The sequence below is a fragment of the Chenopodium album genome, chromosome 4, assembly GCF_948465745.1.
Source record: "Chenopodium album chromosome 4, dcCheAlbu1.1, whole genome shotgun sequence".
NCBI classification, from domain to species: Eukaryota; Viridiplantae; Streptophyta; class Magnoliopsida; order Caryophyllales; family Amaranthaceae; genus Chenopodium; species Chenopodium album.
In genome coordinates this window covers 9,866,405-10,008,775 of record NC_137837.1, presented here as the reverse complement: position 1 = coordinate 10,008,775, position 142,371 = coordinate 9,866,405, and the positions used below count along the sequence as shown (strand labels likewise).

General features: G+C 34.6%; 14 protein-coding genes and 1 pseudogene across 16 annotated transcripts; 8 read left to right on the top strand and 7 right to left on the bottom strand.

Moving 5' to 3' along the window:
* Window positions 1-7,818: 7,818 nt before the first annotated feature.
* On the bottom strand, window positions 7,819-11,710 carry LOC145627620 (uncharacterized). The gene is made up of 3 exons (XM_081679985.1): window positions 10,244-11,710; window positions 9,856-9,934; window positions 7,819-9,734 (listed from the first exon to the last, which is right to left on the bottom strand). The coding sequence occupies exons 1-3, from the start codon at window positions 11,708-11,710 to the stop codon at window positions 7,819-7,821; spliced, it is 3,462 nt and encodes a 1,153-aa protein (XP_081536111.1).
* A 14,024-nt stretch (window positions 11,711-25,734) lies between these two features.
* On the bottom strand, window positions 25,735-29,799 carry LOC145626642 (uncharacterized). The gene is made up of 3 exons (XM_081679112.1): window positions 29,643-29,799; window positions 28,061-28,281; window positions 25,735-26,193 (listed from the first exon to the last, which is right to left on the bottom strand). Exons 2-3 carry the CDS (start codon window positions 28,244-28,246, stop codon window positions 26,008-26,010), a joined length of 372 nt encoding a protein of 123 aa, XP_081535238.1. The 5' UTR covers window positions 28,247-28,281; window positions 29,643-29,799; the 3' UTR covers window positions 25,735-26,007.
* Window positions 29,800-32,621: 2,822 nt separating this feature from the next.
* Window positions 32,622-34,440, bottom strand: LOC145628867 (large ribosomal subunit protein eL36y-like). Its single transcript, XM_081681293.1, has 4 exons — window positions 34,298-34,440; window positions 33,198-33,302; window positions 32,919-33,118; window positions 32,622-32,802 (listed from the first exon to the last, which is right to left on the bottom strand). Exons 2-4 carry the CDS (start codon window positions 33,297-33,299, stop codon window positions 32,772-32,774), a joined length of 333 nt encoding a protein of 110 aa, XP_081537419.1. The 5' UTR covers window positions 33,300-33,302; window positions 34,298-34,440; the 3' UTR covers window positions 32,622-32,771.
* A 3,092-nt stretch (window positions 34,441-37,532) lies between these two features.
* Window positions 37,533-38,084, bottom strand: LOC145627619 (F-box protein GID2-like). The gene has a single exon (XM_081679984.1). It carries the CDS (start codon window positions 38,082-38,084, stop codon window positions 37,533-37,535), a length of 552 nt encoding a protein of 183 aa, XP_081536110.1.
* Window positions 38,085-45,846: 7,762 nt separating this feature from the next.
* LOC145628865 (sodium/hydrogen exchanger 2-like) lies at window positions 45,847-54,848 on the top strand. The gene is made up of 15 exons (XM_081681289.1): window positions 45,847-46,288; window positions 47,070-47,436; window positions 47,556-47,674; window positions 47,806-47,903; window positions 49,643-49,702; window positions 49,787-49,833; window positions 49,925-50,119; window positions 50,225-50,271; window positions 51,877-51,943; window positions 52,124-52,224; window positions 52,311-52,412; window positions 52,551-52,689; window positions 52,784-52,846; window positions 53,006-53,089; window positions 54,059-54,848. Exons 2-15 carry the CDS (start codon window positions 47,260-47,262, stop codon window positions 54,413-54,415), a joined length of 1,656 nt encoding a protein of 551 aa, XP_081537415.1. The 5' UTR covers window positions 45,847-46,288; window positions 47,070-47,259; the 3' UTR covers window positions 54,416-54,848.
* Window positions 54,849-57,616: 2,768 nt separating this feature from the next.
* Window positions 57,617-63,681, bottom strand: LOC145628866 (vesicle-associated protein 2-2-like). Of its 2 annotated transcripts, none has more exons than XM_081681290.1 (9): window positions 63,234-63,681; window positions 62,700-62,793; window positions 62,436-62,509; window positions 62,204-62,285; window positions 60,538-60,653; window positions 60,341-60,451; window positions 59,453-59,791; window positions 58,565-58,642; window positions 57,617-58,243 (listed from the first exon to the last, which is right to left on the bottom strand). In XM_081681290.1, the coding sequence occupies exons 2-9, from the start codon at window positions 62,743-62,745 to the stop codon at window positions 58,130-58,132; spliced, it is 960 nt and encodes a 319-aa protein (XP_081537416.1). In that variant the 5' UTR covers window positions 62,746-62,793; window positions 63,234-63,681; the 3' UTR covers window positions 57,617-58,129. The 2 variants fall into 2 exon arrangements, with proteins under 2 accessions (XP_081537416.1, XP_081537417.1); XM_081681291.1 differs by having other exon boundaries at window positions 62,436-62,506; window positions 63,234-63,679.
* A 15,219-nt stretch (window positions 63,682-78,900) lies between these two features.
* On the top strand, window positions 78,901-81,180 carry LOC145627618 (uncharacterized). Its single transcript, XM_081679983.1, has one exon. The coding sequence runs from the start codon at window positions 78,901-78,903 to the stop codon at window positions 81,178-81,180; it is 2,280 nt and encodes a 759-aa protein (XP_081536109.1).
* Window positions 81,181-83,758: 2,578 nt separating this feature from the next.
* On the top strand, window positions 83,759-86,127 carry LOC145628864 (acyl carrier protein 2, chloroplastic-like). Its single transcript, XM_081681288.1, has 4 exons — window positions 83,759-83,918; window positions 84,840-84,929; window positions 85,249-85,371; window positions 85,767-86,127. The coding sequence occupies exons 1-4, from the start codon at window positions 83,862-83,864 to the stop codon at window positions 85,884-85,886; spliced, it is 390 nt and encodes a 129-aa protein (XP_081537414.1). The 5' UTR covers window positions 83,759-83,861; the 3' UTR covers window positions 85,887-86,127.
* Window positions 86,128-86,702: 575 nt separating this feature from the next.
* LOC145626641 (protein CANDIDATE G-PROTEIN COUPLED RECEPTOR 2-like) lies at window positions 86,703-92,057 on the bottom strand. Its single transcript, XM_081679111.1, has 6 exons — window positions 91,565-92,057; window positions 88,257-88,448; window positions 87,477-87,636; window positions 87,275-87,371; window positions 87,102-87,183; window positions 86,703-87,009 (listed from the first exon to the last, which is right to left on the bottom strand). Exons 1-6 carry the CDS (start codon window positions 91,865-91,867, stop codon window positions 86,932-86,934), a joined length of 912 nt encoding a protein of 303 aa, XP_081535237.1. The 5' UTR covers window positions 91,868-92,057; the 3' UTR covers window positions 86,703-86,931.
* A 1,185-nt stretch (window positions 92,058-93,242) lies between these two features.
* Window positions 93,243-104,700, top strand: LOC145626640 (uncharacterized). Its single transcript, XM_081679110.1, has 18 exons — window positions 93,243-93,475; window positions 93,589-93,907; window positions 94,384-94,889; window positions 95,044-95,128; window positions 95,379-95,420; window positions 95,796-95,858; window positions 97,192-97,241; window positions 97,326-97,353; window positions 97,471-97,545; window positions 97,642-97,752; window positions 97,831-97,891; window positions 98,006-98,119; window positions 98,781-98,899; window positions 99,183-99,252; window positions 100,538-100,579; window positions 101,780-101,820; window positions 103,080-103,206; window positions 104,431-104,700. Exons 2-18 carry the CDS (start codon window positions 93,611-93,613, stop codon window positions 104,541-104,543), a joined length of 1,944 nt encoding a protein of 647 aa, XP_081535236.1. The 5' UTR covers window positions 93,243-93,475; window positions 93,589-93,610; the 3' UTR covers window positions 104,544-104,700.
* A 1,801-nt stretch (window positions 104,701-106,501) lies between these two features.
* Window positions 106,502-107,137, bottom strand: LOC145627617 (secreted RxLR effector protein 161 pseudogene; annotated as a pseudogene).
* Window positions 107,138-113,265: 6,128 nt separating this feature from the next.
* Window positions 113,266-118,722, top strand: LOC145628862 (superoxide dismutase [Cu-Zn]-like). The gene is made up of 8 exons (XM_081681287.1): window positions 113,266-113,422; window positions 113,990-114,080; window positions 114,169-114,270; window positions 114,373-114,468; window positions 116,800-116,831; window positions 116,947-117,022; window positions 118,294-118,347; window positions 118,469-118,722. Exons 2-8 carry the CDS (start codon window positions 114,005-114,007, stop codon window positions 118,489-118,491), a joined length of 459 nt encoding a protein of 152 aa, XP_081537413.1. The 5' UTR covers window positions 113,266-113,422; window positions 113,990-114,004; the 3' UTR covers window positions 118,492-118,722.
* Window positions 118,723-123,841: 5,119 nt separating this feature from the next.
* On the top strand, window positions 123,842-127,202 carry LOC145626639 (uncharacterized). Of its 2 annotated transcripts, XM_081679109.1 has the most exons (5): window positions 123,842-123,915; window positions 123,967-124,212; window positions 125,856-125,973; window positions 126,061-126,292; window positions 126,783-127,202. In XM_081679109.1, the coding sequence occupies exons 2-5, from the start codon at window positions 124,061-124,063 to the stop codon at window positions 126,809-126,811; spliced, it is 531 nt and encodes a 176-aa protein (XP_081535235.1). In that variant the 5' UTR covers window positions 123,842-123,915; window positions 123,967-124,060; the 3' UTR covers window positions 126,812-127,202. The 2 variants fall into 2 exon arrangements, with proteins under 2 accessions (XP_081535235.1, XP_081535234.1); XM_081679108.1 differs by lacking the exon at window positions 123,842-123,915 and having other exon boundaries at window positions 123,939-124,212.
* A 2,902-nt stretch (window positions 127,203-130,104) lies between these two features.
* Window positions 130,105-134,201, top strand: LOC145627616 (uncharacterized). The gene is made up of 2 exons (XM_081679981.1): window positions 130,105-132,763; window positions 133,603-134,201. Exons 1-2 carry the CDS (start codon window positions 130,105-130,107, stop codon window positions 134,199-134,201), a joined length of 3,258 nt encoding a protein of 1,085 aa, XP_081536107.1.
* A 956-nt stretch (window positions 134,202-135,157) lies between these two features.
* LOC145626638 (uncharacterized) lies at window positions 135,158-137,050 on the top strand. The gene is made up of 3 exons (XM_081679107.1): window positions 135,158-135,286; window positions 135,995-136,526; window positions 136,619-137,050. The coding sequence occupies exons 1-3, from the start codon at window positions 135,185-135,187 to the stop codon at window positions 136,690-136,692; spliced, it is 708 nt and encodes a 235-aa protein (XP_081535233.1). The 5' UTR covers window positions 135,158-135,184; the 3' UTR covers window positions 136,693-137,050.
* The last annotated feature ends 5,321 nt before the right edge of the window (window positions 137,051-142,371 follow it).

The window sequence follows — 142,371 nt, the reverse complement described above, 5'->3', positions numbered from 1 at the left end:
AATTATTATAGTCTAAATTATCTAAGTAACCAATGTTTTTGGGAATAAATTCTATACTACGAAGAATAAGTTTAGGGAGGAAAGAAACAATAATAAGGAAGCCTAGGGTCACAGGTTCACCAACAATTAATATTCCGAGATAGAACGAAGTAATTAATAATTAACAATGCACAAATAACATGATTAACAGGCTCTCGCAATTTACTAATCAACATAGATCCAACAGGCTCTCGCAAATTACTAGATCTAAGTTCCTATTGAAAATAGCCTTTAATATTAAATTAACATCTACTCGATTCATCAATTCAATATTTCTAAACATTCACAATCAAATTACATCTGCTCGATTCATAATCTAATTGCAAATAATTAAAACAATTCAGTAAGAAATTATCATGCAAAATCAATAATCAATAAATAACAAACTATCCCTTCATATTAATTATGGATCCCCATAAACCCTAGAATGAAACTACTCACGCATCATCATCACTAAACTAATCAAATAATCAAATAAAAGCATAATTAAAGAAGCAAGTAAAATAGCTGAAATTAAAAGGGAAGAAATTGTTACCAAAAAGAAATCTGGAATTAATGGAAACAATTAAGAACAAAAGTTGAGAGAAGAATTAAGAGAGAGAAAAATTCTAAGTAGAGAGAGAAAGTCAAAGAAAGAAGGTAATCTAAAAATCCGTACAAAAATCGTACTTAACGTTTTCCTAAAACAAAAATTAAGGTTAAACTAATCAGGTCTTTTAAAAACGCGCGCCCGATCGGGCGCGCCTTTTTCTTCGCGTTCCTTCCCAGCAGCATCGCCCGATCGTGCTAGATGCTCGCACGATCAGGCGCGCTATAGCACGCACAACACCATTGCCTTGCCGCGCCCGATCGTGCTAGAGGTTGCCCGATCGGGCCCTTGCTCCATTTTGAGGCTCGGACTTCGATTGGGCTTGATTTCTCGGCCCAATCCGGATTTCCTCTTCGGGTCTTGAACACTCGGTCTGAATACCTCGGGATCCCAATTACCGAGCCCTTAATCACCGGCTCTCACCGATCCTGGGCTCCAAAAGTGGTCGTGTCCTTCTAGCTTCCGTAGTTGATCCATAAAGCCCGGGAAAATGCTCCAAGAGTGCAATTGCCTGTAAAATACAACTGAAACTACGAAAAAACTAGAAAACACAAATTAGTAATAAAAGTGGCCTGAAAGAGCAGAAAACACTACTAATAACGACCAAGGGACGGGGGTAAAACACTATATAAAATGGACATATCACCTTCCGAGCAAGCAGCACATGAAAAATTATTATGAAGAATCTGCTAGCTCTTCAAAGAATGTCCACATGAATTTGTAGTTATTTTTCGCATCATTATTGGACCGGGATGGCCTAACCGGTCATGCCAAACAACAAAATCATCAGTAAACTTCTGGTTTACTATAGCATGATTTTTGTGTAGTACAAACCACTAGAGAATGTAGGTAGTTTCTCCAAAACATGTTTTGAGCCTTGAGTTATATTTGTGATTTGAAGGAATTCGTTATTTTCTTCATTGATTGTCTCAATATGATAACCATTGTTGCGAATATCCTTAAAACTTAATAAATTTCTTTGAGACAATGGGGAGTATAAAGCATCAATTATTTTAATTTCAGTTCCCCAAGGCAACTTTATAGTGGCTCTTCCGGAGCCCTCAATGATATTTGTACTACCCGATATGGTACTCACATTAGTTCTTTTCATCATCAAAAGAGAGAAATATTTTTTATTTTTAAGTATTGTATGTGTAGTTGCACTGTCAGCAAGACATAATTCTTCACCATTCATAGCAAATTGAACTTGAGTAATATCCATGTTCTTCATGAAATAAAATACATGTCAAAATATTAAGCATAAAAATAAAGATGATAAAACAAATAAATCAATAAAAACACTCAAATAGTTCATAAATTTATAAAGCAAAAATCCTTATTACAACGAAAGAAATAAACTTAAATAAATTACTAGAATAAGAAAACATAAGTCTAATACTTAAAACTGACATAAAACAATATAATTTTAATTATTCCCTTCTGGGGCAGTGAAGAAATCGGCAACTTCTAAATGAGTTGTACTGCCAAAATCAAAATTATTCCCTTCCGGGGAAGTAAGGAAATCACCAACATCAAATTGATTGGCATTGCCAAAATCAAAATCACCTTCACCATCTTCAAGAACAAGGTTTGCCTCAACTTTCTTTCCTTTGTTCAATGATTCTTGGTAAAGTTCAATAAGATGTTTTGGAGTTCTACAAACCCGTGACCAATGACCTTTTCCTCCACAACGGTAACATATATTGTTATCACTTTTCTCTTTTTCATCCCTACGTTCCCACTTCTGGTGGGAATGTGAGTTTGTGAAATGACCTCCACGACCTCTACCATATCCACGTCCACGACCCCGGCCGCGCCATTGGCCACGACCACGACCTCTACCTCGACCACTACTGCTGGAATGGTCTCTGTTTTTAGTTTCTTTCCCGTTATGGGTTGTCACATTCGCTTCAGGGAATGGAGTAGAGCCAGTAGGACGTGATTCATGATTTTTCATTAACAACTCGTTATTTTGCTCAGCCACAAGAAGACAAGATATTAATTCAGAATATTTTTTAAAACCTTTTTCTCTATATTGTGTCTGCAGGACAATATTATTAGCATGGAAAGTGGAGTATGTCTTTTCAAGCATTTCTGCATCAGTAATATTTTCTCCACATAATTTCAATTGAGAAGTTATTTTAAACATAGCTGAGTTATATTCACTAACAGATTTAAAATCTTGCAATCTCAAATTTAACCATTCATAACGAGCTCTAGGGAGTATCACTGTTTTTTGGTGGTCATACCTTTCCTTTAGATTAATCCAAAGGATTTGTGGGTCTTTCACAGTTAAATATTCATTTTTGAGCCCTTCATGGAGGTGATGGCGAAGAAAAATCATGGCTTTAGCCTTATCTTGAGGTGTTGCCTTATTAGCCTCTTTTATTGTTTCGCCAAGCCCTTTAGCATCTAGGTGTATTTCAGCATCTAACACCCATGATAAATAATTCTTTCCGGTAATATCAAGGGCCACAAATTCGAGCTTGGCAAGGTTCGACATTTTTCACTATACAAAAAAATATTAAAAGATAAGTATATATAAATAGTATTCAAAAATATGTATTAAACGTTATAATCATGCATAAATAAACCTGATACAAATCATGCATAAATAAGAACGAAATAGAAGATGAGAACGTTAGCATGGAGAAAAATAAGAATGGAACCTTAAATTATATATCATGCTCTGTATTCGTTATATATGTTGATATTCCAATAAATAAGCATGCAAAAGTAGATAAATGTTAAATTATAATTGTTATGGGCTGCGATCATACTTACATGATAATAATAATAATATGGGATTCTAGATAAATGTTTGGTAATCCTACTCAGTTGACTAGCAATGGTGCTGATAACGTGTTAAATATGGAAGAGAAAATAAAGAGATATGAGGGAAGATTGTTACGTTGTATTTCATATTCCATCTAGTACGGGATATATATAATGTACATTTCCTAGGGTTCCATCAATGGATAAGACCAAATACCCAACTCTAGAATATTCTAGATTGTACATGGGATAATAGTCATCCATATTTAGATATTATCATAACAACCTCTTATATATTGAACTACGTATTAGACAATGTTGAATAGGTACAATAGTTTTGATGAAAATCTAAAAATTAAAAATTAACAGGTACAATACTATATCATAATTTTGATGAAAATCTAAAATTTAAAAATTATAAATATTTTATGCACGTAATACTTATTTATATTCATGTATAATAACCATTTTTTAAATGTACAAATGTACAAATAGATATTATATAAACCGTAATATTTAATTTAACAGTTGATGTTAAAAATAAAAAAAAAAAATAAAAAACCCTAGCCTCCTTTTCTCTCTTCTCTCTCCTAAATCTAGTCTCCATTGTCAATTTCAAAGGGGCTTCCATCAGATTTCACCGGTGGAAAGCCCCAATTTTATTTTCTTTTAAGCTTTTTGTTTTAGGTTACAATAATGTCTCCCTCGAAAGAAAGGGTTTATCTCCTTCGAAAGACAAGGTTTTTTCGATCTCTTTCGAAAGACAAGGTTTTTCGTACTCCTTCGAAAGACAAGGTTTTATTTGTGCTTAATTTAGTCTTCGGTTGTGCGGGGCTCCTATTGATTATGGCTCAAATTCGGGTTACGGAATCAGCACAAGAATTTACTTTCTCACAAAATTGTAAAGCGGTGACGGATGCACTCAAAAAGTTGTATGAGACAACAAATCGAGAATATGCCGAATTGTTCTATTTATGTATTTGAATTCTTAGCCCTTCCCCGATTAATTCTTGTTTGATTTTGTTAAATTTGTTTTCATTATCATTCATTGTCAATTGTAGATGTTGTATGGCTTATATTAATGAAATTTAGTGTCCTTTAGGACTTCTTTAAAAAAAAAAAGATATTATATAAATTATAAACAGTGCATCGCACGTGTTCAAACCTAGTATCTATATATATAAAAGCTCCACATGTCACTCCACACTATTCAAAATTTTCCCGCCCATTTTTACCCAATTCTATTCAAAGCAATTATCAAATATATACTTTGTATATAAGCTGAAATTTTTATTTACTACAAAAAAAAAAAAAAAAAAAGAAAAAAAAAATTACGGCTACTTTTGTAATACCCGAATATTTTATGACTTTATATTATATATTTTTTTATATTTTTATTTTAGAGTTCGGAAAGATTTAAAACCCTATTTTAATTTAAATAGGACTCTACATTAAACGTATATAAACTATTCTTAAACCCTAATAAAGTTATTGAATAAAAAAAATAATAATAATGCAGCCGTTTTCGTTCTTATGCGTGGGATTTGTTAACCAAACCCAAAATTGATTTTTGTAAAAAGATTCTATTTGATTCTTCTTCATTAATTTTTTGTTTTATTCTCTAATATCCATCATCATATGTATTAATTGTATTTGTATTATAAGATTAAAAGAGAAGGTGCATAATATATTTGGGAAATCAAAGCCGTGAACCGCAAGATTGCCAATTTATTTCGTCCCTTATATCATACTTCGTATATGATAGTTCTATTGCAGTTCATTGAAAGGTAATCACGCTCAGCCCTTTAGAGTTGTTTGATCACATTAATTATTATATGTGTAGGGAATAATTTCAAGCCTTAAAATCCCACTAGCTTGAACCCCACTGTGATCATACACTAAAGTACGGTGGCGTCCAAAAGGGAAGAAGATAGAGCAAAAGAGTCGCCAACAAGTTTTTAAGGAACTTGTAAACCGTTCACGAGGTGAAGGTTACACCCCTTAACGATCCAAGAGATCGTCAACTCCATAAGGTCATGAACCAAATAAGGGTTCGGGGATGATGGTACAAATCCAACCTAAAAGAGATTGAACCTGCCCTAATAATAGGCCTCTACTTTATTCTGCTCGTATTCATGTGCGCTTTCTGATTAACATGCAATCAATAAAATTAACCCTAAACCTGTTTAATCTATGTTGGTTGAATTTAATGCACAAATAAACTATTATTGGCGATCACTTGAATTATAATCACAATAACCCTAACAAGATTATTAATTATCTTATTAAGCATGATTACAAGTACAAATTCCCTTTAAACATGCATGAAAGGTGTGATCAAGCAATAAAGAATAAAATAATACGCATATCAAGCAACATAATAATGAATATCATCATCATAAAAATAAATTATAATTGAAATAATCATGATAATAATCATAAAAGAAAATAATCATCATATTAATAACAATTGAAATAATTATCATAAATAAAATAATCATCAAAATAATAGTATTCATAATCATTATAACAATTATAATTATAATCGTATTCATGTTAATATTAAAGCATAATAATAATAGCAAGATCCTAGGCATGATACTAACAAGATTAATAACAAACCCTAGCATGTTACTAAGCAATAAAAATCAAAGCTTTAGCCCTAACATGATACTAACAATCATAAATATTAGGAAGAACATAGGAAGCATCGTACTTTAATCATACTTGATATTAAAGTTACCCTAGACATGATACTGGAATTAAAATAACACTCTAAGCATGATTTCTACATCATAAATCAATTAATCAATTAAAGTACTTACTTGGATGCCTCGTACCTCTTTCTAATAACAAAATACACACGTTAGTAACTTCAAGGAAAATAATAATCAAAACAATTAAATTAAACAATTGAAAGAGAGATTTGGGACCAAACCCTCAGAAATTAAACCTTTCACGTCTAGGGAGAAGGCAACTTCGAATATGGCTAAGTGTTTCTAGATCTTGTGAATGCGGAATTTTGTATTTGAGAAAAGGCTAGTTTAGAAAAAGGGAGAGAGAGAGAATAATCAAGAAAATCTTGATGAGAGTTGGTTAATTGAAATAAGAATTGATGAATGATTTGTGAATGAGGAGAATGAATGAAGAAGAGAATTGATGATTCTTCGTCCTTTAAAACGGAATTTTTAATACGATATTTATAGAGAAAATCATCCAAAAAAGATAATTTAACAAAACAGAGTCTGAAGATCGCAAAAACACCTTGGCGCCAGCCCTGGCTAGTTGGCGCCAGGACTAGTGGCTAGCGCCAGGCGCCAATGGCTAGCGCCTGGCGCCAATCCTGGTTCCAGGCGCCAAGGCCTGGGGTTGGACGCCAAAGCGATTTTCAACGCGTTTTCGAAAATCTGATAAACTTACCGTACTGGAAGATAAAATAACATAATTTCCATTGAAAATGCTATTTGATCTTGATTAAAACTCTGAAGAGTCCTAATTGAATTAGGAATGATAAGACCTTCTAGAATGTTCTAGAAGACTAAAACCATTCCTAATTATATTAGGAATGATAAATTATATTAGGCCCTCCCCTAGATCATTAGGCCGTACTTAAAGCTCAAACCGGGCCCAGTTTAGTAAATTGGTCATAACTTCCTCAATATTCATCGGAATTGGGCTTATAATATATCGTTGGAAAGGTCTTTGCAAACCCCATCCAAATACACCACTATTGGACCCATATCATGGACCAACAAAAATGGATTGGCTGTTTTCTTTAAAATAAAGTTTTCAAAAACAGGAAGAAGAGAAAAAGAAATAAAACTTTCCGCAACACTAGACCTTTCCACACTTTCGTTTCATTCGATTATGATTCGACGTGAAAGGTACTCATCACTGGGTTTGGTTTTGGGGAGACACAAATGGGTGTCTACAATATGTAATCACACTTTATCAATTTGGAGATGTTTGATTGTATTATTTATTATGTGTAATTACACAGATTTCATTTTGGAATTGTTTGTATAATTATTGCTTTATATTATTGTATGATTTGATATTTATATTCTTGAATTTATAGCTATGATTGATGTATATAATTTTATGATATGATCTGATTTAATTGTCTTGTTATTATTGTTGTATTGATTGATTGTTCTATTTTTTTCTGGGATTTTTAATGTTTTTTTTTTTTGACGATCAAGCACGCACAACAATTTATTAAACATCAAGATGGCTCAAATCAGCCATAACAAAGTTCGAAATACACAAGGGAGTTTCCTCCATCCACACTCTTAAACTATCAAAAGAAGAGCTAATCTTTGCAAGTTTGTGGGCTACTTTATTACCACTCCTTTTAACAAAGGAGAAGGAGCAGCGATGGCAGCTCTTAGCAAGCTGCAGAATGTCGTGAACTACTAATCCGAATTCGGTAGCAGGATCATCTCCCTTGGTGACACGGCTGTGCAATTTCTGAACCCCGACTCCAAAGCAATGAGGAGTGTGTGCCTCATGGCCATCGCTTCCGCAACATCCACATCCAACTTACCTCCAAGGCGAAAGCAAGTCGAAGCAACCACATCACCAACATCATCCCTCATAACGCCTCCAAGACCCACACCTTCAGGCTTGAATATAGCAGCGTCAGAATTGATTTTAACCATGCCTTGCGGGGGGAGTCTCCAAGTAGAGCTTAAATTTGGCTGAGCAGAATGAGAGAAAGGCGGATTCTGAGCTTGAGAGAAGTCACCGACCAGACCCACAGCCTTATATATAACCTCCATTGTATTCTTCTTCCATCCCTCAAAAATCCAGGCATTTCTACGAAGCCAAACACCCCACAACAAGCTCCAAAAGACACTCCACCAAGACTGATCTTTATGGAATTTTTGAACCTTAGTACACCAATCCCCAAAAGAGTCCCCTTTAAATCTGTCAACTTCCAGCCTAAGTGGTGATAAATACCACAATAATTTAGCCTCTTTGCAGTACACTAACATGTGCAACACACTTTCAATGTCATCACCGCACATAGGACAAGTAGGATCGGTATCCAAACCTCTCTGAACTAGGGACTGTCGAGCTGCAATAGCACCTTTAATAGCCCGCCACGCGAAAAATTTAATCTTCGGGGGCAATTCTGCATCCCACACCACCTTCCAGTCAAGATTGCAAACTGGTTTCGAGGGGGTAGGCTTATTGTTCTTCTGATCCAAAGTAATCAGGTTGTAGGCACTACGAACCGAGTATTTCCCATCCTTAGTAAAACTCCAAACCCAAGCATCACTCCTAAAATAGAGGGGAATAGGAATTTTGCTTATCTCGTTAATTTCTACATATGAGAAATTGTCAGTGAGGGCCTGATGGTTCCAGGAGTTTGCTAACCACATATCACGCACAAAAATTGGCGTCCCTTCCTCAGAGTTTTGTCTTGAAGACACCTTAAAAGCAGGGAGGTTGGGGACCCACGGGTCATCCCAAATATTAATAGTTGAACCATTCCCCATAGATTTCCTAGCCCCTTTTTCAAGCAAATCACGAGCCCCTAATATTGAACGCCAAGTATAACTCGCATTAGGACTCACCTTCGCATCAAATAGATTCAAATGAGGGAAGTACTTTCCCTTAAGAACCCTTGCCACAAGAGAGTTCTCATTCGTCAAAATTCGCCACGCTTGTTTCGCAAGAAGAGCCTTGTTAAAATTCCTCATATTTCTAAAGCCAAGCCCACCCTCCGCCTTTGAAATGTACATCTTCTCCGAAGCAACCCAACACATTCTTCTTTCATCTCCCTTTTGTCCCCAAAAGAACTGACGATATAACTTCTCAATGTCACCTATGATACTTGCCGGAATCAAGAAGCATTGCATTGCATAAGTTGGGATAGCTTGTGCAATGGATTTGATTAATACTTCTCTTCCCGCTTGCGATAAAAAATGTTCCTTCCACCCCTTGAGTTTTCTCCAGACACGGTCCTGAATATTTTGGAAGACTTGTTTCTTCGATCCACCAATGTAGGTAGGCAACCCAAGATACTTGTCATGTCCTTCGACAGCCTTAAAAGTTAACTTCACCTGAAGCAATTGTTTCCATTCTTGATCAATGTTTCGGCTAAATGACACTTCCGACTTATCCATATTCAGTTTCTGCCCCAAGGCTAACTCATAGGTAGAGAGAATATTAAGCACATTCTCCACTTCTTCCTCCGTCGCCCTCACAAACAAGAGACTATCATCCGCAAAAAATAAATGGGAAATAGGATTAACATGTCTCCCAATCTTGACACCATGGATGAGTTTCTTACTTTCCGCATCACGAATCAGAGTTGACAAACCTTCAGCACACATAATAAACATGAAAGGTGATAGGGGATCACCTTGTCTCAATCCTCAGCTCGGCTTAAAATGTCTCGAAGGTTGACCATTCACAAGAACATCGAATTCTGCAGAACTCACACATTTCATAATCAACCCCACAAAAGTTTCCGGCAATCCAAGCTTGATCATGATTTTTTCCAAGAACCCCCATTCTACCCTGTCATATGCCTTACTCATATCCAGTTTAAGGCCCAGGAAGCCTTTTTTTCCCTTTTTTTCTTCTTCCAGAGATAGTGAAAGCATTCATATACAACGAGCACATTGTCAGTGATTAATCTTCCCGGAACAAACCCACTCTGCGACTCATGAATAATAAAAGGGAGTACTAGTTTCAATCTGTTAGCTAGTACTTTGGTGACAATTTTATACATTACATTACACAAACTAATAGGTCTATAATCAACAGGAGACTCACACTCTTTTTTTTCGGAATTAAAACAATATGAGTCTGATTAATAGAACCTACATCACCATTATTATTCAATATATCAAGCACTTTTTCAACTACATCCACCCCTACAATGTCCCGAAATTTCTGGAAAAAAATGGCAGACATACCGTCGAGCCCGGGGGCCTTCGTCGGGTGCATTTGGAAAAGTGCATAACGTACTTCCTCCGCAGTAAAAGGGGTACTCAGACTGCTCCGTTGCCCATCACTGACAATAGGAACCACCTTCTCAATTACAGGCTCTGGCTCAATTTGGCTATTCCCATCAAAGAGCTCTTTGAAATAGTTCACAAAAACTTCAGTAATCTGCTCCTCGTCCTCAAAGACATTGCCGGCTTCATCCTTGATTTTCTTTATATTATTTCGCTCCACCCTTTGTTTTGCCTTCGTGTGAAAAAATGTAGTATTTTTATCACCATGTTTGAGCCATTCTTGCCTGCTTCTCTGCTTCCAGTACATCTCTTCCCTTCTCTCAAGTTCATCCATCCGATCGTCGATTGCCCTCATCTGAGCAATCACTTCCTCCGATTGTGGTTCCCCCATAAGTCTCTCCATTTGCGATTTACAGGCTTGCAACTCCTTCACAAAATCTCCAAATTTATCTCTGCTCCACGTACTCAATCTGGTAGAAGTAAAAGCTATTTTCGAACATAGGTCTCCACCTCTTTCCCAAGCATCCGATACAATCTCGGCACATTTCTCATCCTGGAGCCACATCTCTTCGAACCTGTACTGCTTTTTTTTCTTTTTTTTCTTCGGGGAAATAATAGCTTCTTTGATGCACAAAAGTATAGGGAGATGGTCAGATTTTCTTTTTGAGAGGTGGGAAACAAACGAACCCGGGTATTGATCACGCCATTGTCGATTAGCTAGAAACCTGTCCAAGCGCTCTTGCACATTTTCCACTCCGCCTCTATTATTCGACCACGTAAAATCGTGGCCAATGTAGCCAAGATCTTCAAGTTGACAGTATGCCACCGCATCCCTAAAGATATCAGCCTCGTCACAATTGAAGGCACGTCCACCAGATTTCTCACTTGATTGGAGCATGAGATTAAAGTCGCCCCCGCATAACCAAGGCATTATATTATCATCTCCCAGCTTCTTTAATAGCAAACCTGTTCTAAGCTTCAGATCGTCTTCAGGGTGCCCATACAAACCAGAAAATCTCCAATTTCCATGTTGAGTGGATGTTACTTCCACATCAATATGGTTTTGAGAGTAAGAATTTACAATTATATTCACCGAGTTCCTCCACATAAGAGCTAGACCCCCTTTCCTCCTCCTCCCTTCCCCTTCACAATCAACAACAAAGGCACAATCGAATTTGGTTTTTAATTTTATTTTATCAAACTCAAACGCTTTTAACTTCGTCTCCGAGAGAAACACAATTTGAGGGCATTCTAGAAACAAGATGCGTTTCAAGGCATTAATTGCAGGAGTGCCCCCCAATCCCTTACAATTCCACGAAATGATGTAACTCATTGTTCACCGAGAGCCCGAGAGGTGGGGCTCGCCACACTGTCATTTGAGTTCAACATCGATTTTTTCTTTTTATTCTTCATCTCCTTACTGTCCTTTCCAGCATCTCCTTCATCCTCCACGCCTTTTCTTTTATCCCCAATGATTCTCGTACCGCTTCCCATACTATGGTCAACATCTCGCACAATTCTCTTCCAATGCTTGAGCTTCGGGTCCTCAATTTTATTCATACTTTCAGTAACTGCTGCCACGCTACTCACATTCTCAATCTCCTCACCACTCGTGAAAGTGAAGAGCTCTTTAGGGCCAGAGAAAACAACTTTATCACCTCCTCCACTAGAGTTCAAGTCAACATTGTCAAGTTTATCCAACACATCATTCACCTGTTTGGAGTTGTCAGCCTTCAACACTTTGTCTTTTTTCGGCTTTGTGACAAAGAGGGGTCTTGCACAGCTTCCTGCTTTCCCATTCCCATCTTCCTTCACACTCACATTAAGATTCCAAGGCGATGCTTTCAACCAAGCCCCATACGGCAGTGACTGTTCTTCTACCTCATTCTGATCATCACAGTCTTTAAAACCATGTCCCATCAATCCACAAGTGAAGCAGAACAACGGGGGTTTCTCATATTTCACCTCAAAAGCTTCTTCTAACCCCCCTCGTAACTTTAAGCGAACATACTTAAACAGAGGCCTGCGCACATCAACGAGAACACGTAGCCTAATAGATTTGTCAATTCCCACTCTCGCTGCTGCATCCATCTTAACAAACACCCCGAGCTTATTACCAATCTTCTCTACATTTTCAATGTTTAATCTCCCTCTGAGGGGAAGATTATAGACCCTAATCCACATAGGCAGAAAATACAATTCAATTTCAGAGGGTTTCATCGAGTCAGATATTTCTCCAAGGAGTAAAGCATGTCTATCGAAGTGCCAGGGTTGTTCGTCAATTACTCTTTGTTTGTCTTTCCAGTGAAAAAATTGGAACAAGAATTGATTTTTTCCAATATTAGATATGTCCACTCCATGTTTAGGTTGCCAAACTCCTTTCATAGTCTCAATAAAAGCATTAACATTAATTTTACGATTAGTCCAGAGTTTACCTACCAAAGCAAGTTCAATACACGCATCGTCATCATCTTCTCCACTATCGTTCCAATCAATTGCTTCATCAGGGTCATCAAGAATCGGAGGGTCCTTCCTGCTATCATCGCCCCCCTCCTTCTCCTTCAATGCAAGAGACGTTTGTTCTGGCATCACCATTGTGAGAAATTAATGCGAATTTCAATAAAAGCAAACAAATAAATTAAAGAAAACTCGATCTAAAATCGAGAAGAGCCTTGAAAACCAGGAAACCCTAGCCAGAAAAGCTAGAACAAACCCTCCCAAGGCAAAACCTAGAGGGAACGCTTATTAATTTTTTTGGGATTTTTAATGTTATTGTTATAGGGAGTATTGTTTTATCGAGGTTTTAGGGTTGTTAATGCAGAGTATTATTTTTGGGTTGAGATTTGATTATATTCGGGTTATTAGTGTTTTTTTTAAGAGTTGAGATATTATGAATCGAATTGTCATGTTATTTGGGAACTCGTGCCATTATTGAAATATTATTTATTATCAAGTTTATGATTGTTTGATCGATGTATGAGATCAAAAAGGTTGAGATTATTATTTTGTTACTGGTTTGAGGCTCGGCGTTATAGACCTTAGTCCTTTGGCTTGTTGGTAATGAGATAATGATCATGAGTTAAGAATAAGGTACAATCTTTATTATTTGTTTTTCTATGGTCCCCTACAGTGGGAATTGGCCCGTATGTGGTCTGGTTCAAGGTGTTTTCTGGTTATTGGGAGTATTCAAGTTTTTATACTTGTTGGTTTTATTCGAATTACCCATGTCCAAGGCTAGGTATAGAACAAAGAGCATGGCACACTATTGGTTATGAGTTGAGTAAAGGTTCGTACTATTATTCGAGATTGAGTTGTTAAAGGTTATTTTCTGAGTACAATGTGTAATGTAGTTTCAAACTACATTGTTTAATTGATCGAGTAATGTTAATTATTATATTATACTCCATATTCTGATATGTGGTGATTACTCAGATTTTTCTGACGTGTGTGTATTGTTTTGTTGTGCTATTTGTGTTTGCTGCCATGTCTTTTTCTTATGGTGGCCCTGCAACGATCTATTTTGGAATTTGTCCTTAATGGTGAGCAGTCAAGATTATTTAAGCAGGTTGATCAAGTGATTGTAGCTAAAGGAGCTCAGTGTTTCGAGTAGTATGCTGTAACCAGTTTGTAAAGTTGTATAAATAGCTCACCTAGATTTATTGGGTTGTATTTATTGGGATTTGTAAGCCTTAACACTCGACAGGTTGTTGAGTGTGGCGGTGATACCTCCGTTTTAGATGTATGCTTCCGCAATTTTATTTAATGGTTGTTTATTTCTCCTTTAATTCTTGTTTATTTTCAGTTAGTAAATCGGGGGTGTTACAACTTTTTATCCTGTGTGACAAAAGTGTATAACATATTTTATCTTAAATTATTGCCTGTAAAAAATCTTACGAATATTTTTTATCGAATGTGAAAAAATTGCATACTTCTTTTTTAAAATTTTGTTAGATGCATCATTTTTTAAATTGCGGACTTTTGACAGTTTTTGGTGTAGAAAGAGATAAAGAGAAACAATAAAGAGGGCTCATGTTATATGAGAGAGCTAGAGTTAATTTATTAACTAAATGGGAAAATGATGCATCCAAATTACTTCCATACATGAAACATGATGCATTTAATAAAAAACAAAGTTAGTAATATCATTTTTTTAATCTTAAATTATACAATAAGGGCCCTGTTCTTCAGCTTATTTTTGTTGAACTGAAATTATTTTTACTGAACTAAAATATTTTTTGTTGAACATAACTTAATTTTGTTGAACATAATTTTTTTTTCCTAAATTGAAATTATATTTACTTATTCTCTATTATATTTATTCTTTATATATAGTTACTGAACTTTACTGAACTGAAATTATTTTGAATGAATTAAAATTACTTTTGCTGAAATGAAGTTATTTTTACTAAATTGAAATTATTTATATTGAACAGAAATTAATTTTACAAATTCTCTATTATATTTATTCTACAATTAAAAAATATATAAATCTAAAAAGTATTATTATTTTTCATTATTATTATTATTATTATTATTATTATTATTATTATTGTTGTTGTTGTTGTTATCCTTCTCTAATCATCATTATCACCATCACCGTCATCATCATCATCATTATTATTAAGAAAAGAAGAATAGCCACCTCAACCATCGGACCATATATCCCCTGACCCACCCCTAAGGCTAAGGCCCTACTTTTATTTATACTGGTGTAACTTTTGATCGTCTTAGGATAAAGATGTATAATATGGCCGAACTAGTAGACGTATGGTTGTAAATTCGATATATTTAAAATTGTGACAACATTATGGGACGGAGAGAGTTTGTTTAATTAGCATGATTAAAACAAATTAAAAATACACAAGAAGGGTAATGCATGAGATTTGTGAATGGGCATAAATCATTTTGTTCAAAAAAGTAACATACATAAACCTTATTCATATCTCTATTTCTTTCTTTTTTTTCTTTTTTTTTTTTTTTTTTTTTTTTTTTTTGAAATTATGATAATGAGTATTGTGATAAATGGGTACACATTATTGTGATTAATATTGTTATGAAATAATTAATGAATATTCAATTATTGTATATGCTATCATTATTATGGTTTTAATTTATTGGTGCAGGATTACAGTTCTCCCTGCATTTGGAGTTTGCAGGAGGAAGGGGTTGTTGAGTGTAATGGTTAGTGGGTCTATCTTGTTGTTTCTTGATTTTGGGATGATAAAGAGTATTCAATTGGTTACTATCATCCCATTGTTAGTGTTTGTGATGGCAAGGTCATCCATCATTGTTAATCCAAATCTTGAAGGAGGCTCCCCATTTTTAAAATTTGGGGTAAACAAAGTCCTCCAATGTTCAGCACTCATTGCTAGTAGAGTTGCAAGACGAGAACCTGCACTGTCAAGCAAGGTTTCTCAAGGTAGAGTCATTACAAAGTATGGCTCTTTTGGTTGTATTCCCAGACTCCTAGGAAGTACTTATCGTTTGCCATCCCTGGGAGTGGAATGGTGTCAACGGTCAGTTTTTCTACAACAGGATACGACCTTTCGGTTGGTGTTGGTCTCAACAACTTTTCTTTTGATTTTTTTTTCGGGTTTTTTGCAAACTTCAGCACTAGGTTCATCTCGTGTTTTCCGTTTAAGTTGGCAATTCTTGGCCCACAATGAAGCATCAGTAAGTTTCTCTTGGTTACCCAAGCTCCAAAGTCAACGGTGTTATGCATTTGGTGGTCTTCATCGCGACTCCATATCTTGGTCCTCAGCCACTTTATACAAGGTTGCTCGTTTGATGTTAGTGTGTTTAGTTTGTTGTATTAGTTTTTTCATTACTTTTAGCTCTCTTAGGTTGTAATTTGTCCTTTATTTATGAAGTTTCTCATTATAAAAAAAATTACTAAAAATGGTTATTTAAATTTAGCAAATTGACAACTCCCTTTGAAAATTTTAGGCATCCTAAATTTCCAAAGGATTGCATTGCTTTCTAGATTTTATTTCAACTATTAGTGGTCAGTGGATGGTAATCATCTAACAGTGGTAGCAGTAAAAAACTTAAGGGCTTGTTTGGCATCATTTTGTGTTTTCAGTTTCCTGTTTTTGGTTTTTACAGGAAACAAGAAAAAGGTGTTTCCACTTTTTTGTTGTCAGTTTTCAAAATTGTTATGATTTTAATAAGTTTAAATAATTTTTGATTCATTATGTGACATATATCATATACTTTTATACAACAAAAAACTAAAAAACAAAAAGCCATAGTAATGCCAAACAAACCCTAAGGGCTTGTTTGGCATCATTTTTTGTTTTCAGTTTTCTGTTTTTTTGAAAACTAAAAACCAAAAACAGGAAACAATAAATAGGTGTTTTTATTTTTCTGTTGTCAGTTTTTAAAATTATCATGATTTTAATAAGTCTAAATAATTTTTGATTCATTATATGACATATATAATATACTTTTAAAAAACAAAAAACCAAAAAACAGAAAACCACAGCGATGTCAAACGAACCCTAAGTTATTCAATTTTGGATTCTTGTTCCATGGTTTGAGTCCCCATGACTACTTTTTTAAAAATATGCTTCCTTTTTTTTTCTTCGTTTTATAATTTTGGTCTATTTTTTTTTTTGTTTGGTCATCAAAGAGGCCAGTTTCCATTAAAAAAAATTACTAGTAAAAAAATAATTAAAAAGACGAATTTTATTAATTTTTTTATGTAGTAAACAGAATAATCAAACTGTAAATGACCAAAAGCACCCCGCCCCATACGACTAGTTGGGGGGGCTAAGCTAATTAATTGATATATATATATATATATATATATATATATATATATATATATATATATATATATATATAGATATAGAGAGAGAGAGAGAGAGAGAGAGAGATTCTCTCGAAAAAAGGAAATATATACTACCTCCGGATTATATTATATGCAACTTTGGGGTATTATTTGTGAGATATAAAAAATTCCAAAGTTGCATGTAATATGATCCGGATCGGAGGTAGTAGTTAGAAATGAAATGCTATCATCAAATTCATTAACTTAACTAAACGAAAATAAATTTTATGTGTTTTATCATGTAAAACAAGAAAGGGAATGACAATTATATGAGTTTAAGACTATAAAACATAATTTCATATTTAAAATTACAACCAATTAGTTGTTGGTGCAATGGTAATTGGGATTACACTTGGTAGGAAGAACAGCGTGTTCGATCTCCCCGTAATAACAATTGGGAGGGAATTGGAACATAATCATTCAGTTATAGACCTCAAATTCGGACATTTCAAAATCATTAAAAGGTCTAATATAAAAATAATACAAGGCTCCTAAATTATTTGAGATGGCCCTATGTAGTAGAGAACAATAATGTTGCAATTGCACAACTCAATCAACAAACTCTCAAATTAGTTTTTTTTTTTTTTTTTTAAACTTAAAAGTACGTTTTTCTCTCTATATCCCTCGACAAACTCTTAGATAAAGTGCACGGATAATTGACCACAAACATATTTGAAAATAATTCCGAATGGGAAGAACTATTTGGAATCCATGATACTTTTATCAATGTAAATAGAAAGAACAATTTTGAAAAAATAAATCTTGCATTTGTGGTACCACACTAGCTAGCACCAAGTTAATGATTGGAAACATATTCACATATTTCATAACGGTTGGATGTGCATTGTAGCTCAAAGGCTTGTTGCAAATCACTTTTGCTAATCTTTGTTCTCCCACGCACAAGAGATTTTAGAATGTAGGATCATATTTAGTTTAGATGTAAAATTGTTGGGTACCCTATTATGCTCACCCCTAGGGGATATGGAAACCCTTACCTTATCCCTACCTCCTGGCTCCTCCCACCCTCAAGGAGCCTTGCTTGCTAATCTAAGCTAGGTAATCTGGCCCGAACATCTTTTTTTTTTTTTTTTAAAAAAAAAAGGGGGGGGATTAAGGTTAAGGAAACAAAAGAACAACAAAAAAACTTAAATTTAATAAATAAATAAATAAAAAGGGATATATGTCATATAAAGAAATTTAAATACTAGCATTAGTCATACCTATCAAAATTTAGAATCATAATAATTTAGAAAACGGACAAAAAAAAATAAAAAACAACTAAATCTAGTTTGGAAACCAAGAACAATAACAAACCGACCGGAGTAATTGAGTTATCAAGGTATGTTACGATGAGTAATTTGACTAGCATCATCTTTCTTTGTAAAAACACAATCGTTGTGTCTTCTTGATGGTCCAGAATGTGGCAACCAATGACGATCATAATAATCTTTGGTTTCTAGAATTGCATTTGAAATTTTTATAGGGCATTTGAATCTTGCTCCGCTCTCAAAACTAGTTAAAGAAAAAATAATTAACATGAATAGAAGTAGCACAACCTTCACCTTGTTATTTGGATAGTAAATCATGGTTGTACACTATTTTCAAATAAAAATTAAGATTAAGGTGAAAATTGTATATTTGTTTGAACATCTAGGTTAATTCCATTCCTAGCTGCCATCTTCTTATATATATATAGAACCATCTAATTTGTTTTAGTTTAGTTTCCGTCCCTTTGCTATTGTCAAAATATATATATATATATATATATATATATATATATATATATATATATATATATATATATATATATATAGAACCATCAACCATATCCCCCTTTCATCCCAAAAACTTGCCGGGTGTAAGGGTGGTCAAGACTGTCAAATGAATAAATAAGTGATGAGCTAGTATACTATGTAATATTTGGTGAATAGTTTAAAAGATTACAAAAAATAATATTATATTTTGTTTTCTAGTCAAACTATGGAGACATTAATGAAAAAATTATTTAATGCACTTTTTTAGTCTGTACAATTTAATGTATTTTGATAGAGTATAAATCATATTTTTAAGCCTAAACCATTAGCTTAAGATGATCCGCAAGTGTGATATAAAGGTCACGAGTTCGAATCTCATTCATCCCTTCTTTTAAGTGGAATAATTCGTGTTGGGTATGAAGGGGCTCATTGCCGTATCTACACTTCAAGCTCAAAGAGATCTCATGTGATGGGGCGTGATAGAATATATAAAGCAATTTTGGGCTTCAACCATCAGTTTAAACTTTTGGTTGAGATGATCCAAAGTGGGAGTATGAAGGTACTTTAAACATGAAATCAATATAGAAAAATAGGCACAACATTTTTAGGTCACCAAATAAGGAATACAAGAATGTAATGAAGGGGCGGGGGAATAACATAATACATTTAAAAGGTAATTAATTAACCAAATTAGCAGAATCAATGTGTCACAACAAATTATTGACGAAAAACTCTTTTAATAAACAATGGAGGGAGTACCAGAGAACAATGATGCATTTACACAGCTCAACCAACAAACTCTTAAAATAATAATAATAATAATAATAATAATAATAATAATAATAATAATAATAATAATAATAATAATAATAATAATAATAATAATAATAATAATAATAATAATAATAATAATAATAATAATAATAATAACTTATTTTCTCTCTATATCCTTAAAAAAAAACTCTTAGATTATTTAATTTTATTAAAACTAAAATAGTTCTTTCTCTCTTTGCACATAAAATTCAACAAATATTTAGGTCAAAATTCTGATTGGATTCCCAATCTAAATACTAATTTATTCTGATTGGATTCCCAGTCTAAATAATTCAACAAATCTTTCTCTTTGCTATATAATTATTCTAGTTAAAAAAATTCCTTACTAAGAGTACGAGGAAAAAAAAAAAAAAAAAAAAAAAAAAACACCGGTTTTACCTCTAAAAATAAATTTATTAAAATCTCCTTTGATCGTTCACTCAAGACATGCACCAGTGGTAAATGGTAATGCATTGCATATATGGAGTATCGTATTATCATGCGAATAATTATACAATTACACACACACGGTCTATGAATAAATAAAGTTATATATCCTCGAGTGTATATAAGAACTTAAATGTACTATATTTAGCTAACTACTTAAGCCCTATGTTACATCACGCAGCCTAACAGCTGGTTAAAGGCGTGTTAAGCTAAGCTAACCGTCGCAAATTCAGTATTACGTACAATGTGTCAATGCCGAAGAGCATTTAATTTTGTACTACTTATAATGCATGTAACGAATGGTAGTAGTGGAGAAGCACATAAAAAACGCAGAACTTCACGTTGAAAGTATAGTATATTGGTAAAAAATTGATGAAATTAATGGTAACAAACATCACATTTCACAACTAAATGGTGTTTTAATCATTTAATGAGGCATCAAATTAAACTAACGTTTTGCTTGTACAGTTGTACGTACACTTGCACTACATACTCTCAAAGTCTCAAGGTCTAACACATTTGAAAGAATATTCCACTACATATGTCAACTATTCTTCCCTAAAAAAAGATTTTGAAAAAAAATATAAAATTATGTTTAATAAATTGAATTTGAAAATAGTTAATTGAAGTTGAAACAAGATTTTTCATGAGCTGTAACTAGCCAATTTTATGGTGCGTTACTGATACTTTTCTCATGATTTAGGAGTTTAGGAATTAGGACTATGGAAGATGTGCGTGTGGGTGGATGTCACGATGACATCATGCATGAAGTGTGTGGGTTGTTCTTTCAATAAAACCCCTCAATTTGCAGGTGGAGTTAGGGCTTGTTTACATTTACTAAACTGAGCTGAACTAAACGGAACTCAAGTGAACTGATTGGAGTTGAACTAAACTAAACTGATTGGAGGTGAACTGAACTAAACTGAATTGAACTGAGCTGAAATGAATATTTTATGAGAGAGGGAAATTAGGAGCTGAACTGAATTGAATTGATTGGAGCTGAAATAAATTGAACTGAACTGATTGGAGCTGAACTGAAATTAAGTAAATGTGAACAGGCCCATAATCTATTAAGATGGTTAGGAGTTTGGATCAATTCAAATTGATATTTTTCTCTTTTGGGAAGGGTTTTGTAATAGTCACGTGGGGGGCACGCGACGTGGTTGGTTCAACGTTAGAGAAAATAGTTAACGGCGGAAATCTGATAGAGGTAGTCTTTTATAATATCTTTTAATTTTTTTTACAGGATAATATCTTTTATTTAATAGGTTGTTGTTGTTAAAAAAAAAAAAAAAAAAAAAAAAAAAAAAAAAAGAAAAGAAAAGTAGTTCATTACAACATTTTTTTTTTATTAGGTGGGATCTCACAAATTCTCAATTATATTAGGTAGTTTTTGATAAAAATTCCTAACAAACTTAAAATTCACAATTAAAATTTGCAACATTTAATAAGGTGGTTTAAGTTGTAACTCAAATTGATCATCAAAACTAACACCACCTTACAAAATTAAAGTTACAATGTCACATTTTGCAATTAGAAAGTTAAAGGTACTCGTACATACAAAGTTAGATATGAAAGTACCTTTAGAATTTCGCAAAAGTATAATTTTATACTTGTTTAAGTTAAGGTTACTCTTATAAAAAAAATTGTACTTATTTGTCTAAAATAAATCAAATAGAGTGAATTGTCTAAAAAAAATTTTAATCTTTAGTGATTGCGAGAAGAACTACATCTAAGTAACGTAAAAGACTAATATTATACAATGCAAATGTACGAACATTTTTGTTGGGGGAAAGGGGGGCAAAATAAACAAACACATTTAACAAAATTAATTTCCCAATTGTAAAGTGGACCTAATATTTTTGTAAAATAATCCACGAAATCTTCACTCAATAATATTTTTGGAATATAGAATATTTTATTAAGTACATTTACTAATTAATAACACCTCCGTTCAAAAAAAAAAATTAATAACACCTTTTTCATTGGAATTTTTACGTGTTGAAGGTCCAGAATACGGAATTAGTCGTTTTCCCTTATATGAAAAATAAGGACCATAACTATATATATGCCTATCTTCCATCATGTTTCTCTTGTTGTTGTTGTTGTTGTTAATGTTGATAATGTTGTCATCTCCGTTGCTATCATCGTTGTTGTCCTTGTTGATTGCGGAATCACGAAGGTGGCGGGTTGAATCACTTGTAATGATATAGAAAGCTAGAATTAGTACCAAGAAATAAACTTTGTTTCTCAAGTTTGAAGCCATTGCATGCATATAGTAAAAAATATAGAGAGAAGAAAAGAGAGGTTTTGTTTAATTTTATTGTTGTAAAATTTTTGGGTGGACTATTGTGTTTCGTAGATTACTCTTGTATATATTTTAGAAGTTAGACAAAGAGAGTGGGTTACCTGGATCGATTAGGCTGACATGTGTGAGGTTCTGATTCGGTTATTAGGCAATTTTTGTAAAAATAAAATAAAAAATTAAAATAAAGAGTGATGGTTTGTTAGTTTATGTGTTAGACTTTTAATAGGTTAGTTACACTTCAAATTAAAGTTTTCAATGTGAATTGTCAAACAATGTTGCATATAAAAAGTAAACATATACACTTCTCTCATTCTTTCTTCCTCGTTTTTGCCTTTTAAATTTTCAGTTTTGTTTGATTCAATTCTTGTCATTGTTTGTTTCTGTTTAAATACGGAGTAAATATATTATGAGTGTAATTAGATTTTTTTTTTTTTTTTTTTTTTTTTTTTTGAAGGGGAGTGTAATTAGATTTTAATTGGACACATAAATAAACAATAATGGTAACATTGGTAATATTTACAAGAACTAGCTAATAGAAACCTTTTGTTTTATCATATCAAATCAAATTAAAACTATACAACAATAGTTTAACAATAAGTAATTAAGGTAACAAATAGTTGGTTATAAAATCATTAAAAAAATATAAGCAAAACTAACAACATTAATAACTTCGATACAAAAATAAAAATAAAAAACAACAACATTAATATTTTTTGATTGATAATTAACGTATGCATATGCTAATAATGTAGTTTAAATTTTCTATATCAGGTCAGATTTCATCTAACTGGTAAATTTAAACTAACGGTTTTAAATATGCAACAACGAGCTAACCTAATTTAACGGTAAACTAACCGTCAATTACTTTTTAAAGTATACACAGCATATGCAAAATGTAACGCCAAATCAAATATTTTTTAACAACATTAATAATTGTACATATCGATAAAATTTGCAACTACTAATTAGGTAATTTAACGGTTTAATTTGTCATATCATAATTAACCTAATCACGCAAGCTAACTCTTATTAACTACGTGTTAAAAAAAAATATTAGTATATATGATATGTATTTTTATCTCCTATCTTTATTGGTATATTTAGTTTATGATAGGAGAGTGGTGCCACCTAGAATAGGTTGATCTGTGCAAGATTTTGGTCTAGTAGCACAAATTAGACAACATACCCGGTTAGATGTAGTAGTTCTACATGCACATTGATGGAGTGATTTTAGTATATTCTTGTAACAAAATGCATATGTATATACTATATAAATATATAATAGAACAGTAATAACATTATAATAAAAGCACAAACTAACATATATATTAATAAATAAAAAGCATATCACATTGGTAATGAGTTGAAAAGCACCTACATAGACAACAATAAAAAATGAATAGCATTAACAACATTCGGCATCATTATGAAATTACTTAATATTTTTATTAAAATAAACATATAAATATAGTAAAATACAAGCAAAATAGATTGTTGTTTTACGACTTTTACCCATGTATTTATTGTACGTAAATCTATTTACATACAATTAGGTATATCTTCTTTCAATTAGTGGCCGGCTTAACTTTTGAAGCATAGTATTCCCAAACAAGTACAGGTAAGTATCCCACATTTATAAAAGATGAGGGAGATAAACACTTTATAAAGTTTAGGGACCATTCTTCATATTGTCATATGATTTTAGGATGAAAACTCATTGGACTTTTGAAATAAACTTTCTCAATCGATGACGATGTGGCACATGGATGAAATGAACTCTCTTATTTAGCTTCGTTAGTGATGGAATTTTGATCAGGAAAATACTTTGAGAAATTTTTTATATATACTATTTTAGATTTATAATTGTGAAACAATGTTGCATGTAACGTATAACTGACTAGGGAAAGACTTTGAGAGAAAGAATGAAAAGGCGGGAAATAGGGTGAGAAGGTAGTTAGTGGGTCTCACATGACATCACACTTTAGTTCAGAACCAAATAGGTGGAAATTTTTGATGATTTAAAAAAATAATAGGTGGTAATTGCTAAAACGCCAATATTTATAGGTGGTAATTGTCAAAAAAATCTTCTTGTTTAACTAATATTGGTGCATTTCTTCAGATACTATATATATGGCGCATGGGAAAATAATTTTATAAAAAAAATATTACTTCCTCGTAAAACTCCACACCAAAAAAATTTGCAAAAATGAATATACTCTAAAATTGACGAGTTTTTCCCAATTTTAAAGGGTATGTTACAAATTATACGATAAATTCTCAGAACATCTAACTAATACATCAAAATTTGGAGCTACATTTGTATGGACCAATCATTATTTTAGACAACTTAAGCTGATATATTCATATACTAGAAGAGATTATTATAATAATAATTATTGTTATTAATTATGTCCAGCGCCAGGAACAAGATTTCCACGAGTGTCTCTACCTCTTGAAGGTCCAGATGAATGAGTTGGTTGCTTTCCTTTTCCCTTGGGGCTCAAATCAGCCATGATTCTATGCTTGTTAGCACCATTATGTACGTCGTTGTTCGCCTCGACGCCGTTATCTTGATGGTGAGGAGTTGCTTCACTAGCAATGATGATAGAGCAAACTAGAAATAATACCAAGAGAACAGCTTTGTTTCCCATGTTTGAAGATATTATGGGTGAATTAAAAGAGAGTTTTGCTTTGTTATAATTATTATTGATCAAGTTTGTAAGAAGATGATTGTAAAAGGTGATTTGCATGTTAATTTATAGATTAATGGCATTGCAAAATGTAGAAGATTAAGATTGATTATAGGAAGGATTGTTTTATAGCTAATTAATAAGAGGCATATGATGCATTGTAATTTATGCCCTTTTGAATATTAGTATGTAATTATTATTAGAACTTATTTTTACAATGCAAAAAACAATTCAAATAGGTCAGATTTTAGAGCAAGCTAGAAATAGTGCCATGAAAAAGTTTGATTCCATCTGCATGAAAAAACAAGTGAGAGGTCTGCTATATAATCAAGATGCAAATTCTTGGGTAGATGGTTTGTGTTTGTGTACACCTGGTGGATTTTTCTAGTATAGTTTTGAAAAGTTAAGCAAGTGCAGTGACCATACTCGGGAGTAGGAATTTACAAAACTTCTCACTCTATTCTCAAGCGTTGACCTCCTGGTATGATAACCAGGTTTGATAACCATTGCCAATTTACCACAACAGACCAATTATTATAATTAAGATAGTTTGTCTTCTTACACACTGAATAATACCTAAAATAAACTACCCAGAGAAATAGACCTGGGATAATCAAGCCAACCTAAGCACTAGGATTCTAAATTCTCTGCCCACAGGCCACAATACATCTTTAAAAGACGAGTAAAGAAAAAAGTTTGCAGCTTGTATATTTTGTCTTAGTTCCAGGATAGACGAAATTTTGTTGCAGCAATGATGATGCTCCAGCCAACAAACCTAACCGTCCATCACAGAACAGAAGCAAGGCCAACCTTCTTAGGTTCTACTATTTTGTTTTTTGGATTGGCATTGCGTGATACATCCACCAGAGCCTTGAAGCTGTAGGGCTCGTGCATGGCCAGTTCTGACAAGACCTTTCTGTTTAGCTGTATGTTTTCCTTCATCAGCCCACACATGAAGTTACCATAGTTTACCTGCAGCCATAAGAATAGGGATATTTAATGATGAAGAATACTTTAGGACAACTCAGATGACAATTCAAACGATATATACATCATCATACACTGAAAGAGTAGAACTAAAATTGTTCCTGCACATTGACAGCACTCCAAAACAAAAATACATATACTACAATGCCTCTACAGATGCTCCTATTTTTGGCACGGCCAAAGGGGTCCAAAACACGACAACAAAGAGGTGGTTCCAGCTGATCCTAAAACCAGTGCGCATTGATCACTTCATATGTCAATGAAAGAGAGACCCAGGCGCAATGATTGCTTCACAATTCAATGTAAGAGAGACCAAGACTATGAGCCATTCTATTTTAATTCATTATAATCCAAATGTTGGAAGACACTGTTTCTTTAACTTCATTCCATTAAACACCAAAAAACACTTTTTTTAAAGATAATAACGGATCTACCTTTACCTAATAGCTACTTGTGATTGCACTTATTGTAGATTGGACAACCCCCCCTCCCTCTTTCCAAAAAAAGTACAAACTCCAGATCTCTGTTACAACAATTTCCAGCCATTATTTTAATTTCCTAATACAGCTTTGTGCAAGAGAAACCATCTGGAATAATTGACGCCTGTAATTGTGACATGGCAAAAGGACTGGCATTATATAACAAATTTTTGCCAAATCCAGTCTCCAAAATCACAGCAAAGTTAGCCTCAACAAAAACTCTTTATCTCACCAAGATGAACATCACTCCTCACATTTTATTCTAGATATAGGACATTAGGACGGGAGCTCCACACACATTTGATAAAGAAATTAATGAGAATCACATCCGATAAAGAAATTAATGAGAATCACATCCAACATAAGGCTCTTTCTGTAGAATGTGAACGCAGGCTAGTGTCTGGGGTTGTCTGATGCGAAGATTGATTTCCCTTGATCACCTTAAAATCTTTAATAGAGGTTGTGGCGCCATATCTCTTATTACAACATTCTGTAATTCACCTTCCTGGATTAGCTTACACAACCAGTGGAGCATACTTAATCTATCACCATTAACTTAAGGACATTCGTGTAGGAACAATTTCACACTTTTCTCCCAGAAAAAAGACAAAAGATCCAGATTCAAGAAAATAATCTATTCGTGAGGTTAAGAGTCCTTCAAGTCTTCAACCCTAGTAAATTTTTCTGCAAAAAATTCATCTACAATATTGTTTATGAGGAGACAACAAAGATTGTTGTACAATAGAATGCTTCACATATAGAGTTATAGGCAATACTGTTCATCAGTACAATACCAAAATAAAAGCTTCCCAAGATGTTGGATGAACACAACTAACATGAACACAGCACTATATACCCTAGTGAGTTGTTGGACCACACCACTCAGTAAAACCAAGTAGCAGGCAATACGAATTTCGTAGAAACCAAATTATTAGTGTTCTTCCACAGGTCATAGGATTCATGAAGTTTATTGAAATTTCAGAAGATTAGTAATACAAACAGTTGCTATTGTTTGACACCCCAATATACAATATGACTCTTCAGAGAAGATCAGAACCCAAAATGATTTAACATAACTCAGAGTATGACTTCCTAAAGTGATGACTCAAAAATTAAAAAATTTTAAAGATGGAACAACAGTTCCATAAGAAATTTTTCACTTTGCATCTTAGGTTACTGGTCTTTAAGCTCATTAACCAATATAATTGACAAAGAACAAACCTTGAACATTTCAGATTTACTCAAACCCAAGATTATTTTTGGAACTTAGGTAGGGATCTCAAAATAATACTCTCAAGTTCACACAGGCTACAATTTTAAATCAATTTATACAAGCATAGATGTGATCAAGCTCTATAATTAAATATACTTACGCCGTGTTGGCGGGCACCAGCATTGATGCGTTCAATCCAAAGAGAGCGCATATCACGCTTCTTGTTGCGGCGATCCCTATAAGAGTACTGAAGTGCCTTTTCCACTCTCTCCCTAGCTATTCTTATGCAATTCTTTGCTCTGCCTCTAAACCCCTTTGCTAGTTTGAATATCTTCTTCTTGTTCATTTTTGTTTCTCTCGGGCAACAGAGATGATTTTACTCTGTTTGCAGAACAGGTTATTATCACAGCAACAACAACAACAACAACAACAACAAAAACCAATTATTGCAGTAGCACCGACGATATTGCAGCAGTGAAAAAAGCAGCCTGTTACAACAGCAAAGAAAACTGCAGCTGCGACAAAAATCACAAGCATACAGCAATAGTACCAACAGCACAACAAACCAACAAGCAACAACAGCAGCAGACATGAGCAACTCTAAACAATCACATGGTGAAGATAAAGAATTCTTAACATGAATATCCATTGGAAAGAAGCAGAGCTACTTCGCTTGATTAATTGTGATGTAACCTAAGCTGCGTTAGGAGCCTTAGGACCAGAACAGGTGAGCCATCAGCGACAAGTTAAGAATTAATTCATTACTAATAAATGAATAATGGAGTTCAGAAATTTAGCCTAGCTGAATGATCACTGGAGACCAACTAATTGAGCTCTGGAACTAGAACCTATGGCTAAGTTTAGACGGTCGAAATAAATCATACTGTTTGGCAGAAGTGCCAGAAACACCGGAAAATCGCCAAGCAAAATTCATGCAAAAGAGAACACCTTAAAAACCTAATCACAGGGTTTAAGCTAGAAAAGGTTCACACCGCCTCGCCTATGAGTAGCTAGCAATGAAGTTATCCATACTAATGATTCAACAGTATGAAAACCTCAAAAATGCCATTGAAAATCTAAAATGCGCAGAATCAGATAATGATGCACAGAACATGATATCGCAACTTCGTCAGCACGAGTAACAAGCAATGAAGTTATTTATACTAATGATTCAAAAGAATGAACACCTCAAAAATGCCATTGAATATCAAAAACGCGCAGAATCAGCTAATGATACATAGAACATGATATCGCAACTGCGTCAACACGAGTGGCAAGCAATGAAGTTATTTATCCTATGATTCAACAGAATGAACACCTCAAAAATGCCACTGAATATCAAAAACGCGCAGAATCAGCTCATGATACACAGAACATGATATCGCAACGGCTTCAACAGCTCAAAAACCCTACATTCTTGCTTCAATTGATAGTATTTTGCAAATGAAGGGGAAGAGGTCTAATTTCATAGTTCAATCCTAAAATTAAAGGGTTATGCAATACATTAGCAACCAAATTTGATTCAATCATCAAATAAAGCTCATAATTATAGATTCAATCATCAATTAGGCTCATTATTTTCTTTTATAACAACATAATCGCTGATAATGAGCTTTCATAATCTAATTAGAATCAATAGTTGAGAATTTCGAACCCTAATCTACTACACTGACAATTAAATTAAAGTAAACCCTAGATTGTGAAATTGATATGATGATTACAAAAAAGAAACAAATACTTACCTAAAAAGCTGCTGCAATGGAGGATACAGATATTAGATGGCGCCTCAATGGAGAACGTCAAGTGCGCTTCAATGGAGTAAGTGAGAGAGAGGAGGAGGAGTTTGATAATTACTAAAACCCCTGACCCGCCCCAGTTATAAATGGGTTAGATCCGTCCAATTAATGAATTATCCAATTATGGATTAGTAATAATGTCGTGTGTGGCGAACACAGTTTTGAATTAGAAATAAATTTCCGGAGTACTCTCTCCATTTTTAAAAACTTTGTTCATTTCTTTGGTGCGGAGTTTTTTCGGATAAATTAGGATAAGTAATAGTAAAATACAGAGGTAGTGGAATAAGTGGAAGGTAAATTAGATAAGAGAGAATCTAAAAGTAACAAATTGGCTCCCACTAGTTGAGAAAAATGAATTAAATATTATAAAAATTTTCCAAATAAGGAAATAGAGCAAGTATTTAAAAGCAGCCGTAAAAGGAAAATAGAGCAAGTATTTAAAATTGGAGGGAGAACAAACTTATAAAGTAAGAACTCTATGAAGTATCAATTAACCTTCTACCCTTTTATTTTCTCAAATACTCACTACAATTTTCACACAACTAGGCTTGACAAAATCTGACATGACACAAACTAAAAATAGTAGCCTTGGCTTGAATTTTCCAACCCGATTTATTAAATGGGTTGACATGAACAAAACTTGAAAAATTAAATAAGGTTAAGTTCAGATTTTTCAACCCGTTTTTCATTCTTTTGTCCTGTCTTTATCAATGCAATGGTGGAAATTTAGTTAATGTGTTTTTTTTTAATTCAACTACTCTATGGATTCAAGTCAATCTGAAAAAGGATAAGCCAAATGGGTTCATGTTGACCCATTTATAATTAAAATAGGGATGGGGTGACGGGTCAACTCGAACACAACCCAAATTAAACAAGTCAGGTTAAGATTGAAAAATTAAACTCGAAAACTTTAAACGCTTGTTTGTCCTCGTTTTTTGTTTTCATTCTTTTAAAAAAATACAGAAAACAAGAAGAAAAAAAAGTTGTTCACTTTTCTTTTGTCAGTTTTCAAAATTATCATAATTTTAATAAGTTTGATTCATTTTTGATAGTATATTATATGATTTTGAAAAATAAAAAACCAAAAATAGAAAACCATAGTGATGTCAAACAAGCCCTACAGGTTGGGTTGGATAAAGGGGGATAGTCAATATCATGAATTACTCTCCTCCTTTTTCCTCCTTTCTCTCTCCAAAACCCTAGCCTCTATTGTTGAATTTTGTAGAGGCTTTCATCGATTTTAATCAGTGGAAAGCCTCAATCCTTGTTTCTTTATTGTTTTTTTAGGTTTATAATAATGCTTCCTCCTTTTGGGAGGAACTTTTCTCCCTCGAAAGAAAGGGTTTCCAATCTCCTTCGAAAGACAAGGGTTTTTCGATCTCCTTCGAAAGACAAGGTTTATCTCCTCTTTTCGAGGGAGAAATTTCTTAGTTTTGAATCCATGGTAGCAGATCTAATGGATTGTCGTGAAATTAATTCGTTGGTGAAAAAGTTATCAAGTTTTCGAATACGAACAGATGAATCAGAAGGAAAATATCCTCACGGCTACAAAGGATCGTTAGATTGTCTCTCCAACAAGGCTGTAATTTTCAGCGATATAAGCGGAAGATGCTCCGCAGTGCAAAATCTACTCGATGATCGTAGTTTTTATGAAGGAAAATCTTATTTGATTCAATATCTTATGTATTTGTTAGCGTCGAATCTCTATTGTAGATGTCGTATGACTTTTAATTAATGAAATATTTTTGCTATTAAAAAAAGGGGGGGATAGTCAATCCGATAGAGTTGATTTGAACACGAACTCAGCTCAACCCAACCATATTGTCAAACCTACACACACCAACGTTGTATCAATTCTATGTAAGATTTATTTGGGATTTTTTTTTTATTGTTGAAAAGGACAAATAAAAAAAAAGAAAAAAAAAAGGGCAAAACGGTTCCATTTTCGTCCTCCAATCAAACCTAAATTAGACTTGTTGTCGCTTTTCGATTTATTATAATGGGTGTTTCAAAGAGATTTACTTGTAGAAAGTCTCAATTTCTCACATGAGAAACGATAGGGTGTTTCTCAAAATGGAATTTATGTAAATAAGGAGAATCGTATATTAATTAAAAAAAAAAAAAAAAGGGTAATTTTTTTTGTCCTTTTTCTTCTTCTTCTGACTCTATCTTCTTCAACCCTCCTACTTCCTCCTCCTCCTCCATCCTCCAACTTTTTCCTCCATCTTTTTCTTGCATTATTGCTCCTCCGTGGTAATAGCTCACGAACACCACTTTCACTAGCACATTTTCAATGACCTTGTCGGTGGATAAAATGAAAAACTCTAATCGACAAGGATGAAAAGAATGGTATGATTATGATTACAAACCTTTGGCATGTACAATCTCCCCATTAAAGTCTAGTTTCTCCATTTTGACTATTCTTTAATGAAAACTTTTTATTAAACTTGACGAAATATGAAAATTGATGACCTTGATTTAATTTAGGGATTAGTTTTATGTGATAATTCGAAATTTATGCAATGAATATAAGTTGCTTAGCATTAGCATTGTTTTTGAGAATTTTGGCACAAGGGAATATTTAAGAAGAGATCTTTTCCTTTTCCTTCGAAAATGTAAAAACCTTCACCCGCCACGGGGTACCTCCTTTAAAACAAATGTTAACCCTACACAACATTTTCAAAAGGGCAAAGATTAGAGAAAGGGTTAATTGTAATCTCCCACTAGACCTCTATTCTATCTTCAAAACAATCACTCGGCATTAAAAATGAAACAACAAAAACTTGTGGAAAACCAGCAGAGTTGCAGAGCAAACCACACGATATAGCAGAATGGGTAAAATGTGGAAGCAGAAGCGAAAGATAGTTAAAGTTCATAATGCACACTTCATATGCTATGGAATAAGAATTTCATACTCAGCAGACATTTAACGACTCCTCACTCATTAATGGTAAATTGGCAAACGTTCAAAAACCAACACAGCAAAAATTTTAATTTAATTCCCAAGTTTTGTAGAGCTAAAAGAGCACACTACTACAACTAAAATTATAGGATAAAAATTGAACTCCTCGTAGATCACTTCTTCTTCTCAGTACCACCAGCAGACCTGCCCAAACATCATATTAAACAAGGTTAATCAAAAGGCAGTGATAATATGATACTCTTCTAGTCAATAGCAACCTATCAACTGAATGAGAATATAGATTAAATAGTGTCAAGTACCTCATCTTCCTGAGAACATTTGACATCTCCTCTCTCTTCCTCTTTGCCCTCTTGTGAGTTCCGAGCTTTCTCTTTGCCAACTTCAGTGCCCGCTTGTCCTTACCAACCTTCAACAGCTCAGTGATTCTCTTCTCATATGGAGCAAATCCAGCAACCTCTCGGATGATACTCCTCACAAAGAGTACCCTCTTGCTAGTTTTCTGCAAAGCAAAATACCAGTTCAGACACAACACTTACATGAGTCACAGACATGATAAACGTAACAAAGGTATAGCATACCCCTGTTCTGTCTGATGGCCTGGGAGCCAATTCCTTCTTGGTGACGATGTGACCCTTGTTAAGGCCAACAATAAGACCGGTGTTTGGTGGTTTAGGAGCCATTACCTGAAAAGAAACCGCAACAAAACACAAATCAAAACAATGAACACCGAACTCAACAAATGAAGGGTACACGCCACTGAATGAAATGCCAATAACACAGCAGATCAAAACATAAACATATCAAGAATCAAGACTACCAAATCAACAGTTGAATTAAGAAACATACAATTCCGCTGCTGGACCTAAAAAATCAACTCATCGAGCTAAAACCATATACAAAAAAGGTAAAGCAATGCCTTCTAGTCCTCCAGCCCACCATTAACTAACACACATCATATGAAACTTAAGAACACATGCATAGAAGATAATCAATGTATCCGTGGGGCATACGAAACACGATATAGGGATCTGTTTAACAATTTTAATACAACAAAGACTACGTCACAAAATGATTTGGGGTCGGCTAACATAAATCAATTGAATAGAGCATAGCAAGATAATCAATTGAATAAAAGTGGGAAATAAGTATCTATTTAGATCAATCCCTCGACCCCAAACATAACCCATATAACATAGAAGCACAATTATCAATCCAATTAAAGTTTTCCACATTCAGCACTCCAACAAGAACACATTCAAATCTTCCACATTCCCTTCTTATTCTCCACAACTAAACAAACCCACTTTTTCATTTCTACGAATAAGACAATAAACCCCCTATAAAATTCATTATCTAAATCACCCAATAAAGCACTAATTACATAATTGCATCGTTAATTCTACCGCTAATTAATTAAGCTAAATTAATTAAGCATTAAAAATATGAGCAAGTCCAAATTTAACATCGAAATAATCTACTAAAAAATACAAGCAAATTATTCAGAAGCAATTTTAAACTACTACAACCAAATAATAATTCATGAAAATGATGTGCATTCATACGATTAACAATTTTAAACAAATATCAAATTAAATTTGAAATAAACAAGAAGACTTACGAGTAATATAAAATTAAAATGGAACTAAAGAATTTAATTCGAAAAATAAAAAAGGATTACCTGGAGAACGAAGGGTTTCGGGATGAACTGGGGAATGGAAATGAGGAAGAACAAGAAAGAGAGTTGAGGCAACTGCGAGTGGTTTTGATATTGTTAGGGTTTTTCTCTCAACCGTCGGATTGGTTTCTTTATCCAACGGTTATGATGGCTTTATAATGATAGTGTAGGGTTGGTTTATTGACTTTTGAGTGTTTGGGCTTTTGGGTTAATTGATTCATCGAAGATGGGTTGAGTCTAGTTCTTTTTATTTTTGTTATTATTTTTTTTTTAAGGAAAACATGAAAGCCCGAGTCTTTTTTTTTTTTTTTTTTTTTTTTGAGAAAAGTTGTAAAGACAACTAATTATTATTAGAGCAGTAGAGCTCAAGCAAAAATTAGTAACAATTACATCCTCTACTGTGTAACTTGACTTGAATGTTAAAAAAAATTATAATCAATTATAGAAAATATAAATTTGTGTAAATCAAATGAAAAACTTGTAATTAAATCGTATAATGTAGCATTGTGCTTATGTAAAACCGTTTATAGCAACGCTTCTATAATTAGTTTGACATGGTGGCCGCGTCAAATTAATTGAATGCTCTCTCTGCTTGGTACAAAAATGCTTCTATAGTTATCCATCTCTGAGATCGAAAAGGGTATCTAATTGACTATTGAAATACGACGTTTTTTTTTTTTTTACTTATAGGTATACATATACCAATATGTACAAGGACATATTGAATTTTCCTCACCACATAGGAGTAGTTTTGAACTGTATATAAAGAATAGAGACATTAGAGATTAATCGAGAGTTTCATAACTCTTTAACCGCAAAATACTCCTAATAGCGGATTATAATTACAAGATTCAATTTTGCAGCATGTTTGATAAATTATGAGCATGAACATTAAATATAATTTCTATGCAATGGAACAAATATGTAAGAAAATTGTACAATTTGGAGGACTCGATTAAGACACATTGACTTGGTAGAAGCATCATGGTATAATTAATTGATTACACATAAAATCTAACATCAACATCATTAGTACCAAAGATATTTCAGGTCAATGTACTCCAACTCCAACCTACCAAGTGTTCATCTGTATACCAATCTCACAACTTTAAATAAGTGAAGACTAGCTGCTCTTTAGTCATGATCAGATAAGCTGTTAACATGTGAATTTCACAGATCAAATCATGATATAATCCTTGCTTTTGTTGCTAGATATTTCACCCTCTTGATCTTCCATGTCCATGTGGCATGGAAGATCAAATCCCACTTCCCCTCTTTCTCACGATCTCACAGTCTACGGTTAAGTATTGGCGCATAACAGCTATAAGACAAAAGACTGATTAATTTTTTTTTTTCCCGGTGCTACAAATATTATACCACTATTAGTTATTATGGCTATAAATAGTACTACTAAAATAACCTATACTCTAATACTATAAATCCGTTTGTCAAAAAAAAAAAATACTATAAATCACATATATAATAGTATATTAAAAATACCACTATAAGTATAATGGTATATTAAAAGTACCACTAAAACAATAAAAAAAAAAAAAAAATGTGAATCTATCAGTTAGCCCTCCTACATACATTCTAAATAAATAACTGTTATGCGTCTAGTTACACTCCCAACATGTCTATTATACAACCAAATATATACGTAGTATATTCAGTTGCCAGATATTACACCCTCTTGATCTTCCATATGGCATGGCTAAAGTATCCCACTTCCCCCTTTCTCGGCAATCTCACAATCTACAACATGTCTATTAAACAACCCAATACATAGGTATATCGAGACATCATATTTGGGATTCCTTTAAAGTAAGTCTTTTGTACATCTAGGTGTGTATATATATCGAGGGCAACCTTAGCGCCTATTCTGATTGACTGAGCTGAGCTTAGTTGAACTAAATATTTTATGAGGGAAGGAAATTAAGAACCGAACTGAACTTAACTTATTAGAGCTGAGCAAAACTGAAAATAAGCTTGATCGGAACTGGCCCTTAGTCTTCAAGTATTCGAACTAGAGGTGATCATTTGCGGGCTTGGACGGGTAGCGGGTCGGACCTATGCTTATTTTTTTGTCCAACGGGCTTTATGTAGCAAACCCGGACCCTTTTATGCGGGCTTGATACTTTGTCCATGCCCGCTTGTTAAACGGGCCGGGCTTGCCCGCGAGCTAACGAGCCTTAATTTTTGTTTTATTTTTTATAACACTAACTAATCTTTTTATTATTTACTTGTGCTAAAATTATTTAGTATAGTTATCTTATAATTTTTTGTTCACAAATGGTAATAGATTTAAAAAAAAAAGGTTGAAATTATAACATATAATATAAATATATGTAAGATAAAACTTATTTAAAAAGTGTTAATGATAAAATATAAAATTTAAATGAATAATTATAACTAATAAAAGCTTAAAGTTTAATATAGTCTCTTTGCATTTATTTTCAAAAATACACAAAGTATGTCATAACTAACTAAGTAAATAAAATTATTAAAATAAGAATATTATTATATATTAATAAACGGGCCGGGCGGGCTAGCCCGCAATACACATTTCTTGTCCATATCCGCCCATTCATGTTAACGGGCCGGGTCTAGCCCGCCCAAATATCTAAATTTTTCCATAAAGGTTGTCCAAGCCCGCCCTTTTGCGGGCCGGGTTGGGCGGGCTTAGCAGGCCCGCCCGCCCATGAACAGCTCTAATTCGAACTAAGGAATGTATGCAGGAAAACTGTATTGATTCTGGACTTCTGGTAGTGTTAACATTGCTCCTGACATTTTGTATAGTCAACTAAATTCTCCATGTCACAAAATTATGGATTTAATGATGATTCATTTCAGAATTGATGTTTCTTTGGTACTGTTTGACTATTAAACTCCCAACCAAAACGTAATCAAGTTGACAGGTTTTTGAAATAGAATACTTTGCCAGTTGCCACAACCTGTCATCTGCTCAGCATAGTACTCAATTAGTTATCCGGAATTAATTTTCACGCTGATAGTGTAATTTGAACTAGCAATCCGACAACCAAATCCGGATCGATTGTTACATACTCCATAATCCATATCAAACTAAACATAATTAAATCAACACTCAAATTACAAAGGAAACTCATTACATTCATTATTTATTCCTCATAGTAGAATCTAAAAACAACAACAATTTAGCATAAAAAAAACCCCTAAAAATAGAAAGAAAAATTACAAATTACAAATCAAAATAAAATTATGGTCGTTTATTAGAAGAATTCATCTTCTCATAAAATCTAATAGAAAGAAGAGATAAAGACAAATGAACCTCATCCTTCCCCAACCGATTATTCCCACCTTTGACAGCACGCGCCGGAATCGCACTCGACGGAGGCAGAATAGGCTGAGCAGAGCTCGAAGAAGCCGGGGCGGTCTTCGCGTGATTAAGCGCGTGAAGGCGACGAAACCCACCAAGAGCAAGAACAACAGATCTAAGTTGACGAGTACTATAATTAATACTATTACTCCATTGACGAGTACAGATCAACTCCCATAATCGTTCATCTTGAGCAGTCCGATTCCATTGTTTGCTTACGCATGAGGCTGTGGCTAGGGTTTTACCGTCGGCGTGTTTGAATACTTCGTAGAGGAGGTTTTCGTCGAGTTTTGCGAATTGAGAATCGGAATCGGAATCGGAATTGGGATTGGGATTGGGATTGGTGGTTTGTTGAATTTGGTGTTGAATTAATGGGATGAATTTGGGTTTTTTGGGGGTTGTGGTGGGATTTGGATTGGAATCGGAGTTCATTGCTCGTTTCATGGTGGGTTGGATTGAGTTGGGTGGGAGGAGAGTAAAAGGTGAGGAGATAGGGAGGAGAGAGAAAATGAAGAGAGAGAGAGTAAAAGGGGGTGTGGGTTGTGTGGAAAAGAGGGGGCATAGGTGAGAGGGAAACCCACCTCACGGGTTTCCGGTCATTCAACTTTCCAACAATAAGACAACTATTGAAAGCCTGTTTTATTCAATTTATTTTCAGTTCAGTTCAAATTCTAGTTTTCTTCTCTCATGTTCAGTAAATCAAAATAGGCCCTGAGTTAATCATTTTTTTTTTTCAAATTTGATTAATTAATTATTCGTACAGAAACTCTGTAGATTAGTACTCCATACGAGATATTCCTTGCGTTTTTAAATGTTTTTTCTACATGAATAACACCACCTCATGCTAATGTTGGGTCGTGCTTCGTGTCAGACTCACGTGCTTTCAGTTAGCTATGCCCGGTTTATGACTTTCGGGTTGGGTCGGGCCGAACCGAAATTGTCAAAAAGTTGGCCCATGCATGGCCCAGACCCACGCGTCATCATGCCGGGCCTGCATGCTAAGCAAAATTGCATTGATTTTAGCATGCTTTATTGTGTCATGTCTTATCATGCTTCTCCTAAATAAAGGTGGCCCACGGCCCACACGAACAGTTTCGTGTCGTGCCCTGCCTTTTTCGTGCCCGTGTTGTGTCGTGCCATGCCTTTTCCGTGCTGGGACGTGCCAGGCTTCGTTCCAACTTGGCCCAGTGCTATCTTTACCTCATGCACCACGGTACCATACAATCGATTGTATCTATTAATGGTGTAGTATTAACATTTACGAGTATTCATTGTGCTTAAATGAGCAAAATATGTACTCCGTAGTACATAGTATATAATACGAAGTAATAAAAAAAAGGTGGTTATGCTAACCTTCAACCAAAAAACTTCGAGTCCTTTGTTTAAAAATTGCTTTGATTTAACGGGTTAGTATAGGAAGAAGTTAAATTGAATAGAGTAAAATATTGTACAAGTGGATTTGTTGGAAATTATTCAAATTAATAAACAATACTAGCTACTAGCTAGTGATGCAATGGACATAGTAAACATAGTTGTGAAAGGACCATCTCAAACTAAAAGCTTAGGCTAATAGTTAAGGCTTAAGATCGGTTTATATACTATCAATAATAATATAGATTTATGGGGCAAATAAAAGAAAATGAATGTGATAGTATATTACGAGTAGGGGTACGTGTTCGCAGTGCGATTTGGATCCCAAACCGCAAAATTGCGGTTTGAACTCCTTTTTTCAAACAGCATCGCAAAATGTAGTTTGGTGCGGTGCGGTGCGCTGTTTGCGGTTAAGGCACTTTTTTAAAAAAATTGTAAATAATTTTTTTTAAAAAAAACTTTTTATTTTATTTTGTGATTATTAATATATAATTTAAATATTAAACTTTTAATTAGGTAATAGTAAAAAATTTGCACTATAATTTTAAGCTATTTTAAATACTTTTTAATAAAAATAGTATAAAATTCTTTTTTTTTTTTTAAAAAAAAAGGAAATGATATAAATTGGTATACAGTTTGCGGTGCGGCTTGATAAAAAATATTTTGGAAACCGCACCGCAATTTTCAAACCGCAAACCGTAAAATTGCAGTTTGGTGTGGTCCATATCACACTATGAACATCCCTAATTACGAGTACTAATATAATTTGCATGTACAAAATGCGGAAAACTAAGTTTCGATCACGCCTTCAAGCCTTTTTTATCCCTAATGTGTTGTGTTTTTTTCTTCTTCTCTAACATTAGCTTCTGGGCAATAATCTTAGGGCCTGTTCAGATATACTACTGAAAACAACCAAATTGAACTGAACTGATTGAGGCTAAACTGAAATAAACTGATTGGAGTTGAACTGATTGGAGCTGAACTGAACTGAGAATAGAGCTGAAATGAATTGTTTATGAGAGAAGGAAATTATGAACTAAATTGAACTGATTGGAGTTGAACTGAACTACTGAAATGAACTTATCGGAACTAGTGTGATTTCTATGTTATGTATGGCCGTGCCTAAGGGCATATCGGTCAAAGGTAGGGCATTTCCCATTTTTATAGAAACTTCTGTACCAGAAACAATGGTATCTCCAATTATAGCCCCTCTGGGATGTAATGGACTGAACTGAAATTAAGCTGAACAAAACAGTCCCTTAGTTTTAACTATTTTAAAGAGCATACTTAATTATGAGAACATTAGCGCATCTTCCTGGGTTTAAATTACGATTCTTCATATAGATATATACAATTGACAAATACATAAATGATTGAATAATGTAAACTTTCGTTCATGTATTCCCATGATTTGTACTAGTACAAGTGTACAACCCAATTAACAACGAGTTTAGGTCAATAGGTCCACTATACTTAATTTTGCCAAACAACTAAGAAAACATCACATCATATACATATGAGTATGACTAACAATTTAGCCAAGACATGAACTCAATACTCCTAATCTAATCCTAGTGTTTGCAAGAACATCGTCTGTGTGCAATTAAATTCTCTTTCCTACCCTACGACGTTTCTTTAATTCATGGCATGTATACCTTGTTTCACGTATAAGATTAAGGAGTTGAAGGCTAAGACAATTTTCCTACAAAATCACAACTAAATAAGCTAAGAGCAACTCTAATGGTTGTAGTTAGGGACTCGCTTGCAATATTAGATAATCTCTAGCTAGTAGTTACTAGCTTAACCATTGGAGCTAGAAAATGCAAGTAGCTTGGTCAATCAAATTATTAACTTTGTCAAGCCAATTTGCTTGGAAAAAAGTTGCTATAATAAAACAAATTAGGATAAATAAAATGAAATTTATTAACGTAAATTAAGGAGGTGTGATCAATTTAAATAGTAAGTTATTAGCTAGCCATTGGAGCTAAAATGACAATTAGCTTAAAAGTTTATGTGGGTAGGGATGAGTGTGTGCATTATAACCGGACTCACGTGAAACGGTCTCACGCAAAACCTTCTCGAATAAAAATTACCCTTACATAAGTAAAAGTTACAGAGTATTTATGCTTTAGGAAAAATACACTTTAATAATCCCAACTATTGCCAATTTACCTACAACAATCTCAACTAAAGTTTATTTTTTAACAATCCTAACTATGCACCCAGTTTTCCTCCAACAGTCCCAAAAACCGGTTACCTGCTAAAAGGGTAAAAAAAATTTATTGTTTTTTAAATGCCACATGTCATCACATGATTGGCTTAATTTAAAAAAAAAACAAAAGTATTAAAAAAAGAGAAATCGAATCAGCTTCAAAAAAAAAAAAAAAAAAAAAAAAAAAAAAAAAAAAAACCAAATCAACCAACCAACCCAGCCAGCCAGCCACCCCCTCCTCCCTTCACCCACCGTGAAACCCTAAGACAACCCTCAAAACCACCAGCCACCGGCCGACTACCTCCCTAACCCCTCTAAAATGGTCGGTCGACCCTCCCAACCCCCCAAGAACATACATTTGAACCATCTCATCCCCCTAAACCATTCTCCTCCCTTCGCTCCCCTTTCGCCGGAAAACAAAAAAAAACAATCAATGTCGCTCTTCCTCCCTTCCTACACCCTCGAAAGTCGAAACCGCCTAGGGGGGCGAATTCGGGGGTTGGGGAAGGGAGGACGGTCGTTTTTTTATGGTGGGAAGGTTGTTTTCAAGGGTCGATTTCAGTGGTTTGGGAATGGGAGTTTTTAGAGGTCGAATTCGGTGGTTTGGGGGTGGGAATGGGCCGACGACGGTGATTTTTGTGGTTGGGAAGGGCCATCCGGCCATTTTCGAGGATCGGGGGAGATGGCCGACCATTTCCCGACGGGCTGGGGGTTGCCCCTAGTGTTTCGTGGTGGCGTAAGGGAGGGGTGGTGGCTGTGAGGATTTTTTTTAATTTTTTAATTTAAACCAATCATGTGCTGACACGTGTATTGGTTACCTGTTACAGCAAGTCATTGACTTGGTGTTGACCGGATGGGTCTGTTGGAGGAAAACTGGGTGCATAGTTAGGATTGTTAAAAAATAAACCTTAGTTGGGATTGTTGTAGGTAAATCGGCAATAGTTGGGATTATTAAAGTGTATTTTTCCTATGCTTTATTGATAAACTTTACTTAAAAATTTGTGAAAGTGACCCTGAATTTAATATAAAGTGACCCCCGATATACAATATGTATAGTAAATTACTGTACACCGAATGTATACAAAAGTTATTCAATTAGTAATTAAGATCATGAAAAAGAACATTTTGTGTAATATATTTCTTTTAATATTGCAATAAACCAATAAAAGTAAAATAAAAAACGAAAAAATCTCATTGATAAGCTTGGATATAATTGATACATGTGTGATTATGAGATGTGTCGATAATAAAAATAAAAAATGGGCGGCTTGGAATTTAGCACGTTAAAACACCAAAGTAGTGAGTATAAGACAGGTTACTTATCTTGTTCATAAATAAATAATAATGCATGTCAAGCTGGAATATTGAAAATAAACAGCTCAACCTAAAATGCCAAATCCCAGAGTACTTTGAGATTTATTGAACCGTCTCCTTTTCAGATGCAATTTAGATCTTGTATTTTTCTGCTATAAAATCACTATTCAGCAATTTTTTTTATTCTTAATTATCAATAATGTAAAGGAAAAATACACAAATTTTAAAATATCTATGTACTTTAGCTGTAGACCATTATTAGATGATAAAATTACAAAAATTGACAAAATTGGAATAAAGAAATATAGGCCCGACTCTTAGCCGGTGCAGCCCATGCATTTGCACAAGACAAAATCTAAGGGGTATTTTATTTTAGTATATACTTTCCCTATTTTTTTTTTTTTATAAAAAAAAAAATGTTACACCTTAATCAAATATGTATGTTGAGATACAACTTTAACATTTATCTTCTCTAATAGTAGTAATATGTTAATAAAATATATAACATAAAATCTAAAATTGTTTAAAAGTATATTTCGTATATTGTAACAAATAATTTAATAATAAACCCAAATTCTTATATGTGGCTAGTCACATGGTATGGTCACTTCACGTAATCAAACATATGACAATTAATTAAGTAGTAAGGGTCACGATTGAGCGAATTGGGTTACCTTAACGTATATAGGTTACTTAAATGAGAAATATGGGTTACTTTCTCATAAATGTGGAACTATTCTTTCATTTCTTAAAACAAAAGAATAGGGGGTTACTCAAATTAACAAATAGGGTTATTTATTTGAGTTATTTCTAAATAACTTGATTTTATTAGATCGTATAATAAATTTGAATTATTTTTATGGACAATATGAAGTTACTCTTATGAAAAAAATGAGGTTACTCATACATATAAAGATTAAAAACCAATGTGGCCACACCGTGTGGCTAGGCAGGTACAAGACTTACCAAACAATAAAACAATAATATATGAAACTAAAGATACTTGCTTATCCGTATTAGACATCTTGTCTAGGACACTACAAGAAACTAACAAAGAATCCAAGATGACAGAAAAACAAAACAGAACACACACAAGATATAACAATAATAAATGAAAGGACCATAAAATAGATCATGATATATTGATACAAAAATACTTTTATTACAGTACCAATTAGTAGCTGTAATTGTAGTTCTTCTAGAGTTACGTTGTAGACTTGTAGTAATCAAACCCTTCATTGACATTTGATTTACTCGTCCATTTCCAAAGGAGTCTTATTTTAATATATATATATATATATATATATATATATATATATATATATATAATGAAATTTTGAAATAAATCAATTTACTATACATAAGATTTTCTTCTCTTGTATACTATCTAATGAGAGGTTATTAGATATATTTTCAACATTTCATGATTTGCATTAGGTTTTATAAAATTTCAAACAAAATTGACAAATTGATCGGGAGGAAGTAACGTTAGAGCATATTTGTTCACCTTATTTTAACTTATTAAATACTAATCGTTCACATTATAAGATAGCTTTATTAGTCCTCATAAGTTTAAAATAAATTGAACCAAACAAACTCCTAGTCACACCTTGCAGGCTTGCACCATACCCAATTGCCCCAAGTGGTGATGTATATAATATGTATTTTGGTTCCCCTAAAGTCACTTATAAATAGCAATTAGTGATAGCCTAGTTGGTTGTTGAAGCTTTGTATGGAGAGGGAGGTCTCAAGTTCGACTCTCCATTATGAGTTTTTTTTTTGGTTAACTTTATCGTTTCTTGGCCCCCTTAGATTTTTATTCCTGGCTTCACCCCTGGTTGAGTGTACCCACTTAATATCGTGTTCCTGTATTCAACTATCAAGACATAATTGTTGTCATAAGTCACACGAGGTCTATTTTATAAAATCTCGTGTACGTAGAATTCTTGATTTGTATTTGTTCTTCTAAATAAGAGATGATAATAATATAATATGGTGTCTTGAGCTCGTAAAATAATTAGATTGAGATTACAAAGTAAGACTTATAAGCTCTTCTAGTTATGATAAGAGCTAAAATTTCTATGATGGAGAAATGTTGTTAATAAATGATGAAAAAAATAGATTGTTATTTCACTGTAGCTTATAATGTATTATGAGAGATGTCGATATGTAATGACCTATATCAAAGAAGCTAATTAAGTTTCAATAATGATAGCACGTGTTTACAAAAGTTTAAGTAGTGTTTTGAAACTGACTTTTCCTAATATATATTTATTAAAAGGAGGAATCCACAATCTAATGCTCAAATAGTACAAGAGATGATACACAGAATGTATCTTCTAAAGAGAACTTTCATTTTGGAAAGCTCGTAGCGCTTATAGGCCCCGTTTGGTTTGATGTAAAACATTTTCAATGAAAAATTAGTTTTCATGGAAAACATATTTTCAAGAAAAAACACAATTGAAAATTAGTTTTCCTTTGTTTGGTTGCATACAAGAAAAGTCCAAGAAAAATAAAAAAAATAAGAGTGGAAATGTAAGGATGAATGAGAGGGAAGTAAAAAAAGAGGTAAGGAGGAGAGAGGAAAATATGGCTTCCCTTGTTTTTGGAAGGAAAATGTTTTCCATCATTAAGGATGAAATTTTCCACCCTTGAAAAATTGTTTTCCACTCCTTAACAAACCAAACAAAGGAAAATGGAAAAAAAAAAATAGAAAATTCATTTTCCATGAAAACATTTTACATCAAACCAAACAGGGCCATAGATTTCATATTGATTTTGATTAGTTGTCATCAATTATTTATAACGGACATAAACTTTATACTTATAATTAGTACAAATAATCATTCATATTTGCCCCATTATCAATGAACATTAACTTCAACTCCTCCCCCTCCCCTCCTAATCAAGCTAGATAAGTACATAGCGATATCTACTTAACCACCACACACATACAATCCAACAAAGCAAATCAGGTTTAAATACAAACATTATTCTATACCTATACAGCTATACCAGACCATAAGAGCATTCAATAACTAAACCGACGGTATAATTCTAACACGAATCACCATCACATCATAAATCGATACATACTCAACAGATCAAAGACACCTTACACTCTAACACTAGTATCAATCTAGCAAAACTAGATCAAGATCCATTGATTGAGATTAATTGTTAAATAAAATGAAAATAGAAGAAGAGAGAATCACGAGTGATACACCCACAAAAAAACCATAAAAATTGGCTTTTATAAACTTTAACTTAGCTTAGGATTTTTATGTAGATGCTCCGTGGATATCATCAATTTCATATACAACCCCGTATTACACGCCTCTTTCTCTTCCTTATTCTTTTGGCACTTGTCATTTCGTATTTGGCATTATTTCTTCATATTTACTTTCAATAAAAGCTTCATTTTTATTTTTCCAATTATTTAACAAAATAAAAACAAAAAATTATCTTCCAATTTTATTTCATTTTTTCCCCCTGAATTTTCTCTCATTTCTTCCAGAGTTTTCTCTTTTCTTACCCCCTTTTATCTCTTTCTTACCCACCTGAATTTTCGTTTTGTTGTTCTGTTTCTTTGTTTTCATTTGTCCTGAAAATTCACAATTTCTGGGAATTATTGGGGTTTTCTTGGAAATCAGTTTGATTAAAAAAAGAACAGATTTTTCTGTTTTGTTCCTGAATTATTGCTGTTTTTTTAACTTCCCATACACTTGGAAATGCATTGGTACGTTTTTTTTTGTTAATCTGGTAAATTATGATGATGAAATTTCTTTTATTTAATGCCATTATAATTGTTATTTAATGTTTATAATTTGATTGGCATTGAAATATTTTCGGAGATCGCCGTACTATTATAATTTTAATGTAATAATTAAGATGTTATTTTGTAATAATAGTGCATAATCAAGTGGTGTCACAGTGCATGTTTGATCTTAATCGATTAATTTTTTTGGTTTTGTTTTTGTACTCAATTTTTGTGATTGGAATCATCGGTTGCTGATATAAGCATCTGGGTTTTTAAGGTTTAAGCTTATAATCTTATATTGATGATAATGGCTAAATTATTGTTCTCAAAGTTAGTAAAACTGGGGTTTTGTCTTTTTAAGTTTTGTGAATTATTAAATGTGATTTTATGGTAATTCATGCTAATCATGCATCTGGGTATCTGTAATTAAAGCGTATAAAAAAGGGAGTACTAAATTATAATATCATCAAATTGGGCTAATTGTATATTCAGCTGTAAGCCTGTAGTTATGTTGGCAAAGCTTTAATGATGCTGACTAGTTTAGGTTGTACTCTTAAGGATGGCATAGAATTGGGATCGAATCCCGTCTACGTCACTGCCCTTTGCGGCGCTATGTACACCAATAATTAAATTTTGAGCTTTAGGTTTCTGAGATTTAATCATTTAAGCTTATGGAACGAAGCTGTAAATTGTTGTTGATTGTTTCGTAGGACTAACTGATTTTTTTGCTCATGTTGATTGTTGAATGTGTGATATGCAGAACTTTGATGGTGTATGAGCTTTGAGGGTCATTATATGGACAGCGAGGAGACTTAGTATTTGCAAAGATCATTAAGCTTCATAAAGCTGTATTTCAGAAGCTACTGAAGATTCGCCGTACATAAAACTTGCGTATATTCATATACTTGTATAAAGTATAAATTATTGTGGGTGAACAAAGTAGCTAAACAATGTGGTCGCAGTTAAGCTCTCTGTTGTCTGGCAAGATGGACGCTCTTGCCACTTCTGATCATGCTTCTGTGGTCTCGATGAATATGTTTGTGGCACTGCTCTGTGGTTGCATCGTAATTGGTCATCTTCTAGAGGAGAATCGCTGGATGAACGAGTCCATCACTGCTCTACTTATAGTAAGATTCCAATACATTTATTAGATTGGGTTGATTATGCTTTAAATTATCAAGGTTTATCTTGTGGAGTGCTGGTTGACGATCTTATTTCTACAACGTGGTTTGATTCTTACTGGCAGGGTTTGGCTACTGGGGTTGTGATTCTGCTGATTAGTGGAGGGAAGAGTTCGCATCTTTTGGTTTTCAGTGAAGATCTTTTCTTCATATACCTTCTTCCACCGATTATATTTAATGCAGGGTATGTTAGATTTCTTTCAATAACCCTTTAAAAACCTGTTTGCTCTCACTTGTTTCTTTATTATTTTTTCGACAAAGAGTTAGGATTCATGTCTGGATACTGATATTCTTAGCTTCAATTGTCTTATCCAGCTTTCAGGTGAAGAAAAAGCAGTTCTTCCGCAACTTCATTACTATCATATTGTTTGGAGCTGTTGGTACATTGGTATCATTCACCATCATATCTTTTGGTAATATAAACAACTATGTTTTCTCTTATGCTACGCTCTTGTTTGCTTCTTTTGAAACTGTACTACAGTAGATGTGGTCTTTGATGGGGATTAGTAGTGTGCCAAAATTCACGAAGTCAATTTTTTTTTTGGGTGGTGTTGACTTCCTACTGCTATAAGTGTGACACCAATCCTCAAGGCTAGTAGCCTAGTATTGCCTTAACTCATTTTTCTATAAGGAAGAAGTAGAATCTAAATGACTGTACAAAGCAAGAGGACAAGATGTCTTTAGTTGAAAACAAACAGACAAAAAGGAAACCCAACTCCCCAGATTCTTTGAAATTGAAGTTGGTCTAGCTTACCAAGAAGCTAAATAAATACGTATATCTATCCTAAAGCTGGTCCCATGAAAGATAATTGTGACTTCCCTCCCTTTTGTAAGAATATGTAGATTATCATGCTAATCAGTTACCCCACAGAATACCTTAATCCTCTTCTTTTGTCACCTCATGACATTTCATGCATGATAAACCTTTATAATGCTCTCACAATCTACTTGTGAGATTTTACTAAGTCTGCTAATATATTATCCCATTGTTTCCACTACTAGTGTTTTTACTTTTTTTTTTTTTTTGGTTATTTTGGAAACATCCTCTATGATAGCTTAGGGGGGAGGTGGCATATTTTTGGACATACTTAGGTTGTATCTTAATGGAATTCATACTGATTGTTGGTGATTGTACCGTTCTATTGACTTTCATTTGGCGAGAAAGAATTTGATGAAATATCAGAGAGGGGATGGACCAGTAATTGGTATATGTTACTACTTTTGCTGTTGAACTGTTTTCCCCAGGTTCTTTCACCTTGGTGCTTTCTTGGATTCGGTCTTTGGTGTAGGCTGCATTTTTGTTGTGTGTAATTTCAGCACATGACGAGGGGCCCATAGGGATCCTTCCTAGAAGGCTGTATTTCTGCCCATTGATGTTTGTATATCTTTATTTTTGTTTCCTTATTATGTTACTGGCTTTTTAGTTTCCTTCACCTGATCTCTGTAATACAAGTTTTTATTAGGTGAAATGAAACTTCCTTTTATAACTACTAAGCCCCTCCCACAGGGCAAGACAGAGGGAAAAAGGACACTTTTTGAACGAACTTTCTTTTCATAGCTTTAAGTACACCTGTTGGTTATCTTGTGCTGCTATCAGTGCCTTGACCCTTCTTGCATTCATTGACAATTCAAACCATCTTCTCTGCTCGTAATCGCTAACTAGAAGATAGAGTTGCTTTTTTATCCGTCACTATATGTGAGTAATGATGGCACATTACTATTTTGATGTGCTACATACATTTTTTCCATAATTCTTGTTGGATCTTCAGAATCTTTTTGACTTGATGGGACATTGCTTAAAGCCTTAAAGACTTATTTAATACTTATATTTAAGTGTTACCTACTTTGAATATCCCCCTCAAGCCTTGACCAGAAGCGGGAAAATTGGAACTTGGTACACTTCCAGATTTATCTAAGAAAACTAGGTATCAAATATCATCTTCGTTCTTAGTTTGTGTACCAATGAAGGGATGAATAGAAGAAAATCAGGAAAAAAAAATAAAAAAATTAGAATTTATGATTTGACCAATGAGCTTATGGTGGGTGATAAATTCCTGCAAAAAATTATATGAGTCTCATTTATTGGCAAATTATAAGTTTCTGAAGGAATTGCTATTTTGTTTACTTATTTATTTATTAAATTTTGATGCAGGAGCGTTGTCAATTTTTAAGAAATTGGATATTGGTTCTCTGGACTTAGCAGACTATCTTGGTATTTATTTTCTTTGCATCATGCTGTTTCACAGCACATGTTACTCTCTTTGTTTTGAGCTTTAATGTTCTCCTTTACTTTCAGCTATCGGTGCAATATTCGCTGCCACAGATTCTGTTTGCACATTGCAGGTAAGTCCATTTCTAACCCATGTAAAAATCTGAAAGCAAAGACCTTTTACTCTATTAGTGCAGAACTTAAAAGATGCCTTTTATGGAACAGGTGCTCAATCAGGATGAGACCCCTCTGCTCTACAGTTTGGTGTTTGGTGAGGGTGTTGTTAATGATGCCACATCAGTGGTGCTTTTCAATGCGATTCAGAGCTTTGACCTCACAACAATTGATCACAGAATTGCCTTACAATTTATGGGCAACTTCTTATATTTATTTATCGCAAGCACTATACTTGGAGCATTTGTAAGGCTATGCCCATCTCCTTTTTTTTCCCGTTCTTGCTTCTTCATTTTTTGTAATGCGTGGTTTGATTTGTTATGGAATAATAATTCTCTGTTCTATTTGCAGACTGGCTTGCTCAGTGCTTACATTATCAAAAAGTTGTACTTTGGAAGGTGTGTTTTTTTTTACTTGGATGTTTGCAATTTTCTTCTACTCATTTTATTTTATTGGTTCTTTGCCTTGTGTAGTGAAATATATATGGACATTTTCCAGTTTATAATTAATGTCCACGATCATACAATTTTAAATACGTGTATGCATATAAATTAAATGTTCATTTCCCATGAAGTCTGCTACTTCCTATGGAGATTATTAAGCTCACTTATGCTAAGCTAAAACTCTCATCACCCGTCTGAATCCTGGATAACTAAGGACATTAACTTTATCCAGCATACAAAAGTCTATCTTAATGTGCAGAGGACAATGGACCTCATGTAATTTTTACTGTCTGCCAGACCTTATTGAAATTTCATTGATGAAAACTATGCTTGAATTTGCAATTCACATTCTTGTCTCTTGAAGTTTTATTTGTGATTTCTGAACATTTATCAGCAATCTACATGATTTCATGCAGATATGTATGCTTAATTACACATTTATCTAAAGTCATCAAACAAAAACTCATATGTGTAATGTTGTACTGTCAAAGATGGCTAAAGAGATATCTGCTCTATAGTTTGATTCTTGTAGTGTTGTAGGTACCTGGATTTCGGCATTCAGTCATTTTAAATGGTTGCTTCTGATCAAAGTGGTGTCTATTGTGTATTCTTGTATGAATTAGGTAGGGTTTTTGGCTAGAAATATATGCAAGTTGTGAGAATGTCCGATGATTAGGTGCATTGGCATGGATCATCAGAATATCTTTTAATTAAAAAAAAAAAAAAAAAAAGAGTATGCAATCTATTTATTTTGTTCTTTATTATTCTTCAATACATTCTAAAAAGGGAAGAATTAAAACAAGATTAGAAAAAACAAGAAAACCCATTCTACATTTCATCTTTGCATTAGGGATTTCTATACAGATTTTATTTCATAGCTGCCATTTATGATTGTGCTGGACTGCTGGAGCTCCGAGCCATGCATTCCACTCAGTTTCTTTGTGTTTCTTCCACCTTTTGCTTTTATGGTATGCCATTTTCCAATCATCAGCTATCTGTTACTTTCTCAAAATAATAGCCAGGTATAAATAGTTGGCAGTTGCTCCATATTTTTGATAGTGCAAACATTATGGAAGCAAAAAATGATCCCTGGCTAGAGAAGCTCACATGCAGATGACACTTATGGGGCGGTCCTCAGTCCTGTCAGCCTGGGATTACCTAATATACTTGATATGGACATTTTTTTCTTCTTATTTTGAACAATATCCTTCCAAACAAAACTAACAGCATCCTTGTTTTCTGGTCCTGAATTGGCACATACTTGTTATCTTGAACTTTTTTTTGGGGGGGGGGGGGGGGTAATTGTCTTTATATGTTATATCCTAGGATGTTTTGTGATGTGTAATTCGTTTATAGAAGGAAATCGAAAGCTTTCTCTAGTTTTTGCACTAGTTAACAATAACTATTATTCTCCTATGTTATTGCTTTGTGCTCTTTGTAGTGCAATAGCATTAATCTGTCATCTGTATTATATTCGGAACTCCGATCCACCTCTTCAAGAGTATTAAGAATGTGCTTATCAGTAAAGATGGTATCTTACTAATAGTTGCAATATTGCAGGCACTCCACTGATCGCGAGGTTGCATTAATGATGCTTATGGCTTATCTATCTTACATGCTTGCTGAAGTAAGCTTCCATAATTTTTTTGATTGAAGTTTTTCATTCTGAATTCCCCCATCTTTTGTTAACTTCTCTGAGAAGACAATCTTCTTTTATACAGGTCTTGTTTTGTGGGACTAGACCAGTACTTGTTTTGTTAATTATGTATGAGTTTTGTCAGGAGCTAATAATTTTTATTTCTTGCAGCTTTTCTATTTAAGTGGAATTCTTACAGTGTTCTTCTGTGGAATTGTCATGTCCCATTATACATGGCACAATGTGACGGAGAGCTCAAGAGTAACCACCAAGTACTACTACTTATCTTTTAAATTGCTGTAAACTCTAAGATTTTATGGTTGCTCTAATCTGTGATTTTCTCACTTCTCTACAACAGGCATGCTTTTGCAACACTGTCTTTTGTTGCTGAGGTTTTCCTCTTTCTATATGTTGGTATGGATGCATTGGACATTGAGAAGTGGAGATTTGTGAGTGATAGGTATTATTATCTCTTGAAGAATTTTGTTGATATTTTATTGACTTAAATACCATCTTCTGGGCATGTTCTGTTTAAGTTTCCACTTCGAAAATTTCACTCTACTACTTTATTTCTTTTGACTCTTGATGTGCGCTGCAGTCCTGGCACTTCTGTTGCTGTGAGTTCCATATTGCTTGGTCTGATCATGGTTGGACGAGCAGCTTTTGTTTTCCCCTTATCATGGTTAATGAACTTTGCCAAGAAATCGCATAGTGAAAAGGTTTCCCTCAACCAGCAGGTAATCAAATTTCCCATTTACTTGAAAAAATTTCAAAGGTATATATTCCTGCTTCTTAATCAGCTTATATGTTGGTCAATATTTCTAAATATAGGTAGTCATATGGTGGGCTGGTCTTATGAGAGGTGCTGTTTCCATGGCACTTGCTTATAATCAGGTATGTCACTGATTCATTTCTGATGATCACTTATCTATAGGTTTACAACCATCTCATAGTGCTCAAGCTTTCTAAATTAATTATGCATGTCATGATCATCATCTTTTACAGTTTACAGTTTACCAGTTAAATCCTTGGTTTATTAAATGGTTTTTGCAGTTTACGAGGTCAGGGCACACACAACTGAGGGGGAATGCAATCATGATCACAAGCACTATAACTGTTGTCCTATTCAGTACAATGGTAAGTAATTATGCTGCCAGCAGCCTGGCTTTCTTCTTAAAAATGTATTATCGACATCATTTCTTGGATTCTTGCTGTTTTCACTTTCATCACTCAATATCTTGAGATCTAAATAATTAGTTATCTCAACATACTTTTACTCCAGTGTACACCGAAAGTGGTTTTTGGTGAAGTTGTAATCATTATGCATTGCACTGGACATCCGTTTGGTTGCCTGGTTGAAGGTCCAATTTTCAAGCATTGGCCTTTTAATAAATGAAGTAAAAGTAATAACTTTGGATTTGCATGGTATTACCTAGTCTAAGGGGGTCGTTTGGTTGGATCATTTGGAATGGAGTTAGAATCATTCCATCCAGTTTTTTGTTTGGTTGAGGATTTTAGTAATGGAATCTCATACCCATGGAATCCCATACCCACCCCTCCCCCCAAGATTCACATTCCATTCTATTAATGAAGGTTAGAATCCATTCCAACAATAAAACCAATCAACATTGGACTAGTAATGGGTATTAGAATCCATACCCCTCTAGTATGACATTCCATACCAATCCATTCCAACTTGATGAACCAAACATGATAATGCACATTCATGTATGTTATGATTTCTATTCAATACTAGTTTACCACTTGTTATCATTTTGGGAGGTGGTTGTCAGTAAAAATGCAAGTCAGTAGAGTTAAGTACATTCTTGAAATTGGCAATAGGCGACCATTGACATTGTTATATCTATCATAAAAAGGATGTACAGGTTGATTACTATTCCCTTGAAAAAGATTTCAGCTAGGTATTTCCTCAATTGATGTCTTTGTATTGAGCTAGCTGTACAGTTTACTTGTAGATTTGTAGTATAATATTTGGACTTTCAATAAACAAAGAGATGTAAAAGAATTCATGCAATACTAAACAAGCTTGGGAAAGAACAGAGGTTTGGTTTTGATATCCTTGCTTGATCTTTGTCAATCCTGCAGGTGTTTGGGCTGCTGACAAAGCCTCTCATTATGTTTTTGCTGCCTCAACCGAAACACTTTACTAGTTGCAGCACAGTGTCTGATCTAGGAAGTCCAAAAGCATACTCGCCACTCCTTGAGGGCCATCAAGATTACGAAGTTGATGTGGGGAACCATGACAATGGCACTGAGCCTACTATAGTTCGACCTAGTAGCCTCCGCATGCTTCTAAATGCACCTACTCACACAGTCCATCACTATTGGCGCAAATTCGATGACTCTTTCATGCGGCCTGTGTTTGGTGGCCGAGGTTTTGTACCCTTTGTCCCTGGTTCACCTACTGAACAAAGCACTCACAATTTGGCAGACAGAACATAGGAAAGTAAATTGAGGCTTTAACCTACTGGCAATTTGGGAGGTCGGAAAATGCCCCATACCAACGAAGTCTGGTGTCTGGTCTCGTGGGCGTTCCTGTTTGAAGAGTTGTACAATAATTCTGTTAATAGATAGTAAGTTACAATCAATCTGCAGCTTAAATTATCAATATATTCAAACAGTATGGCGATTTGTTGATGTATTCTTTAATCTGGCTGTAGCTAGAATACTCCAATGTTTTGTAGTCCTATATTCAGTTAGGATTTTCTTTTTCCTTCGAAACCGCTTTTGCAAGCAGAAGTTTGGGTTTTTTTTTTTCCTTTATTGTAGAATAAACTTCCCTTAGAACAGAGCAGAAACAATGTTGGAGGTTTGTTTATGTTTGTATTGATCATTGTCTACCTATATTCTTATGAATGAAACCATAAGTTTGCCATTTCTTCTACTAACTGGGGAAGATATAAATTTATCTCCTAATAAAAAAATGGCAAAATTGTAAATTAATCAATAATTTTTCATTATAAGCGGGTTATATTTGTTGAATTATTTACGGAATTATTGACTAGACAATCTTGTTGATTTATTTATTGTTTTTCCATTTGTTAAACAAAATTTGTAATTTGGAGCTTTTAAAACTAAATGCACTCCAGAATTGACTCGTACACATGGTGTGAGAGCATCAGAGCATACATTGATTATCTGTCCATTTTAGACTTCAAACATAAATAATTAGAGAAATTTCATTTCTCTGTTAATTTGTGAAATAATTTTGTTATTGTTACCCTCTCCATTGAAATCCTTGTTGCATTTTTATCAGTACAACTTTTGGATATCGTAATTATCAATTATATACAATTATATACTTTGTATTAAAAAAAGTTTATATTGTTATAAAAAAAATTATAGTCAAAGTGTATAATAATGTAAAAAGTCTAAATAGTTAAATGAATTATTTAAAATTTAAAAATTTAATCATCAATATATTTAGTGTTTTTTTTTTTTTTGGAAATAAAATTAATTCATAAATAAAAGTCATACAACATCTATAAAGAGATTTACGGCCTGTTCATATTTACTTATTTTCAGTTCAGTTCAGTTCAGCTCCAATCAGTTCAGTTCAGTTCAGCTCCAATCAGTTCAGTTCAGTTCAGTTCAGTTCAACTCCAATCAGTTCAGTTCAGTTCAGTTCAGCTCTTAATTTCCCTCTCTCATAAAATTTTCATTTCAGCTTAGTTTAGTTCAGTTCAGTTCAGCTCCAATCAGTTCAGTTCAGTTCAGCTCAGTTCAGTAAATATGAACAGGCCCTTAGATCTAATAAATACATTATAGTTGAATCAAATATAAACACTCCGTAAGCAAAGCTACGATTGTTGTTGCAAATCATACATTCTTCATGATTCGTTAGATTGTAATCGAAATATTAACATCTTTTTTGATCCCGCACAAAATTTTACCTATGAAACAACTCTATAGCAATCCATGAAATAAAAAAGCAAATCTTTCCTTAAAAGAGAGAAGAAAAACCCGATTTTTGAAGGAGCCAAATCGTCCTAAAAAAGAAGAAAAACCCTGTCTTTCAAGGGAGAAATGTTCCTCCTAGAAAAGAAAGAGTTATTATAACCCTAAAACAAGAGAAAAGGCAAACAAAAACAACAATTGGGGCTTTCCAATGGTAAAAATCGATGAAATCCCCTCCAAAATTCAACAACGGAGGCTAGGGTTCTAGAGAGAACAGAGAGGAGTGAGATCAATGTCTGTAGTTATTTATTTATTAATTAAAATTATAAAAAGTTGATGATATAAAAATTTGCATTGTGATTAATATCCTTAACATTTTACATAACAAAAATTATCAGATGTCTCCAAAGAGACACATAACTACTATATCTATATATTAGTAAAAGTATATGGTTAAGTTAATATAAATACTCGTAAATTATACAAAGTATAAAATTCAAAGAGATTCACTAATTCTAAAATACAGGGAAATTTAATTGTCCAAATAGTCAAATACACATCATTAACGTCTTGTTTGTTTATAAAGCCAATTTGATCAATATGCTCCATGACATGCTTGCCATTTGATGTTGGTTCTAATTCCAAGCTACAGACTAAAGCATTCAAGATAGCAAGTGAATTGAGAACTCAGAAAACTATGAAGTCCATTCCAAAGTCGTTAATCTTTGGAATATAGAGTTATCTACATTTATGTTAAATCTTTGGACTATATAGCAAATTTAACTATGAAAAAAAAATTCATTAAAAGTTTATAAAATGTCAATAAAGATAGGAAAAATTGCTTAAAATAACCCGACCTTTACCTCATCCGTCCAAAATAACCCCACCTATCGATTATTTTTTCAATAATCTGATCTTTATACCAAATCCGCTCCTAATGGTCCCAAGTGACAGGTTACTAATAGGTAAAAAATATACAAAAAAAAAAAAAAGGGTTTGAAGTACATGTGTCACCATACAATTTGTCTAAAATTTTAAACTAAAAAAAAAAAAAAAAAAAAAACCAACAGTACCCAACCACTCCCTCCCCCGGAGAATTTGTTACGGAGTATATACACCCGGATGTACCGTACACCTGGATTATTTACTCAATAAATTTTGCTAAAAGAAATCTGCTCATTTATTAAATGAGCAAAATTTAATAAGCAAATTACCCGGGTGTATGGCTGTATAGAACAGGCTCTCCAGCCCAAGCCACCGTGAGATCGGAGCAGCAACCGTGATATCAGAGGTTTTGTTGCCGTCATCGCTATTGTGGGTGGTCTGGGAGGCTGAAATTGGGGCAAGGGAAGGTGAGGAAGGCCAAAATCGGGGTTGGGGGAGGGGAGTGAGGCCGAAATCGAGACGGGCAAGGGGCCAGGATCGAGTCGAAGATGGGATTTTTGACGGTGTGGGGATGGTTGAACTAAATAAATTTCTTCAGATCGGATTAGTCAGAGTTCAAATAGTTTTAGACTGAAAATGGAGTTGGCAAAGTACAACCCAATTCATCCAACTTATTACACCCCACTTTTAAAATTTTCTCCTCGTTCCAACAATTTGAGCCGCATGGTGCATGGGAGACGGCCAAAATAATCTGAAGTTACCGAGTACCAGTGAAACAAAATACAAAGTGGAAAGGTATTAAAAATCCAAAAACAAACAAAAAAAAAAAAAAAAAACAAAAAAAAAAAAAATACTGTTTCAAAACCATCTTATACTGAATCAAAATACAATCAAAATGGACTTAACATTCGAGGAATAAGCTGTTTCAAAACATTTTAACTTAGCTAAATTGCCAGAATGAAAGGAAAATCAATTACATTGCAGTCCACTTCAGTATCGCAACAGGGGAAATATTCAACCCTTGTATTTTTACTAGAGGGCAAAACATACATCTACGAGTATATAAAATATCCACACATACAGAGCAACACTACTGATTTATTCTCATCATCTCAAGAGTAAAATAAGAGAGCAAAAGGGAGAAAGAGGGGGAGGGAAGGAGGGGGGGGGGGGGGGGGTATGGTCATGTACAAATAATATCGACTGAAATTCTAACATATACACAATACCTCATGGCTGCCACAACTACATTCTCACATTACCCTGTTTCTGCAAACTAGGCTGACAAAGAGAGCCTCAACTATGCTTTGTATTTGAAGAGCGGAAGAGGCTTAAGGATGTGGTTCATGCTTAGGCCTCAAACACTGGTGGTTCTCAGAGATGAAAGCCATACCCGGCGATAAGACTGATGAGTGCTACCATGCAGACAAACATAAGCGGAAATCCATCCTGCACTCTTCTTTCTACTTTTCTTGATTTTAGAAAAGACTGCAGAAAATTTTAAAAGGCAAGGCATTAGCCATAAACCAACGCCAAAAATGAGATCAACATGGTCTAATTTTTAGCAACAGCCAAAAAGAGGGCACACGTGCAATAATCCTCCAAGTCAATAAAAAGCTTCCTAATGGCTATGACCTGAAGTAGACACTTGCCTAGGGCTAAATATGAGAAATTAATTGAGTGCAGCCAGATTGTGCAATTACAAAGAGGTCTTCAGCCTAAACTTCACAATAAAAAAGAGGCTATTGCTATTTTCCTTGAAAAGCTTATAACTTTAAAATTCTTTAATTTGAATAAAAATAAAGGTACCATCTCTTGTTTCAGATTCTCCCTTTCCTGAATGACCAGCCTCCTCTCTTCAGTCAGATTTGAAATGGTCACCTCAGCCTGCAAAATCCACAAGACAAATTTTTGGTTACTTGCAAAACATATAACAAAAGACCAGATAACGTAGGACAGCAGTCAATGTTTAAGAGGTTATGTCAGACGATATGCAAGTTGAGCAAAACAGAGAAAAGATCCAGGCTAGTTTGGAATAATCATCCAAGCATCTACAACAGAGGGGAGTACTCATTATAATTATTTGCCAGAAATATACATGGTAATTTGACTTCAAAATAGTCTTGCATTTGGAATGTTGAATTCAGATTGAAGAGAAATGCTAAAAGAAAATTATAGGCGAGATTCACCATGTAATTGACCCATAAACTTCAATTTTCTTATTCTTATGTGCAATTACCCTAACATTAACCATTTCCTTGCACATGATATTTTACCCACTGTTTCACATATAGCACTCTCCATAAGCTTGCTTAACAAAATATGTCAATCAGAAAAGAAAAACATAGAGAGAGAAGACGTATAATGTAGTAATGATGTACAATACTCCAAGCTTCAAGCACATCCCAGCCAATGTCATCTTATTCTTAGTAAATAATTGAGGAAACAAAACATACAGAACACTGTACACCAGGCTACCAATTAGCAAAAAGCACCACTAATTTCATGAGAGTTTCAGCAAAATCGTGAGAGTTTCCTTTTCAATACTAAAAAATTAGCACTATAAAAAGGAAGTCAAAGTAAAAGAACAGGCTTAAGAAAAAAATGAAAAGAGAAGAACCACCTAAGAAGGGGAGAGGACAAGAGGAAAAGCATAACGTCACAGTTAATAAAGTAAAATCTAATACAAAAACTGACCTTGCTTAATTTCGATTCAAGTTCATGTAATTTTGATTTCATCTCTTCAACATCCTTGAATAGTCTTTGATCCTCCTCAATCACTGGGATTCTCGGCTCAATAATTTGTGATTCCTCATTGTTTCTTGTTACTGGTTTTATTTCCTTGCTATCCTTAGTGAGTTGTGGCTCAACATCTTTCTTCACACTTGAGTCAACAACCTTGTTAAGATCATAATTCATCTGCTTAATTGGTTCTGACTTCACATCCTGAGATCGAGCAACATCTGAATGTACTGTATCCTTCACTGGCTTCAAATCCTCCTTGTTTACTGTTTTAGACTCAACATGATCATCAACCTGCAGCATTAAAAAAAGGGGGGAATAAACACCACCACACTCTAGCTAAACATCTTGATATTTTAGAATTCAGTAAAATGAAACTTGCTATCATGTATTCAGGGAGCATAACATACAAAATAATAAGTCAGTGTAACCAGAAACACATTGCATGAAGCAAGCAGAAGATTTGAACACTTTTAAATAAATGCATCCCGAGTTTCTTTTATATTGTAACACACGTCTTTTTACAATCTACAGTACACAACTCTGACAAAGTTTATATTAAATTGCAAATTAGTAACATACAATGAAAAATTGATACATCCAAACAAATATTAAAAAATATACAGCAAGACCACACTTCGTAACATTTCCTGGGGAAAAAAAAAAGGCAAGGTCAAAGCAAATGAAGTTTGGCCTTAAATATGGAAGTGTTGCGATTCAAACAAAAACAGAGAAGTAGACATAACCCAACATGAAAACAACTCAGTGTTAAAGCACAGAATGGGCTGCAAAAGAGAATTCAAGACCTAACCATATGCCAACTCAAATGTCAGAAATTGTTACCTGTTTCACTGTTCCGTTGAGGGGTAATAACTCTGGAGATGGTGGGGTTGGGATAACAAGGTTCACTCTCATTTTCATCTCTTCGATATACTTCACACCATCCTTAACAAACTGCAAGATAAGCAGTAACCATAAGTCCACCAAAATAAGCATACGTGCAAACTTTAAAATTATAAGTATCAGCAACTGACTCATACCATTTCAGACGTAATGTCCTCCTCCATTGTTCCTTCAGGAACAATTGTGCTTTGAACCAAGAACTTATCTTTGCAAGTCATATCAGCTGGAGCTGTTTTCAAAGCTTGCATAATGACTGCACCAAAAAAAATTATGAAAAAGGAAACTGAGTTCTAACTGCATCAAAGATTGTTAACCATATTCATATTCAAACAGTGGTATGGAGCAGGAAGAAAAGGGAGAAAGACAAGGCAAAGAATAAAGTAGGTGGAGTGTTAAAAGAGGCTGAACTAGTAGACTCTGCTTTCTGATTAAGTAGACATCACTATCTGACTCATCCTAATTACTTTTCTGTCATTATTCTCAAATCTCAAAAGCTAAAGCTTGAAAAGCAGGAGGCTGAACCAACCAAAATCAGTTGCAGGTTTCTAGCATCCATAGTACGCTTCAAGACTCAAAAATGAGACTCTTAATTCCCCTGGCACCAAATATACAATAACTGACTTCTTAAATTATTGAAAATAAACAGGTTACATGGGTCGATCATTACTAAAGATCAGATGGTATGTTTTTGGAGTAATAACAAATTTCTAGAAATGATAAAAACACTAACTTATGTTAGCCCATATAAGAACAACTCCTAAAATTCTTCACTGTTTCAATTCCTAAAGGCCTCAATACAAGATCTACACTTGATCTCAATAGTAAAGATATTAAAGAGATATTTTAGGGAAGCAACGGGATATGAATGATGCAAGTTCACCATGACAAGGTTAACAGAGGCTTAGGGCTAAGACACACTAAGTACCCACATTGGTAAACCTCCCATCCTATAAATCTTAGAATTTAACAATTAATAAAAAATTCAGAACATCAGCTAACAGAAGAAAAGTGACCATGTATACAGCAGAGCAATCAAATTAAACCATCCTCTCTAAAGGGATATATCAAGGCCCAAGAACTATGATACAGAGGATGCTTTATGGTACTAAAAATTCTACTTCAAGGTAATAATCACAAAACAAAAGCTCCACATTAGAGTTCCTCGTGTTAAGTTAACCAAAGTAGAATATCATCATGCAACACAAACATCAAAGTGCTCTCATTTATCATTTGGGAATATAATTTTCACCTGCTTCCTCAGTTTGAATTACCATTTTGACGTTTGTGTTTGCCAACATAAAACATATACCATTTCTTGCACTCTCTATCAACAAAATAAAAAATATATATAAAAAAAAAAACGCATTCTATAATCACTTAAATCTGCCATATTTGTGTATACATTGACAAACCCCACAAGGCAAAAGTAGTAATTGCTGAGGGCTTTCCTACAAAAAGTGGCTCTAAATGTTACTAAAATCTACCTCAAAACTCCTGTTATCTTCAATTTTTCATATGCTAAACCTTTGCCGGGCAAGTTAAAAATACTCTACTAAATATAATGGACCAACTTTTATCAACTCAAACCATTATTTCTATCTGCATATCATAGATATGAAAATAACAGAAGTCCATCACCTTACAAAGGTACATATTTTTGTTTTAAGTAATGCAATTCACAATTACAAATTTAATACTTCAAATTTTGGTACATGGTCATCAAAGTAATAAACTATGATAACCGAAGTCAAATTTTATGAGATGCAAATATAGCTAAACAAGGACATATATATAACGACATACCAATGAATTCATTGACTGATTTTGGCTGAATGACACCAACATTAGGCCGCACACAATATTTCTTCGGCGATGTAGTCTTAACCTGCAACAATCATGCTCAGGTCACAAAACTCAATTCCTTCATATCATCATGATTTTAACCAATACAGAAATGTTCAAGCAAGCAACAGGACGACAGTACGATCCATAATACTTCGATTCAAATACAAATCGAAGGACATTCAAATTGTACCTTGAAAGCAACATATTGGTCAGTTTTGTTGCTGAGGCTAACCGTACACTTGATCTGTTTGTTCAATTCAACTACTAGTCCGCAAAAAAGAAGTTAAACGTCAATAATAGCAATCATTTAAGTTCATCCCATTAAAAAAAAGTGGTCAAACTACTGCAAAAATCGCGATAATTAAAAGGTAAATTCAATCATTGCAAATATCAGAAAACAAACCAAATAAATAAATAATAACATTCAATTAAAATTGCAAAATTAGTGACTAACCGATGAATTTAAGCTCACGAGGTTGAATTTCCAACTGAGAACCCATAATTTCTTCTTATGATGACTATTCTCTAAGCATATACACCAAAAATTCCTGCAAAATCAACGAAATTAGTATAACATAATTATAATTCAACATAATTTTTATAAGAATGCGAAAAAAAAAATGCATCGAATCATTTAGGGTAAAAAGGAAACTAATAATTAATAATAAATCCAATTAAAACCCTAAAAGTTATTCTACAGTAATTGCATAATTGCATTGATTAAAGAAAATTAAAGTAGCAAATATTTAGAGCAATAAAAGCACGATCATGAGATAAATTAAAGCGCCCAAAAGAGATTACCAGAATATTCGAAAAGCGACGAAAAATTTTCAAATTACAAAAAAGGGGGACAAATTTAAAAGAAAAAAAAAATAGATCGAACTCAGAATTTGACTCGGAATATCAACTCAAACAACAGAATCAGATTCGCAAACAAAATTGTACGAATAAATCAACAAAAAAATTAAGAGAGAGAAAGAGATCGTACAAGAAAATGATCGCAATAATTGGAGAAATGGGCAAAAACTAAAATTGGGAATGCGTGAAAAATGGCGTTAAGATTACTCAAAACGCAATACTATTTGAATTTTTTTTGTTTTTCAAAATTTCCAGAAGTACAATCAATCAATCAATTAATGCTGTTGAATTTGATGAAAAATGGGGTGTTGATTAATAAGAGGAGAGAGAAAATGGGAGTGATGAAGAACAGAAAGAAGTGAAAGGGAAGTAAAAATGGCGGAGTAATGGTGAGATGGTGATGTATAGAAGGATGTTTGGTGTGAAGAAATTAAAATAAAGAAAAAGGAAAGAAAACGAAAGAAAGAAAGAGTTGGCTGTGAATTTTGGGGGTTTTGGGTTTTGTTTAGTGGAGGCCGTTGTACCCACCGGCCGTTCTCTTCTTCTTTGTTCCGTTTCTGGTCTGTTTTTTTTTTTAGTTTTTGGTGTTACGTCAATGTCCGTAGGGCTGTTTAGAATGCGGTCTAGATCTTGGATTTGAATTGTGCGTTTGTGGGTTGTAATTTGAATTTTTGGAGTTTGGGTTAAGAGTTAATCTGATTTTGTGAATTGGTTTGGTTTAGAAATGTGTAAAGTGTGTTTGTAATGTATAGTGATTTGATATCGAGTAGATTGATAGGTTTGATACTTTGATATTATAACATATTTTCTTCTATTTACGGGTGTGATGTCCGTAATGATGTGAGGTTTGACTTTTGTATTATTTAACTTTGACCGCAATAAGAAACAATTTATTTATTGCCTTCAATGCAGTTATTCACAGTGAATAATTCAATGAATTATATTGAAATCAAGGAAAGTAAAAAATAATCATATGAAATTATGATTATACCATAAATGCAAATATAAACTTTATGAAATAAAAAACAATGAATTATATTGAAATCAAGGAAAGTAAAAAATAATCATGTGAAATTATGATTATACTCCATACCATAAATGCAAATACAAACTAATGAAATAAAAAAACAATTACTCCCTCCGTCCCCGAAAGAACGACCCATTTGAGTTGATTTCGCGGGTATTAAGAAAGTTAAATAAAAAGAAGTAAAATTATATTGGAAAGATAAATTTACACGGAGTTTGTAAAAAACGTAGAGAGAGAAAGTAATAAAAGTACATAGAGAAACAAAATTTTATATGGGAAAACTAATTTTGTACAAATATTATTGCAAATTGGTGAGGATTTAATGCAAATGTGTCATTTTTTTTTAGACTAAAATCAGGCCAAATGAGTCGTTCTTTCAGGGACGGAGTTAGTATTTATTACCTTCTTTATAGTTATTTGTAGTGGATGATTAAATGAATTATATTGAAATTAAGGAAAGTTAAAAAAATGTGAAAAATTATGATTGTACCATAAATGCAAATTAACAAACAAATGAAATGAGAAAAGTGATTAGACAAATCAATATATACCAAAACAATCAAATGAAAAGAATTTGAAACTTGGATGAGTAATGGATTTTAGTCAAATCTCTTTGACATAGAATAAATACTATTAATCTCACCAAATTCTATTAGAGTAAAACTAATGGCAATATACAATGTATAATTAGGTGCATCTTATGTTGTTACGGCACAAATAGATGAGTTGTGTTGGGCCATATTCTATCCCGGCCATCAGCCAAAGTACATCGGTCATGGTCTTGATCCTTTCAGTGACCATTTGATCCAATTCATTTTGACCATCTTTAATTTTCCAATATGAAACAATTTATATCTATATGTACTATACATTTAAAATTAAAAAAAAAAATAATAAATAAAAAAAAAAAAAATGTTGCGTGCATGCACTATCCTAGCCTTCTTTGTTGCCTTGTTGGTTATCGTCCCATTTCATATTCATCATACATTAAATTTATGACGTGTATAAGGACTAATACTTTGATCTTAAGGTTAAACCTTAGAAGGCTAACCATTGAAATGTGGCATAAAGTGTTTTTTGTTTTATTGCAAAGACTATAAATAAAGGACAAAGAAATCTTGAAGCATAATGTCCTTTTTTTTAGTTGCAATATTTCAATTTTTACATTATTCATGTATTATGCTTTTGATCATGTATAATTAGGTCCTGTTCTATTCACCTTATTCACTTATTTTAAGGCTTACTTAGGACATATTTAGTTCAGTTCAGCTCCTAATTTCCTTCTCTCATAAAATATTTCATTTCAATTGTATTCAGTTCAGTTCAACTCTAATCAGTTCAGTTCAGCTCCTAATTTCCTTCTCTCATAAAATATTTCATTTCAATTGTATTCAGTTCAGTTCAACTCTAATCAGTTCAGTTCAGTTCAGCTCCTAATTTCCTTCTCTCATAAAATATTCATCTCAGTTGTATTCTATTCAATTCAGTTCAGCTCCAATCAGTTCAGTTCAGTTCAGCTCAATTCAGTAAATGTGAACAGACCCTTAGTTTTATGTGCACGCACTCACTTATTCCAAGGTTACTAGCGTTATGTGTGTGATTAAATTAGAAATTCAATAATAATTTGATTGACATCAAGTCATCAGTTAAATATTAAACTAAAATTTTAAAATTTGATATAATTATAAATAGCCGTGTTGTGTTATACTTCTGTTGATAACTTGATAACTTGATAATTGATATCAATATATTTCTTTATTTGTATAAAATGATAGCATCTAAAATAATCTATTACCACTGGAGTTTATTGTAGTCATATCTGACTAACACTAATATAAATTTAGAATCTCTCAACAAAATCAGGACTCTAATGTCGTGCTAGAAAATTAAAATACCACTAGAAGAATTTCAAAGCGAATCATGCTCGTCCTCTCCATCCAAGTCAAGCAAGCCTTTTCTCGTCACGCCATGTCTAATGGACCGCCGTCTCCTATATAGCACTATGTGATCGTACTATGTGATCGTAAACCTATGACAATGGACCGTCTAATATAGCATTTTCAGGAAGAGATCGAAGCCTTTCGTTAGTTTAATTTATTTCAGACATCGGAAAAATACCTGTTGATTCCATGGATGATATTAGATAAATCAAGAAATTCCCTTGGATCGGAGTAAATTCGACCGCCATTCTCGAATCATAAACCTGTTCTCTTTCAATTGTGCCGTGGTTTGGAACCCACTGACTTAGAAGCGAAATACGTCACCAGCGGTACAAGTATACTGGTGAGTAGTGACGCACACCCCCCAAGTTTTACACAACGACCTCCATAATTCATGTACCCGAATTCGAAGGTTGGAATTGCTCAAGAACTGTTCAGATATCAAAGGGGTAGACTTGTGTTTTTGTGTTTAGGGTTCAATAATACTGAGTTATTAATTATTAAAAGAAGTAGACAATACTCGTATTTATATGTATCCCAAAAATAGGAGACAAATAAACAAACTCACTCAAGCAAATTAGGTGGGCCCAGTCGAGCAATGGCCCACCCAGTCGGGCACGAGTATTCCTTGGAACGTTTAATCCCCCACAAGTGCGGATCATCAGGCCTTGCAATTAACCGATTGCATTACCATTTCCAACAATCCCCCACTAATGCGAGCGGATTAACAACATGAAATCTGAACAGTAAATGAAAGTCTCGGTACTTAAATGCTAGTATCCAAAGATTTGAACTAACACATTAGTGCACAAGGTTTTCAACACTTCCCTAGTAAGTATCCAAAGGTTTGAACTACTAGGAGTGAGGAAGGGACCTTGGGAACACATACCTTGACTTTAGAGCTCGAGCAACTCCGCGATTCTTGGCTACACTTGGGATCTTATGAGTACTTCAAAAGGATCACGCCCAATCCTTCCTAGAAGAGCGCCACTCTTCGTACTCACGCAGGTGTCTCCATGTGATCTTTATCACACACTCTTGCAAATCCAAGAACTATTCATGCAAATATGTGCAACTCACAACACTTTGCAAATTCAAGGACTATTCATGCATCGGAATTTCGACATTAAGAACACTTAAGTTCATCCTCTTTCAACATTTCGGTGCACCTATCCTACTCAACGAGTCATGGAATAGGTGTAGCATTAAGGGCTAAACCCAACCTCATCTCTTTGGTACCTCTATCATTCCCTACTCAAGTAGTATCCGGGTTAGTGATTTTAGGTGCATTTAAGAATCACTATCGTTCCCAACTCTTGAGCCACTGGGCTAAAGATATTAAGAGTATGCTCAACCTGTACATTCGGTTTCAATATCAGTCTTATTCTTGGAGTATCTGGGTCAGAGATTCTAGGTACATTTAAGAATCACTATTTTCTCCCTACTGAAAGAATATCTGGACAAGAGACATTATAAGAGCCACACTCTGCATGTCTCTGAATCACCTGGTCAGAAATCACTCACAAGAGTTAGATTCAACATACACCAACAGTGTAAAACAACGAGTCAACCAAACTAGGTTCCAGACTCAATCAGAACAAAAGTTCAAGTTAAAAGCACATCAGTGCATCCATGTAAGTTGTCTCATCTGACCACCAACCTGGGCCATAGACACATTAAGAGCACTAAAACTCAACCTGCTAATATCAAGCAATATGTCTAGCAAGGCATCTCATAACCATAAAAATTAGAGGGTTACCGAACCAGATACCTCAATTGCGTAGACTCATTATCTAACACTTCGTCACTGGAATGAAACACCACATGAGATTTTTTAAACACATTCCCTTAGACGATCAAGCACTTACTTGTGCTTCATCTTTTGTAAGAAACTGCTTGGTTCTTCCTACTTTTACATACTCTCACCTGAGTACCATTTCCACAAGCTTTGTCTTACTTTGTCACTACCTTCGTAGTTCCTGACAACACACATAAAGACATTTGTGAATAATGTAGAGAACATGAGGATCAACTTACCCTCACAATGGTCAAACTTTCAGAGTTCATTTTGCAATAACTCAATTTCTTAACACTTATCATCCCTAGAAAACAATGAGCTTTGCTTCCTACCGGATAATGTTTCACACTTGCTTTGCAATTAACTCAACCAGAGTACAACCTATCAACCAGTAAAAATATACACTGGCAGGGTAATCATAATCTTTGTTGTTTACTTAACCTTCGTCCATTGCATCACTCCAACTCCAACAACGATTGGACAATGCTATCTATACAAAATAAGAGTGAATTAACAAATTCCTTTCTGCAAAACTACATCATGTCAAGAATAAAATGTTAAATCAATTAACTTGCAAATCATTAGCATATTGAATCAAACATCAAAGCTAATCCACACCCAACAACTCTGGGTTTAACATGATCAACATATTCACCATATTAAATTCTCTACATATGAATGAGTTCAATATATACCTTGGTCGATTCAATGATCTTACCATCTAGAATCACACCACTCATCTCATACTTTCATCTTGGCATATATAATAATTAAGACCTTCAATCTCAATCAACCAATACATGTACGTGTAATCAACAACATATGATTAAGCAAGCATCAGACTAACATCAATGCTTATCATAATAAACACACACATGTATTACATCAATACATTAGCATGCCAAGAATGAAACATTTGACATAGTTTGGGTACTTCCACTTGACCCCCACATGACGTGTCTAGTCCACTCACCATATTAACTGCAAAAGCTAATTAATATATGAAGGTTATACCTCATACCTTGAGTTGTCTCGTATGATTGTATCACTAACAAACCCCATGATCATCAGTCAATCATGCTAGGAAGCTTACACAACCTTACTGCAAAATAGATAAACTCATACCACATGTGAGTAACACAATTGGGTCAATACCAAACTTACATATATATCGTGAAAATACAATATCTTACCTTCAACCTCCTTTCAATGTAAACAAACACCTTCCAATTTCCTTTGAAAGACAATTACAAATGAAGGACATATCATGACAAGACAAGACATATAAATCTCAAGCACATAAAACTCAACTAGAGCTTACTTTCAATTTAACATGCTTTTTCTCTTTGAAACTAAATCAAGTAACATTTATCATGGTCTTTTCATATGGTTCAGGATTCTTATCCACCATCACTAGAATACCAATTAATCAATCCATCTAAACCTTTCCAACAGGAATGTAAGCACAAGATGGAACTCATCTAGTTCATGTTTTGGTCATTATACTTACCTTAGTTGATCCATTCTTCAACTGCTTGCTAGACCAAAGCTTAAGAGACAAAAGCAACCACATGATCAACCAAGGTTAATCGGTTAATATATAAGAAAAATTGTACTTGAGAAACTTCACATACATGAACTGTCATATTAAGGTCATACAGACTTACACAAATAGCTCATAGTTCAACATATACATCACCCGTACATTTACATACTGGTCACACATGGCATATGAAATGTACTTTAAGGAATAAACTTCATAGTTAGAAATCCCCATATCAGATCACACACCTTGTGATAATAAAACATGACTCATGTCAAAGTTTCAGGGAAAGACAACTAACAAATTGGGTGAACAACACTTTAATAACACAACAGCATGAACTATAAGGCTACCCCCACGTAGCAAATATTCACAAAATAAGTAATCTACAATTAAGACATAGAAAATTTACTTTATATTCTTACTTCATATGGAGTCCATAACATTTAAACTAGTATAACTTTACTAGTACTTGTCAAATCATACCTTTCACTTCTGTTCTTAAGCATGGAGGAAAAACTGGTCACATCTAGACCTTCAACAAGAAAGGTTAAATGCTAGTCCTCTAGTAATTATACACAATTCAAGTTCTAAGATAAGCTAAACAAACCGCAAGAGTTAACAATAATAATTCTAAATCCCCTTTTTAAAATTAAAAAAGGGAACATCACAAGCTTATCACATACTCCATGCCCAACAAATATTATTCCAAGGTTAGGGAAACAGTTCAACATAATACTATTCAAAGATAGAACACATAACATCCCTAATCAACTAGGAAAAATAACAATGCCCATAATCACACATGATTAAACAAAGCACACAAACAAAAGCAGAATTAAGGTACTTGCTCTTTAGCAAAAAAAAAAAAAAAAAAAAAAAAATAGCATTTAGCTATAGACTAACTTCTAAAAGAGTTCCCATCTCAAAGTTCTCACCATCATGAAAAAGACTAACTCACCCCCACATTGCAACACAATACATCATAAAATAAATTATGCATACTTGCCTACTTGGGGCACATATAATAGAGCTCTTTCCTTAAATAATGCTAGCAAAACATCCAATTCCCAAATTATGGTCAATCTTTTATTAATTCCCATTATACCGTCCACGTCACCGGTTCAAGAGAATTTCATTGTTTTACGGCTTGAATGGAAAACCGCTACTTCAAGTAGCGGTGTACGTTGGAAAACCGCTACTTGAAGTAGCGGTTTATACTCACTCAAAACCGCTACCTCAAGTAGCGGTTTCTTGTTTAATAAACATCCCCAGGAATTTTGCCTCAACTACGAAGAACACCTCCACCCTTTCTGTGCTCCTCCTCCACCTTTTCTATGCTCCTCCCCTACAGCCCTACTGCCGCTAGCTTCTTGCCACCCTATTGTTGCTGGCTTCTTGCCACCCTATTGCCGTCGTTTTTTTCCCCAACCTCGTCTTGCTACTGCTGTAAATTAGGGGTCAGATGAAGGGTTATTTTATATTTTACCCTAATTTTGTTTTTACGTACCTAATTAACTTGTTAATTTTGTAATTATTTTCAATTCACATAATAAATTTGACAAATTATAAGCATTGGTTTTGGAGATTTTATATAAATATACAGTGGTGATTTTATAGGAACAACAAGAATTAAAGCTTGCAGCCGGTGTTCATGTTAAAAACCAATGCTTTGTTTTGATATAAACCGCTACTTGGGTTCGTTTGGCATTGCTGTGATTTTCTGTTTTTCTGTTTTTTGTTGTATAAAAGTATATGATATATGTCACATAATGTATCAAAAATTATTTAAACTTATTAAAATCACAATAATTTGAAAACTGACAACAAAAAAGTGGAAACACCTTTTTCTTGTTTCCTGTTTTTAGTTTTTAGTTTTCAAAAAAACAAGAAACTAAAAATAAAAAATGATGCCAAACAACGCGGTTTCCAGTTTTGAAAACCGCTATTTCAAGTGGCGGTTTTCTGAGTATAAACCGCTATTAGCTTACGAGGACGGTATAATGGGAATTAATAAAAGATTGACCATAATTTGGGAATTGAGTGTTTTGCTAGCATTATTTAGGGAAAGGGCTCCATATAATAAACATCAATTACATACTACTAAAAGCGAATCTGTAGGAACACTTGGCAATATATTATTAAAAAAATTCCCGCCAAAATTACTTTCTAAATAAAATCGTTATTATATAAAAATAAAGATTGCATTTAGATTATGACCTTTTTTTTTTATATATAAAAACTAAAATAAACTTCCTAAAATATCAACTTGCACATTATAACTATAAATATTTTCTCTCACATGTTTTAATTGTTTTAATATATTTCATGCACTTTAATACCCGATGAATCGATTCATTAATTTTTATATAATTATATTATTATCATAATTATTCAACAACCGTGCATTTGCACGGGGGTTTAACCTAGTATTATATAAAGAAGAGTTAGAAATAACATAAATAAATTGAGGACTTATCTGACAAAGGTCATTGCAGCTTTAAAAGGTTTTCCCTTCTGATCGAGTTTTCCCTTCAAATCAATCACATCTGCCCGTGGAGAAGACTACTACCATTGGGCTAGCAATCGGTTATCCACCTCACCGGAACATGAAATACAACCATGTCATCAGGTATCATGCGGCACTCTTGGAGTCTTCGATTAATAGCTCCCGAATAATATCAAGTTAATCAAAGAAATTCTAATTACAGGTGCCTTAACATCACAAAGTAGAGATGATTTGATTGTCCAACTTAATTGCGTCATCATGGCAGGGCTTCTTTAATCATAGATTAGCCGACAATACTATAGAAAATTGTCGACACTTGTCAACAGAAGAAGCAACTCACACGCGATCAAACATAATGAAAAATCAATTAGCTTCCATCGTATCATATTAATTGAAACAACCAGTTTCTAATATCCCTTTTTTTTTCTAATTTAATTTACCAAATTGATTCAGCCGTAATTATCAAAGATCGGCAAATAAATTTAACCTTAATAGCCTTTGTCTCTTATCCAACAGAACGACACGCAATTAAGGAATCAACAATATATTAATTATACTATTTCGCTTCTAAATTGTTGGAAAAATACCTGTTGATTCTATGGATGATAATAGACAAATCAAGAAATTCCCTTGGAGTAAATTCGACCGCCATTCTCGAATCATAAACCTGTTCTCTTTCAATTGTGCCGTGGTTTGGAACCCACTGACTTAGAATCGAAATACGCCACCAGCAGTACAAGTATACTAGTGAGTAGTGACGCACGTCCCCCAAGTTTTACACAACGACCTCCATAATTCGTGTACCCGAATTCAAAGGTTGGAATTGCTCAAGAACTGTTCAGATATTAAAGGGGTAGACTTGTGTTTTTGTGTTTAGGGTTCAATAATACTGAGTTATTAATTATTAAAAGAAGTAGACAATACTCGTATTTTATATGTATCCCAAAAATAGGAGACAAATAAACAAACTCACTCAAGCAAATTAGGTGGGCCCAGTCGGGCAATGGCCCACCCAGTCGGCCACAAGTATTCCTTGGAACGTTTAACCCCCCACAAGTGCGGATCGTCAGGCCTTGCAATTAACCAATTGCATTACCATTTCCAACAAGTAGTGATCCTCAAATCGAATTCAAATAAATGGATAGTTCATAGTTAACATGATTGTGTGAATTACAATAACTTTGTCTTTGTCTAACCAAATGAAGTTTAATTTCTTAAATTGTTGTTGAACAATATGCCAATATCACTGTTTTTCGTTATGTAGCCTCACTTTCATGATGTGGTATAAATGATAAATACGTGCAGCATCTTCTTGAAGGTTCGTTCTTACAGTACAAGTCATGTCATGCAAGATTTCTTAATTAATTATGATTAGTTAGTTTGACCAACAAGATCTTGAATACATGATTTATTGATTCTCATATGATTGATGGAGTAGCTTAATTTGAGGAAATATAATGCACTGAATTATTAGAAAATGTTTTGTCATAGTTGTTGATGATTTCTCTGATGCTTTGGTTTCTCTGATTTCTCAAACAATATTACTCCGTTGATGATTTCTCTGATGCTTAGGGCTACATATAAGCATTAAATTTACTCTTAAAAATCGTAAAAAATTAAGAAATCATCAAATTATAAACACTAATTACACTGATTCACACGTGTTTTTGTCATGAATTCCTTAGAGCATCAATAATGCATTGTTCCTTATATGGTAGTTCTTATTCTCTCTCTTGTTCCACATCATCATAAATTCTTATTAAGCTCCACCCTTCATATGCCCAAAGAAATGCACTAGGTCTTAACACTATATCTTAATCTCTCTCTTCTTTCTCTTTTGGAGCTCTTTTGCATGCATGCATTTGCCATGTGTAAATGTTGGAGGCTTTCTGCATTTCTCTGAATTTGCTCTGCCAAAATGCAGAGTTTCAGTGGATATTTTTATCAAAACGCACATATATTATAGTGACACCCATGTCGTTTAATGCCAACTCATCACCAGTTCTTATTTTCAAGACCCATTGCTTATTTCAGAATCCCTTAACACAATTTCTAAATTAGAAACTCCCATTTCTCACCTAAGAACTAGCTCTTATATTTTCTCTCTCCTTAAGAACCATCTAAGAACCCCCCATTATTGATGCTCTAATTTTATACAATTTCCATGAGTGTATTTAATGCTTATATGTAGCCCTTAGGGCTACATATAACATTACCCTTGTTTTTTATGGGTCTCGGGAACTTAGATTCTCATGTATTTTTTTTGTTTTATACTTCGTATGAAATAAATGATAAACTTTAGAGGTAATGGTTGACATGAGTGTAGAATTTTCTACAAAGTTTAATTTTCCATAAAATGGAAGAAGTTGCTTATCTAGTTCCCTCTTAATAAAAGAATTTCATTTTTAACTTCCTGTTCACTCAAACAATATTACTCCGTATTGAATTTCTAAGTATAGGAATAAGTGTAAATATATTTATACATAGAAATTACAAATTCATAGAAAGTATTATGTCATTCCTAGTGCAACCAAACGACAACTTAGGGCTTGTTCACATTTACTGAATTGAGCTTAATTGAACTGAATTGAACTAATGAATAGAGATGAAATGAATATTTTATGAGAGAAGGAAATTAGAAGCTGAACTGAACTGAAATTAAGCTGAAGTGAACATGACTTTATATATATTATTTGCTAAAAGCACTATTTACCAAGTTGTCATCCACTCCCGATATGTTTAAAATTTTATATTTTACAATTATACAATTTTTGCATGTTTTTTGTCTTGAAAAATACTGGTTACGAAGTACTTTTCAATTCTTTCTTATTCTACTCACTTTCTATTTTAGGTCGGTCTTTCTTGTTCCGCTCAATTTGCTTTATTTTATTTATGACATACCCCTTTAATCACACAATAACTATACCTTTTCATACCATCTCTCCTACTTTATTCACACTTTAATTTTCTTACCCAATTTCACCTTTTTTACATTTACTTTCTTATTACTTTATCTTACACCATTGGAATATTAAGTCGTTTTAGTTGATCTAGCTATTTATTGGTAATGTTCCTTGTTTTAAATCTTATTTTTAATGTTTATTTCAACTGAAAATTCCCAAATTATATATCATACAGAGTATCATTCTACCTAATATTACCAAAAAAATACATTAATAAATAAATTATTATTATATGGACCATTCAAATATACCATGTTTAGTTTAATTAATGAAAATGAAATCAAACCAACCATATTTTCCGAAAGAAGAAAAAGGCTTACTTTAATTAGTGAAAAAAGAAATAAAAGTATGAGTTTAGTTGAGAAATTTAGTATACCAACCCTACTAGTGTGCCAACATTAAGTTACTTGCTTGTTGGTTCTTTCAAGTTTTTCAATTAAGATTTGGACCACGTTCCAACCCGTTGCCAAGTCACAATTATGACTTTATCTCATCATCATATTTTTCGACCTACAAAAGTTGAGAGCAACACATTGTTCAATGATTTGTAGCATCAAATTCTTTTGATCTTGATCATCCTTCATTTTTGGATCAGTGTTGAGTGTTGACTATTAATTAACCCTTTTTAAACTGTTAAGATTATTAGCCTAACTCTAATATTATACAGAGTAAATATCTAATGTTAACTCTAATATTATACATAGTAAATATCTAATGTAAATAATTAAGTTCAGTAAATGTGAACAAATCCTAAATCTAGTTAATTATATGTATACTTCTTACATAGTTTGGTCGGACATACTCAATAATGAACAGATTTTGACCACATATATTAGTATTAATATAAATTATAAAATTTTGATATGAAGATATATTCATATCAATATTAATATGACAATATATTCACATTACATGATTTGATAAACATTTTATTTATAAGTCGTACATTAGTGTAGACAAAATATTACAAGTATATGAATAGTGCAAAAAAGTCAAACTTCAATTAATAAAAAATGTAGAAAGTGAGGACCTATCTCGTGCAATGATTATGCTGTCTTTTTCAGGGATGCAACATCTAAAATATTATGGATTTATGATGTTGATAATTAGCAAAACTTGGATATTTGATGACAATTTCATTTCCTATCCTTTTAATGTATCATACTCGTATTAATAATGTAATTTTTTTTTTTTGATGAAGTATTAATAATGTAATTTGAATTGATTTCTCAACTATTATATACCCGATTCTTTATATGTATTACTCGTATTAATAATGTAATTTGAATTGATTTCTCAACTAAACCTAGTTGAAAGAGGGAATTGAAAGGCATTCTAAAGAAGAGCCTCAAGTAGTGGGAACAATGATGTCATTAAAATTACACAATTTTATAAACTAAAGTATTGGATTTCTAAAATTTAAAATTGAATTATGTCTACTTAAGATCAAAATTGATTACACAATTGAAAAATCTTATAATTGTATCCATAAGATTTTAAAATTCGGATCGGAATTATAACACAATCATGGTTGGAAAAATAATTATAAGCAAGATAATACAATTAAATTGTACACTGTTCAAAGCCTTCACAACTTAAATTTGGGCGTAGGAGTAATGGAGTACAGATGAATGAAATCCAATCATGTGTTAAAAAACAAAAAAAATCCAATTTAGCGTAATACTTAACGCTTTCAATGTCGTCGCCTAATCGGTGAACACTAAGCCCAATGAAAGGTATGGAGCCCATTTCAGCTCATTATTGGAAAGGGCCCACATAGGTGTTTATAGCCCAATTCAAAATTAAAGTGCAATATTCAGATTCTAGATATTAGTGAAGGAAGAACAAAGTTTTTTTTTTTAAAAAAAAAATAAATAAATAAATATTAGTAAAGGAAGTGTCGATATTCGGAAAATTCTTTCGATTTGACTTTATATCACAATTTTAGTTGTTAGTAATATTAATAAGGAATAATATATAAATAAATATTTTATTGGTATATATGTCCGCACACTATTGTTAAGAGTTTAAAAAAAAAGAGTTACATGATTGTCCAAACACTATTAATGGGGGTAATTAAGTAAATAAAAAGGTAAAATTGTCCAAACACTATTCATAAGAGTCCTTTCATACTTTTAAAAGGTAGGGAAAGGAAGACATCAATTTAACACTTTGTTTGAATTTAAGAAAACTAAAGGAAAAGAAAGGAAGAGAAAGGGAAGAGGACAAACTCACTTGGTTGGGTAAAAGGATTGGAAGAGGGAAGAGAAAGGAGAGGGAGTGATCCATTTTCCCTATCTCTTTGATAAACATAATCTCTTTAATTAAATAAAGAGAAAGGAGAAGGAGTGATCCATTTTCCATATCTCTTTGATAAACATAATCTCTTTAAATATCTAACAAGTTAAATTGATCCATCATTAATCTTTGTAAATCTTTAACAAGTTAAATTGGTCCATCATAATAAGGGTGACAACTTCTATAATACAATTGGTTATAAGTTACAATGTATAACTCTTTGCTCATTTATATTAATTGAATTCTTTTTGGTTCATTTTCACTATGAACAATAAAATTGTTAGTAACACTGTAAAGGCTTGTACTGTTCTCTTCGGCTTATTTTTAGTTCAGTTCAACTCCAATAAGTTTAGTTCACTTCAGTTCAATTCAATTTTTATCTTAATTTCCTTCTCTCATAAAATATTCAGTTTAGTTCAGTTCCAATAAGTTCATTTCAGTTTAGTTCAACTCAGTTCAATCAATCAGAACAGACCCTAAGAGTAACATTAGCCTAAATAGGATATTCCCTAGAAGAAATACGGGTTCTGCTTCTGGCGACAACATGCTATTGGGTGGTGGTCCTGGTCCCACTTATGGGTTCAAATGAATACATATTAAAGAAAAAAAACTTCATGAAAAATGGATCCAATTCAAGGAGCTTCGTTTGTTGGACGACATGACATCAGCAAATCGCTATTAAATTGTCTTTAGATAATACTTCATAAAATTTTACCCAGTTATGAAGTAAAGTCTCAACAAAAGTCTTGAATGAAGTCTTGAAAATTCAAGACCCAACTTATTACTCTATACACTGTATTTTGCCTAAATACGTGTACCAAAGTGTACATTTATTTGCAATTGATTCTTGTATGTATTTTTAATGTTATAATTGTTTGTTGTGTTTTAAATATAAATTATAATATTATTTGCTATTTTTGTTGTATTTTAATCTATAGTATTCTATTATTATTGCCATTGTTTTCATATCAACAAATTTAAATTATACAAAAAGTGTAAATTGTACGGCTATGGTATTATATATATATATATATATATATATATATATATATATATATATATATATATATATATATATATATATATATATATATATATATATATATATATATATATATATATATATATATATATATATATATATATATATATATATATATATTCATGTAATTTCAATATTATTTATAATACGGAGTAAAAATTATTAAATTATGATGTGGCATGGGAAAGTGTATAGATAAAATGTGGCATGGCCCCATGGAAAAAAAAGTCTTAAAAAACAAAATGTTGTCTTATAATTCCACAAGCACTTTTATCAATTATCATATGTCTGAGGACATGTAATATGCTTAAAGAATATAATGGAACCAATCACTTCTAGTGCTCATCCCAAAGGTAAAGGTCCTAGAACTGGCTAGCCAATTAAGGCCTATTAGCCTTTGTAACACGGTCTACAAGTGCATCTCTAAATGTCTGGCTAATAGGCTGAAGTCGATCCTTCCAAAAATTATTTCAGAGAACCAACATGCTTTCATTCCAGAAAGGTACATGGAAGATAATATTTTGGTAAGCCATGAATTGATGTATTTAAATAATTCGAGAAAGGGTTCGAATTTTGTTGGGATTTAGATTGATATGTCAAAAGCCTATGATAAGGTCGACTGGCTGTTTCTGTTAAAAGTTTTACAGGCCTATGATTTCTCCAACCACTGGATAAAGATGATATCCCAGTGCGTTTCGACAGTCAGTTTTAAAACTGTAATCAATAGGAAGGTTACAGAACCGTTCAAGCCTCAATGCGGTCTAAGACAAGGGGATCCTTTATCATCGTATCTCTTTATTTTCTGTATGGATATACTCTCAAGGATGCTTACGTTGGCGGAAGATATTAATCAAATAAAAGGTTTAAAGGTTTCGAGGAGATCTCCTTCCATTTCTCATCTGTTTTTTGCAGATGATGCCATGATTTTTTTTAAAGCAACGGAGAATTCGTGCCTCTGCATTAGTGACATCCTCAGCAGATTTGGGAAAGCGTCAGGGCAGCAACTGAACCTTCAGAATTCTTTTGTTAAATTTTCTCCGGGGATGGAAGAAAGGAAGAAAGCTTCCTTTAAAAGAATATTATCAATGACTGAAATTGATAATATGGGTACTCATTTGGGGGCCCCGATTGATATTCAAGGAAAGAAGGGTACATCGTTTCAATACCTGATCGACAAGGTGTCGGAGAAAATTGTGTCTTGGGCTCCTCTTCATTTGTCCCAAGCTGCGAAATTAATTCTAATAAACACAGTTTTGGTAGGCATTTCGGCGCATGTTATGAAGTGTCTAAATATCCCTCAGAGTATTGCAAACAAAATTGATTCCCTCATTACAAGGTTCTGGTGGTCCAGTAATGGAAGGAAGGGGATGCACTGGGTTAGTCGTACGAAAATCCAGCTACCTAAGAGTATGGGAGGTCTAGGTATAAGAGGGACTTCCACTCTTAATGATGCTATCTTATTCAAACAAGCTATGAGGATACACCTTAATCCGCAACTCTTGCTCTCGAAGGTACACAAGAGTTTTCAGGCTAGTGGTATTTGCAATTTGTCAAGTCCTTATGCTAGGAAGGGAAACCCCTCGATGGGAAGAACAGGGCTGGAAAAAATTATTTCTACCTTTAAAAAAGGTTTTGCGTGGAAAGTTGGAAATGAGACGAACATTAAAGCAATTAGTATGCCGTGGGTACAAGGGGAAATTCCGATTGCAAACTCAACTCAGACTTTGGGGGCTTCTGCAAGCTGGAAGGTGAGTGATTTCATTGACACCAATTCTTCCAGTTGGATTGCAGGGAAGGTTAGGGAATGTTTTGAATGGAATTGTGCAAAGCAAATCCTTGCTATGGAACTTCCGACAAGGTCAGTAGATGACTATCTATATTGGAAGCACCACCCATCAGGAAGGTATACAGTGAAATTAGGGTATTATTTTTTGTCAAAAGATAAAGGGATAGAAAGGGCTAGTCTCGATGATAGGAGGCAAGACTTTGTGAAGCTAATCTGGAGGTTGAATATTCAACCTAATTGGAAGATATTTCTATGGCGGCTCTTTCATGATGGGATGGCAGTCAAGGTAAATTTAGCAAAAAAGGGTTTGCAAATGGATGAAATGTGTGATTATTGTGGTTTGGAAGCGGAAGATAGCCAACACGTTTTCCGCTATTGCTTTCTAGCAATGGAGACATGGGAACAAGGGTCCCTCTCCATATGCTCTGATTTTCCTGAGTCCATGTCTGTAAGTGACTGGATTCAACAATATATCCTGCTCTTCTATAGCGAGGATGGTAAGAATGGTACCCGTATAAGTAAGTTTATAGCACACTTATGGGGATTGTGGAGGACCAGAAATGCAAGGGTCTTCAAAGGGGTAAGTGGGACGGCTGCCCTTGTAACAGAGTTCATTAGTTCTGCTTGGCGTGACCATGAGGCTTTCACACAAATGATAGAGGAAGAGAGAGGTGGTAGAAATGGGGAAGAAGCTGATCCTTCCATCTCGCCGGGTTTCCACTATGTTCAACTAGGCAAACAAAAGGAAGGGTTCGATGAATTCACTATACAAGTAGATGGGGCCTGGGAAAAAAATACCACAAGGGCTGGTATTGGGTGGGCGAGTGTTGGTAGGGAGCATTTGAATTCGTTTGTGGGGGGTGGAAAGTATGGAGCTGCTTCTTCAGCTCTCCATTGTGAAGCATGGGCGTGCTTCGAAGCTCTTCTATGGGCCAAGGTAAAGGGGAAGCAAGGGGTTCTCATCCTAACTGACTCGATAATGCTCTTGAATAATCTCCAAGATGAAAATGGGAAAGAAGTCTCGATTGCGTGGACGATAAAGGAGATTAAGAAGATAGGAGCTACCTTCGACAAGTGCACAATAATTAAGGCCCATAGAGATCAAGTTCACAAGGCACACGACATTGCTAGACAATGTCGTATGACTCTTTCTAATTTCTCGGTAGATTAGTTGTTTTTTGTGTTTTGCCTTTGCTATTGTCAAAAAAAAAATAATAAAAAAAAAATCATATGTCACCCTCTCAAATATCCATGGATGGTATTCTGTACATTGTAGAATCAAAAATGAAATAAAATTTAATAGAATAATATAAATTTCTCAAATTTATTTTGTGGCAAAGCATATTTTTATTAATTGTAGTTAAGAATACGGTAATCGATAAGCAAAAAATTACCACTCTCCATGAAGGAAAGAAAACAAAAAAGAAAAAACTAAATTTTAGATGACAATATCATAATTACATGCTTTGGGTTTGCTAATTTTGGAGATGCCTAAATGAAGATATAGTTTGATGAAATGAAATTAAATAAGCTGAAAAATGTAAATTAAAATGAGGAAATTAATGTTAGAGGATATGAATACAAAAAGGGAGAAAACAAGAAGCTAGATTGAGCTCCATAAGCATGGAAAGCGACTAATAATAAGTCTAATATCACCAACAACCATGAAAAAAGTGACCTTGAGTTATTGATGAATATGAAGATGCATAATTGTGAGTATAGTTGGTACGTCCTTTGGGAAATCATTTAAGCATACTTCACACATTTGGGTATTTATAAATGTAGAGATGGATTAAACAAGTACTACCTCCGTTTCTTATTATGTGCAACAAAAGAATATTTTATGTCTCACAAATAATACCCCTTTGTCAAGAAAGCAAGTATAATAAGAAAGCAACATAGAATTTTATTAGAATCTTTAATTTTGGACAAGCTATCTCATTATTTCACATCAAAATCTCCAATACAATGTCAATAACCCGATGTCTGCTACGGAAGGTTATAATAACATAACCATAACAAATGGACCACAAAACAACTTTCTAAACACAAGGGACCATTTATTATTGGTTTTTCTTTCAATTTTTTTGTAAACCAAAACCAAAACATATCAACCACAAAAATAACAAAAGTTAGTTCTATATGCATATATTTTTTTTGTGGTCAATTTTACATTTTCAAAATCAGCATGATTATCAATTACTTGGTATATGTTTATAATACAACCTATATTATATTATAATTTGAACCATAAATTTTAAAAATCGCTTATATTTATAGTGTTGTCAAACCAACCTTAAGAAAGTTCATGTGATGTGATTATTAAAAATAAGTAGAAATTTATCACATACTTAAACTAGACAATCTTTGACCCAACCTGATAACTCAATCTAAACCTTAGTAAAAAATATGAAAGAAACACACAAACAAAACAAAATAAACTCGACTCGATTCATTTATCGTTTCTTGTACTTAAGGTTTTTTTTTTTTTTTTTTTTTTTTTTTTTTTTGAGGGAGTACTTAAGTTACTAATTACGGTAACTATGAAATTAATTATTTTCATCGTAACTCGAAAATCAATCCATCTATATTATATGCATTAAAAACTTACCAAAATTGACAAACCCCTGATCTAACTTGAAAGTGATCAAGTACAAAATTCAACCAATATGAGAACAATGATTTAACATGATTCAAATCTGGATTAGACCCGACCTAATCGAATCAGGTCAAACCTAAAAAGCCCTATAAGTGTCAAAAATCTGACCCGACGAAAAGAAATCAATTTAGATTTTGACTTGTATTAGCATAATGATTTAGCTTGACTCAAACTAGAACTAAATCACACCCAACCTAAACCCGACAATCATGACCTGACCTGTGACACAAAACTGATCCGACCCGAACTTGACTCGATACCCGAATTGACCCAAAACCCATGACCCGATCTTAACTTGAAGTATCGACCCGATACCCGACCCAAATAACTATTGACCCGAAACTCGAATTGACCTGATTCGAAACAGACCTGAAACTCAAATTGATCAGACTCGAATATTAATCGACCCAAAATTAATCCACTCAATCCAAACTAATCCAACCCATACCCGACCTGAACAACCCATTTATCAGGTTCCTACTTGACTCAATCAAATCAATCCCATTACCCAAATTGACAGCTTTAATTAAGAGGGATATCCAGTCAATTCCCCAGATAAACAAAGTGGTATAATTGTCTTTTCAAGTACCAGTGGAGGGGTATATGCGTCTTTTCATGTATTAGTTGAGGGATACATGTGTAATTTCCTCACCAAATAGTAAAAGCAAAAGGCAAATAGTAATTGGACAGCTCACCAAAAGTACTGAATAAATGACCTTGCTTTTTCAATATATTTACAAAAATGTCATCAGATTAACAAAAATTCGTTTATTTAACAGATTAAATTGTATTTTCCGTTTAATTAAACCCAACCTACAGACATGAATCAAAAACTCTTATGCCAAATTTTATTCTCCTCATAATAGTTTTGGTTTTTAGTTAGCCCATAATCTCACAATAGACCAAACAACACACATTGGAAAAGACCCAAGAACAAAAAAAAAAAACGATCCGTAAAAAAAGAGGGGCAACACAAAACACAATAGACAGTACTTCGTAGTAGGCAAAGGGAAGATCAGGTCAGCAAAGAGAGAGAGAGAGAGTTTGGTGTATCCGTTTATATCCCATCACTACTCTCACGCTCTTCGTATTCTCCGTCCTTCCCTACTATTTTAACCCCTTCTCTTCTTCCTCCTCAATATCTCTCTCTCCTTTTCTCTCTCCTCTCTTTCTCTCTCTAATCTTCTTCTTCAATGGCTTCCCTCACTAGTTCTTCCGTCTCCTTCAAGTGCGCCGTTCTCCCTTCTTCGGTATATTTCTCTCTTTTTCACTCTGATTTACTCCGTTTTTTGGTTGGATCTGATTTTGTTTTTGTCAATTAGGTTTTCGATCTGTTGTTGATTTAATCGATTTTTGTTCTATTTGATTTGATTTTGTTGTTGTTTTGCATTGAGGTTGTATTTTTGTTCATCTGTTTAATTTGTTGGTAGTTTGGTTTAATGATATTCACCTTTCTATTATTAATTAATTTCTTCTATTAGGTAGTTGTGAAAATCACTCGTTTTTTTATATTATTATTTCAATGTATTTAACAAGATCTATTTTTTATTACTTTGACCTTAATAAGTCAATTTCGGCTTGTATTATAAGGCGGAGATTTTTATGTTATACATTAAAAAATTATTTTGATCATTCGAAATTTTAGTGTGAAGAATTTAATGTATTCGTATTGGATTCTTTGAATTTTGATTTCTCAGCTAAGTTTTATTTAATTTGATATATTTTGGAGCTAATAAATTTGTGAATTATGATAAATTGATAATTGGGAAATTATTTGAATTTTGATTTATTATGTTATTGTCGAGTTATCGAGTTTGATTTACTATGTTATTGTCGAGTTCTCGAGTTTGATTTACTATAATTTGTGAAAAAGTTTTATTTAGTTTGATTTACTATGTTATTGTCGAAATCTCGAGTTTTCCAGTTTCAGTGTTTCACTTCACATTTGTTGATAAGGCTGTTTGATCAGTCTATTTACATGTCTTGTCTCAAATGCTTATTTTGCTTCTTTATTTGTTTGTTCGTTGTTGGAATTTGTATGATTTTATCATCATTTGAATCTTGAAGCGAATGATTTCAGTTTAAGTTCTAGGAATGAGAATTATATGGTGTTTATACTGTATTGTAAGTTAGTTGTGAACTTATGCTTTGTAAATTTTATTTCTTGACAGTTTAACTCCAAGAACCATAGCCTGAAGTCATCAATGTCATTCTGGAGGGCAAATCAAGTGAAGCCACGAGGCTTGAGCATCTCATGTGCTGTATGTTTTCTCCTTTCCCAGTTTATATCCGTGTTTCGTTTTGTTTCATTTTTCTTCTTTTTGAATTGTGAGCAGCAATGACCAGTGCTTTCCCTTGGTTTTTTGGTAATCTTTATGTAATTTGATGGAAAATTTTCGAAGTATGATTGTAAAAGTTATGTTTGTCACAATTCACAAACAATATGGACATTCATGGAACAAGAATCTGTTTAATTTTTAAATTTTTTTTTTGAAAGGAAACAAGAATCTGCTTTGGTACGAGTAGTTTCTACTTTTAAGCTTGTGATTGTAATATTCTACATTTGGTGTTCTTGCGCAGGCCAAGCCCGAGACACTTGAGAAAGTCAGCAGCATTGTGAGGGAGCAGCTAGCTATGACAAAGGATACTAAAGTTACCGGTGAAACAAAATTTTCAGAAATCGGAGCTGATTCTCTTGACACAGTAAGTATCCTTAGTTATGTTTTCTAATTTTACAGGAGTCTTAAACTCATAATGTATATTGTTTTTTTTCTCATCACTTTCTTGTGTCCAAAATGTGCACTCTAAGAAGTGATTAGTTTGATAGGATTTCTAGCCTTGTGATTATTTTATCAAGCATAAGTGTTGTTAATTGTGATGCAAATCGTCGGATCAATAGATGAAGATTTTGAATATGCCTTTCTAAATATTTCATGAGAGGTTCACAAGTACAAGGAGAGGGCATCATAGATGTTTGATTAATAGTGTTGTTAACTCTTGTTATTGCTTTAGAGTTGATGTCTAATTATTAAGAATAAGGAGATACTCTTACTTTTGATTTTCAGTTGCTAACAGTTCTTGCAAACTTTATTTTACAGGTGGAGATTGTGATGAAGCTTGAGGAGGAATTCGGTGTCACAGTCGAAGAAGAGAATGCGCAAACCATCACAACCATTCAAGAAGCAGCAGATATGATCGAGAAGCTTCAGAACAAGTAGAAAATAGGATTTTCCTCCATGGATGGAAATATTGGGTTGTAGGGTTGAGCGTTTGAAGGTTTTCTTTGCGTTTCTCATCTATGTTCTTTAGATCTAGACCTCGTGTTTGAACGTTTTGACCAGTATATGAAATTGGTCACCTCGTATGAGCATTGTTTGTGTTACAGTTCTGCATTAGTTGATATCACCCTTTAAGACATAAATTCATATTTTCTTTATCAATAGTAAAATTTTGATTGAATTTACAACTCTTTATCAAAGCCTCTTATTTTTAGAGCCAATTGACAACTTTTTGAGAACCCTGTAAATTGGCTTTCCAAGTTGGTATTTTGTACAGCTCATTTGCCAACTTGTTTAAGCTGGACTTTTTTAACTTGTGCCTGATTTGCAAAAACATACTGGGGCGAAGAATCCAACTGAAAGTTACAAATTTGTTGCATTCCAAAGATTAGATAAGGTCGAAAACTCGTAATGTTACAACCATTCAAAGTATTAGTACTCGTATTAGACAAATCGAGGGTTTGAGACAAAAGTTAAAAATTGTTTGAAGTCATCAACCGAACATCATGAGCTTAAACCCTTCTAAACACGTACTGGTATCTGCCCTGGTAGGCTTCGCGAATCGAATACTCCTGTGAATCAGCTTCTTCACAAAAATCTTTCAACATACTCTGTAAAATGTGTTGATTCATATTGACTTAAAGAGTGACATTTGATGTTATTATTCCTGTAAAAACAGAATAAGTCACTCTGAGAATTTTTCCTTCTGCCATTAAACAAGCACATATTTTAGGGTAATACAGACTTACAGAGTACTTTTCACGTATACACTGTTAATAAGAATTAAAGATGGCAAATGTCTCGGCCTCCATTTACATTGTAGAGTAGTGTGTTGAGCATTAAAATTAAAAATTAAAACAAAGGAGGTTCTAGGTTCTACATAACAATTAGTATACTTATTTGTACCAACATACACGACTACACGAGCAATTATATTTACAAACTAAAAAGTTACAAGCAGCAAACAAAAAGGTTAGAGCTGTCTTTAGTCCCAATCAGAATCAAAGAACCCAGCGTCTTTCATCTCTGAGTAGTATACATGCTCCAAATTCAAGTCTTCCTCCTGAATTCAACCAAGATAAGCAAATATTATGACATCAGAATGCAGGTCATTTATCATTGATAGAAATTTTAAAAACTGCAAAGACAGATTACCTGAAAGAAATCTGCTAAAAAGGTGACGTATATGAGAGGAAGGTAAAATGCATGGTAGCATATATCTAGGGTGTCGTACAGCCTGCAAAAGAATTAAGAACGAGGTTATTGAAAGCTGGTGGAGCCGGACTACCAGTGAAGCGGCAACTAACAACCACCAACAGAAATCTTACCAGAACCCAAAACCACTTCCACTGAGAACACAAGCAAAAAGAGCCAACGCATTTACACCGAACATGATAGTAATGTACTTGTGATATGCAGGTCTTGCTGCAAAGCAATAAATACCATGTTAAAGAAAGCAAAAAATAACTGCATCTTCCAGCTTTTATAACTCCTAACTAGTAATGAATTTTCCATATAGGCCATACTCACCAGGCAGTCTTTCTCTCCAGCTGGAATGGTACATGAAAAGTATAAAGCCATAGACCGCAGTCAGCACTAGCTTGTGCACAATCCACAAACCCCACTTCATTCGATGGGCCTCATTATTCTCAATGAACAATGGGACTCCAAATGCAAATACATAAATTCCCTAAAGGGGGAAAAGGTACAAACTGGATCATCATATAGTCCATGAAAGAAACTGCATTTTAGTTTACAGACCAAAAATTTGATGTTTATATGTTAAGTGTACACATCTTTTAGCACAAGATAAACTAGTAATTTAGTATGCGATGAAAAATGAAAGCCAGATGAACACCAAAGATTATCAAAATAATGAGGCAAAGTTATGAAGCTAAAAATGGAAGCCATCAACAGATTTTATAAATGCCTCAATAAAAATTTAATGAAGTTCATAATAATTCAGCTCAATTCTAAGATACAGCAATTACATGTTAATATCAAATATGGCTACAAATTCACAAAACTACCATACTGGTGAAAGATAAAAACACGAACTCTATCAAATCAGGGGACATAGGTATTTAGCAGGGTAATTAAGCAAATGTATTATATGGGTGATCCTGAAGCCACCAACCCCAAAGACTAGTTTTACAGCTATCTGGCCTTGCAAGAGACGAAATTCTTTGCTGCTCTGATAGTATTAACTCTTAAGGGCACATGGTACTTTAACAGGGGAAAAAAAAAGAGGTCAATAGTGCCAAAACTGCCAATTCTCAAAAAGAATTGTAGAGAATAAACAAGAAATACCTTCAGAAAGACATCAAAACCAACTAAGATGGCAGAGATAGCAAAAGTACGAGTCAAAGCTTCTGTCCCACTTGCATAATTTCCTTGTAGAAGAAATGCAATCAAACTCACTTCCAGAAAAATTAACCCTGAAGTAGTGAATAGTGATAGAAGGTTCCATGGTAGTGTCTTTCCTGGAGTACACTCCCAAGTCTGTAAAAATAAATTAATATTATGAGATAAAATAATATGAAGATTCAGACACCCGCACCATGAACAACAGAAATTTGACTATTTTTTAATTCCTAAAGATTTTACTCAGTCTCTGAAAAGAAGGATTAAAAACACCAGGGATAATTATTTTTAGATATATGTGAAGGTAAAGTAAGAATTACGTTGATAGATTTTTCACCAAAATATTGACCAGAAATAATTACTAATAGCAAGTGTTCAAACTGACTCTTCTATATGTCAAGCGGAAAACTAATGAGAAAACGTAACACAAACTATCAAGGGACCTCAAGTCAATAAGGGGAATGAATTAAGAGATAATAACTACCAGATAGGGCTGGTAATTAGCATTCAAAAAGTAACGAAATATTTGACAAGTCTAAGAAACTAAAATATAACAGATCTAACGTTAACCACATCGAGTCGCTACAGCAGTACAGCTTAAGATAGGAAGTGATAAAGAGAGCATAACTGTTTCAAAGACTATACAATAGAGCTTTCGCATGTTAGCTGAAACATAAATAATGAGTAAAGTGATACGCAGTTCTATTATGACAGTATGACAAAACAGCACATTAGTCAAATTTTCTCATATTTAAAATAGTATGGTAGTGCAGCTGTATCAGATCAGCTATCATCAAACTTAAAGTGGAAATAACACTCTTATCAATTAATAAGTATGGAGACTGTAATTTACCCAAGGGCGAAAAAAAAAAAAAGGTTTTAGGTGTCGATGATTATCATACAAGATTCTCAGCATATCATAAGATTCTTGTTACTGATCCATGCTTTTCCAAACCCAGAAAACGGACAAAATTCAGGTTTCATCCCTACCTCAAATTATTCAATACAAACCTCTTCCAATTCATCCACACCATACTCTATTCTTATGAGTAATAAAATAATATATACTGGCTCACAGCATCTCAGATGAAGGCATGTAGTAAGTGGAGATAATATTAAGTCCAATATTTATGATCCCCATTGACCTTCCTTCTGGCTCCACTCCTAGCTTTCTCCTAAATTTCTGCTACACCCCCAAGTAATACATACCTTACTCAAACCTTTTTCAACCAAAAGAAATTATTCTGACCAATGCACACCCAGATAAGATACAAAATCAGTCACTCCAATATCAAACAAGAGCATAAGGAATTCCCTGAAAATCCAAGTCATGTCTTAGTTTCCTTGCCACCATAACAAAAGTCTGGAAAAAAGGCTAGGGAAGAAAACAATGATGAAGGTGATCTCAAGAAATTAAATCAATCAATGTTGTTCGTTCTGACCATCAGTCATTTCTCAAAGCAAAATGAAAGAAGGCGGGTGGAAAAAAGAAAAGTAAAAGATAATGATGAAGATATTAAAAAACCGAGAGAAGCATAAATGGTGAATACTGAATTTGTGATGGTAAACTAATAAACATGACCGCTCTGTTTGTACTAATCTAGAGCAGAGAAACACAAAGTAACAGCACAATTATGAGCATATATGCATACAGAAGAAAGTAAATGTGAGAATGGAGGGAGGGGGTGGGAGCCACTACAAGCCAAATCTGTATGAGAAGATTATAAGGGTGCAGCGTCTAGGATCTAGCAGGCTTGCAGCAGGCCATGTAAATTATCTCAAAGCTGAAGGGGAGATTGATTCCTGGATGTCAAGCCACTAAAGACGCATATGCCCTCTTGCGGATTTCTTTTCTTCCCTAGAGCACCTAACTCCTTAGTAAAGACAAAGATGTCATGAAATTGTATCCCCTTGTAATGTACAGTCACTGTTCTCATTTAACATCCCCAAATTATTCACCTTTGCTAAGGAATTCAACTTTTGACATGTAGATAGCAGACAAAAGGTTATAGTTACAATTTACAAAGGTTATACAATTTCACACAATGATTCCATGCCTCTTGAAAAGATTGTATTCCCAAATGCAATTAGAATATTGGAAAGAGTAGCTACTAGATAGTACTACATATGAAATGATAAGAAATTTGATATTGATGAAATCTGGAAAAATGATGTAAGATATTGTACATTCAACATATTAGTGAGAATTCACTTTTTATGTAAATCATTATCATGCCTCAAAAGAAAAACTTAGCATAGATTCTACTAGCCAACTAGCAACATCAAAGCCTGCCATAAGCTACTGCAAACTCCAGTCTTATCCCACTCCATCCCACTACAGCCAAAATCATAGGAAATACTCGGTAGAAGGCAAAAAGGGGAGGGTGAAGGAGTCAAAGAAGAGGTTTAATTGTCACACTAAAAGTTGTCACAAGCTGATTAACCTAAAAGATCCAAGATTAGTACTTCATGGGCTACCTCAATGACCAAATTTGGCATGAGTTCCCAGTTTGAGACAAAATTATTTATTAAGATTATTTCGACACTAAACTAAGTGTTTCCTACAATGAGAAGTGTTAGGTTGCGGAGTAAGATTTGACACAAGCAAAACTCTAGATTTGCATAATCCTAACTTAGTACCCAATGAGTATTTAAATTTAAACTAAAAAAACGTAACAATAACAAGTCTTTAATAATCATTGCAGCTTCTGCACAAGCACAAACACGAATAATAAATACATGCCTGGTTCCAAATCTTTTAACACCCCATACTGATCCCACTTCAAATGCCGGTTAACCACAACATACATAATCCAGCACGTCATTCCATCTAATTTGCAACATCTTCCAGCAAGCCAATTATGTTCTCCTTCCACACCCTGATCCAAGCAAGCCTTAGTCAACATCTTGAGCGGATTCTCCCACTCCCAATACACCTTTACGCGCTTATAAATCTTCGGTCCGTGTTCCACCCCAACGACCCGATACCAATCTACCTAAAATAGGCTCAATACTTAACTTCTTTCTCAACTATTAACCAATAATCACACCCCCATTCATTTCATTCAGCTAATCTTCTTAAGATAAAATAAAACCCATAATTCAGAAGATAAACATTAACAAATTTCAACAACATCAAACCAATTACTTAACTATAACACTAAATTCCAAATAACCCAGATTGACTTTTTGGTCTGTAAGACCCAATTTGATAAAAACAACACAGGATCATAAATCAAAGAAAAAGAGAGTACCTGAAGACAACACCAAGTGAAATTAAGGAGACTAACAAGCCAAACAATCCCATAATATGAATTAATAATGTGAGACCTTCCAACCCAAAGCTTCCTGTAGCTCTTCTTCACTTGAAATGCTAAGTACAAAAGGAACAAAGCGGAAGGTAAAATTAGCAAGATATTATGCCAAAATCCATGGCAATTCAACAACCAGTTGTAAACTTGATGATCATCTGGTTTGATACTGATAGTTTCGGCAGAAGAGTTTGATTCTGATGAAATTGGGATTTCGAGAGATTGGGATAGTGGTAGAGATGACATTTTCCTCGGTTAATTTTAGGGTTTTTAGCTGATCATTGAGATTTGTGAGGGATCAATTTGGGGATTTTGGGGGAAATTACGAACCCTAAGTTTGCTTGCTACTGGAATTCTGTTTTCTGCTGCTGGAGATTTGATAATAAGTTGATTAGTGGGTTTTTTTTTTTTTTTTTTTTTTTTCTTTTTTTTTTTTGGAATAGAAGTTGATTAGTGGTTGATTAGGAGAGCGAAAATGGAATTTCAATGACACGTTGGGTATTCGCAGGAATTGGACCCTTGTCAAGTGGTCATTGTTATCTGATTTTCGGATCAATTATTCATAATTTTCAGATTGGATGCGGATCGGATCATTAGATTTTCAGATAGTTTTGCTCAACCCTAATTACATTCGCTAATCTCATTATGAAACCAAGATTAGTTTTTAGTTTTTTTGCTCAACAAAAAAATTATTAAATGAACAAAAAATACTAATGCTTTTTTTAGAAGTCTCAATGCATACATAAGAAAGGAATAAAAAGTAAGAAAAATTATTGCATGTATAATTTTCGTAATTACAAAATATCACTAATAAGAAAAAAGCTAACAAGTGTCCTTGAGGTGCTCGTTAGCAAGATTCATTTAATAACCAAGATTAGTTGTTCATTTTGTTGTTCGATTTGTCTCTTAGTAAATGTGAGGAATGCTTCAATCATCAAATTAGCTACTCGTAGAAAGATAGCACGTGTTCATGTTGATATGCCTAAATTGTTATGAAATTAATTGACCAAATACATGGTGAGAATGCCTTTAAGAAGAGTTTGAATATGTTATATGCGTGATCCAAAGTAGTACCATGGAGTATCTAAAATGCTATTCCTTATGGCTACTAAATTGTTGAAAACCAAACCATTGAAATTGAATTTATAAAAATTGGTGGGTGGAGCCTCTTAAAAATGCATGATGAAGTTTGGCATGAGAAAGTAGCATATGTCTATTATTATGTATGATATGCTCAATATAAAATTTAGGTCTATACTTGGTAAAAATGTAGTACAAGTATAATGAATAAAAACTATAATCGTAACAATTTGATTGACATATATGCCAATGCACAACTTTGATCATTAATAGTAAATATAGAATTTATATATGAAGTGACAACATATATTATGTATTGATAAAAAACAGTCAAAGTAAGTATATAAATAATGCAAAAGTCAAAGCGTTGCGATTATTACAAAACAGAAGAAGTATTATAAAATTCTTTATTTGTTACCCAATAAGAATGAGTAGTTAAGCCTTATTGAGGATTCACTCTAGCTATCTTTGTTTGTCCAAAAAAATAAAAAATTTTGAATTTTATGCTTGTCCACCCAAGTTTTACATAAAAAAGAAATGAACCATTTTAAAAAACGGTTATTGCTCTCAAAGAAACCCGCAAACAGCTCTCTGTTGCTATTACACGTACCAGGATATACCCAAAAACAATGGAGGAAAGAGAAAAAGATAATCAAAACCGCTCATGCAAACACAAACATCATCATTCCTGGTTAGATCTCACGTACCCAACTACGTAAACCAAAATCCCAAGAAGAAAGTTACAATCTTGCGTTGAAATTCATCTTGCCTAATGTAATGCACGCCAACTGTTTGATAAAATGCCTCAATGAATTCATTGATCTTCTTTATAGCGTAATGGCATGAATAATGAATGAATGATCGTTTTTTATTGTTGGGTATTGCAGGTTATGATCATTTTTGGCAATTATGGATCGGTTCAGGTCAAGGTATGATAGACAAAAGAGTATAGATAGCCCAAGTGACCCTGCATCTCCAGTGACTATGTCACCGGTGCACCGTCATGCTCGTTCTTCGTCTTCTGGGGTATCTGCCATGAAGAAGCCTCAAAATGTGGCTGCTCAGAGACTTGCACAAGTAATGGCTCATTCGGGCGATGATGATGATGAAGATGAGGATGATCTCCTTGTTGATTATCAACCTGTGGGCTCGCTTGGTGGCCTTGGGCGCGCTGCTGGAAGGCCTGGTAGACCTCGATCTCCCAAGGTATTTTTATGATCATATGGTTCTTTTGTTTCTAAGAGAAATGAGGGTTTGTGAGCATTTTCACACACATAATTGTTTACAAAGTATTAGTTGTAGGCTTGTAGCTATGATTGATTGAGTGATATTATCTTATACTTTCAGTTTTTATTACCTCCTAAGATTTATTGAGACTTGGTTTTGATGGAGCGGTGAAGTACTAGAATATGCATTAGGAGAGGGGGTTTCTGATCTGTTGAGCATGCTAAAATTTGGCCTAGTTTCCGAGTATTATACTGATAATTATGACTCAAAGAGTATTAATTTTAACCGTGCTAAAAGAATGCATCAGCCTAATAATTTACGCGATGATTGTCATCAATCTTGTGTTTTCTACTTGGGATAATAATTTTTTTTTAATAAAATATGGGAACGGGTTAATGATGTGGCTGCATTCTTGGAAACCCAACTTACATAGAAATCTTGTGTTGCTTTTGTAGTCAGTTCGTCCAGCTGCTACTGACCAACCTACGTCACTGCGAACTCCAATGGGTCCTCGTCCATCTTTCTCTGCCAAGAGCAATGAACATCCATTACCAAGACCATCTTCAGCAGGTCGGCTATCTCAAACCTCCATTAACTCTCAGGAGCCAAAGCAGTCATCAACTCCTCTAGTGACTGCAGTTAAAACATCTAGGTCTTCTATGGATTCAATAGATATGGTGGAAGAACAAAATGCCTTGAATGGAAGGGTATCTCTATCTGTTAGAACTAACGGAGAACCATCTGCTCATTCCCTTGTGCCTGTGAACTCTGAGGAACACAATTTATCTGAGCGATCTTCCATGGCCATCAATCCTTCTGAACAGCCTCCATCTGCTCGTTCTATCTTGACAAGTCGACCTTCAGGGATTAAGTCAGTTACTATGATGCCCCCTTCTGTTAAAACATCTATGAAGCAACCAACTATATCGAGTCCAATGGCTGGTAGCGTCAGTAGTAGGAGGTAATGCAAACTCTCAGATGGTGAAACTTTAAATTGGGGAAGATATGTAGTGTGTTCTGAACTATGCTGACATGTTTGTTTTAGTTGATGAGCTTATCTTTAGCATTACCAGTCTTATTAACACTAATACTTATTATTTTTTGACATATAATAGGTTGTCGATGGACTTTGGAAGCATGATATCAAGAGAGACAAAAGAAACTAATGATCAGCTTTCTTCAACAGCCCTTCAAGATGAGGTAAATCTTCTATTTTCTAATTTATACAAAATGCATTTAGATTCCTGCTTTATTATTGGAGAGAACCTTTCATTGTGGTACGCCAAACACTTCAGAGTTGTGTGCATGATAATTTCAATACATTCACTTATATCTGATCTTTTTAGTTATATTTCTTCTGTTTCCCTCATTTGGTTTCTTTACCAGTTTTCACCTCTCTGTTTTAATTTCTCTCCATACTTAATTATCTTATTATAAATATTTTGTGCAGCTTGATATGCTACAGGAGGAAAATGACAGTCTTCTTGACAAGGTGCAGTACATTGCTGGATTATTTTTTCCTTCTCTATATATTATTGACTCTCAATTATGGTCTTATTCTTATGTTTGATGAGTTTGGAGGTTTGTTGCATTGTTGACAATGGTTGGTATATTTGGTACTTATTCTTGGTTGTATATAAAAATAGTTTCAATAGGCATTCAACAAATGTTTTGCAATTAACCTAGAAGATCTTGATTTTTAGATGGTAGTCTAAGGGACCATCGCTATCCCTATGTGTCACAACACCACATTATTCTTGTATAAGCCCATAAAATGCACTGAATCTGGGTTGGTTTCAGAGGGATTCTTAGTTATGGTATTTACTGTCTCTTTTTTTGCTTTCACTTATGATGCATGTTTATTCAGCTCCGAATTGCAGAGGAACGGTTTCAAGATTCTGAAGCAAGAGCTAAGCAACTTGAGAAACAGGTAAAGTTCTACTTTGGAAGCCTATTGAAGTGTAGGTTTTCATTGCTTTTGAATAAAGAGAAAGCTCTGTCTTTATGGATCAATACCTTTTGCAGAATGTCACCATTTTGAGTTTGTTTCTTCAAGGAAGTGTTTTTTATTTTTATTTATTTTTATTTTAAGCTCCTAACATGACTTTTAGAGTTTTAGTGAACTTGAATTTGAACCTAGTAGGATTCTAACATGACTGTTTCACTGATTCATTCTTAGAGAAACTCAAATACGTTGTTTTTTCATATTGTGAGCCACTTTGTGATAATTACTGAGCCACTGTTGTTACAAGGATATAATCTTATTATAAGCTGTCGTACCAAGTGATATAAACAATGCTGACTTGTACTATCTTAGAAACTAATAATCCAACAGATAGCTGATTTTATCTCTACTTCTTCATTATATTGGCTGAGATATTGCTTTAAACATTTGCTCATGAAATATTTTGGCCTCTTCATGGAGGAATTATTTTCTTGTGAGGATTTCTTTATTAAATTTTCTATATTTACAGATTTTTTAAAAAACAACAATATTTGTTCAGCGAAGTGTAGGCTGAAGTAATTAAGGGTGTTAATCATAGCTCACTGGTTCACCTTAAAAACATAGTTCTTGAGTAACATGAATAAATTAGAAACATTTTAGAGAATAAGTTGATTCTAAGCGATACATAGTTCTTGAGTAACGTGAATATATTTGAAACATTTTAGATAATCAGTTGATTAAAAGCGATAGTATGAATCGACTGATTTTGAAAAAGAATGCAAGTGCAAGGTTTGTTCTCATCCAGTTCTTGGAGGTACATAATTTTACATTGGCAACAAGTTGATTTAACCAATTGGATAATACTGTTAACATGCTGGCTCTATTAAAAGAGAAATATTGAAACACTTGCCATTTTTGTTTTAGAGGATAAAGGTAGAAGGCCCTTTTTTTTCCCCCCTTTTCTTCTTACTCTCTGGACAAAGTGGTAGAAGGTTTTGAATGGATCCCTTTTGTCTTCTTTAATGCAATTGTTTGAGTGGTAGTGTTTCGATTTAGATTAGAAGGGTGGGTGAGTCTCCTTAGTAAATTGATTCTTGGATGGGAAATACATTATCAAACAAAACCCCTTTTGAGAAGAGTATGCACATTAGATATTCGATAATGGGTGTTTTCCGTAAGTCTTTTGGAAACCTTCAACTATAAATCTTTTGGATGTTGTAATTATTGATTTTAAATCTCAATATGTTATTTTGACTAATCATACAACTTTCAGTAGTTTTCCATTTTTCCATTTAAATGCATGCTTCCTTGGTTTTAGGTTGCTAATCTCGGAGAGGGTGTGACTATGGAAGCTCGGCTTTTAAACAGGCAAGCATTATTTTAAACACCTTTATATGCTTAGTTTTAATGTTTAATTATGGTTAAATGGCTGATATCTTTTTTACTCTTCAGAAAAGAGGCAGCCTTACAGCAAAGGGAGGTCTGTTATCCTAACTGTGCTATTGTATTTGCCTATAGTATGCCATAGTTTTGAAACATTTGCCTTGGGTTACTTAATCTTTATAAAGCCATCATCCACCTCTTTCTTCATGTGCAGGCTGCACTCAGAGTTGCTTCACAAAAATATGGTGGCAAAACTGGAGATGTTGTGGCACTTAGGATAGAGGCAGAGGTATCCAATTTTACCTTCTCTGGCTACCTTTCTTTCAGCGGCTATATTTTCTTTTCATGCTTTTTAATAGATAAAATGACACTTTATTTTGAATAGACTGCAAGGGATGAGGCAATTTCTGCACTTGATCAACTCCAGGAGTCCGAGTCTGAATTAAGATCCCTTCGGTCCATGGTTCATAGATTAATGTTGACTAAGGAAGAGATGGTTTGAGCTCTACTCTTCTTTCATGTCTTATTATAGCTGTTTCCAATTATATTTACATGGTTCATAACGTTGGAATAGGAAGAGGTGGTTCTTAAGAGGTGTTGGCTTGCTCGATACTGGAGTTTATGTGTACGATATGGTAATTGATTAATTTAGCAAGAGCCTGTTGACATCTAATAATTGTCTTCTTTTGTTTTTGTTTTTTTATAATGCAAATAATGAAAGCTGATATATGGCTCTATACATTTCTAAGGTATCTATCCAGATATTGCGGAAGCCAAACTTGAATATTGGTCATCCTTTGCCCCTCTACCTGTTGAGATTGTTATTGCTGCAGGACAGAAAGCAAAGGAAGACAGTCACTCAGGTGCAGAAATATTGTTCTTTTCGTATGTTATTACTGCAAATATATCATTATATATTGCTTCTGAATATTACTGAAATAATAATTTTTCAAGGATTATTTTCTGACATATTATCCCCCAGTAAAATACTCACTCTTCAAAAATGTCAGACTCAATACAGGGTTTTTTTTTTTTTTTTTATATCCCCTTCTAAGGTGTCATACATCTTTAGGTATAAGTAGTTTAGTACTATGATCTTGTAAAGGGCATTTTGGGATTCTCAGAGATGGATTAATCCTTCCTCCTTTCCACTTCCCCTTGCTTCCTTGGTGATCCCCAGGCTCTCCAAACCTGTAATTGAGCCATAGATGAGCATGGCCTATATATCTCACTTGTCAGAGTGCCATCATTGGGCTAAGGTTGGAACACTGATGGTCAGCGATGACTCTTGCATTCCTGGAAGGTCCAGCTGAGGGGTTTTCTGGTCTGTGGTATGTGCATAGAAGAGGGTTTATGGTATTAGTTGTCCTTAACCAAATCATGTGGAAAAATAAAAACTTAAAAGCAATTCTGATTGTGAATGTAGACTATGTATTGGCACCAAGTGAACTATTTAATGTAAAAGACATCATATGTAAGAAACTCCCTCGTGTTCTAATCAATCCACTGTCTACTTATGTGCAGCTAACAATGATGAGAAAAGGGAAAACACAATCCGTGAAGCCAGTGAACTTTCAGGAGAAGGAAGCGCTGAGAGCATGCTAATGGTAGAGAGAGGTCTGAGGGAACTATCTGTACTTAAGGTTGATGCCATATTTTTCATTAGAACTACTCCTAATTCTGAAACTCTACTATACTTGTGCATTTTTTTTATTTCCTGCTTGCATAATTATTAGAAATTGTATAGACTTTTGATCCTTTGAATGCATGTTTATTTCTATGAGATGAGGCATCCCTTGTTTTTATGCTCTCTGCCTGCAAAACTAGACATTTGCTGAGTTTGAGCTGGTTTTTATTTTCTATTATGGGACGCAGAAGAGATTAGCTGTTATTGTAAGCGTAAATTTTTATTTGATTTCCTTGAAGGTGGAAGATGCCATCAGGGTTGCAATGGCTCAGCATAGACGGAGAAATATGAAGAAACCTGTTTTTACAGGTTTGCAAACTATTGCTGTTCTCCTTATTTTCATGCATTAAGCACACTTGTGATGTTATTGCTTAGTTGTTATTATACCTCAGTGACCACTTAACAAAGAGACTAATGTCATGCCTAAAGTGCTCACATGCACGTTAAAACAAGGGCATGTCCCTGGTACATGCTGGATTTTTATACAAAAGCTACTCAATAAATTGTGTTGGCTCTTATTATTGTGAAGCATTTCTGCAGTTGATGGTTATATTTCAAAGATTGTAAATAAAAAACGTGCTCAGATGGTAAATCATTTGTAACTGGTCCATCATAGGGACCAAATTTGAAGAATTTATCACATTTTTTGTTTTATGAATTTTTTTTTCTTTGGAAAATAAAATTTTTTTTTTTCTTCCCAATATAAGGGCTTATGAAGTTATGATACATCACCAAACACCATCAATCCACCAAAAAAAAAAAAAAACCTAAATGGGCTAAAACATTATGCATCAACATAACATCTGGAGCCTATCTTCCTCCCTCGACTCCCTCCTTGTCTTCTTGGAAGGGTCAAACCATCAAAGGGAAATACATTATTAGAGCCCAAAACAAACACAAGCCAAAAGTGGGCTTATTTATGTGGGTGATTGTGTTTTTATGTAAAAATCAAAATTGTTTAGGTTGAACTTTGATGACCATAGTACTAACACTAAACCCTAAACAAGGTAAGTGTTACCCTCTCTGCCTCTCAGCTCCAAAAAGTATTCACCAGGTACAATATATGTGCCTTTTATTATTTGGTTGAATGGAGTTGATGAATAGGGTTTGTCTTGGCATTCACTATTAAAGTATCTCTAATAAGGCCATGTTAGGCAACATAAGATGTTATATCTAAGTTTTATTCCATGTCTTTGGACGATGTGTATACTGGTATTGAATAGACGTTTGGCGATCAAAAGGAGACCAGAGAGGTCTTCTCCCTTATAGTTCTTTGATTGACCTTGAAGGGAACCAACTCTCTATAATATGTTGCTTTCTGACAAATAATGGCAACTTCTACCCTGAGAGATTGCCCACAAGCACAATTGAAACTGTCACTAGATTGTGTCTTATTAGACCAGCTTAGCTTATGACAGAGCACATTTGAAACTATCACTAGATTGTATCTTATTATACCAGGTTAGCTTATGACTCCTCTCAAGAGTTTACTTCATGTAAAGCTGGTACTTTCTTAATCTAGTTTGCCATGCAGAATATTTCATGCTTGTTCCAGATCATTTTTACTGAACAATTTTCCCACTTTACTTTACAGATGACTCGAGATCTCCGAGTATGAAATTTGCAGAAGCGTTTGGTGAGTTGCATCTTTACAGATATTTTATCCATTGAAATTCTAATCCTTAGAGAATTGATAAACATATTGCAAGTTTTTTCTTTCACATTTTTTACTTAACCCATGTAGCCATGAAGTAAATTTTTGGTTTGTCGCCAGTACCTCTACATTAATGCCGGTGGCTACAGGCTACCCATTGGATAGGTGTGGACATGGTTTTCTGTGTACGAGTGTTTACTATTTGCAGATGACTAGTGTTGTTTGATGAGAACAGAGCTGGAGGTAATGCTAAGTTGGAGCGTGGAGACAATAGTTAGAAGCATGAGGTTTTAGGTTTAGGATGTGTCTGGTTTGACATAAAATGTTTTCATGGAAAATAATTCTCCCATTTTTCTTGTTTCCTTTTTTTGGTTTGTGAAGGGGTGGAAAATTATACTCTCTATGGTAGAAAACATTTCCTGTACAAAAGAAAGGAAACCACATTTTCCTCCCTCTTCCTTACCTCTTATTTACTTTCCTCTCATCCATCCTCAACTTCCCAATCCTATTTTCAATTTCGCTATAAATTTTTTTTGTAAGGAGACAAACAATTAGAGAATGTCATATGTATCTAGGATTCATTTTGGAAAGGAATGGAGATACCAGCCTGGATGTAACTCATAAAACTAACTAACTAAGTTTGGGTGTCTTAACTCTTTAGTGGATCAGAGTGAAGTGATTGGGTTATTATGCAATCGTTGTGTGCCTTTTAAGATGAAAGAAAAGTTCAATAGGATGGCAGTTAGATAGGCATTATTGTGTGGGTCAAAATGTTTATGGAAGGAGCATATTTAGAAGACGAGTATAATAGTGATGAGTATGTTGAGATTGATGTGTGGGAACCCCCTAAGGGATAAAATAAGGAATGTAAATATTTGAGCAAAAGCTGATGTACGGATATTTAGGATTGATAAGGGAGAACTGGATACATTGGTTTGGGAATGTTAGACATCCTTGAGGATGCACTAGCAAGGAATTGGGACAATGTATTTCAAAAAAGGATTTAAGGGAGGTCAAAAATGACTTAGATAAAGGGAGTTAATGATATGAAGAAAATGATTTGCAGGGTGTAGCACTAGGTAGGAATCAAGAAACAAATGGAGAAAAGAGGCATGATTTAAATTGTCAGTTTATTCTTAATTTATGTCTGTAATTAATTATCCAAGTCTGGGCTTATTTCAGATCTGAGTCAAGAGGAGACTGAAGAAGTGCAATTCAAGCAGGTATGATGTAACATTGCCAAGCTTTTCTTCAATCCATATTTGTGTATACATATAGTTATTACTTGTTCTTTGTAATGAATGGAAATTGCAGCTTTTTTTTTTCTTTCCTAATACTTCCTTGTTTCACTGAAATTGCAACATTCACAAGTGGCACAATATATTAGGGTAGAGGAGAGAGGTAGCAATTGGGGTCACTAACCTATGTGATTATACAAAAATTAAGAATATTGAAAGTAAATGGGTCGAGTATGACTGTATGGGTAAATTATATGGGTTAAGTTGTAAAAGTTATCGAAAAGAGCAGTGTTGCAATTTTTCTGTAACATCCAAATCAGCAACTGTTGCAATTTTAGTGAAACGGAGGATGTAGTATCCAGCCTCATATTAAACATATATGTATTCTCAATCTGATCCATTTTGTTTTCCCATTTGTATTATATTACTTTCAGAAGCTTATATAATTGGTGATGACGTAGTAGTTCTTTAGTTGTGGGCAATTATTCATTGCCTGGAATGCTTAGCTTTATATATTTCTGTAAATAGAATGATACAAACGGGAAAAAAGGAGTAGAATTTTCATTCAGCATGCTTTAAAATAATTTCTCTGGTAATCCATACACTTTAACCACAACCTCAATTACAAGTTTGAAATTCATGTAAGAAATAATGCTTGTTATTCCTCAAATGTTTTTTGGGAACAAGTACTTGAAGAAAATGCATGCACAAATTTTATTTTAAATTCTAACATAATGAGATTATTAGAAATTTTTTTCAGTCTGATGTCTTTCTATCATCTTTGTCTTTAGTCCTTATTTTTGCATGTTTGGCTAGTGAATTTAAGAAAATGGTGTATGCTCTGTATAGTATTTCAAAAATATATGAAGAAAGAGTTTGTCTCTCATTTTGATGATTGAAGTCTCAATTTTGATTCTCTATTTGGAAATGTGGCTTAGCATAGTTTTGATTCTCAGATTTTTTTTTTATTTTTTATTGAAAAGCCTTGGCCCCTTGAACTCATCCTAGTGTTGGGCACTTAGTGTTTGTTATACAGAGAAGATTTCCCTTCTTACTTTCGCGAGCTCCATTTGTCCAGACAAATATCACAGAGAGCCCAATTAAGCTGGATTTCATAGAAGCTCCTCTGCCTTTTCATTTTTGTAACCTTTTTTAGGGTGTTCAATCATTCCATAATATTCAATTTTTATTTTACTGCTCCTTTCTAAACAATAGATGGATCTTTTTTTTTTTGGTACTACCAGGCTTGGCTGATTTATTTCTGGAGAAGAGCTAGAAACCATGGTCTAGAACCAGACATAGCAGATGAGCGCCTGCACTTTTGGATCAACCATAGTGCACGAGCAAGTTCCTCACATGATGCAGTTGATGGTATCTTATTTCTCTCTTTGCTTATCAATGAAAAGTCATATGTATAGACTGTTTGCATCTAGACACTCAATTGTTTGATCTAATGTTGAAATAAATTCTGAAAGAGAGCAGAAATCTTAAGCTGGTAGTCTGGTACAGGGACATTTTGAAATTTTAGTTTGATAGAAAAGCTTTATCATTTTCATCTAAGCTTTATTGGAGAGTCTTAACTACTTTGTGGACTAATACGAGCTAATGTACATGTGAAAAAATGGAGGAATTTCTTTGGCAAATCATCACATTGAGGAGGGATGGGCAACACTGCATTGGGTGAGAACATAGGGAACACCTGAAGAAATTCTGGTTCTACTTATCCAACACATAGTAACCTAAAAAAATTTGTCCCATTTGTTTGAAATAATAAAGTAACTCACTACTCTCGTATAATCGTATTATATGTGGTGGAGGGTGGTACAGTCTTTGAGAAGCATTCTATGATGTAAGTAGGATAAAATTCAAAACATGAGAAAAATGAAATGGCAATTTATATTTAAAGTGTGTGATAAAATACCATAAATTCGTATTCTCTTCTCTTTGAAGTTTTAGTCCATCTTATAATTTTGTACAGTCCTTTTTGATGATGTCTAGTAAATGCATACTGGTTGAGTTTCACTCATAAATTATATTTCGTTTACCATTTTATTGCATGCTCAACTAATTGATTGTTGCTGATTGTATTCACCATTGCTGACAGTAGCCCTCAGAAGAGGTGTATTTTGTTTATGCCAATGAACAAATCTTGTAATCATATATGGCTGCAGGAGTTTACTATTTGTTCAAACTGTAATTATTCATGTTTATTTCAGAGGGTACTTTCTTTGTGACAAAATTTTTTTGTGCCTGTGAGCACGACCGCAGCCAAGAATAATTTTTGCTGCAAAACCTTTCTACTTCTGACTTTATTCTTGGCCTTTGAGAATTTTTTTTGCTTTTGCTCCAGGTTCAAGTTTCTGCACTAACAACCGCTACAAAGTCATACTTGTACATCATATTAATATTTGGATTCTTTGTCTTTAATATCTCAGATTTGTCTGCCTGATTTTTGTGGATAGCCATGCTTGTCCAGATATGTGAAGCCTCTTCATATGTGTCATCATAGTCATTAGGCACATTGATCAAGCTCTATATGTTATTCTGTCAGCTGCATACCCTTAATTATGTCTTTTGTCTGTTTCTTTTTTATAGTTGAGCGAGGGCTTATGGAGCTCCGGAAGTTAGGGTTGGAAAACCAGTTGTGGGAAGAAAGCCGAAGATGGACTGAGCAAGACTCCCAGACAAGAAGGCAAACGGACGTTTGAGGTCTTAAACTTTCTTTTGGATCACTTGAACATACATAGGCTGTGTAAATTCTATTTTTTTTTTTCATGTGATTATTTCAAGTTGAAAATCACAAATATCCTCGTTTGGTGCTGTAGACAATGTCAACTTGTCAAGTACTAGTGACTATATGTGTTAGTTAAGGAAATGGCTTATGATGATAAGCAATTTGTAAAATGGTTATACCATTGTTGTCGAAGTTGTATAAGAGGATATGTATTATACTATTATGTAGTCTTGCCTAAGTGTCTATAATCTCAAAGGAATATGTTTATTTACATGTATTGATTTTGCCATAGTACCATGTTAAGTTAAATCAATTCTCTTTGTCGCCGGAAATATTGATCCCCTCAAGTACCGTTTTCATGTTGCAATAGTTTGTTCTAATGGAGTTGTTTCTCGTTATTTACTGAATTAACTACGAAGTAATCGTTAAACATTTAAATATGTTCGTTCTCCCTTTCTCTATCACCCATGGCATTTAAGATGTTGGTAAAATAACTGTTGAAATCAATAACAAACAATAAAAGATTAGAACTTTCCTGGATTGAAGATCTCAAACTCACAGTCGCGCCGTGGAACAATAATCCACTGCCTTAGAAGCGAAATACGCCACCACCGGTACAAGTTTCCTAGTGACGCACGCCCCCAAGTTTAACGCAACTCTCTCCGTAATCCGTGCACCTGAGCTCGAAGAGTGGAATTGCTCAAGAACTGTTCAGATCTCAAAAGGTAGGTTTGTGTTTTCGGCTAGAAAAGTGAATAATGTCACGAAAAGGTAAGACTCGTATTTATATGAGTCCTAGAAAAGGAAACACGTAATCAAACCGACCTAGGAAAAAAGGCGGGCCCGATCGGGCGCGAGATCAGGTTTTTCCAGACGTAGTGTCGCACCCGATCGGGTGGACACCGCCCGGTCTGGCGATCTGAAATCCCCATTCCAGGCGAGCCATCGGGCGAAGCCGCCCGATCAGGCTCGTCAAAAACTTGAGTCCGCCGCCCGGTCGGGCGAAGCCCGCCCGATCGGGCGCGAGAGATCTCGTAGAAAAACTCTTGTCCGTCGCCCGGTCAGGCGAAGCCCGCCCGATCGGGCGCGAGAGTTCCCGATTTTTCCTTAACCACCTTCGCCCGATCGGTCGAGAGCCGCCCGATCGGGCGCGAGTCATCCGATTGCATTACTATTTCCAACAATCCCCCACTAATGCGAGCGGATCTTCAACATGAAATCTGAACAGTAAATGAAAGTCTTAGTACTTAAATGCTAGTATCCAAAGGTTTGAACTAACACATTAGTGCACAAGGTTTTCAACACTTCCCTAGTGAGTATCCTAAGATTTGAACTCCTAGGAGCGAGGAAGGGACCTTGAATGCACATACCTTGACTTTAGAGCTTAAGCAACTCCGCCAATCTTGGCCAACACTTGGGCTCTTATGAGTACTTCAGGAAAACAATACTTCAGTCTTCCCTTGAGAGAGGCCACCTCTCGTGCTCACGTAGGTGTTCATCCTATGTGTTACTCACACACGTTCCCAGCAAATTCAAAGGTCTTTCCCTACAGGCTTAAACATGTTTAAGCACCTTGCAAACCTAAGAAATCCATGCAGTGGAACTAGAACATTAAGAACATAAGTTCAACCCTTCAACTTCGGTGTCATTATTTATCCTGTTTTAGGAGCCACTGGGACAAAGGTCTTAACTCTTTAAGAACCTCCACCTATCCCTGCTCAGAAAACAGCTGGACTAATGACATTAAGAGATAAACTCACCCTAACATAATCAACTTACCACTCTTATAGAGTAATAGATTCAAACACATGATACACATATAACAAATCCACATGATTCATTGCAATGAAACAAAGTAACCAAAACAGGTTCTTGATTTATTATAACCAATGTATCATGTCACATAGCTAGAATAGCTACCATTTCAAGTCATTACAACAAAGGTCCTAAACCCATACCAGCTGATGACTCCACCACTAGTCTACGACTCAAACCCTTAGTAAAAGGGTCTGCCAGGTTTTTCTCTGTTCGAACATAGTCCAACGAAATAACCCCATTCACAATAAACTGCCTCACAGACTCGTGTCTGACTCTTATGTGCCTTTTCTTACCGTTGTAAACGCTATTTTTAGCAACACATATAGCGGCTTGTGAATCACAATGCATAGATACTGATGGTGACGGCTTACCCCACAAAGGAATATCAATCAGCAAATTTCTCAACCAATCTGCCTCTTGTGTAGCAAGATCCAATGCAATGAAATCAGCTTCCATAGTTGATCTAGCTATACACGTCTGCTTACCAGACTTCCATGAAACTGCACCCCCACTAAGGGTAAACACATAGCCACTTGTAGAGCTTGTTTCATCACTATTCGTTACCCAATTTGCATCACAATACCCTTCAAGAACCAAAAGATGACCAACAAAATTCAATCCCCAAGACATGGTTCCACATAGATATCTGAGCACACGCCTCAAAGCAACCCAATGTTGCTCACTAGAACAATGAGTATAGCGACTAAGTCTACTAACAGCAAAAGCAATATCAGGGCGAGTGCAATTCATCTAAAACATCAGACTACCAAGCACCTTAGCATATTCAGTTTGAGACACATCGTCCCCCACATTTTTCACCAAAGCTCCAGAAGGATCAAAAGGAGTTCTCAATGGAGGCAAATCAAAACAATTAAAGTTCTTCAGAATTTTCTCCACATAATGAGACTGAGACAGAAAATACCCTTTCTTGGTTTTAGTAACTTTAACACCAAGGATCACATCTACCTCTCCCAAATCCTTCATCTCGAACTTTGAATTTAAATATTTCTTAGTTTCATTTATGATACACATGTTTGTGCCAAACAGGAGCATGTCGTCAACATACAGGCATAATATCACACATTGCGCACCAAACATCTTAGAGTACACACATGAATCACTACCATTGACAACAAAACCAAAACTAAGAATAGTTTTATGAAATTTTTCATACCATTGCTTCGGAGCTTGTTTCAAGCCATATAAGGATTTCTTTAGTCTGCACACCTTATTCTCCATCCCAGGAACTACAAAACCCGGAGGTTGCTCCATGTAGATCTCCTCCTCCAAATCGCCATTCAGAAAAGCTGTCTTAACATCTATCTGATGCACAATCAAGTTGTAAGATGAAGCTAAAGCAAACAAAACACGAATGGTGGCAATTTTAGTCATCGGAGAATAAGTATAAAAATAATCAAGGCCAAATTTTTGAGTGAATCCTCTTATCACCAATCTAGCTTTGAACCTTTCCACGGTGCCATCGGTTCTCATTTTTCTCTTGAAAATCCACTTGCACCCAATAGCTCTGCTCCCTTTTGGCAGGTCCACAAGCTCCCAGGTTCCATTTGACATGATTGAGTCAAGCTCACCGTTTACAGCTTCCTTTCAGAAGGTTGCATCCACTGAACTCATAGCTTCTTCAAACGATTTTGGATCTTCATCCACAACCTGTAGACACAGCATGATCTCATCTAGATCATCTTCGAACTCACCTTAATTTCCGCACTCTGCTATAAAGGCTGTTAGGAAATCAGGTCCAAAGCTTGTCTCCACTCTTTTCCTTTTACTTCTCCTAGGTTGAATCTCACTTTCAATCCTAGGGGAAGTATCTTCTGGCTCTGCAGATGAAGGAACTGAAGAAACATCGTTAGTAACAAAATTTTTCTTCAAAGGAAATACCTGTTCAAAGAACTCTGCATCACGAGATTCATATATAGAGCGATCTTCCAGACTCATAAACCTGTATGCGGCACTATTCTCAGCGTAGCCAATGAATACTGTATCATAGGTCCTATAACCTATAGTTGAGCGCTTGAACGATGGATAGCCCACCTTAGCTAGACACCCCCACACTTTCATGTGATTCAAGTTTGGAACATAACCCTTCCATATTTCATATGGAGTCTTGTCTAACTTCTTGTGAGTTACTCTGTTCTGTACATAATTAGCTAATAGAACCGCTTCACCCCACAAATTGTCTGGCAACCCGGAACTTAGGAGCATTGCATTCATCATTTCCTTCAAGGTCCTATTTTTCCTCTCTGCCACACCATTTTGCTGCGTAGTGTACGGGGCCGAAACTTCGTGAATTATTCCCTCACTTTCACATAAGTCCTTGAGGAAATCGGAGCCATACTCTCCACCCCTATCTGAGCGAACTCTTTTTATTTTCCGCTCCAACTGATTTTCTACCTCTGCCTTGTACACAAGAAACTTGGACTCAGCTTCATCCTTCGTCCTCAAAAGATACACCCTGCTATATCTAGAACAATCATCAACGAAGGTGATATAGTAGCGTTTCCCGCCTCTACTTTCCAAGTTCTTAAAGTCTGCTAAATCTGAATGAATTAGCTCAAGTGGTGTGGTCTCTCTCTTCGTGACATATTTATAGGGTTTCTTCACGAATTTAGACTCCGCACACACTTCACATTTTTCAAATTCATCTAATGACATATTTGGGAGCAAATTTAAACTTTTCATTTGTTTCAATTTTGTTGCACCAACATGACCCAATCTACTATGCCATAATTCAAAGGAATCAACAATATAAGCAGGAGTAGAAATCTTATTCATTGAAGGAACAGTTACAATCTCAAGAACAAATAGGCCCCCACTAAGGTAACCCTTTCCAACATACTCCCCATTACGGGTTAACACAAGTTTATTAGCATAAAAAACTAACTTAACTCCTACTTTGTTCAACAAAGCACCAGAAATTAAATTTCTACGAAGAGAAGGAACATATAGCACATTGTGAAGAGCCAAGGTCTTCCCTGAAGTTAGCTTCAGAACCACTTTGCCCTTTCCAAGTACCTCAGAGCTGCTTGAATTTCCCATGTAGACTTGTTCACCTTCCTTTGCATCTTCCATACTGACAAACATGTCCTTGTTAGCACAGAAGTGTTTAGATGCACCAGTGTCCACGATCCATTCACTGTTGTTCTCAACCAGATTGACTTCAGAAACAACTGCAGCAATGACATCTTCATCCTCATTCTCAACCAGATGAGCATGACCCTTGATTCCTCCACTCGATTTCAGATTTTTCTTCTTCTTGTTTTTGCACTGTGAAGCAAAGTGCCCCACTTCACCACATGACCAACACTTGCCAGTGACTTTCTTCCCAATCTTGCCCTTAGCTTGGAGATTTCCCTTCTTCTCAGAGTTCCCCTTCTTGGCACGATTATCATTTGCTTTCTTGTCAGAGTCAGCACCAGATTCAACAAGGTTAGCCTTGATTGCTAACACATTTTTAGGCTTAGAGGAAACATCCTTAAGCCTATTGGCTTCCTCAATCTTCATGTGGCTCACAAGTTCTTCTAGGGTTAGATCCCTCTTTTTATGCTTGAGGTGATTTCTATAATCAGACCAGGAATCAGGCAATTTTTCAATCAAGACATTAGCCTAAAGGATTTCACACATCTTCATACCCTGAGCAAGAATTTCAGCAACATAATTTTCATACACATGGACTTGGTCCATAATAGGCTTTGTATCAACCAATTTGAAATTCAACCAATTTCCAGTCACATACTTCTTTTTCCCAGCATCATCAGCACCAAATTTCTTCTCTAAAGACTCCCACATCTCTTTAGCAGATTTTATATTGATACAAATCAAAAATGTTGTTTTTCATGCTGTTCAAAGGATGACCTCTAACGAATTTATTATCACGATCAAATTTCTTGATTTCAGATTCATTAGCAATAATAGTAGTGATCCTTTGACTAGAACTAGATTCTTTATTCTCAGGAGCAAGAGTATTAGGAATTTCAATCATGGTATTGGTTTGCTCAATGGGTTTTGGAGCATCCCTAAACAAAACATAATCAATCTCTACTTGTTCAAAAGCAATCAACATCCTTTGTGACCATCTCTTATAATTAATTCCATCAAGAGACTCAACCTTAGACAGATTTAGGTATAGACGAGTTTGAGAATTGCTAGTCATGATATTAACAGAATAAATCAAATTCTATTTCGCTTCTAAATTGTTGGTAAAATAACTGTTGAAATCAATAACAAACAATAAAAGATTAGAACCTTCCTGGATTGAAGATCCCAAACTCACAGTCGCGCCGTGGAACAATAATCCACTGCCTTAGAAGCGAAATACGCCACCACCGGTACAAGTTTCCTAGTGACGCACGCCCCCCAAGTTTAACGCAACTCTCTCCGTAATCCGTGCACCCGAACTCGAAAAGTGGAATTGCTCAAGAACTGTTCAGATCTCAAAAGGTAGGTTTGTGTTTTCGGCTAGAAAAGTGAATAATGTCACGAAAAGGTAAGACTCGTATTTATATGAGTCCTAGAAAAGGAAACACGTAATCAAATCGACCTAGGAAAAAAGGCGGGCCCGATCGGGCGAGCTGCCGCCCGATCGGGCGCGAGATCAGGTTTTTCCAGACGTAGTGTCGCGCCCGGTCGGGCGGACACCGCCCGGTCGGGCGATCTGAAATCCCCATTCCGGGCGAGCCATCGGGCGAAGCCGCCCGATCGGGCTCGTCAAAAACTTGAGTCCGCCGCCCGGTCGGGCGAAGCCCTCCTGATCGGGCGCGAGAGATCTCGTAGAAAAACTCTTGCCCGTCGCCCGGTCGAGCGAAGCCCGCCCGATCGGGCGCGAGAGTTCCCAATTTTTCCTTAACCACCTTCGCCCGATCGGGCGCGAGTCATCCGATTGCATTACTATTTCCAACATAAGATACATTCAATTTCATTTTGAGGTGCAATCTATGGTGTAGTTAATAGGGAAAGCACTGTGTTTGGAAAGTATTTTGAGATGAAATCGTCAATTACTTGATCAAATACCTCTTACTGATCAACATCAAGAACTTGCATGAAATTTGTGTGCTTGTTTAAAACTTGCATGAAATTTGTGTGCTTGTTTGATCATGGATTAAAAAAAATGTATGTGTTTATAGCAATGGAAACACATGGACGTAAGATGATCAACCAATTTTCTAGTTGTGAATGAATAATTATAATTTGAAAAGTAACTAAGATACTACAATCAATTTAATTGGAACAAGAATTCTCGCTAGGACATGACCCCTCATTTTTGTTTGTAATAAAAATAAACAAGTAACGCGGTACAAGACTAGTCAGTAAAACTTGATTATTCAATGATAATAAAACAAGCAGCTGAGATGGGACAAGAAGAGTTAGAAAGACATGACTCTTCAATGGTAATAAAACAAACCAATAAAAGGATAAAACTAAGTGCACGTTAGTATTTTACGAATGACATTTCAATGCAACAGAAGGAATTCAACAATCCGACTTGAGTAACGTACAATTCTAAATTTCTAATAAAAACTACTCCATATCACACGCTCACATCAGGAGATCTAGCATACAACTACTAAATCTATTACGAGTCGTGTCGTATTGTACAGATTAATCGGTACATGTCAATCTATGATGAATCCATGAATGAACAACCCAAATGAGGCATTCATTCCAAAATGGGTTGATGTACATCCACCCTAAAATAGGTTTTTTATTTTTTTATTTTTTTTGGATAAGAAAAATACAAAGTTAGGAAAGTCTTCTCTCAAGACTGTACCCTAACTTATCTAAAGAAATAAAATAAGAAAAATTAGCATCTACATTAGGGTCAATGTTTACATATCCTGAAATTTGATGGCCTATAGCTGCAACATAATCTGCTGCACGATTAGCTTCTCGATACACATGGCAAGAAGAAACAACCTCAAAGTGAGCCAACAACTTCTTGATGTCATTCATTAGCAAATGAATTTTCCAAGGACAACGTGCTTTATCCTGCAAAATATTTATAATTAAAAGGTTATCACCTTCAATAAAAAAATTTCGTATATTATGTTCAATAGCTAAGAGAAGACTGTTACGGAGAGCTGTAGCTTCTGCAGTAATAGGAGTCGAGGTACCAAGATTATAAGCACGACTAACAACATTATTTCCTGTATAATCTCTAATAACAACTCCGGCAGAACCAAAGTTATTACAAATAGAACCATCAAAATTAATTTTGAAAACACCAGCTGCAGGAGGGGACCAATCTACTTGGATGGTTTTATGGTAAAGAGGAGAATGGGTCTTGGGAACAATGTCAATAAAAGAATCAAGATGAGAACGAATATTCCATTCTGTAAATATTTTGAAAGCTCTAGAATAAATACTCATAATAGTAGAGGGGATACGATTAAAAATAAGAGCATGACGACCTTTTCATATACTCCATAAAGAAACAATAATCTTTTTTTACAGGAAGGTTAACATTGTGACGAATGTCCCGAAAAAGAGTAAGGAGATTCGGAGTATTAACATGAGTTCCCATCCAATGACTAACGATATCTGCATCCCAATACTGTCTAATAAATGGACAATTTAGAAACAGATGATCCTGTGTTTCAGTATGTGAATTACAAAAGGGGCAAATATGAGGGACATTAATATTACGGTAAATCAAATTATTTCTAGTTGGAAGACCATTAAGTAGCAGTTGCCAAATAAATGTCTTTAGTTTTGGAGCAATATCAAGTTTCCAAATCCAAAAAAATTCCCATTTTACAGGAGAATTAAAGTTATGAGCTAACTCCACCCTAAAATAGGTGTAAATACGAGGCTATCCATTGTGTGGGAGTAGGTAGGTAATAGAAACTACTAGAACTTTTTATTTATAGTCGTGCGGCTACCTGTCTTAACTTGAAAATTCAACTCCTTTTATATAAACCTCACTACTCACCAACTCACCTCATTTCATTTCAACCTTTGCTCGAATCTTCAACTCTTCTCTCACTTTCTATCTCTTCAATTTTTCAGGGGTGTTCTGAGGTACTCTTTCTCTCTCTTCTCGTCATCATTCCCTCTCTTTTTCGATTTCAATTTAGGGTTTATCTAATTGTTTTGATCATCGAAATCAACTCTAATTATGCGATTTCCTTTGATTATTCGCTCAAATCTATAGCATTTACTGATTTTTATATACATCTGTTAATTTTTCCAGTTATTTTGATTATGTATTGACTAGATCATTGTTTTTCGGTGTTGTTGATTGCTTTTTTTTTTTTTTTTGAATTTTTTATTTGCATTCTTCTGCTTTTGAATTGATTTTTTATTTTTTGACTATTAATCTGAATTTGATAATCTTATATTCTTGTGTATTACGATATTTTTTGGAATTTTTTAAATGGCTGTTTGTGTTTCTCTGTACTATAAGCTCAATTTTGGCCTTGCGTAAGCTGAACGCTGTTATAATTCATTTTTATTCTGTATATGTTTTGCAGTGTTTTTGTGCAAATATCATCAATCAATGTTGTTGATCTTATTTTTGTATTGATTGTGATTATTGTTTCGTTAATCGAATAATTACGAACTTATTAGCAGTGTTTGTTTTTCTAGAATACACACATAAACATGGGCAAGGCCGTGGTTGTTCTAAGCAGCAGTGAGGGTGTTGCTGGTACTGTTTACTTCAACCAGGAAGGAGATGGTAAAATTTGATATCTATTTTCTTGTTGGTTGAAACATCAAAAGAATGTTACACGAATTTTGATGGTTTTGATTGCATTTTCTTTTAGGCCCAACAACTGTGACTGGAAATGTCTCGGGTCTTAAGCCCGGGCTCCATGGATTTCATGTTCATGCCCTTGGTGACACCACAAACGGCTGTATGTCAACTGGTATGAATCGAATTTCGTTGTACAACTTTAATAATGATTTATGATTATGTGTTCTGGAAGTGAAGATTATGTTTGGGTAGTGTCTGATATACATGTTTGCAGGACCACACTTTAACCCAAATGGAAAAGAGCATGGAGCTCCTGAAGACGAAGTTCGCCACGCTGGTGATCTTGGAAACATCACAGTTGGGGATGATGGTACGTTGCTGAATTTTAATCTCTTGGTGATGATGTTCAGAGAGTTTTCTGTTACCCTTTTCCATCCTTTAATTTGCTGAAGTAAACTAGAATGAGGAAATAGATTTAAGAAGGATCCGTCTGAATTTAGCATCCAATAGCTGTGTCAATCTTGAGTTGTCATTGCTGTTCATGTTAATTTTAATAATTTGCTGAAGTAAACCTTTTGCTGTATTTTAGTGATGATTTGTTATCCAACTATACATTGTAAAAGGGAAGTGATCTAAGGTTAAACAACAAGAAACCAAAACATTGCAGTATAGTATTAATAGGGAGAGTTTTTGAATGCTCAACACTCAACAGGTTAGAGGGAATGGGGTGTTTACACATATGTGTGTACATTGCATGCTGGTGACCTGTAAAAGGTAGGCTTAAGAAAACACAAGGATTGAGAATAACTTTGAAGGATGTTATGTACTTCATCCGTTACATATTATGTGCAACAATTTCCAAAAACGGATGTTACACATTATGTGCAACAAAGTAAATATTTCCATTTGTGGTAAAAATTTTTCGTGTAAAATAACCAAACTACCCTTACTTAATTTTAGTAACACACCTTAATGTATAAGATTATATGTCATTAAGATATTAACCTACATTAATTCATTCATGATTTACCCTAATCCCAATCTCTCTCCTCCCTCACAATCACATCCACCACCATCATCACCAAGTTTTCTCTCACCTCAGCTCCCTCTTAGCCATTGCCGCTGCCACCACCTCCAATATTATTCTCACTCTTCTCTCACAGCCACAACCCAGTCCGAAATTCCCCACCCCCTAACCCCGAATCCACCTAAGCACCACCTTACTCCACCCGAAATTCCCAAAAATCCTCCTGCCACCACGAACCTTGTTATTGCTTCCCTTTCTTTTTTTTTTCCTCTCACAACCACCGCCGATCAAGTCGCCGATCTCCTTTTCCCTTGTCAAAGTTGCCATCGGATCCTTTTCCCCTTGTTATAGCTGCCGATTCTCCTCTAAATTGAAACCTTAAAAATTGATTTGGGTTTATGATGGTTGTGAAATGGGCAAAGTTGGTTTTGGCTGTGAAATTGGGTTACGGTTGCGGTGTTGTTGCGATTTGGCTGGGGTGAGTTTTGGGTGATTGGGTACGGTGGTTACTGTTGCGGTGTTGGTGTGATTTGGTTGTTGGGGTTTCGGGTCATGGCGGTGGGGAGGGAGTGGTTACGGGATAGGGTGGTAGTGGTGGTTTCAAGGAGTGGGTGAATGTGAGTGGTGGTGGATAGATGTTGCTGCTGGTGGGTGGTGGGCGTGGTGGATGTTGCTGCTGGTGGGTGGTGGGCGTGGTGGATGTTGCTGCTAGTGGGTGGTGTCGAAGAGAGGCATGGCAGGTGATGGTGGTGGTTGATTTATTTTCCCCCTTTCTCTCTCCTACCCTTGATCAAAAACCCTTCACTTTGTTAATCACCCTATTAAGAAATTTTGTCTTGGGAAACGTGCAATAAGGTTTGTTGCACATAATGTGTAACGGAGGAAGTATGTGGAATTTGTGATGGGGTAGGGATTAGGAAAAAATATGTGAATGTTATATTGCCTGTAGACCAGCTTCGGCAAGTCTATCTCTTCTTATAAAGACTTGTTAAATAATAATTTCCTTGTGAGGTTTAGGCTTCGTGTGAATGGGGGTGCTTATTCCATTCCAAACCAAAAACAGCCATTACCTTTCCCTCTCAAGTCTGTTATAAGTTTATGCCTCAACATGTGGACTATGCAGTTCATATGAGACTGAAATGTAAGAAAAGTTTAAGGTTAAAGGTTCCAGCCTTATGTGAAGCGAAACACTAAGAGAATGAAATAAGTACTACTTCCAAATGTTTACCACTTCTAGTTTGCTCCACACCAATATCTCAATCAGCATATAACCCAAAAATTAACTTTCAAAGTTTATCTAGTTGGGGTTGTTGTCAGGAAGATGAAATGTTGGAGTGATGAAAGGTGAAATTTAATCAGTTTGTGAGCTTTGAAATTTTGATGACAGACATTGCAATTAGACCATTAAGCATCAAGTTATATAGGTTAGGGGCTGTGTTTTGTTCTCCCGTGTCTCTACTCAGCATCTTTAGTATGGAGTATCTATATTTGCCTAGAAAGCAAGAAGGTTCTGGAGTCCATAGTTCATAGCATTCCATCTCTTGTAAAGATATGACAATAGCTTGGGGTCTCAAGCAAATTTGCATTTGTTTATACCAATTTTATAGATTCCATGTTCCAAAATCCGGCTTTGAATTTCTTATTTACTACTCTTTGTTCATTTGTGTGTCTCAGGTACTGCTACCTTTACCATCATTGATAACCAGGTAATTTTTGTTTCCCTCATCTTGTTGACCCCAAAATCCTTTTTTTATTTTTTATTTTATTTTATTTTTATCTTGTATCAATTTGTATTAACCCAACATGATGTTTATTTTGCAGATACCTCTTTCTGGTCCCAATTCTATTGTGGGGAGGGCTGTTGTTGTCCATGCTGATCCCGATGATCTTGGAAGGGGTAATGTTTTTATACTATTAGTTAATTGCTGGTCCAAAACATTTGACCTGTCATTACTAGTTAAGGCATCACTCCATCCATTATGTCAATTTGCTGAATTGAACCTTTTATTGAGGCTAATGCAATCTGGAGGAAGCTATGTTGAACTTGCAATTATTGGGCTAATTTAATCATCTAGGGTGGTGAGACAATAGAGAGTTAAATTGTTTTTGAGTGATCTTATAGCATTTAGGGTAGCTTTTTATCATTACTAACTGATTGTGGAAAAGCCTTGGAATACATCATTGAGGGATAGCCTAATGAGTGCCTTTTTCTTTTTGCATTACATGCTGAATGAGTAAACAAGATGGTTTCTATTAAGCTATCTACTACCTCTGTTTTAATTTATTTGCAACATTTACCTTAAATGGAAACTATAATAAATTGCAACAAATGTTTTCTTTCCTCTTTTACCTTTTTTTTTTTTTTTTTTCCTATCTATCTCCTCATCACATGCAAGATACAACCTTCTTCTTTTTATTTTTATTTTTATTACCACTCAAACAAATTTTACCTAGATGTTGGTGAATGTCACATCGTTGCAAATAAAATGAAACGGAGGTAGCATATATTTATATCTTATCCGGTTGGATTTTCTCACTTTTTGCCATTTCTAAAAGCCTAAAATAGTAAAAGATTTGAGCAAAAAGAACAGAGAATAAAAAATAGAGAAAATGAAGGATCGGGAAAGAGAGAGATTAAAAATCTATTTGTGTTCAACAATCAAACAAACAAACAAACTTAAGAGCTATTTTTAAAGAGATTTCAAGAAGCTGTTTGTGTATAGAAGTATCTAGAAAAGGCCTCTCTTTCTTAACTGCCTAACCAACTAGGCTTGGCCCGTGATAGACTGAAAACATGCATTTACAGAGAACGTATAAATAAGCATGCTATCATCTCATTGCCCATATAATTAAAGTTTTGGAAGTTGAAATATGTATGCTTTGGATTTAGCCATGTAGGTCTCTTAGAATTGCACATAGTTGCTGTTGTAATTATAACATACCTTCATGGCTTCATGTCATGGACATTACATGTTAAAAGACTTAAATTTACTCTTTGCATTAAGAAGAGCACAATGAAACAGATCCTTGTACGCCTTTTTAGAGCTGGAATTTATTTTTAGCTCTGTGTGTTACAAGACCTGCTGTAGCCGCATTTATCTCATACACAGATCAGAATACTGTAAGAGAATCCTGATTCATCTCTGTTTTGGGATATATTATTTTTAGGTGGACATGAACTCAGCAAGACCACAGGCAATGCTGGTGGAAGAATCGCTTGTGGTAAGCTTATAAATCCTTGAATGGTTTTTGGATTCTTATCCCTGACTATAGTGCTAGTCAGGTTGCCAATCATCTTCAATTTTTTGGATTGATAGTAACAAAATTTCTGATATTGGTGCAGGAATTATTGGTCTTCAAGGTTAAAGAGAAATAGAAGTGCAGATTGTGGTTTCCTTGCTATGCCATCAAAGATTAGTCTAGGGAAAAAAAATGAGAGAGAGAGATGGGTCCTAAATAAAAATTAGAATTATTGTGACTTGAATTGGCCAAGTTATGTAATCTACTGGAGTCTGTTATATGTTTGGATTTTGCATTGGCTGTGAACTATGTTTGATGATTTATACTACCTAGCTATATATTTAACGGCTTTTGCAACTTTGATCTATTATATTATCCTATTTAGGGCTTATGAATGTGATTTGCATTTATGTTTGAACTTGCTTTATGCCAATGCATTTGGCATTCTGCCTGCTTGTTCGCAAATTCTGACGTCGAGTAAAATAGCACTTGAGGCAAAGCAAATGAGCATTTGAGGATTGGGTGTACTTTGCTACATTTGGGTCTGTGTAATATACTGATTGCTTGATTGGTGCCTCAACATGCCATATCGAACTAGTGAACTGTAATTGATAATGAAAAAGAGAGCACCTAAGGAAAGATCGAGAGAGGAATGGAGAGATAAAAGTAGGTTTAAAAACTTAGAGAAAAGTAATTTGACAAGATTTGAACTCATAATCAAGTATAGGTACCTAAGGGTTTTCTACTTAACTATTGTCATATTACATGTTATCTTTACAAAAACAAATACGAGTACTTGTATCAATTAGGATGTTATGTATTCCTTTTATCTCTTAAATATTTTCTTATTTTTCTTTATAAATCATTTCTAAGAAATTGTTAATATAAATTTAAGCTAGCATGGTTGCGTCAATTAGGATATTATGTACTCTTTCCATCTCTTTAAGATCGACTTATTTTTTTTATGAATCATTAAAAAAAAAAAAAAAAAAAAAAAAAAAAAAAAAAAAAAAAGGATTGATCAATACTTTAAGCTAGCATAGTTGCATAAGTTTACTTCATTTCATTTACTCCCCCATATACTACATACCTGCCCTACGTACCTCTAATATTAATTATCAATTCAATACAACTCTTAATAAAGTTAAAATATAGAGATAAATGGTAATCAATATTTTGAAGGAAGAAGAGGATAATCATACAAGAGATGGTAGTGGGTTGGGTTAAATGGGAGACCCGCCCCACCCCGCCCAAGTGGGGCGGGGATGGAAGGAGATTTGGCAAGTGATGGGGCGGGGATGGGTATAAATGTGTACCCGCCATAGGTGATGGGGCGGGTATGGATTTTAGAGTAGACCCGTCCCATATCCGCCCCACCCCGTACCCACCTTATACCCGCACCATATTTCTTCTAGAAAAATTTAGAATTTATGAAACTTGATATCCCCTAAGACCCAATAAGCTTGGATAGTAAAAGTCCCAATTTTCTAATTTGATATAATCGTCATTAATGTGATATAATGGAGCATCATGGCAATGAGTTTGGGACAATTTTGGGGTGGGGATAGATCCTATCTTGTATCCGGTGGGGCGAGTATGGATGTGGATATTGTACCCGCAACGGGTGATGGGGCGGGGATGGGTATAAGAATTTTAGACGGATATGGGTATGGAGGTACCATCATTCGCATCTGACCCTCTTCACTGTCATCCCTACCTACAATAATAGTCCATATCAATTAAATGGTGTGGAGTTACTTAATTACTTGTTTGGTTCAACATGGGACATAAATTCCCACATGAAATCATATACTTCATGGAAAAGTTTTTTCCTTGCTAATTTGCATAAAAATTGTGCAAAAATGTTTGGTTACATCATGGGAATAGGTATTTCCTGGGAAATAAAATTTCTTATCAAACACAACTTATTTTAGCTATTGCCTATTGCCTGGGAATTTCCATTTCCAAGAAAAATATCTTCCAACCAAACAAGCATTAAATATTTTGCTTGTTCTCTTTAAATGTAATATTTTGAATTTTATATATATCAATGATCAAATTTGACCATTTTTATACTCTATTAATTATTTAATTACATAAGTTGTTAATTTATGTTACTGTTTCTTAAATATTACTCCCTCCGCCCCTTATTATATGTCCATTTCTCTTTATTATATTATGTGAGTAATAAATGAAAGAAATAGATTTATAATTAAGGGACAGAGGGAGTATAATTAAAACCATCAGGAAGCTCCAATTTGCTTCCCTATTTTTGCATATACTTGAAATTTTGGATTGGATCAAACGGATCAGATATTTTTATACCGCCCGAAATAAATCCATGTCATGAATTTAAAAATTGAGACGAACTTTATACTCGTTTTTTTACAAGTACTTTACCAGTTTTACTCCATAGTTTTGGTATATTAGTAACTACTTCATCCGTTTCTTTTTAGTTGACACGTTTCTTTAGTAACGTTTGCCAATGCATAAATTCAACTATTAATATCTTTAATTTCTTATAAGCAAAAATTATAAAAAAATTTGATAAATATACAACGTGACGCTTTTAACAAGATCTCAAAATAGGAAATTTTGACTTTTGCTACCTGTCAAACAGGTCGAATTCATTTTTGCTACCCATCAAAACTTTTATTTTATTTTAATACCTAACATATGCCCTTTTTTTTTAATTTTGCTACCACTTATCGGATCTGTTAATAATTCCGTTAAACTTTTTTTTTTTTAAAAAATAATTATAAATTAAAAATAAAAAAACAAAAAAATAAACCACCCACCCCTGCCACCCCTCCCCTCAGCTGCCACCCCTTCCCTCCCCCCTGCCGGGGTGCCCAGAGATTCGGCCGGCGCCGGCGCGAACCCACCCCCCTCCCTTTCCCCCACCCCTACGCTGCCAACCGAACCCACCCCCTTTCCCTTTCCCCGTTCTCGCAACCAAATCAGCCACCACGCGCAGCTCCTCTCCAAATACCAACCCACAATCGCAACCCCTGCAACCACCTCCTCACTCAACCCGCACAAAATCAATTCCCAACCACCGATACTCAAACCACCAATCGCTGCCACCCACATCAATTCCCGAAATCAGACCAAATCGTAGGTCCATCGAACCTCGTCTAGAAATCAATTTAAGTTTGTCGAAAAAAGTTGCGGTGTGGTGGTTTAGGGGTTAGGGTGGCCGAAAAGGTTAAGGCGGGTCGATTCGTTAGGGTTTGGAGCAAAGTGTTGCAGAAGTGTGGTGGTAGTGGTGGTGGTTGCGGCGATTCGGATCTTTGATTGTGGTTTCGGTGTGGTGGCTAGGGTCGGGGCAGCAGGGGAAAAGGGAGGGGGCTGGGTTGCGTTTGTGGGGGAAAAGGGGTGGGATGGGTTCGCCGGTCGGGGGGAGGGAGCTGGGTGGCTAACGGGAGGGGGCAAGGTTGGTTTCTTGGGTGGTTGATTTAATTTTTTTTTTTTTTTTTTTTTTTTTTTTTTTTTTTTTTTTTGTGGCTAACAGGGAGGCTTTTACGGTGGCAAAGGAGGGAGTGGTGGCCGGAAGGTGGTAATGAAGGTGGTAACGGAATTATAAACGGATTCTGTTCAATGGTAGCAAAATTTAAAAATGGGCATATGTTAGGTAGTAAAATAAAATAAAAGTTTTGCTGAGTAGCAAAAATGAATTCGACCTGTTTGACAGGTAGCAAAAGTCAAAATTTCCCTCAAAATACTACTAGTATATTTTTCATTACCTATGATTAGAGCTGTCAAAAGCTGACCTGACCCGAAATACCGACCCTAACCCTAACCCGTCTGAACCCGAAAAAAATGGTGACCTGAACCCGACCTAACCCGACCTGAAACCAACCATAGACCCGAGTTGACCAGAGTATTTGAGACCCGAACCCGACCATGACCCGACCTAGAGAGGACCCGACCCGAATGTGACCCGTAAATTTGCTGACCTGAATCGAACCCGACTCGAACCCGAGAATGACCCAAACCCGATTTAACCCGTCAAAACCCGAATTCAACCCGACCTGTTACTAACCCGACCCGAGGTCAACCCGACCCGTTCCTAACCCGACTCGAATTTAAACCCGACCTGTTACAAACCCGACCCGAAATCAACCCGACTTGTTATTGACCCGACTAAATTCAACCCGACTTCTTATTGACCTGACCCGAATTTAAACTCGACCTATTACTAACCCGAATTTTAGGATTTAGGAGTTTTTAGAATAAAAAGAGTACTCCGTATTGACTATTGAGTTTCAGGCTTTTTTTCAATTTATTAACATGTTGGATTCCAATTATGAAACAAAAGTGGTCTTTCTCATCTTACTTGACTTATCTCTTACATAATCCTCGTCAAAGAAAAACTGAACTGGACAACAGCAAAAAAAAAAAAACTAAAAAAAAAAAATAAAAAAAAATGACTGAATCTTAGTATATTAAGGAAGGTTGCACTCTAGTGGCGAGATTGACGAAATTTTTTACCATGAAATCTCTATTGTGATTGATTTTATTTTTCCTAATTATCTTCAACTTTCTATATGAGCAATGAGCTATATGAGGACATGAGGTGATAGAGTATTAGAGTAGAGCTGTGACTGTTTGAGCTGTCAATGTTTTTTAAACGTATTTGAGGCAATATGAGGTGAGTGAGGTGATCGAATCGGTGATAGTGATTTTGTCTAAATTTTTTTTTTTTTTTTTAAAAGATAGTGATTTTGTCTAATTAAATCAGCCAAATGTATTTTTTTTCTAAATTTATCTTATAAATAAACTTTTTTTTTTAATAGCAAAAACATTTCATTAATTAAAAGTCATACGACATCTACAATAGAGATTCGACGTTAACAAATACATGAGATTATAACCCGTAAATAAACTTCCATATAACTACTTATATTTTTTTTTTTCAAATTTTAGTATCACTTGTTTATTTTAATATTTTTTTAAATGTTTTAAATTATGCAATTTGATTTGGAGCTTTAAAAAAAAAATTAAAATTTTATTGACTTGAACCGAACCCGACTCGAACCCGAGAATGACCCGACTTGAAAATGACCCGACTTGATTATAACCCGCAAATTATTGACTTGAACCGAACCCGACTCGAACCCGATAATGACCCGGCCTGCTTATAACCCGTAAATAATTGACTTGAACCGAACCCGACTCGAACCCGAACAGGACCCTAACTCGTTCAAACCCGTAAAAACCCGAATGTAACCCGACCTGTTTTTCACCCGACCTGAATGTAACCCGACCTTTTATTGACCCGACCTAAACCCGACCCAAACCCGATAAGATGTATGACCCGACGTGACCCGACTCAAGCATGACCCAACCCGAAGCCGACCCGCATAGATCCCGACATTAACCCGTACTGACCCGACCCGAGATGACCCGACCCACACTAACCCGACCCAAACTCGACATATTTACCCGAATTGACAGCTCTCCCTATGATGCACAAAATATGGTCGGGTAGTAGTAATTTTTTTGGGTCAGGAAACTCTAATTTGCTTCTCAACTTTCCCTTCTTTTTTTTTTTCTCAAAAAAAAAAAAAAAAAAAAAAAAAAACTTTCCCTTCTTTTCTTCTTCTGGTAAATTTTAACTTCATTTTCTGGGTTGTAAACTCAACATCATCAAATTCACAAAAACCTTGGAAGCTGAGAGAAGAGAGAGAAAATGGGGAGGGAAGTAGCAGAGAGTTGTGTAGATAGTTTATTGATTGAAATGGTTTCATCTTACGCCGATCGTTTCTACGCCACCAAGCCTGAGCTCGCCGCTCGTCGTATCGAATCCATTGGCTACCAAGTTGGCCATCAACTTTCCGAGAGGTATTCGCTTTTTTCTCATTCTTTCAAACCCTAATTTCATTTCTGTTGGAATCGTTAGTTGTTGTGATGATGCGATCTGGTTGGATTTTTTGAAATTTAAGGGAATTTTGATCGTTTTTATGAATTTCTGACAAATTCGTGATTAGTGATAATTTTGGATTTTATTGAATTTGGATTAGAGATTGGTGGGTTATTGGGGATTTAGCTTGTTAGGGATTGGTTTTGTGAAATTGGTGGGAAATTTCTCACAATGTAGGAGATTTTTGATTAGTATTGGTAAATTTCTCACAATGTGGCAGATATTGTACTATAGTTTGCGTTGTCTTGAAAAATGGTGTAAATTGTGTTATGGCCACCATTTTCTCGGCTGCCAAACGAGTAAGATCCGTCACGCTAGAAGCTTGATGAGATAATTCGTAATTATTGAGTAGGTAATCATAGTAGCTATTCATGGATCTTTTAATGTACTCGTACGAATTAAATTACGAGCATTTTGATCAGTTACAAGAACTTCTCTGTCTGTATTCCACTTATGTGAGAAGCCTATACTAACTTCTATTGAGAGTATTGTTGAAATTTCTTTCATATTTTACTGATGATTAATCATCCGACTATACTTCATTTTAGAAGGGAAGTGATCTAAGTTTAGATACCGAGAAGCTTAACCATTGTAATGGTGTATGACCTATGTAAAGGGAGAGTTGTTAAATGCTCAGCAGGTTTTAGGGGGTGGGGTGTTTACAAATATGTTTGTACATTGCATGCTGTTGACCTGTAAAATGTAGACTTAAGAGATCGCAAGGATTGAGATAATTGTGAATGATGTTTGAAAATTGTGATGGGGTAGTTATTGGGAAAGATTATGTGAGTGTTATGCTTTGGCAAGTTTATTTCTTGATCTCATTTTATAAGCCTTGTTAATAAGACCTTGTAAGATCTATTAAAAGTCTTAATGCAACTTAGGGTGCTTATTCCTTTCCAAACCAGAAAAAATCCATGAACCTTTTCCTCTGAAGTCCGTTTCAAATTACTGGTTCAACTTAATGTTTCAACATATGGACTATGTTGCTCATAAGGGACTGAAATGTAAGAGAAGTTTAAGGTTAAAGTCAAAATTTCCTGCTTTATTTGAAGTGAAATACCAAGAGGTGAAATAACTGCTACTTCCAAATGTATTACCAGTTTACCGCATTGTAGTTTGTTCCACACCTCTACCTTAATTAGCAAATTAGCCCTAAAATCAACTTTAAAAGTTCATCTAGTTGGTTGATTGGGGGGAGGGGGAGGAGTGCTGCTCATCGTGATTCAGGTAGATAAATGCTGGAGTGACGAAAGGTGAGGGAGCAAGTAGGACCATTTTTTTCTGAGAAAAGGGAATGGGTTGGAAATTCATTCTATTTGTTTCCTTTATTTGATTCCATCCCATTTTTGATGTGTATAAGGCTTATAGCCAAATAGCCTCCTTAGTGAAGTGCACATTCTCAGTAAAATAAGGTTCAAGATTGATGTTTCATGTTAATTTGCTGTTAGTTACTGTTTGTTTTTTCAAATTTTGAGTTCAAATGCTTGTTTGCATTTAGTTACTGCTATAGTAAGTAGGAATTAGGAAGTTTCAGCTTGTTACATGAAGTTGTTTTTGTTAGGTATACCATGGATAGACCACGATTTGGTGACCATCTTGACGCAATCAAGTTCATCTGTAAGGATTTCTGGTCTGAAATCTTCAAGAAACAGATTGACAATTTGAAGACAAATCATAGAGTGAGTTCCTGCCAACTACAAAATGGTTTGATATTAATTAATTGAAGATTTATTGTCTCACAAGATTAGTATGTTATGTTTGGTTAGGGTACTTTTGTGCTGCAAGATAATCGATTCCGTTGGCTATCACACATATCTGTTGATCCGTCACCTGATAGCTCTGTTACGTCCCAAGATACATCTGAGGCTTCGGTGGAGAACAAAGCTGCACAGGCAGCAAGTATGCATCTCTACTTTCCATGTGGAATCATAAGGGGGGCACTTACAAACTTGGGAATACCTTGTGCTGTTTCAGCAGATATTTCTAACCTTCCTGCATGTGAGTGATCATTTTAAAGCTTGTGTGGCTTTTATTTTAATTCCTAATTTCATCTGAAAAGAGATACTTGGTGGCTATTTTCAGTTTTTAGTACATTATATGACTTTTTTGCAGTCGAGCTGCTATAAATGGCTCATTATCATAAATAATGCCTAAGTTGGATTTAGACATTTTGGGTGTCGGGTCTATTTTAAAGCGTGTTATATGGTCACTAGTCTTTGGTAGCATTCTTCAATATAGAGATCTTGAAATCCCTACAGTCAGAAATTAGACTCTGAATCAACTCTTCTCCTGCTGGTTCGACACTTTGACTGCAGCTAGTCTAATTGTTTACTTCTAGAGATATCTATATACAATCAATCACATCATGTTTTTCAGCAGATATCCTTTTTTGTTGTTTTGAATGTGTTATGCTTTTATGTTCCAAGTTTTCATTTTCATTTCTGTATCTTGCAACCTAAGCACCGGTCATATGTTGCTTCCTGAACAGGTTCATTTGTGATTCGGATTAAGGTTTAGAATGAAGTTTACAGCCAGTACTTTGTGGTGATGTTTCAAGAATCTCAGTCATGCAAATGAGCTACTTTGTCTTGGTTTCTTCTGATTGTGTGCAGCTTTGAAATCAAAGAGGATGCCCTGGTAGTTATTGCTTCCACTTTGAGGAGCCCCTGAGACCTTGACCGGTTACAGTTTTCCTCAGAAAATATGCATACAACAGATGTGACAAACTGGTTCTTTAGTTTGATTTTGATTCTAAAAATGTCCATCATTTTGTCTTATCTGGATAAACAATGTAGAACAGTATGTTACCTTACCCATTTTTTCACAAAAATATGATATGTTGACATCTGAAAAAACTGTGCTTGTAATTTCAATTGTGAAAGATATAGTGATCATTATCTTGTCTGTATCCTCTGTTTTTATTGTTTTCTCCCTTCTGTGCTGGTTAATTTAGGTGTTTTAACAATCATTAAGTTTGAAGAGAACAAAGTTTCAATCATTAGTTTAAATTTTAACTACAATCATGTAAAGTATATGCAATTCTGTTTTTTTTTTTTTTTTTTTTTTTTTTTTTTTTTTTTATTTATTTATTTATTTATTTATTTAGTTTTATTTTTTATGTTAACTTTGTTTAGAGCTTTCATTCAGCTATTGTATGGTATCTGTGCATTTATTTTTCTTTAATTGTTTTTGACAGTATTTTTTAGTTGGAAGAATGGAGGTTGTTAATCATAAGCCAAAAATAGGTGTTTGTATGCCTTGTTCTTTGGTGCACATATCTTGTTCCCATGCTACACCGCATGCCCCCTTGCATCATCCTACACCCCCAACATTTAGTCGTTTTGCTGTGTCCCAATCTCATACTTGGCATATTTTTTTTATGCATCGCTTAGCTTGTTTAGCAGAATTTATCGCTTGAAATGTAGATTTTTTGTTTAGGCTATTTATATATTAGTATTAAATATATGCTATTTATATATTTATAAAATTATGGGGAAAAAAAAATCTAAAACTATACAATGGACCTAATCCAACAACAAATTACACTAGGAGTGAAACATTTGGATTTAATACTAATATCAATTCAAAAAAAAAAAAAAAAAAAAGTACTCATATCAAACTCAAACTATTGCGAGCATTATTACATTCCTGGTTTTTCTTTTGGGTATTCCAAAATTACATTCTTCCTTTCCATTTTTAGTAAGTTTTTTTTTTTTTCCAAATATCCCAAATCAACTCTCTTTTTCTGTTGTATATTTAATGTTTTCTCACTCTTACTATCCTAATCCTACTCTTATTTTCTCTCTCCATCGTTTTTCTCAAGTTTGTACTTCCTATAACTAACCTAATGAATATGATTGGTTCTTAATTTTCAATTAGAAGCATGTTTTTTTTTTTTTTTTTTTTTTTTTTTTTTTTTTTGCAAAGGATTGATGATATGACATCATTAATCTATCTTTGTTTTACTCAAAGATATCATTTAATGTTTTGTATTTCCCATTGAAATATTTTATTGTTATTTGTCTTATTCTTTCCTCCGTAATTCCCGTGTAATTTTACAAACAAGAACCTAATTTAGGGAAGGAGGGAGTAACAAGTATAAGAAATGAAGTCGGATTCAGATTGATTGATCAAACTTCGTCTACGATAATGGTACTAGGAGCTGTTTGGCCTAGTTTCTGAAACTGTTTCTCAATCTAAGAAACAGAAATTGGGCCAAACAAGGGAAATCTAAGAAATAGAAACACTTTTATAAGAAGCCCAAAATAGCTTCTAGGATGGGTAGAATGAGAAGCACCAAATTGGAGCTTCTCTTAGCTGTTTCTCGGGGAGCCATTTCCCTCATTTAATGAAATTTTCATTTGGACAGAAACACCCCCAATATTTTACAAAAAGACTTCCAATATCCTATCTAATAAGAAAAAACCCATTTTCTCTCTCATCTCCTCTCTCATGAACATGTCTGAGCTCTCTCTCTCATCTCAAGAAACCCAACCCCACCGGCGAAACGTCACCGGCGATACGCAATCTGGTCCTCCGAGACCAACAAAGCCAGCTTTTTGTCCACCCAACCAAACTCATCAGCAATGCTTCATCCAACGTCATCATCACCGCCACCATCGTCACTCTTCGTCGTTGCGTCCTCCACCATGGTTTGTGTTTCCTCCTCTGCTACGTTAAATCTTTTCTTTGTCTAGCTCTTCTCCATTGATCCAGTCCAAGTAACATCTCTTTGTCTTTCTAAAGATTCAATTTGATTTGCATATGTTTGAAATTGTAGCCTTGGAGGGTTCCTTTGTTGAATTCAATAGTGCTATTTATAGATGATTAATTCAAATATTGATTGCGGTGATTGGGATATAATAATATACATTTGGAGACTGATGCAGAGTTGGTAATCAATGGAGTAAAGCAAAGGAATGTGGGTTTCTCTCTGATCTTTCATATCTATGATGGCATTAGGAAAAATAGCATGTTTTTCATTTCTTGTATTTTATCTCATGTGAGAAGGGCTAGCTTGTAATACGGTTGCGCATTGTATTGCTAGATGGAATACGTACAATTGTGATGAATATGTTTGTATCGGTTCTTTTCCCCAAAGCATTTCCACTTTGGCGCAAATTGACTTGATTTAATAAAAGTCCGACCACATTCTTTCAAAAAAAAAAAAAAAAAAAAAAAAATTACACTTACGAACTGTTCAAAATTTTAAATTGAATTTTTATAAACAATAATGTATAAGAAACTAATTGTATATCCCTCAATTAAAAAATAAACAACTAGCTTAATTTGTTTCAAAATTATAAAAAAAACTACTACAGGCCAAATAGGGAAAAATAGTTTCTATTTCTAAGAATCACTTCTAAATTTATTAGGCCAAACAATTCTGTTTCTAACAAGTGTTTCTCTAGAAATAGTTTCTGGAAAACTACTTCTAAGAAACAGAAGTTGTTTTCCAAAAGCTTGGCCAAACATACCCCTAGTCCCCTAATCTCAAACCCGATCCAATCAAACCCAACCTATTCCAAGCTCCACACCTCAGGTAAATTAAAAGTAGTACGGAAATACAAAAGAAATATTGACACGATTTACTAGTAGACGACGCTACGTTGTCATTTTTCAACAAATGCAACAACTGTGTCTGTGTTATTCCATTCTCCACTATTCCATTCTACCCCTGTTCTTCACATTTAACTAATTTTCTTTCCAGAAATTGCAAATTTCTTCATCCTTTTCCCCCAATTATCATGCCATTTTTGGTTAGAATTTCTCTTTCCTAGGGTTTCCATTTCTGCAATTTTTCATCATCAATGGAGGAGGAGCAATCATCCACAATTTCAGCCACTATGAAGGTCGCCAATGCCAGGTTAGTGATGAAAAAAATCAGCGAAACTTTTGATAATTCGAACTCAAATGTGTTTTCAATTCCTTCTCTTTCCGAACAATGGAGTGCTTTGCAGAGTTCCTTCTCCTTTGTAGAAGCTTCAATGGCGAGTCGTGAGAAGGAACTTGAGTCAAAGGAGAGAGAAATTTTTGATGTTTTTGAGAAAGTTGAGATGATGAAGGAGAAGGCTGAAGTGAAGAGGAGTGAGCTAGAATTATGGGAGAAATCGGTGAAAGAGAGGGTGGAAGAGGTGGAGAGGAGAGAGAAAGGGGTAAAACAGAGATATGAAGTGATTGAGTTGAAGAATAGGCAGATTCTTGAGAATCGGAAGAAGTTGGAAGGGTTGGAGAAGGAGATTGAGGAGCGTAGTAGGGTGTTGGAGGTGAGAGAGGAACAGTTGGCTGAACGGTGTAATTTGGATGAAGGGTTTCAGTTGAGGGAGAAGGAGATGATGGTGCGGGAGCAAGGGCTGGATTCGAGGGAAAGGCGAATTCGAGAGCGAATGCAGGAGTTGGAGTTGAAGGAGAAGGAGGTGAATGAGGGGGTGATGTTGAGGGAGAAGGGGGTGAAGGTGCGTGAGGAGGGGCTCGATTCGAGGGAAAGGCGAATTCGAGAGCGAATGGAGGAGTTGGAGTTGAAGGAGAAAGAGGTGAATGAGGGGGTGATGTTGAGGGAGAAGGAGGTGATGGAGCGTGAAGAGGGGCTGGATTTGAGGGAAAGGCGATTTCGAGAACGAATGGAGGAGTTGGAGTTGAAGGAGAAGGAGGTGAATGAGGGGGTTGAGTTGAGGGAGAAGGGGATGATGGATTCAAGGGAAAGGCGAATTCGAGAGCGAATGGAGGAGTTGGAGTTGAAGGAGAAGGAGGTGAATGAGGGGTTTTTGGTTTGTAGGAATGAGTTAGAGGTGAAGAAGAAGGAATTGATTGAAAGTCGTCGAGGGTTGGTGTTGCAACAGAGGAAGCTGAATGAGCAGTGTGATGAGTTGGAGATGAGAGCTAAGAGAATGGCGGAGGAGCGGAAGGTGTTAGAGTTGAAGGAGAAGGAGTTGATTGAGAGTTGTGAAAGGGTGGAGGTGATGAAGAGGGAGGTTCAGGAAAGGTGTGGAGCATTGGAAGTGAAGGAGAACGAATTCGAGGTGCGCCGAGGAAAGCTAGAGTCGAGAGAGAAGGATGTTGGTGAGTGTATTTTGGCAGTGAACAGGAAAGAGAGGATAGTGAATATGGATGCTCGAGCATTGAAGTTGAAAGAAAAGGAAATGAGTGAGAGTGCTCGAGCATTAGAGTTGAAGGAGAAGGAAATTGATGAGAGATGTAAAGGGATGGAGTTGATGAAGAAGGAAGTTGATGAAAGGTGTAAAGCAGTAGAGTTGAAAGAAAAGGAAATGAATGACAGGTTTCGAGAATTGGAGCTGCAAGAGAAACGAGTTACTGAGAGTCGAAAAGGGTTGGGGTTGATAGAGAAGGAAATTGATGAACGTTTCCGAGCAGTAGAGTTGAAAGAAAAGGAGCTGAGTAAAGGTGTTCGAGTGCTGGAAATGAAAGGGAAGCAGACAGATGAGAGCCATAAAGGCCTGAAACTGGTAGAGCAGGAGCTCAATGAGCGGACTCGAGCTTTAGAATTGAAGGAAAAGGAAATGAGTGAAGGTATACAAGCTCTGGAGTCGAGTAAGCAGCAATTGAATAGGCATCGTGATAGTCTGGAATCAAAAGAGAAAGAAGTTAATGAATACTTGAAGGTAGTGAAATTGGGAGAGAAGCAAATGAATGATAGTGTTGAAGCTCTAGAGCAGAAAGTAAAGCAAATAGAGGATTGTTGCAAGGGGATTGAGCTGAAACACCACCAAGCAGCGGAAGTCAGAGAGAAGCAGTTGAATAAAAATCTTGAAGTTCTAGAAATGAAATCGAAGGAAATAGAGGAATGCTTTAGAGTGATGAAGCTGGAGGAGAAGAAAATGAAAGAGTATTCACAAGGGGTGGATGCAAAAGAGAAGCAAGTTAATGAGCAATGTCAGGATTTGGAGTTGAAAGCAAAATTCATTGATGAGCGTTGCCAATGTTTGGAGTTGCAAGAGAAGCACATAGATGAGCGCTACCAAAGTTTAGAGTTGAAAGAGAAGCAGATCAATGAGCTCTGCAGGGCAATTGAGCTGAAAGAGAAACAACTGAATGAGGGCCTTCAAGCTCTTGAACCGAAAGAGAAACAACTGAACGAGGGCCTTCAAGCTCTTGAACTGAGAGAGAAGCACATCGATGAATGTTACCAAAAATTAGAGCTGAAGATAGCACAGATCAGTGAGCACAGTAAGATGGTTTTGCTGAGAGAGAAGCAACTAAATGAGCGCCTTCAGGCTCTTGAACCGAAAGAGAAGCACATTGATAAGCGTTGTGAAAAATTGGAATTGAAAGAAAAACAGATCAGTGAACAGTGTAGCATGGCTGAGCTGCAAGAGAAGCAATTGAATGAGGCTCTTCAGGCTTTTGAATTATTAGAGAGGCAAATAAATGAGAAATACAGGGAAATGGAGCTAAAAGAGAAGGAGGTCAATGACCGTTATGAAGCAATGGAGGAGAAAGAGAAGCAGATAAGTCAGTAACTCTCTTTTGATTTAGCATAGATGTATTAATTTATTATACTATATATGAAATAGTAGTAAATTTATAATATGTGTCATCATGGATAGATTGTAACTCTAGTGAAGTGGTAGTGGCACTACCACAAGGGGTGAAAGTAGTCAAAGCGCCCTGTTTTGTTGCTGATGCTATCTTTGAAATGGGTGTAGCCTTTAGTGAAAATTACTTGTTTTATGTTTGGCCTGTCTAGTAATATTCTTGGACTATGATAGTTCAAAAAAAGAAAACTAATTCTGTAACAGCAACAAATTTAATTTCAAACCAATACCATGTTCATTAGAGTTTGATATCAAAGATAGCCCAAATCATCTGTCTAGGTAGTTAAGCCAGTTGTTGGCTCTCTAAAGGAGTCTCTAATTTGTTTTCCAACTTCCAATGCATTCTAGACATCAATTTATTATGCTTAGCTCATGGGCAGTACTTTTGTTAGATACTTTGTACAGAATATTGAGGAATCTGTTCCTTCATATTAAATGATTTCTATGTATTAGCTGGTTAGCTACTTGTACCATTCTGAGCATTTTTCTGTACAATAGTACCCTTGGATATATTCAATTTGAAGATTGTATTTTTCTCTGTTCTGCATTCTTGCTTCCCTAAATATTTTGTGCTACTGAAAATGTATGAATGATATAATTTTTTGTACTTAGACTGCAGTTGTTGCCATCTTTTAGATCTCCTCTAATCTTAGTTTGCTCACATTATCTTTTGAATTTCAGTTTTCTATCCGATTCTTCTGAGAATCTAAATAGTCTCAGACCGAATCTTAATTTTGCTTCATGTTTACTTTTTAGGAAGCTCCACTTCAGTACAAGTTGAAACTAAAGAGCCTTTGCCGGAGACTTTAACAAGCTATGTTGCTTCATCATCCATTAGGTTGTCTGATGACAAAAAATTGCTATGCAAAAACATGGACATGAAAGGTGTAAGATCTTATATTGTTCAGCATGTCAAGGAGTATGATGTATCGGAGGATAAGCTTTTCGATTCTCTTTGTTTGGCATCAGATCCAGCAAAGCTTGTGTTAGATGTGATTCAAAGTTTTTATGAGTTGGAGTTGGAAGAGGTTCCAGTGAAAGATTTTACAAAAGGCTGTATATTTCTGTTAGTCCAGTTAATGAAACTGAGGGCTGATATATCCTCTCATGTGAAAGATGAAGCCAGAGAATTTGCTGACATCTGGAAGATGATGCTGAAGCAGGATAATATTTCTTTGGAGAATTTTGGCTTTTTACAGTATGTAGCCTCATACAAGCTAGCAGAGTTCTACCAGGTGGATGATCTCCTTTCACTTTTTGTAACCTTTTGCGATCAGAGGGAGGTTTATCAACCTGAGAAGAATTCATATTTATGCGATGCATTGGGACTGACAGTAAAGATTCCAGGTATTTGAAACTCTTATTTCTCTTAATACCCAAGTTTACTTTATTCATTAATACTTCGTATTTACCTTTTCTTCTGGTAAAAGAATCATGCAAGAAAATCAGTGTAATTACGCGTTTTGATATTGCTACTCCATAAATTTGTTGAAGTGGTTCAATATAATGGGTTTGTAAATTATTTACTGGCATGTCTCCACCATAGTAAGCCAAATTGTAATTCTAGTCTAGTTGATAAGTGGTACAAAGGACTTGCATATTATATATGTGGTATTTGCTATGACCTTCATATTGAAAAAAGAGTAGAGGAAAGATTGTTTCCGTGCCTTATGTACTGCAAAAACGTACACCATATAGACTAAATTAGTAAATTGTATGTCTACTCTTTTGAATTTATCAAATTTATTTGAGGCTTGAGAAAATAGTGATAAAATAAAAAATAAAGGACTTTGTACATAATAAGCTGTTGAACTTTTGTATATTCATCATTTTAGGATCTGCTTTAGTGAATTGTTCTCTTCTATGGAATAATATACTGGTTCATCGGTTCATCAACGTTCTCTCTTTATTATCATGCTATCTTCTGTAGCATGGGAGTACTTTCAAATCTTCAATTAAATTAGTAGTTAAGACAAATGCATCTGACTGGTGAACTGTAGCTGAAGGGGCTAATGCAGAGGAATTTCTAGCTCTAGGATCTTTGGTTCTCTATGATTCCTTGTATGCCTTATCAGTATGTTTGATATGAGCTGCTTTCCTTTTTTTGTGCTCTGGCCCTAGATGGTTTATTAGTGTTTTTTCCTGCTCGTCTGGAATAAAGTATGTTGGTAATATTGTCAATTGTCTTGTGAACGTGTCCTAGGTTATCTCATGTCGACTTTGTCTTAGGTTATTTGACTAGAGATCAAATTCTTTTGTTCATTATACAGACCTTGTCCAATCTCTTATTTTGAGAGATGAACAGCTGCAAGCAGTGCGGTATGTATGTGCACATAATATGGAAGATGCTTTCCCAATAGCTCCACTATTGAAAACCCATTTAGCGAACATCCACAAGAGAGTTAAGAAGATACTCAACAGTGGCAGCAGAACAGCTCAGGTACATTTATCATTAAAAAAAAAAAAAAACAAAAAAAAACTATAGGTAATCTTTTTATTTACTCATGCCAAACTTGGAACAACTCACTAATACATTTATGCAATAACAACAATTTACATGCTGTGTGTCTACTGTCTAGTATATTGTAGGTTCTCTTTACTGAAATCCAGCAGGTTGTGGTATAGTATCATTAGTAATCCTGTTGGTTTAGACATGATTTAGGTGTGTTTCCTCAAGCCATGTTAAGTATAATTGGGTAAAAAAAAAAAATTTACTATGCGTTTTTTTAGTGACCTTGTACTATGTCGTTTGTTCCTGATTCAAATTTCCTTCTGTACTGCATTTGTGCCATAATGGGTTGCTTAAATCCAGCCATAGTTTTTTTTTTTTTTTTTTTTTTTTTTTTTAATGCAAGTATATACTTCGTACATAATTTTATGATACCCTGCTGGATTGCATGGCTTACTCTTCAATTGAATACTACCCTATTAGTTTGAACATATGTACAGCTATAGTCACTTTGCATATTTTTCTGAGGCCTTGAGATTCAGTGAAGGGCCTGCCTATCTAAATGTCTGGAGACTTATGTCTGTTACACATGATTACATGAACATGTACACAACCCATGCAATGATGCAAAACCTCAAAACTAAACCTGTTTGCCATTCCCTTGGTACTTCTCTTTTCATGACTTGGACTCTTTTGCAGGATGATGCTTCTGATACAGAATTAACTGCCCTCAAAGAAGTTGTGAACTGTATTTCCTACTTCAAGCTCGATTCCCATCATTCCCCGGATTCTCTTGAATTGCGCATTGAGCAGTTGGAAGAGGAAAGGGTAAAACGAAAGACCAATGCATGTTCGTTTACAATAAAGAAGTGTTCAGACTTAGAAAAGACAGATGTAGAGGAGATGGAAACAAATAATCTAACTCTTCCCTCTGACTCCCTTACTGAGAAGAAACGCCCTGCAGTCTCTGTACAGTCTGCTGAACAAAAAAAGCGTCCTAGGGTAGTTTCTCGTCATGAGTTAACTCCTCATAATCCTATACTTCTTAGACAGCCTGCCAATATCTGGCCCAATGGATATCCTTTTTGGCAACATCGATATATGCCTGTTACTTGGCATAGCTATCATCTTCGTCCCGTGAATACCATGTCCAATGTTCCATATAATACAAGAACAGGTGGGTTAGTTTCTGGAAGTTACCCTGTTGGCATGCCTACATTGGTTTATAACGGTAAGGCAATCATCTATATTGCAGCTCTCACCCGCACTTTTGTTTCAGTGCTAGACCTCTTATCATTTCTTTGATTTACTCTATATTCACAGCTAGGAGTCAAAATCAGAGAACAGCACGAGACAGTGATTCCATTGCAGTGCAAGCAAACTTTTATAGGAGATAAGTTGAGCAGATGATTATTTTGTGCGTAGAAACCTGATCATGCTAACTAAATGCGATGATGTTTCAAGTACTTCGAATCTCTAGTCGTGCCAGATTATTGACCTTTCAAAGATACCAGATGTGCACAAATTTAGGTAAAGTAACAACCTGTGAATGTTAAAATGTGAATAACAAGTTCATACGTAGGCAGTAATTGAAATTTCTGAAGTCTGTTGAATTTGGTATCTGTATATGTTCCTCGTTAACAGAAGGCAACATGTGTAAATCCTTCATTAACTTTTTGTTTCTTGCTCGGATCGGACATTGTTTATTGTAATTATTGTTAACAGCCAGGTATGAAGGATTGTCAAAAGTTGCTGAACATTTCTCCTGGTAAGTGGTAAAATTTGTTGGAAGTTCCCTCCAGTTCTAAAACAGTAAGTGGTTCAGTAGCTCCCTTCGTTCGCCTGGAAATGCAACCTCACCCCTTCCCGCAATGTAAGATAGAAGAAATGGTACTAGCCTAATAGGTTAGATGTCCTTTTCAACAAGCATGTTCTTAGATTTTCTTTCGTTCTGCGCCTCTACAAGAGTTTGTGTTTTACCCTCCTAATAATCTCACTAATTGGTCTAATGGCTTAGCACATAGAGCAACAACATTGTAGCAAACTACTAACACAACCTGCGAGCATAATACTATGTTGAAACATGAGCATGTGTGTGTCCTTCGTCGAAATTCTTGATTGACTTCTACTGGACTGCCAAATACTACTATGAGATACATTAGCTTTGTTCTAGATTTTGACGAGTCATGTTGGTATTTTACCAAATTTGTTTAAGTTTATCTTTACATTAGGTTTCTTAATCTGGTTGTTCTCATGGTATTTTGGAGTTCTTTTGATTTAATTTTTCTTATTGTCTTGAAGGTTTGATAAACCTTGGACTTGGTTTCTATATTTTCATTCCTTGGCACTTTGAAGACGAAGTACTCGTACAACTTTAAGCGCTTACTGCTGCTATTCTATCATTACATGATGCATAAATATTTTTTTCTTGGCACTCTCTAGAATAGTACCATGTATAATTTTTAATGCTCATTATAGCTTTATTCATGTTAGTTGACCTCGAAACATTTTAGGACTAAGGCTTTGTTGTTGTTATTATTGACATTGTTGTATTCTTGTTCTATCATTACCAATTTGCCTGCGTAATAGTTTAGCTTACAACTTGACACATTCGAAAACCAGATAGCCAAATCCAGTGACACTAAAGGCATGAGAATATGATATCTTACTTAAGGTTTGTTCAATTCAGCTTAATTTCAATTCAGTTCAACTCCAATCAGTTCAGTTCATTTTAGTTCAATTTAGCTCCTGATTTCCTTCTCTCATAATTAATTCATTTTAGATTTATTCAGTTCAGCTCAATCAATTCAACTCAGTTCAGCAAATTGGAATATGCTTTTAATCAAAGTTTTCAAGCACTACGAGGACATTTATACGAACTCCAACAAAGCTAGTTCTTAGGCCTTTTCTCTGAGGAACTAGAAATTGAGGAAAGTAAGACATTTACAAATGCATCAAACCCCCCCCCCCCACTCTTTTTTTTTTTTAATTTTTTATTTTGTTGATAAGGGTTGAAAAATTAAATAAAAAATAATTTTAAAATATTAAAAAAAAAATTGTAGATTCCTTAAAACTAATACGAAGTAATAGGAAGTACAAAATATTTGAAATTAATGTCAAAAGTATATTAAAAAAAAACCATCAAAAAGTATACCCTTTTAATAGAATACTAGGTTAAAATCCCGTGCAATGCACGGTTGTTAAATATTTTTTACAATAACATTAATACTACATAAAGTATAAAAAAAATATTCATAAATATTTCATTTGAGTATATAAGGAATATGATTGTCAAAGTGGAAAGAAAATATCATACAGTATAAATAGTTTACTTTTAGATTTTGCCAAAAAAAAAAAAAAAAGAGAGAGAAGTAAAAAAGGCGGGAAAATTTTTCACAAGGTTATGACAAGTGTCATGGAAAGATTTGCTTTTAGTATAGGTTAATAGACTAGGTTAATCCCGTGCGATGCACGGTTTTATAATAAGAATTGAATTATAAATTTTTAACACATATTGAAAGAAAATTTTTACTTCCTCTGTTTTCCTAATTAATTTTTGATTAAATGTGAATATACAATTTCCAAAATTGCATAATTTTCATATTTAATTAGGAAATTTCAATTAAATTATATTATTAACTATTGTTAACAAATCATAAATAACTAAATAACATAATATTTGTAGAAAACAAAAATTTAAAAATTCAAATGGAATTCTATTTTTAAAGCAATGTTAAATAGGGTAGCTTGTAAAGGAATAATATGGCAACATCCATTCATTTTGGAGGGAAAAAATAAAATAAGAAAGTAACATGTATACAGTGATGACATTAGCGGTTGTTATTTTAGTATATATATAGATAGATAGATAGATATGCTCTTAATTTTTATTTTATTATTTTTTAGGCATATGCTTTTAATTTTAGTTACCTAACTAGGTTAAGTCCCGTGCCATGCACGGTAATTTTATAATACTTAACTTATCATTAGTTTAACACTATTATTTAATTATAAAAAATTATACCTAATTGCAAAATAGGATGAAAGTTCTGCAATTACCAAAAAAATTTAAAAAAAATTATCACACTAAAGAAAACAGAGAGAATAATATATGCACGACTAATAAAAATAACTATGAATTACATTACAAAGTTATAGATAGCAAATTATTATTGCATATTATTGTATAAAAAAATAATATCTTTGTTAGAATGCGTACAAATAAAATATACTTATCAAATAGGAAATGAAATATTATGCATTGTTTGTATTAAAAACTTCTCTAAGAAGCTTTGGCCAAAAAAATAAAAATTAAAAAAAAAAAACCTTTTGGAGGGAAAATTTTTAACCAGGAGATAACATGTGTCATTCCTGGTTTCGCCTTTAGTATAAAGTTATAAGATTACATGAAATACAAGCTCTAAATAAAAGGTCGGAGAGAGTATTAATTCTTTTTTCTTAAAAAAAATAAAAATTCTTTTTTCTCATTGTAATTTTTTAATAAATTATTTACCCAAATACTTTGATTACTCCACTTACCTCTTAATTATTTTATTTAAGTTAAATTGCCTAAAACTATATGCTAGTCAAAGTATAACACTTTATTAAAACACGGAGGAAATAAGTAAGATATTTATGAGTATTTTTCCGTTTTTCACTTTGGGGTAATGGGGTCAATTGTTGCCTAAGATTATTTTTTATTATTACTCCCTCCGTTCCCGATTGATAGTCACTTTTGCTAAAAAAAAATCACGGGAATTAAGGAGAAATAAAGAAAGTACATTGAAAAAATAAATTTACATTGGGTATGCAAAAAAATAGAGAGAGAAAATAATTAAAGTACATGGGAAAGTAAAATTTACATGGAAAACTTAAATTTGCATAAATATTTTTACAAATGTTAGAGAATTTTGGTAAAAAAAATTATACTCCCTCCGTTTTTAAATACTTTCTCCATTTCTCCATGCGCGGAGTATAAGGAGAAATTGGAAAAAGTAATAAAATATGGAGGTAGTGGGGTTGGTGGAAAATAAAAATTGGAAAAAGCAAAAGTAATGGAGAGAATTGGAGGATAGAGAATGTAGGTTGGATTCACTAGGTGAGAGAAACTAATTAAATATCGTACTCCCTCCGTTTCATTAGGGATGGCAATCCAATCCGGATTCGACCCTACTCCGGCCTGATTCGAGGTAAAAAAAATCCGCTCCGAGTCCGAGAAAAAAGTAATCAGAGTTTGACTCCGAGTCGGAGGAGGGTCGAAGTCGGTACCTACCAAAAATCCGAGAAAAAAATCCGACTCCGACAACTGTCCGACTCTGACGGATTGTCCGACTCCAATAGATAGTGGATTTTTGTGTGGGTCATGGTTGCAATTGGGTGTGGGTTGTAAAGGCCCAAATAGCCCAATTTCTCAAAGTATATTGAATAACGAAAACAAAACTCGGAGCCGGGTCGGATCGGAGTCGGATTTAGCCTCCGACTTCCTGTTGGGTCGGAGTCGGATTTAGCATAATCCACTCCGAGTCCAACCCGTTGCCATCCCTATATTTCATAATTTTAGTCCCATATACTATTTTGGGCGTTTTAAAATGATCCACCTATATTGAATCTATTCCTTTTTTTATTTTATTTTCCTAATTTGGTGTTACAATTTCTAATTCCATTAGTGGATTGATGACATGACAGTAATTAAATATTCTGATTGATCATTGATCACATTAAACAAGTATTGTAATTGATGCTTTCCAAATATAAAAAGATCAAAACATTTAATAAGATAGAACTAATTAAGCAATTTTTGTACTAAAATGTAAGATTTCAAATATTATTCATTCTCTTATTTTTTGTGATTGATTCTATATGGGACTAACAAAGTGAAACGGAGGGAGTATAAATTTTCCAGATAAGGAAATGGAGCAAGTATTTAAAAACGGCCGCAAATGAAATGTGGAGCAAGTATTTAAAAACGGAGGGAGTATTAATGATACTTTAAAAAGCAAATGTGACTAACATTTTGAGTTACGAGAAATGATAAAAGTGACTATCAATCGGGGACGGAGGGAGTATGAAATTGTCACCGGAATGAATTTAATTTTATCAAATTTCCGCAAGAGTTTTTTTTTTTTTTTTTTTTTTTTTTTTTTTTTTTTTTAATTTTTATTATTATTATTATTATTATTATTTTATTTACCAATCTTAATTGGCCCTTCAATTTTTGTCCAATTACGTAGTATTTTATTTTATTTTACTTTACTCTTTTTTTTTTTTTTTTTTTTTTTTTGGGGGGAAGTCCAACTAATATGATCAATAATTTTTTGACAGCTCTAATTTGGGAATCAATAAAGTGTCCAAAAATATTTTGGAACCGTAAAATTTAAAGAAAAGCATCTGCGCCTTTAAATTTTACTGCGTCTCTTCGTCTTCCTTCCTCGTTCCCACTCTCTGTGTTGTATATTCATCGTCATCAAGCTTCTTCACTTTTCAATTGTAATTTCTCTGAAAATTCCATGAATCCATCATCAATGGAGAATTTACACTCTCACGCAACCTCCATTTCTCCTCTTTCCGAACAATGGAGTAACTTGCAGAGCTCCTTCTCCTTGCTCAAAACATCAATGGCGGACCGAGTCAAACTAATCCAGTCAAAGGAGAGAGAAATCCTTCAAGCTGCAAAATCTCTCGAATTCTCCCTCAAAGAGATCGAGTTGCTGGAGAATTCCGTCAACCAGAGGCTGAAGGAAGTGCAGATGAGAGAAGAACAATTGAACGAAAAAATCAACGCTTTTGAAGTTAAAGTGACGGAAATAGATGAACTTAGCAAGGAAATGGAGGTGAAGCGTTGCGAAATGGTGGAAATGAAAGCGACGATAATGGAGGAGAAAAGGGTGATGAAGGGAGATATTGAAGAGCGTCGAAAAGTGGTGGAGGAGAGAGAAAATGAGATGGGTGAACGATGTCGAGTGTTGGATTGCAGAGAGAAAGTGTTGAATGAACGAAGTCAAGATTTGGTGATGAAATTCAAGGAATTTGATGAGCGATGGAAAGTTCTGGAGATGGAGGAGAAAAAACTGAGGGAG

What these genes read in the sequence shown, in the direction of transcription:
- LOC145627620 (XM_081679985.1), bottom strand. Translation starts at nt 11,710, where the DNA reads ATGAGTTACATCATTTCGTGGAATTGTAAGGGATTGGGGGGCACTCCT. An exon ending in TATTGAATAATAATGGTGAT is followed by an intron (nt 9,935 to 10,243) that starts GTAGGTTCTATT and finishes GGCATATGACAG; the next exon opens with GGTAGAATGGGGGTTCTTGG. An exon ending in TGGGGTTGATTATGAAATGT is followed by an intron (nt 9,735 to 9,855) that starts GTGAGTTCTGCA and finishes TGTGTGCTGAAG; the next exon opens with GTTTGTCAACTCTGATTCGT.
- LOC145626642 (XM_081679112.1), bottom strand. Translation starts at nt 28,246, where the DNA reads ATGAACAAGAAGAAGATATTCAAACTAGCAAAGGGGTTTAGAGGCAGA. An exon ending in CTGGTGCCCGCCAACACGGC is followed by an intron (nt 26,194 to 28,060) that starts GTAAGTATATTT and finishes TTATGGCTGCAG; the next exon opens with GTAAACTATGGTAACTTCAT.
- LOC145628867 (XM_081681293.1), bottom strand. Translation starts at nt 33,299, where the DNA reads ATGGCTCCTAAACCACCAAACACCGGTCTTATTGTTGGCCTTAACAAG. An exon ending in GGCCATCAGACAGAACAGGG is followed by an intron (nt 33,119 to 33,197) that starts GTATGCTATACC and finishes TTTGCTTTGCAG; the next exon opens with AAAACTAGCAAGAGGGTACT. An exon ending in AATGTTCTCAGGAAGATGAG is followed by an intron (nt 32,803 to 32,918) that starts GTACTTGACACT and finishes ATGTTTGGGCAG; the next exon opens with GTCTGCTGGTGGTACTGAGA.
- LOC145627619 (XM_081679984.1), bottom strand. Translation starts at nt 38,084, where the DNA reads ATGAACTCCGATTCCAATCCAAATCCCACCACAACCCCCAAAAAACCC.
- LOC145628865 (XM_081681289.1), top strand. Translation starts at nt 47,260, where the DNA reads ATGTGGTCGCAGTTAAGCTCTCTGTTGTCTGGCAAGATGGACGCTCTT. An exon ending in CCATCACTGCTCTACTTATA is followed by an intron (nt 47,437 to 47,555) that starts GTAAGATTCCAA and finishes TCTTACTGGCAG; the next exon opens with GGTTTGGCTACTGGGGTTGT. An exon ending in AAAAAGTTGTACTTTGGAAG is followed by an intron (nt 50,272 to 51,876) that starts GTGTGTTTTTTT and finishes GCAATATTGCAG; the next exon opens with GCACTCCACTGATCGCGAGG.
- LOC145628866 (XM_081681290.1), bottom strand. Translation starts at nt 62,745, where the DNA reads ATGGGTTCTCAGTTGGAAATTCAACCTCGTGAGCTTAAATTCATCG. An exon ending in TCGTGAGCTTAAATTCATCG is followed by an intron (nt 62,510 to 62,699) that starts GTTAGTCACTAA and finishes TTTGCGGACTAG; the next exon opens with TAGTTGAATTGAACAAACAG. An exon ending in TCAACGGAACAGTGAAACAG is followed by an intron (nt 59,792 to 60,340) that starts GTAACAATTTCT and finishes TTAATGCTGCAG; the next exon opens with GTTGATGATCATGTTGAGTC.
- LOC145627618 (XM_081679983.1), top strand. Translation starts at nt 78,901, where the DNA reads ATGATATCCCAGTGCGTTTCGACAGTCAGTTTTAAAACTGTAATCAAT.
- LOC145628864 (XM_081681288.1), top strand. Translation starts at nt 83,862, where the DNA reads ATGGCTTCCCTCACTAGTTCTTCCGTCTCCTTCAAGTGCGCCGTTCTC. An exon ending in GCGCCGTTCTCCCTTCTTCG is followed by an intron (nt 83,919 to 84,839) that starts GTATATTTCTCT and finishes ATTTCTTGACAG; the next exon opens with TTTAACTCCAAGAACCATAG. An exon ending in GAGCTGATTCTCTTGACACA is followed by an intron (nt 85,372 to 85,766) that starts GTAAGTATCCTT and finishes TTTATTTTACAG; the next exon opens with GTGGAGATTGTGATGAAGCT.
- LOC145626641 (XM_081679111.1), bottom strand. Translation starts at nt 91,867, where the DNA reads ATGTCATCTCTACCACTATCCCAATCTCTCGAAATCCCAATTTCATCA. An exon ending in GTTTTGATGTCTTTCTGAAG is followed by an intron (nt 87,637 to 88,256) that starts GTATTTCTTGTT and finishes TTCCCCCTTTAG; the next exon opens with GGAATTTATGTATTTGCATT. An exon ending in CTGGAGAGAAAGACTGCCTG is followed by an intron (nt 87,372 to 87,476) that starts GTGAGTATGGCC and finishes ATTGCTTTGCAG; the next exon opens with CAAGACCTGCATATCACAAG.
- LOC145626640 (XM_081679110.1), top strand. Translation starts at nt 93,611, where the DNA reads ATGGATCGGTTCAGGTCAAGGTATGATAGACAAAAGAGTATAGATAGC. An exon ending in CTAAGCAACTTGAGAAACAG is followed by an intron (nt 95,859 to 97,191) that starts GTAAAGTTCTAC and finishes CCTTGGTTTTAG; the next exon opens with GTTGCTAATCTCGGAGAGGG. An exon ending in GAGTTTATGTGTACGATATG is followed by an intron (nt 97,892 to 98,005) that starts GTAATTGATTAA and finishes TACATTTCTAAG; the next exon opens with GTATCTATCCAGATATTGCG.
- LOC145628862 (XM_081681287.1), top strand. Translation starts at nt 114,005, where the DNA reads ATGGGCAAGGCCGTGGTTGTTCTAAGCAGCAGTGAGGGTGTTGCTGGT. An exon ending in TTACCATCATTGATAACCAG is followed by an intron (nt 116,832 to 116,946) that starts GTAATTTTTGTT and finishes TTTATTTTGCAG; the next exon opens with ATACCTCTTTCTGGTCCCAA. An exon ending in TGGTGGAAGAATCGCTTGTG is followed by an intron (nt 118,348 to 118,468) that starts GTAAGCTTATAA and finishes ATATTGGTGCAG; the next exon opens with GAATTATTGGTCTTCAAGGT.
- LOC145626639 (XM_081679109.1), top strand. Translation starts at nt 124,061, where the DNA reads ATGGGGAGGGAAGTAGCAGAGAGTTGTGTAGATAGTTTATTGATTGAA. An exon ending in ATTTGAAGACAAATCATAGA is followed by an intron (nt 125,974 to 126,060) that starts GTGAGTTCCTGC and finishes ATGTTTGGTTAG; the next exon opens with GGTACTTTTGTGCTGCAAGA. An exon ending in TATTTCTAACCTTCCTGCAT is followed by an intron (nt 126,293 to 126,782) that starts GTGAGTGATCAT and finishes CTTCCTGAACAG; the next exon opens with GTTCATTTGTGATTCGGATT.
- LOC145627616 (XM_081679981.1), top strand. Translation starts at nt 130,105, where the DNA reads ATGGAGGAGGAGCAATCATCCACAATTTCAGCCACTATGAAGGTCGCC. An exon ending in GGAGAAAGAGAAGCAGATAA is followed by an intron (nt 132,764 to 133,602) that starts GTCAGTAACTCT and finishes TTTACTTTTTAG; the next exon opens with GAAGCTCCACTTCAGTACAA.
- LOC145626638 (XM_081679107.1), top strand. Translation starts at nt 135,185, where the DNA reads ATGGAAGATGCTTTCCCAATAGCTCCACTATTGAAAACCCATTTAGCG. An exon ending in GTGGCAGCAGAACAGCTCAG is followed by an intron (nt 135,287 to 135,994) that starts GTACATTTATCA and finishes ACTCTTTTGCAG; the next exon opens with GATGATGCTTCTGATACAGA. An exon ending in GCCTACATTGGTTTATAACG is followed by an intron (nt 136,527 to 136,618) that starts GTAAGGCAATCA and finishes CTATATTCACAG; the next exon opens with CTAGGAGTCAAAATCAGAGA.